At 35.3% G+C, this 125,001-nt stretch overlaps 10 protein-coding genes and 1 long non-coding RNA gene across 25 annotated transcripts in view; 1 reads left to right on the forward strand and 10 right to left on the reverse strand.

The window, feature by feature from the left end:
- The window catches only part of LOC140803472 (uncharacterized), a 5,274-nt gene extending 2,228 nt beyond the window's left edge, over positions 1-3,046 (reverse strand). The window contains exons 1-3 of the mRNA XM_073159362.1: positions 2,700-3,046; positions 1,277-2,394; positions 1-482 (exon numbers count right to left, since the gene is read on the reverse strand). The exon at positions 1-482 is cut by the window's left edge and continues 408 nt beyond it. Coding sequence (XP_073015463.1) covers positions 1-482; positions 1,277-2,255 — 1,461 coding nt within the window. The 5' untranslated portion in view covers positions 2,256-2,394; positions 2,700-3,046. The remainder of the gene's footprint in view (positions 483-1,276; positions 2,395-2,699) is intronic.
- A 3,472-nt stretch (positions 3,047-6,518) lies between these two features.
- On the reverse strand, positions 6,519-11,672 carry LOC140803473 (protein MLN51 homolog). Its single transcript, XM_073159363.1, has 11 exons — positions 10,894-11,672; positions 10,260-10,362; positions 9,943-10,163; positions 9,039-9,868; positions 8,623-8,737; positions 8,309-8,434; positions 7,792-7,847; positions 7,666-7,711; positions 7,363-7,585; positions 6,883-6,973; positions 6,519-6,792 (listed from the first exon to the last, which is right to left on the reverse strand). Exons 1-9 carry the CDS (start codon positions 11,424-11,426, stop codon positions 7,558-7,560), a joined length of 2,058 nt encoding a protein of 685 aa, XP_073015464.1. The 5' UTR covers positions 11,427-11,672; the 3' UTR covers positions 6,519-6,792; positions 6,883-6,973; positions 7,363-7,557.
- Positions 11,673-28,008: 16,336 nt separating this feature from the next.
- LOC140803474 (nuclear pore complex protein NUP50B-like) lies at positions 28,009-30,992 on the reverse strand. Of its 4 annotated transcripts, XM_073159366.1 has the most exons (3): positions 30,818-30,992; positions 30,467-30,518; positions 28,009-29,691 (listed from the first exon to the last, which is right to left on the reverse strand). In XM_073159366.1, exon 3 carries the CDS (start codon positions 29,645-29,647, stop codon positions 28,286-28,288), a length of 1,362 nt encoding a protein of 453 aa, XP_073015467.1. In that variant the 5' UTR covers positions 29,648-29,691; positions 30,467-30,518; positions 30,818-30,992; the 3' UTR covers positions 28,009-28,285. The 4 variants fall into 4 exon arrangements, with proteins under 4 accessions (XP_073015467.1, XP_073015466.1, XP_073015465.1 ...); XM_073159365.1 differs by lacking the exon at positions 30,467-30,518 and having other exon boundaries at positions 30,724-30,992; XM_073159364.1 differs by lacking the exon at positions 30,467-30,518 and having other exon boundaries at positions 30,818-30,991.
- A 592-nt stretch (positions 30,993-31,584) lies between these two features.
- On the reverse strand, positions 31,585-36,985 carry LOC140803475 (MAR-binding filament-like protein 1-1). Of its 4 annotated transcripts, none has more exons than XM_073159368.1 (4): positions 36,583-36,985; positions 34,286-34,329; positions 34,018-34,158; positions 31,585-33,566 (listed from the first exon to the last, which is right to left on the reverse strand). In XM_073159368.1, the coding sequence occupies exons 1-4, from the start codon at positions 36,863-36,865 to the stop codon at positions 31,920-31,922; spliced, it is 2,115 nt and encodes a 704-aa protein (XP_073015469.1). In that variant the 5' UTR covers positions 36,866-36,985; the 3' UTR covers positions 31,585-31,919. The 4 variants fall into 4 exon arrangements, with proteins under 4 accessions (XP_073015469.1, XP_073015470.1, XP_073015471.1 ...); XM_073159369.1 differs by lacking the exon at positions 36,583-36,985 and adding an exon at positions 35,028-35,136; XM_073159370.1 differs by lacking the exon at positions 36,583-36,985 and having other exon boundaries at positions 34,244-34,322.
- Positions 36,986-46,776: 9,791 nt separating this feature from the next.
- LOC140803963 (uncharacterized) lies at positions 46,777-47,662 on the reverse strand. Its single transcript, XM_073159809.1, has one exon. The coding sequence runs from the start codon at positions 47,594-47,596 to the stop codon at positions 46,838-46,840; it is 759 nt and encodes a 252-aa protein (XP_073015910.1). The 5' UTR covers positions 47,597-47,662; the 3' UTR covers positions 46,777-46,837.
- Positions 47,663-73,413: 25,751 nt separating this feature from the next.
- Positions 73,414-75,101, reverse strand: LOC140803964 (uncharacterized). 8 transcript variants are annotated; one of them, XR_012111996.1, is made up of 4 exons: positions 74,310-75,101; positions 74,106-74,177; positions 73,859-73,958; positions 73,414-73,607 (listed from the first exon to the last, which is right to left on the reverse strand). XR_012111996.1 is itself a non-coding variant. In XM_073159813.1 (3 exons), the coding sequence occupies exons 1-3, from the start codon at positions 74,895-74,897 to the stop codon at positions 73,956-73,958; spliced, it is 663 nt and encodes a 220-aa protein (XP_073015914.1). In that variant the 5' UTR covers positions 74,898-75,101; the 3' UTR covers positions 73,747-73,955. The 8 variants fall into 8 exon arrangements, 4 of the variants coding, with proteins under 4 accessions (XP_073015914.1, XP_073015913.1, XP_073015912.1 ...); XR_012111995.1 differs by having other exon boundaries at positions 73,859-73,932; positions 74,310-75,100; XR_012111994.1 differs by having other exon boundaries at positions 73,414-73,700; positions 73,859-73,932; positions 74,310-75,100.
- A 567-nt stretch (positions 75,102-75,668) lies between these two features.
- LOC140803476 (protein ROLLING AND ERECT LEAF 2-like) lies at positions 75,669-79,803 on the reverse strand. 2 transcript variants are annotated; one of them, XM_073159372.1, is made up of 4 exons: positions 78,412-79,803; positions 77,558-77,736; positions 76,746-76,969; positions 75,669-76,652 (listed from the first exon to the last, which is right to left on the reverse strand). In XM_073159372.1, exons 1-4 carry the CDS (start codon positions 79,421-79,423, stop codon positions 75,863-75,865), a joined length of 2,205 nt encoding a protein of 734 aa, XP_073015473.1. In that variant the 5' UTR covers positions 79,424-79,803; the 3' UTR covers positions 75,669-75,862. The 2 variants fall into 2 exon arrangements, with proteins under 2 accessions (XP_073015473.1, XP_073015474.1); XM_073159373.1 differs by having other exon boundaries at positions 77,558-77,733; positions 78,412-79,801.
- A 1,658-nt stretch (positions 79,804-81,461) lies between these two features.
- Positions 81,462-84,706, reverse strand: LOC140842655 (uncharacterized). Its single transcript, XR_012120462.1, has 3 exons — positions 84,591-84,706; positions 84,251-84,422; positions 81,462-81,570 (listed from the first exon to the last, which is right to left on the reverse strand). It is a non-coding gene; the product is annotated as an uncharacterized lncRNA (long non-coding RNA).
- Positions 84,707-90,445: 5,739 nt separating this feature from the next.
- On the reverse strand, positions 90,446-93,178 carry LOC140803477 (putative receptor protein kinase ZmPK1). Its single transcript, XM_073159374.1, has one exon. The coding sequence runs from the start codon at positions 93,106-93,108 to the stop codon at positions 90,745-90,747; it is 2,364 nt and encodes a 787-aa protein (XP_073015475.1). The 5' UTR covers positions 93,109-93,178; the 3' UTR covers positions 90,446-90,744.
- Positions 93,179-95,358: 2,180 nt separating this feature from the next.
- On the reverse strand, positions 95,359-98,343 carry LOC140803478 (uncharacterized). The gene is made up of 6 exons (XM_073159375.1): positions 97,998-98,343; positions 97,739-97,871; positions 97,171-97,274; positions 96,936-97,080; positions 96,546-96,686; positions 95,359-96,456 (listed from the first exon to the last, which is right to left on the reverse strand). The coding sequence occupies exons 1-6, from the start codon at positions 98,036-98,038 to the stop codon at positions 95,566-95,568; spliced, it is 1,455 nt and encodes a 484-aa protein (XP_073015476.1). The 5' UTR covers positions 98,039-98,343; the 3' UTR covers positions 95,359-95,565.
- A 14,326-nt stretch (positions 98,344-112,669) lies between these two features.
- On the forward strand, positions 112,670-114,007 carry LOC140802919 (uncharacterized). Its single transcript, XM_073158531.1, has 2 exons — positions 112,670-112,862; positions 112,944-114,007. Exons 1-2 carry the CDS (start codon positions 112,670-112,672, stop codon positions 114,005-114,007), a joined length of 1,257 nt encoding a protein of 418 aa, XP_073014632.1.
- Positions 114,008-125,001: the final 10,994 nt, after the last annotated feature.

Here is a 125,001-nt window from a genome sequence, read left to right on the forward strand (position 1 = left end):
ATCTATTGCTATTGGATCTTTGATTTCAGTATCATTCAGCAGTTGACCCTGTTCAACCAAAAAACGTGCTGATTCCAGAAGGAGGAATTGACCCTTTCCAGGGTTTATACTGCTCAAAGAAACAACAAGCGTATCGTCATCAGTCAGTCCCATTTCTTTTCTAACTGCACTTCTCAATGATTGTCTCTTTTCCAGCATTTTCTCTGGAGTGAAAGATGGAGTGTTTAAAGAGCAGGGGATGCCCGCTGCAAAGGCTAGCTCATCATTTACCGACAGTGGCACCAGAGCAGGCTCAGTTTTTAAGTGGATATTTTCTTCCTCGCACCAGGCTAGCCACTGTTTGGACTGTAATTCAGAAAGAAATATCAATTTTTTTACTCGGTTGAGGACAAGTTTCGTTCGATTGAAGTACTCTCTTCTGTTCTCCATGATCCACCACAGGATTTGACTAGAACCCAGTACAGTGCGTGAGAGATACTGTTCTGAAAGCATGATTTAAAAGATAAAAACAGTGGATGTCAAACATATATCCACACATTCTTTAGCTTAGATGGAAAACCTTTATAGCTACAATCTAAGAAAGTCATATTAAACCAATTGCTGATAAAACACACTAATTTTGCTGTTGATCACAGTCATTTATATTCGTTCTGATAAATCCAAGGACAAGAAAATGTAGATATGATATCACAGCAAGTAGTTAGTTAGGTATACACTGCAAGTCTGACTTTTTAACAATACTAGGAAGTTGAAATCTATTATTCTGGTGTAAATGCAACTCAACCACTACATAACTGTCAACCATTTGGAACACAGCTTGACATATTGGAATGGACATGAACCTAAGGGGCAGAGTTAAGTGAATTTTCCATTCACCAAAGCAGAAACTGGGAGAGTTTAGCAAATTTTCTGTTTACAGCTGCAGACTCAAACAAACATGAACCTAAGGGGCAGAGTCAAGTGAATTTTCCATTCACCACAGCAGAATGTGGGAGAGTTTAACGGATTTTCTGTTTACAGCTGCGAACTCAAGCAAACGCTTAGGACACATACAAATTACGGTATAAACAACCATACATTTCAGTAATTTGATAGTGGATTAGAATAATCAGGTAGAAGCAAGGAATAGTTCACATGCCTTGAAATTGGATTTTTTCACTTGCGTAACAGCGCATGCACGTATTACCTTGAATAACATAATAATAATGACAGATACAGAGAAAGTAGTCAGAGTATGTAAACTTTGAGGACAGAACTGATTCTCGTATATGCTCACCAATCCAGGATGCACAAACAGCGGATCCTGCAATGATGAGATCTGCTCTCATTGATGTTTTGATGGTTAGATCAGTTTTGTCCGGGAGCACTTTGATTTTTCTTCTAGAAAGTTCTTCAAGCAAACCACCTTTCTTGTTTAGAACTATGACAGAAATTGTGGCTCCACAGCTCAGAAACTCCGAAGCCAACTCTAACATTGCAAGTGGAGCTCCAGTCATGGACAGCTCATGGAAGATCAAGACAAACTTCCTAGACCAAACCAGACGTGCAAATGCCCCCTTTCTGTCACAGGTACCTGACCGTTTCTCAGGACTCCACTCCAAAACTGTATCCTCTATAGAGCCAAATGGGCCAACAAGATGCCCATGAGTCATATTTTGCATTGGAACTTCCTCTTCTTCCACGCCATCTTCACTTTCTATATCTCTCAGAACCACCTTCGGTAACTTACCTAGGCTCTTTCTACGAGAACTCCGTCCTGATTTCTTGCTTCTTTTCTTTGAAAAACTGCTTTTTTTCAATGAAATGTCACTTCCATTCTTTGAGAGAACCACATCCATATTCTTCAAACTAGACTGATTCTTATCAGTCTGCAACTTAACTGCCATAGAACCGACATCAGCAATCAAATCTCTCCTATTTTTTTGTTGAGATTCGGAATACTCACCGCTCGACTCACCCCCATATCCACCACTAAAAAGATCTTCCTTATTATCTCCATGAGCCCATTTCGACTGAAAATAAAACCCAGCATAAGCCCAAAGAGTGATCAAAAGCAACCAAAGCACAATGCGGTTTCCTCTGAACCATTGACAGCTGATGCCGCCACCCCTAATCTCTTTCCTCGGACTGCGACCAGAGTTCAATCTCCTGAAAGACGGCGAACCCCTTGGTGTTGACTTCCCTGATGAACTCGACTTGAACACACCACCACCAGTCCTCAAAGGTGATGGACGAATTACATTGCCTTCCTCCATCACTGAAATTCTAGATCACCCTACTATTATAATTCCAAATGTGCATACAACAAACCGATAATCACAATCACCAAAATCATTCCCCGTACATTATCTTCTTCGTGAAATTAGACATCCAAAGATACCATTGAATCAACAGCTGGTGGAAAAAATATTAAACAGAAATGCGCAACGCGCCAGTCCAAGAAAGCAGAAGTTCCGGAAATCAAGAAATAAAAACAACAATGCCTCAAGAAAATGCGAGGCTAACTAAACCAGAAAATATCAGTTTATGCAAATACGAAATCAAATTGCCCAGCAAGAACTACCAACAAGAAACAGCGCTTAATTATTGAATAATCAAACCAATGAACTGTCAATCCAATACACGACAACACAAACGAAAAAAAAAAAAGAATAGAAAAAAAAAACAACTCTTAGAATCCAAAACTCATCGGAACTCACGGAATGGTGTGCAATAGAATTAAGCTATGCCAGCAGCAGCTACCAAGTGATCCCCGCATAAAGTTTCAGCAAGTAAACAAAGTTTACGCACACAAGTAAAACTCAATCTTGAAAAAATTACACAGAAGATCTCGGAACTGAAGATCTTGAGTTTAACTACCAACGCCACCGACAAATTCCATCCACATGTTCACATTACTCCATCAGTAGAACTTATCCCAGCTCCGACCGCAACTCCGTCGACTTCAAGAGAGAGGAGGAATTGCTCCCCACTGTTGTTGAATTGTATTGAAGTAGAAACAGTGAGAAGGCTGGGGTGGCTTTGTGTGAATAAGTTCGCCCGTGTAAACTGCTGTTGGGTCGACGACTTATTTTATATATATATATATAAATTTTGATAATGTTCAAATCAATCATCTTCATAAAATTTATGAAAATTGAGAAGACACTCATCAAGTTAATATATAATTTTGATATATATAATTTATTTTTAATAAATGATTATCATTTCAAGGATAGACACGAAGATAAACACAGTTGTTGTCAATATATATATATTAGATATGTGTGTGTGAGTAGGGCTTGTTATTGCTTAAAAAAGCTTATTTATTATTAATCAACTTTGTCATTCATGGATAACGCTAGGGATGTAATCGATCGAGCTGAGTCGAACTCTTGAATGTTTGAGCTTGGTTCGTTTATAATCGAACCGAGCTCGAGCTTTATTTCACAAATATATGCATGGCTCACGAGCTTATTCAAGCCTTTATCGAGCCTAAACAAGCTTAATAAATATGAATTATACATTTAAATTTTCATTAAATTAATTAAAAAGTAAATTATATATTTAAAGAAAAATATATTATTCTTATTAAAATTTGTAAATTTATTATAATAAATAAATTTAATAGATTTTCAATATATTTCATAAATAATATGCAAAATCAATAAATCAAATATCAAAACTATTATTGTTCATCTAAAAGATTACTCATGAACTTACCAACGAACATGTTCACGAGCTAACGAGCCGAATATCTTGAGTTTGGTTTATTTATCTTAACGAGCCTCATTAAACGAGCTTTTATCGAATCGAACTTCGAATAGCTCACAAACGATTTGGTTCATTTACATCCCTAGATAACGCCAGAACGATTTCCATATTGCCATTGCAAAGCGTCTCGGAATGTCAAAATCGAATAAAAGAAGCCATCTTTACATTTGTCATCTCGGATAATACAAAATCGAAAAATTTGAATCATTTTTAAATTTTTTATCATTAATATTTGCTTCCGTTTTGATGAATTAACAATACTTATTTTTATAAGCTTCTCGCCCGAATTTGAAATAAAATCTCATTCTTGAGACTAAATTTATGTCTAATAGCAACTCTCAAAAAATTTAAGAGATTCATATTTTATGAGATTATTAACATATTGACATTCATAATTGTTGATATAAATTCTTATAATGAATTTATTAAACTCTTTGATTCAATTCATTGTATCAAATAAAATAGTTATACACTATATGATACAAAGAAACTAATTGTTTATCAATTATGCAGCAAAATTTATATATTATTATAGTTGATTTTGGAATTGAAACTAAGAAAATATTTAATCTGATTTTGATTCCACTGTTTTTTAAAATCATGGTCGAGTTTAGCTTTAGACATTTAATGTATAAATCTTAATCAATCTTAGTAGATGTTTCAAATATCACAAAATTTTGTGTATTGAATTATAATTGTTTCGTGTGTATATATTATGATAGTTGATTTTGGAATTGCAACGAAGAAATTTTTTACTCTGATTTTGGTTCAACTATTCTTGAAAATCATTGTCTGATTTAGCTTTAGACATTTAATGTCTAAAATTTAATCAATTTTAGTAGATGTTTCAAATATCACCAAATTTGTATATTGAATTTATAAAGTTTTGATTGTATTATTCTTGAAAATCATGGTCTGGTTTAGCTTTAGACATTTAATGTCTAAATCTTAATCAATTTTAGTAGATGTTTCAAATATCACCAAATTTGTATATTGAATTTATAAAGTTTTGATTGTATTATTCTTGAAAATCATGGTCTGGTTTAGCTTGAGACATTTAATGTCTAAATCTTAATCAATTTTAGTAGATGTTTCAAATATCACCAAATTTGTATATTGAATTTATATATTTTTCGTATGTATAATATTTTATAAAAGTGCTATTAAATTTTTTAATTTTCTTAAAAGTGCTACTAAATTTTTTAATTTTCTTATTATAGCCAAACTCTCGAAATTTTTCTAAGAGATTCATGTTTTATGAGATTGTTAACATATTGACATTCATAATTGTTTATATACATTATTATTATAAATTTATTAAACTCTTTATTTTCAATTATTTGTTAAAAAACCAATAAAATATGTTAGTATTAAACATCATATTATCATATTATTTTATATCTATCATGTTATTATACTATTAAACATATAATTAATTTTGTTCTACAACAATCAATGAATAGGGTAATGATAATTTATTAGCATTTATTAGAATTTTATATATATAAGTGATAATTGTTAGAATTGTGCATATATATCTTTAAGGAGGGCATTTTTGTCTTTTCACAATCGGAAAACACATCAATTATCCACACTTTTATAAGTATATAGAATATAGATAGATATAGATTAACTATTAATTGTTATGTGATTTTTTTTTTTATTGGTGTGCCATTTTTTTTCGTATATTGAATTAGAAAAATACTTGTAATTTGATAATTATGTAAATTAAACGTAATAGAGAATATTACATGCAACAATAAATTTTTGCCTCTGTAAAGCTCTCGAATTTGATTTATTATGAGGATTAATGTTTTGTTCCATTCCTCTGTATCCGATAATGTTGTTAAATCATAAATGTCTTTGTCATGTATAACAGGCTAAAGCAGCCACTTTGTCGGTGGGAACTTCAAAAATTATTTTGTGTTTCCTGTTTATTACATATAAAGCTATCTCCTAGAATTATATAATAATTTTACTGTTCATTTCTTTTGAGAATAGGTCATCGCTTTTCGTCGTTGGTAAAGAGAATTAGTTGGCCAGTGGTCAAGAAGTCGTTCTACAGGGCATTTTTCTTTGGCAAATGGAAAAGCGGACATGCATCATCATCGATAATTTAAATATCTAATGTGCTATATCTAGCGATCTTAGATGTATTATTATTTTTATTTTTTTAAAAGAACAAGTACTCCATTAATATGCCAAATTCATATGTAAAACTTTCTTAAAAAATAATGGTGTCAGGTCCTTAAATTCCATGTCTGTCATGAGAAGTAAAATCTACTGGTTGGTGATCACATCTTCGTCTTCGTCTGATTTCCTTGGCAACCAGTGCCTCAGGAAAGAATATAGGGTCCGATTGAAATTTCTTGCTACTACGACACCCTCCGTGACAACGAAAAGAAACAGTTCGCCATCCCTCCGAGACGAGGGAGGCCTCCACATACAACCCAGAGAGGATACCCCGACGATGACCCACAAAGAAACATGACAAATAATCTCCCCAGACCCTCTCAGCAACCCCTTTAGGCAACATCCACCTAGATGTATTACATTATGTACATGTTACAAGGAAAAACTTAAAAAGTCCCAACCACACCTTCACTTCTACGTACTGTACTACTGTCCGTCCTGCCCAACTTCGTGTTTTTTGTCTATATTTGTACTTGTTATTATCTTCATAATTATCAAAACATTAAATTGAATTATTTGATTTTGACTTGGAAACCATTGTATGGAAGTGGCACTACATAATACATTGGTCCTCGACTCAAAAATCTTATTATTAAAGGTACGATTCTCATATATAAACCAAAAATAGTAGAAACTGAGTTAATTTCAACAAGAAACTTCAGACACAAATTTATCCCAACGCCTTGACAAGTTCACTAGAACAGAAAAGAAGAATAAATAAATCAAAGACAAACCAAGCATCGGCAGCACATCAATTTCTGTTATTGCTTTTTTTCTTTTTGAAGAAGTAATTCCCACATTACAATCTTCTTGAAATCATTTCACCAATAGACCAACGCACAATACCTGCTTCATCCAGGAGAGTCGTTTACAAATTACAAGCACACTTTGCAATATTGAACGACAGAAGATTCTTGGGTATTTTGATGATCTTACCGGACATAAGTGAGATGAAATACCACCCGTCACACTGCCGTGATCTTCCTTTAAATTCAGCAGCAGGATCGGGCATCTTCTTTAAATATACCTGTCAAGGAGAAAAATGAATACCATGGAATAAAAGCCATGACAGAAAAATGAAGAAAAGACAGTTGAACTAGTGAGCTGATGATAAATGTTGATATTCCTGACGCTTGCAATAATTTCAAGACCAAAATCAAACCACTATAATCTATGTACTATTAAAGCCGTTTGGGATACCTTTTGATAAACCCAAAATGTAGACATCGTTATTCCAGACACAGTCGTATATTTTCTATAACATCTCAAATGTTCTTATTGGGGCATAAAGTCAAGGCATCAATACTTTTTTCATGTATCGAAACAGAAAGCAAAACACAAATTAGAGCTTCTAAAATGGTGCATCAACAGAAGATCAGCCATTTGGGAACGCTAATGAGGGTGATTAATGAATACCTATAAATTATATAAGTGCACAGTAGCCCAAAGTGCTCCGGATCAAGAACAAGAGAACAAAGGGCCTAAGAGAAGGTATGCAATGCAGCACCAAAAAGCATAACCAATAAACACCGCAACACTATGGAAGAGACATTGACCCCCAGTATCAGTAGATCATTCTGCTTATTGAAATAAATTCCTTCGATCGAACTGTCACTGGTCAAATTTCATCTCCGTATATCTGCAAATCAAAAACTGGTTGATCAGTAAAGGAATGTTCTTCACTGAAATTGAGGGGTATGTATAATAATACCAACTAACCTGCGAGGATTTTTTTGCTTATGCACATAATCATCATTTGCAGGCTCTGCAGAGAAATTTATAACTTCTTAAGAGTGAACGAAAATATTGACGAGACTAGAAAATAAAACATCCATTAGGTCTCACCAGGCCTTGGTTCCGGCTTCAAATCAGTAAGGACTTTTGCTGCATTATTTTCGTTGCTGCAACCAAATTAATTTGGGTCAATTACTTGTTACCTGCGGAGCTGGTCACATAAAGAAAATCATACATTCACCAAAGGTACAGTTAAAGCATCGAAGAAAATCAGGGAATGAGTATTCCGACGATAAAGCCAAATATGCTACAGCCTAGTTGATTTATGATAGATAAGAATAAATAATAAACATATGAACATACTAGGAAACTGAATGAGTCAGAAAGTGAACAAGGATCATGCCCTTGAGCTAAAACAAGAATAAAATAAAAACTGAAATACAGAATTCCCATGCTGAATCAAAAGCAAATTCTAACCACCTCTGTTTCGGAATAACTTCTTTGCCCCCACACATGTACAGGGATAACCGGATAAACATGAATCCCCAGGTAAATAACTAAGCCATTTTTTTTTTGTGTGTGTGTGTGTAACTAAGACCAGAATCAATGCAATATTATCCTATCTAACCTTGAAGTAGACATTACAGAAGCTGACTGCCCAGAAGGACGAGTATGATAGGATCCATCAACAGAGAAATACGGAGGGCAATATGATGCCCCCAGGGCCCCAGCAGGACCTGCTAACACTGGTAACCTGATATGACACACGGGTAGGGGCCAATTAAGTATGTGTTTACCATAACAGAACCAAAATCATGATGCATTGACTTTTTAAATGATGATATAAGCTGAAAGGCTAAAAAATTTGGACATCGGATCAACCAAAAATACACTAGTGCTGAACAAGTAAATATATTCAAAAGCACATTGAACAACATTTACCAAGTCATTTCAGAATTCCCTAATCCAAGTTGGGGTTGACCGACATATCCAGGGAAGGCCATGCCAACAGCAGGAACTCCCATTCCACCAGGATGCGGCCCTCCAAATTGCATGACTACAAGATTCATCGGTAGGGACACAAAGTTAAATATCATGAAAGTAAAACCAGGGAAGACCAAAGATAGAGCAGACTAAAATTTTGCTCAAGATATTCGCCAGAAAACACATAGGCAAAGAATAAAATAGAGATCGCTACCATTCCAATATTAATGCCTGAATTTTTCTACTATCATTGTAAGATGTATTTTGTGTTTCTTGAACTATAGTCATGCACATCAGAAGGGCGGCTGGTTTCAACAACAGTTCAATACATTCAATTTTACTTCTCTGATCTCTCTATATAAAAAGTAACTTACATGGCAAGAAAGATGGAAAGCTTTGATCTCCCTGAGCATTGCCCATATTGCCAGAGGCACCTATAACATGAGCTCCACCATGTAGGATGGAGCCTCTTCCACCACCTTGCAAGTTCCCTTTCCCTTTGGCAACCAACGAACTCTTGGATTTACTTGATTCCGAAGAAGATTCCTGCTCCTCAGGTTCATAGGCATTTACGAAACCAACTGATCTCGGTGGAGAAGAAGCTTGTGATCCACTGGGAACACGTGTAAACTGCTGACCAACAGAAGACTGAGAACGAGGTTGAACAGAATTCCTCGAAACAGCTTGTACCTGGCCTGGTGGAGAGACTTTGTTGGGTTGGTTATTAGACGAAGTGGGTCGATAGGCCATTTGTGTGAACGGAGTTATGCCTCTTCCATGACCCCTCATTTGAGGTTGATTAGAGTTAATGGATGGGGAACTAGACACCGGCATATGCACATTGTTAGAAGGCTTCCTGGGCATCGTAGAAAGTGGATCATCAATGGAAAGCTTATCGACACCAATAGAATCAACTATATTCTTTCCCCTCAGCATAGCAGAGGACTTTGGCTCGGTAAAATTCCCATCCGCAACGGATGGGAGACCATTGTGATTGATTGAACCAGTATGAACATCCTTTTTATCAGGCACTGAATTATCCTTTATTGAAGAACCAGAAGGATAAAATGGAGGAGAAGCAATGTTCAAATTGGAAGCAAACACTTGTTTTCGGGGCAGAACAACACTGGACTCTGAATTTGATGCTGATTCACTGGCTCTTTCAGAGCTAACAAAGGAAGGCTTCTCAAGTAGTTTCCCGGACCTTAAATGCAAGAATGTAGCACAAATAAGAACCAAGAAGGAAATAATGAGGCAAAAGAAAATGTGTTTACTCACTCTTTGCTCAGTGCGACGGATGCATCACTGTTTTTCTTCCAGGATGGCTGATACCTTCGTGGTCCTCGCCCCCTGACACTCTTAGGAGCACTGTTTAGATGGTTATTAGTCTGATTGCTGTTATTAGCATACTCTCTGGACCTGTTTCCTCGCGCATTGTCACTGTCTATGCCTCTATTTCTGCCACGACCTCGATGATGACCCCTTGAACCTCTCCTACGCTGGAACAAACACCGTGGAAGAACAAAAAAATTAAAGAAAAAAACCTTCATCCAGACACAGGCACAAATTTGCTAGCACATAGATGAAACATTAACCTCTTCATAACGCCTTTCTTGCACAGTCAACTCCTCAAACTTATCATGTCCCCATTTTCGTTCATCCTTAGATTCCCATAACTTTCTTCCTCCAAGCATTCGCCTAAGCACAAAGTTCGAATTGTTAAATTGGAATAATAAAATCACACACCAAACCAAGATCAAGCCTAATAAGTGGGTATATGATTTATATAAAAAATACAAAACATCATAATAAACAAAGTCTAGAAGTAATTTATGATACCTACCCTCATCCCTCCCACATTTTATAATTGTAAAGCAGGGAGAAACTAAAACTAAATCTTATGAGCTGAATCATCCAAAATATAGAAAAATGAAAAGTTTATGATTCAGGCATGTTAGCAAGAAGAACAATGTAACATGAAAAAAAGATTGGGAGTCAATCAAGTCATATAAAGCTTCACATCTTGGAAGGATGAGGATCATACTGTCCATCCAGTTCAAACCAAAACAGGAATAAGAAGTCTAACACCGGATCTCACAAGAAGTTCACAGACAATCCAAATAGTTATAAATTTAACTCGTAATCAACAGTCAAACCCTGTTTCGTACCAATTCAACGCATTCTATCGCTAACCATAGCAATCAAAACCCCGACAAACATCATTCATACCTGTGCCTTCCACCAGCATTGTCTCTAAACCTGTCATCATGCATGTAGAATGCCCCGGCGGTCGGTACAGCATATGGTTCTATCACCTTCTTCTCTCCATCATGCTCATCACCATCAACATTGCTATCACCATTAACCTCAGTAACCTCCTCCTTCACTCCCTTCTCCTCCACCTTGTCCACATCACCCACCACTTTCCCAACCACAGCTGTCTCCACATCCGCCGCAACCACACTGTCCACTCCCCTCCTATCGCCTCTTTCTTCGTGCCCCGCCTCCTCTATTTCCTCTTCCACGTAATCCTCATCCTCGTCATAATCCTCCTCATCCAACTCATCCTCGTACTCCGCCGCAGCACCTTCCGATTCCCCTTCGGAATCTTCAATCCTTCGAACCGGCTTCTCCCTACGGCTCTCCCCTTCCTCCTCTTCGTCGTCACTCGCCACCCTCCTCCTCAACTTCAGCGACAACTTCGCCTCCTCCGGATCGCTCTCATACTCGACCTCATCACCCTCCATCGCGTCTCTACTCATCAAAAAATCCAACAAATCTCGCAATACACCGAAAAAGATCCAATTGCCGAAACCCTAAGCTGAGCAATCGCAACGAACGGCCAGAAAAATTACCTCTTCGGGAAGGTGACACGAAATTTCGCGACAATCAGGGAAAAACAATCAAAAATCCACCGTAGTTTAGAATCGATTAGGTAGAATCTCGAGAAAAAATTGGGTTTGATTTTGTGTGGTTTTGAAGAGGAGTCAATTTCACAAATCGATTAGATTTGGTTCATATATATAGAGAGAGAATTACGTCGAAAGACGGATCTGCACCTCCGGAAAAATGGACAGTGCAGGAGAAATAGTGGTGTTATACGATTCCTTCATGGGTATTTTGGTAAAATACATAGGTGTGTAGTTGGGAGACTCGTGACATACCACGGTTCGAAATCCTCGGTTACATGGTACAGATTCGAAATATACCCTTCCTTAATGGTTACTGATCCTGAACCACTGATTACGATTACGATTACATTTGATTAACATATTTTAAAAGAATTTTTAATTCTTAATTTATTTTATTTTTAAGAATAAATACAAATATTTGAATTAAATTTAATAATACAAAATAAAAAGATGTTATTTTTGTTCCGAACTTGTGATACGTTTCAGAACTTCAAATCAAATTTAACCGGGGACGCAACTTCAAATTTTGAAATATGCTGCAATAATTTTAAATTAATTATTTTATTTAGAATTAAATTGTATTAATTTAATATATATGTGATATAGCTATTGTCCAATATTGTATTTGAAATATTTTTTCAACTCATTTTTTAAAATATTAAATCAAAATAAATTATTAATCACACGATATAAAGTTTGAAATTAATATACAATGTCACGTAGTTCTTTGTCATTTCAGTTGGGGGAAGGGGAATGACTTGACTTTTTAAGTTGTCTATGTATCTTCTTAGATCGTAGAGAAATCAAATCTCACATAGTCTCTTTATCTTTTAATCTTTTTTTATGTGACTCAATCACTTCCATTATCTATTCTTGTAGTAGTAGTTCCTTCGGTATGAAATCTTCTTGTTCAGAGCATAATCCCGCTCGTACTCTTTTTGCAGTTCATGTCTAATCATCTAGCAATGCTTAAGCTTATAAAGAATCTGGAAATCCAAAATATTACCACATGCACTAAATGTTTATTTCACAGCAATAGTTGACATCGTACAAATGGGCACCTTGATGAAAATCGAATTCCAGCACGACTGAGTTAATGCCACAATTATTTGTTTTGAGCATATCTCATAGCTCGATGATCCAGATGACCAGCAGCAAAAATAGTCATAAACCAACTCAAAGATCTAAAAGTAATATTTCATGTTTTCTTGACTGGTTCGAGTGTAATCTAGGAGAAATATCGGTCACAATCACTTCTATCCGTAATAATGAACCACATATCATCATCTTGAGTAGCTAAATGAACTTGCATTCTTATCTTACAGTCATCAAAATCTTCATTAGTGAACATCGAAACTTTGTTGAATTAAGCCATTTTAAAAGAAATGTTAAGAGTCGAGAATAAGCCAAGCTCTGATACCACTTGATAAGATCGATTGTAGTGTTTAGAATGAGAGGTTGAATAAACACTAAACACGGTTTTGTTTTTTGGTTAATTTAGCTGGGTTAGCAACTAAATTATACATTCTCGAATGTTAATTTCAGTTGAGTAACAGATAAGCGCGAAAAGAAACTAAACTGACATATTAGAACAAATCAATAAAATGGCTTGGCTAAGTAAACTGAATGGAAAACTGAAAGTGAAAAATACACATGTATGTTTCTGGATGTTCAGAGACTCAAGATCTTACGTCACCCCTTCTTCCTTTTGGATAGCTCAGGCTACAAAACTTTGGATAATACAAGTAATTTGCAAAATCTCAATTCAGTTTGGACTTAAACACTGTCAAACTGAACCTCATTGTACACCTCAACTGATGATAGATAGTGTACAAACTTTTATTCAAATGAAATGAATTAAAATATTGTTATATCCTAGTACTTAATGATCTTCAATGATCAAATATAATTCTTTATAAGATGTTCTCGACTGACTAAGTTTGGTTAAGATATTTAAAAGCTTGAATGCTTGAATCTCTGTAAAAGTTGTAGTTCTTTTCTAAACTTAATACCTTCTCTTTATATATGAAGAAATCATAATTCTTACAATATAGATGTCTCAAAAAAATATATGTTCCAAAAAAAAAAGTGTTTGTTGGTTTGTCTTTTGTCCATGTCGCAATCAGTTTTGTACGCACAATTTAGTTAATCATCAGTTTTTTTTCTTCTCGTGTAAACTGATTCTAATGTAAACTAATTCCCTTGAAATTGATGAAGAAAATTGATAGACTGATAATAGATATCTTGGTTTAGGGTTCGCATGTAGACCAATTTAGGTGAAATCAATTTTGTCTTAATTATTTGTTAATATCAAAACATAAGAATTCTTGTTTCAACAAGCCGGCTTAGTTATTAAAGCTTTTTTCTAGAACAACTATAAGTATATGGACCTCTTAAAGATTTTGAATGATAAAACGATTCGTCTAGACTGGTAATGCTATATAAGCAATGCAAGAAATCCTTTAAAAAAAGTGGCTAGATAATAATAGTCAAGGAGACAGAAATATTAAGTGTAAGCAGATTAGACAATATAAAAAAAGTGGCTAGATAATAATAGTCAAGGAGACAGAAATATTAAGTGTAAGCAGATAACAGATTAGACAATATATTTATGAATGTCCGAAAATAATCAACTCCTACTTTATCCCTTCTTCCAGTTAGGAAGGAATTCACTAAAAGACTTTAATTTATACAACTCTTGTACAAACCTACTTCGATTAGGACTTATCACTGCCTAGATTGAAACTCTTAGTGACAATCATATAATAGTATAAACTCTAGCTGTCTTCGGAACCCTTGGTTCAGACAGACACAAAATAATTCTAAACAATTCTTCCGCGGTTAGCTTTGAACGACTAGAGCTGTTTTGAACAACTAAAGTTGTTGAGATAACACAAGCTGCTCTTAATTATGATCTGATATGAAGGTAAGGCGTGTCATGTATGATAAAATTGACATTGTAGTGCTCGAAATCTTGTATATTTCAGATTATAAATGTTTCAGCCTTGTTTTTTCAATCTTGAATCTCTTTATATATATATATATATACTAAATCTTCTCAACGGTCAGAAAACTTTTTCAACGATAGTGTATATTAACTCCGGACAAGATGTCATTGTCAATCTCCCTTCGTAGTTCACTATATTTAATTCTCATTTAATGTTCCTTTCATTTTATGGCTTAGGCTACTTTAGTTTTTAAAATGTTGATTCACTCTTTGAAATATTAGGAAAAATTCATGTCAATCAGGAATTTTTGGGTACTATGCGTGACTTGTCGAGAGTATTTTCTTTGGTAATTGTGATCCGTTATGGTCAGTCTTCGGCTCAACTACTTGAAGTGGTCCAGTTTGATTGCAACATGAACTAGAACTATTTGAAGTATTCATTTTAGTGAGAATTAGGCCAGGCTTGACTTTTTGGTGTTCAGCTGAAAATTTGTAAATACATCTAAATAACATATAAACTCTGAAACAGCTCGAGACTATTTTTTATGACCAAAACTTAGAACATTTTCAATCTAATAGTTTCTCTTTTTTTACTGATGACTAAAGTAAACTACTAGATTAAGTACAACATATGCATGTGAATAATTCAATATCAAGAAAATGATATATTTTACTGAGTGAATGAAATTACAATGAAGATAAATAAAACCTATTACACCTACACAAAATATATACATATAAAAAAAAAAACTAATCTTCTAAATGTTGAACCGCCACTGCTTTCGCACCACCTCTCTTCCGTCTTGCCTCTTCGTCATGTATCTTTCTTTCCTAAGCTATCTTGGCTTCCCACGAATCCTTATTTATATTACTTCTTTTTATATTTTCTAAAATAAGGTGTCGTGTCCTTAACCCGGCTCTCTCATTTTATTTTATTTTTATATATTTCTTTTTAAAATTAAGTTGTTTCGAAGTCTTAAAACACATGGACTTCATGTAAGCAAGAAGACAAAGACTTACTTTAGTAACAAAGCCGTAGATTCAAGTTTGAAAATATGTAAGCCTAATTAGATCAAACACTTGCTATCACTCTGATAAATTTTAAATGTTTTTTTTAATTGATCGTGTATAATCGATGATAAAATGATTTTCGAAAAATATGTTTTCTTCTGATAATAGATGTGACAATTTTTATTCCTTACGACTCGGGAACAATACAAGACGTATTAAACTCGGATTGAGAAAATTTTGAACTACACTGGTATGTTGAATTTTACTGTGGATTTGTAAATGAGATGCTAAGGAAGCAGTATTCTATGCTTGAGGATGTAAATATTCATTTTTTGGTGTTTTATTTTGTTTCTATATTTTGATTTACCAAACACAGTCTTCCTCTCGATAGTGAAAAATATAGTGTGTCAATATTTGTTTATTTATTTAATTACTTTCACCTTCACGCCTATTTTACAGTGAAATGGACTGCCTAGTTTTTTGTTACTAGAATTATCTGCAATACTTATATTGATAAAATACTATATAATGAAAATTGAGTAAATAATTACAAAAATTAAAATTAATAACTTTTTTTTCATAACTCGAAAAAATGTTTTTAAAGTATTCATCTAATTAGATTAGTGGTTGAGTTAATTGATTAGACATATTTCAATTTAATAAATATCATATAGATTTAAAGTTTCTTTCCCAATAAAAAAATATACCCCTTCCTCCCAAAGAAAGCTTAAGAAACATGTGAAATACTGAAATACACATTATTTTGCGGAGAAATTGGTTAAATAACTTCGATCAACTTTTTGTCTTTTTTAAGAAAATGACCTCTTCAAGTGTATTTGAAATATACTTGAGGATGTCATTTTCTTAAAAAAATAGTTGACTGAAGTTAAAAAATAAAATACACATGATTTTGCAAGTCATTTTGTGAAAGCCACATTTTATTGCCATTTTCTTCTCAAATGCCATACCGGGAAACCATTAAATCAACCTATATCTATAAGTTTGGTATGGGGGGCGGAGGCGGAGACAGAGGCACCCTTTGCAAGTGAAGTGGCGGAGGCGACGGAGATTTGCAGAGGGCGGCACAGCCTTTCAAACAATGATAATATTCCGGCGGCTGCTGAACGGCCTTGCATATCGCAGCACACTCGTTGTAGCATTTTCGATCGAAGTTTGAGGCAACAACCGATGACACCACCACCATCATCAAAATTATACCACTAAATATTTTTCTTTCCATTTTCTTTTGTTTTTTGGGGTATTTTGGAGGAATTGTTTATGAGATTTTATACGAAAAATGGCAACCATTTTATGTTTAAATGTATATTGAAATGTTATATTTAGGAAGGGAGATTTAGTGGATTTTTCGAGATTTTTTTACATCTTAACATAATTAACGCATTCAATTCTTATTATTTTATTAAATTTCTATACATTTATATATTATTTAGCAAATCATGCATAGAGACTAACGTCTATAATATGACCGCATTTATTTACACAATCACGTTAGTAAGTATATGAGTCTTTGAATTGATGGCTCCAATTTTTATATTTTGTATGATTTGATTTGGGGTGATTTTGTATTATGATAATTATTTGAATTTTTTTAAATAATCCGGATAAGTTAAGTAAATATCTTCCATGCAAGTATAATGGAGAAAATAATTAAAATTTTTAAACTACTAAACTCATTATTTAATACAAATTCCTTGACCATATAAATCCTTGCATTGCCAAGAAAATTAATCCATTATACCATAAATCCTTCGGCGGTAAGAAGAACATCAACGATCATATGTAACGTGTCTGACATAAAGTGAGTTGACTTTTGTTTTTTTTTTTTATAGAATGCCACAGTAAATGTACCAATAAAGACATTCAAGTATAGTAACCAACGACTTCTGAAAAATTGATTAAGAGAGAAAGTTGTAGCATATTTTCGTCTGTTTAGGGAACATTCTAGTCAATAAGAAGATGTCGAGATTTGTTCAGTGATAAGTCAGAAGTACCGATAAAGTTGAGCTTATATGTGGTTCGTTTGACTTGATTACGCAAGCATTATCAGGTAGAGTTGCAGTTTGAGTTTCTAATGTTTTCTTGTTAGAGTCTTGAATGTAGTTTGAACTGAAACAGAGCACTATATGATTGGACTTCATCATCTAGAAACCTGTAAATAAACACAAATAACTAGACACTGAAACAGCTCGATGTTGTTTATTATCATCGAAACATAATTAAGTCATTTTCAAACTAACATAGTACATTTACTAATATTATTTTTACTATTACGCAGCTTTTGGTAGGCTTGATTAATTAGGTTTGTGTTATTTTGTCCATCACTATCCACTGTTTGGTTCATTTTCAATTAACCCCACCCAATCCAATGTCCAATGGACTAAAGTGTAGTAGTCTAGTTAAAATAAACCCATGCCACATCCCATTATTATTAGTACTGCTTTTTATCAAATATGTGTTTTGCTACAGTACCCTTTCATCCACCCCAGAAGCCCAAGAAAAGATTCTTCCCCAAACTGAGCAACAACGTACAAAGGAAGAAAGGACTGTGTCCGTGATATTTTCTATCTGCGTTGAAATCTTCGGTTATCAGGTTATTTTACTGTTTAAATTTCTTTGTTACACACTTGAATTTGCAGAAACTGTTGTCGATTTTTACTTTTCTGAGGTTGATTTTTGGGATGTACTTTGCGAAATTTTGCATAAATCTGAGGAAGCTCTCACTGTTTCGGTAAATGACCTTGCTTTCTGTTTAGCTTTGTTTAGAAAATCTGGTTTTTTCTACTTTTGGTTCACATAGTTCACTACAATCGTTTCCTGTTTTCTGTTGGTATTTTCCGTGTTTGACGAAACCGTAGTATTTCTCCTTTGTAATATTTCTCTCAGGCTGAACTTCTTACTCGATTTAAGAAATTTTTTTCTTAATATTCGAAAACATGAACTCAATAATAATTTCTCTACTTATTACTTACTACATTGTCGTAGATGTGCGTGTAAGAATAGATTATTTAACATCGGTGATTTCGGTGATATTGAAGAAAGAACTTATTTTTGTACTGAATTAAATTTTATTGTGTAATATCTTATGATGTTTTTGGGAAGAAGATTTGAAAGAAGAAAATTTTGTTGTCCATCATACAATAATGTATTCGTTTACACTATATGAAATTGTATTGGGTTTTGCATATGCATTTTAAAACACATGTTACGTTCTTATTCACCGGGATCCCTAGATTAGATGAGAGATGAGTCGAGTTTGAGATGTCGAGTCAGGAGTTGAATTACAGATTTTATAGATTGTGTTTCGTAGATTACGATCCATGTTTTTAGTTACTGTTTGATATTAAATCAAGTTTCAGATTATGATACATGCAGTGATATATGTTCCATGCTTTTATGTTAGTTCAGTAATTGCATGTATACATTGTTTATACTAGGATTTATTCTCACCGGGGTTATCCGGCTGTTGTCTTGTTTGTATGTGTGCATGAAAACAGGTGGGACAGGATCGGGGTCAAGAAGATTATGAGAGAGGACAAGTTACCGTGGTGATTCCGGACTTGTTGTAGATATGGTTTTGACACTTGACATCTAGTAGTTGAACCTTAGTCTAGTTTGAATGTTTGTTGTACATGATTGTACTTTTATACTGATATGTATATTAGTTAAATTCCATTACGTTCCGCACTTGCATTTAAAAAAAAAAGAAAAATTTTTAGACCATGTTTATTTAATTGATAATTAAATCCCAAAGATGATTAAGAAGATGATTGGCGTCCGGGTCCCCACAATAGGTTCTTTTGAAGTACCTTCAATCGATGACCTTTATGTGTAGACGCATTCTATTTTTTGTGATGCTTCACCAAATCATTTGTCGATCCTTCTTGATTATGTTACTCTTGAGACGACAACGAATGAAGTTACGTGTGCCAGACGTGTAGAACAAGAGTCAGCTACAACATGAGCAAAAGAATAATTGTGCAAATGAACCATTTGCACCGTATTATCGAAATAGGAGATGTTCAATGTGTGGTGAACTTGCGAATGAATAGGAATGCATTTGCACGATTGTGTTACTTGCTAACTAATGTAGGAGGATTTAGTCGACTCTACATATGTTCGTATTAAAGAGAAAGTCACAATGTTTCTGTCTATATTGATTCAACACAAGAAAACTCGACTTGTTGGTCATGACTATGTACGTAGTGGCCATACAATCAGCACCCATTTCCATCAGGTGCTCAGATCAATTCTCATGTTACATCTAATACTACTGGTGAAACCATCGCTGTCGATGATGCTTGCAGCAACGAATCTTGGAAATGGTTCAAGGTAAGCTCAATTCCGTGTTAACTACTTGTACAAAATAAACAGTAATTATGTATATAAATGGTGATAGTTAATATGAACGTATTATTAATAAATTGTACAGGGATGTCTTGGTGCTTTGGACGGAACGTATATAAGTGTACATATACCTACCATGGAGAAGGCACGATATAGAACAAGAAAAGGTACTATTGCAGTAAAGGTTCTTGGGGTTTGCGACCGAGACATGAAGTTCATATATGCACTTGTAACGTCCCAAAAATCTGAAGTTCCACGTGAACCATATGCATGCAAGTTATTAAATTTCTTTGATATTTTATTAAATTGTTTTAAAGCATTAAATGCTTGTTTATTTCATTAAATTATGTTTAATTATTTTTATGCATTTTATGCATAATTATTGCATGGTAGAATTTATTTATTTCATTAAATCGTCTTTAATAATTTTATGCATAATTCATGCATGATAGGATTTAATTCATGATTTATTTTAAAGTTCATGCATTAGGGTTTCTAGGTGCATTTTACGCTCGAACGAGGAACGGAGACCGGAGAGTTTTCAGGAAAATTATTTTAGTGACATGATTTATTTTTATTAATTAATATAAGGTGTTTTAAGTGCATTTTTCAAAAAATGGGATTTTATTGGGTATTTTTACCCGCAAGACCTTATTTTTAACGGTACGGAAATTTTATCGAATCGATGGACTTTTTAATGGTTCGACTAATATTTTCAAAATCTTTTCAACACGAAATATTTTTCAGGAGTGCGTTTGAAATTAATGGGCCTACTTTTAAGCTTGGGTTTAAAATCCTTTTAAACTTTTAATTATCAAGTTAATGCCCATTAGTTGATTTTTTAGCTATTTAAATATTACTTAATTATCACCTAACCCTAAACCTAATCACTTACCACTCCCTATCAGCCGACACCCACCTTTCAGACATATTCTCTCGGTTTTTGTAGCACCTCTCCAAGAAGATCTCGGCTGTCAAATTTTCTGGCAGCAAAGCTTCGCCCGGCGCCTCCTACCTCTCCTTCTTGCTTCTCAATCGTCTAAGGCACGCTTGCATCTTTGTTCCTTGCATCATTCATGCCGATATTATGTTAAAGTTTGTGTAAATGCATGGAAACCCTTCGATCTATCATGTGTGCACGTTTTAGTTGAAAGATTTTCATAAATCCTTGCACTTTTGACTCACTACTCACGTTTTATTTATGTTGCGCAAGGGCCTGCGGTTTTGGTTGATTAAGGGCTGTATATGGTGTCAAGGGAGGTCTTTGGGGTTTCGTTGGTTGCTGGTTTGTGCAGGAGAAGGGCCGAGAGTGGTGTGCCTTTGGGATTGGCTCCTCTTGAGCATTTGCGAAAGGGGTTGAGATGTGGTGTGCATGGGAGTATAGCTGTGAGTCTTATGGGTTCAGTATGGTCTAGTAAAGTGCTAGGAGTGAGCCATGGGTGTGTGGTTTAGGGAGAAGCTCGACTATGGGAAGGATAGCGCAATCGTGATGCTTGCTTGGCAAGATCCTATCATCTTCGGGAGATGGGTGTGCAGCAGATTATTCCTTAGATTGGCTTGGTTTAGGAGGTTCTTTAGGGACTTAAAGGATGAGTTTAAAGGCTGTCATTTGGTGGTAGGAGAGTGGACCGAAGGATTTAAAGGGTGGAGCCATGTGTTAAATGTATGAGGGTGCAAGTGTGAGTGGCCGAGAATTTAATTCCTTTGCTGGATTTTTCAGCCACGGTCCAGAGTCATTTTCTAAAGTTTAGGGGTCTGGTTTTTGAGGTTTTAGGGCCTTTTAAATGTATAATAAGTGTGGTAAAAAGTTGGGAATAATTTGGTTAAGTTTCGAGTCGATTCGGGTTAAAACTGGGACCCCGGTCCAAGTTTTAAAACAAATCGGTTAAGTTATAAAATAGACTCGAGTTTCCGTCTATGAATGCTTTTAAAAAATGTTTTGGGATATTTTAAGGAGTTTGGTAAGCTTCGGGTCAATTTTAGAAGTCCAGGGTTGAAACGATAATTTTTTGGTTTCCAAGGGCAAAATAGTCATTTTGCACCCGGGGTGAGATTTTGGTTCTGGCAGCGCCCTGAGCACAAATTTATGATATTTTAAATGTTCATGCATCACGATATATAGATTTTATGAAGATATACGCTGCTTGCTTGAATTTAAAGAAAATTGCATTTGTGCATTAATTTTTACAAGTGATGAAAATGATGATGTTTTGAATGACAGGAATTAGTTGTGACTATCGAAGTATATGTAAATGTTTAAGATGTATATGTAAATGATGATGATGATGATGATGATGATGAGGCCTAGGCACAGTGGATAGGTAATCCTGTCACTGATGTCCGACAGCCGCCCGGTACCGCGGTTCTATGTATGATAGATCCATCGTAAATGATGACGTACGATAGTCACCTCTAATGAACTGAATTCGCCAATGATGAATGATGAACGATAAATGATAAACGATGAATGATGAATGATGATTAACGATAAGCTGTTTTGACACGCACGATTTAATAAGACATGTTTACATTACGTTTTTAAAGTTCATGAAAGATATGTATATGATGATATGTGATGACATGCTTTGACACGACATGATGTTAATGTTTTAAAGTTCATGAAATGTATGTTGAGTATGGTATTTTTCACTGATGTGTGCTATGTATATGTATTTGCTATTAACGGTGCAGGTGTGTTGAGTCTTTAGACTCACTAGGCGTGTGTGATGCAGGTGAGCTTAATGATGAGGAGACGGTGACACGACCCGAGGACCACACGTTTTCCGCATTATGATTTATGAGATTGAAAGGAGATAAACTTTTTACACGTTGGTGATTTTAAGATTTTATTTGTTTATGGCTATTTTAAACTGCACGATTTTACTGTCAAATTTTAATATCGTTTTTAAATGTTATATTTTTGTAGATCGCATGTATGCGAAACGTTTAAATGTTATTTCAAAAATGTGAGCTTTTAAAAAAAAAATTATTTCCGCGCTTTTAAAATTAGCAGACGTTTCAGCACTTATGGGGTGGGAGGGATCTGCAGCAGATGCTAGATTTCTTAAAAATGGTGATAGTTAATATGAACGTATTATTCATAAATTGTTGGAAACATTGTTAATTATGGATTCATAAATTTCATGATTACATTATGTAAACCACAAAATAACAAATTTATTATTTCCAGGTTGTTATTACATATGTGACAATGGATATGCCAATGTCGAGGGATGCTTGACTCCGTACAGGCGAGTAAGATATCATAAGGATGCTTGGGGAAACCGTGCAAATGGCCCACAGAATTATAAGGAGTTATTTAATTGGAGACACGCGCAAGCCCGTAACGTAATCGAACGAGCATTCGGTTTGTTGAAAAGAAGATGGGCGATACTTAGAAGTCCTTCGTTCTATCCATTGAAGACACAAAACAGAATACTAATGTCATTTATGTTGTTGCATAACAGTTGTTCTAATCAGTATATGTTAAATTTTTAAAAAATGTAAAAATCTGAAAATGATAAAATTGGGTTTCTTACTGTCATCTTACCATTTCTTCAATGCATCCTGTGGATGGGGTTAGTATTCAAGTTACATTGAACGGTGAAGGTACGAAGCCAAATGTAATGATGATCATGGATTGTAAATTATTTTGAACATCAGAATCTAAACTAAAATGAAATATAGTATTACCACTATTTGAATGAAAGCAGCAAAAAAATAACAAAACCGAATACTTAGATTCCATAACAAAATTGTGAGAACAAGAACTTATTCACATTTACGATATCTAAGATCACGGTCTTCTCCATTTCGCAACCAGATATTACATAACAATTAACCTAGGTTGAACATATTATTTACTTTGAAATAATAATAAGAAGCATGAAAAACATCATTAAACACAGTAATGGGCAGAAGCATCCAAAACAACAACAAATTTGTTCAACAGATAAAGGTGTTTGCTCCACTGATGTATTTGGTATCCCGTATGTGGTCGATGCCATAACCGACAACGTGTTGTTTCGTGTCAATTGTATCGGCATTCTTCAGAGTAGAAGATTGTGAACAAGAAGTTGCATTGCAAGCCTGTGTGTCCCGACGAAATGTTGAAGGACAAGTGGGATTTGGTGATGAATTTGAACCCATTTCATATTTCGATGATGGTTCATTGTTCCCATAAATTTTTTCAACATTATACTCATCGTACCAAAAGAATCGGTTCCGATGTTTCAAGCCGACAGGACATATAAAGTAATATTGCCCCGGTCGGGTTGAATATTGACCAGCTTCACGTAATAGCATATACCCTTTCCCACACTCACATTGTGGTGGAGTCTTCACATCCATGAAAACTATGGAAAAGATGAATTGAAAGAATTTTAAAATTAGGCACATAACTACAGTCATGTCCTTGCGATAAAGTTTTACACAAATAATGATTTCGAAACTACAACATATTTCGGAGAACAAAGAACTAGTATTATATTTTTCAAATTCGACAGAGAAAATGAAAATTATTTCCTAAACGAACGAGAAGAAGAGAAAATTAAGGTTGTTGTAAGCGCAAACCTATATTTTCTCAACATATTTATACATAATGGAACGAAAATGAAAAAATATTTGAAAAACATAAACACTAAAATGCACCCAGAAATACTCACATTAATGGCTACTCACAAGGTTGGAGATAGATTTTCCTTCCGCACAATAATTTATCGGTCCACAATTTTCTTTCGATTTCTACGGAATATGAACGTGCACAAGACAAATTCGAATCCTTCGGATGTTTGATTCACCTGGAACACATCACGATCCACAGATTTTCGGGAAAAATTGTTAGATCTATGTGGAGCTGTTTGCGGTGATGTCGCCTAGGGTTTTCTTGCAATATATTTTGTGGAAGAAAGTGGTAGAAGGAAATGTGAGGAAAAGAGACAAAAGTGGGTCTGAATTTAATAATTAAAAAAATATGTCCAAGGGTATTTTTGGTAGTAGAAAGTTAATTGATTAGTTAATCACACCCTTCAAAATCAAACCAAACAAAACAATGTTTTGACCACACCATACAAATATGTAAATAATCATATTTCTTATCTTTTATGTGGTAATCATTCAATAATCCTATCATTTGAACCAAACACAGCCTTAAAATATAATTTATTAGTATTATGTAAATTATACTATAGTAATTTGCTCATTAAACAAATCCACCCACTCCCCACCTTCATTACATTTCTTGTTTTTAGTAGTTTTTTCTACTTAACCTGCCACCTTCATATTATTTCTTGTTTTATATTTTGCTGGGATTATATTAGAGTTTCAAGGTAGTGAATAAACTCTTTTATAAATTTTCTGAAATTTGAATTATTCTTAACAATTTTTAGACTGGTAAAAATATTCTTGAACTGCTAGGTTTGCAGGACCAATTGTTGAGGATCGGGTTGAGTTTAGAAGGGGGGTTGAATAAACTCAAACTTAATCGATTTTTCTTGAATGATGTGCTAGAATCCTGTTAGAGATACTATCAGATTCTTGTTCAAGTTCAAAGACCAGCAGATCACAAGATATTGTGCGGAAACGATCTGTTGGTTAGTGGGTGAAAAATAGTGAAACAGAAATGCAGTAGATTGCACAGGGTTTGTTTGTGGAAGTTCGAAGATGAGTCTTCTACGTCTCCCCTTCTTCTGTTTCCAGAAGGTATCACTAAAAGACTTTGGTGAATATAGTACAATAGTTGTACACACCCACTTCAACAGGACTTTCCCTTCGTCTGCTGAAACTCTTAGTTTTACAAATCAACTACTTAAAAGATCTTAAGTTCTGGAAAGAACTCTTTTCCAGTTACAAATTCTTCTATTTATGAAGTGAATAGCTTAAGAGGGATAAAGAAAATAGCTAGCACAAAATGATTTCAAATGATCAAGTGTATGTAATGAAGCGTGTACTGCTTTTTCAGTGTTGAGATTTTTAGATAACTGAAGTTTCTAGCGATGCTCGAATGATATTCTTTCACTGAGATTTGTTCACATACATCATTATTAAAAGTGTTTCGTCTCTATGTATAGGCTTTATCCAACGTTAAGATCTGACGGCTCTTTTGACTTTTCATTGGTTCAGCTTTATTTCTGAAAATGGACCCTGCAGAATATATTAAAGCAATCAGTATCAGTTCATACCAAAAATGGTAAACCGTCTTAAATGTTCTCGTACAACATTTAATGGCATTTAATGAAGCAATAAATGCTATTATCACGTTAATAGATCAACGGTAATATTTAAAGACTTCGAGATACGCAAAATTCTGTTAATGTGTATTTCGAGTTTTGTATCCTTTCTGGTTTTAGCTAAGAAGTCACTTGTTTAAACAATACTTGATAAATGATGCTACTGGTTTTAGCTCGATACAAGTGCTTCTGGTTTTCTGCTATTTTATATCTACTGGTTTTGTACTGAGCCAGCATCTACTGGTTTTTACTAGCATCTCCACAACAAATTTAAGTTTAACACCAATGAAAAGTAAATAAGTGCGGAAATAGTTCGTTTTGACTAGTGATGAACTGTATAATGCAATCGGTATTGACAAGAAAGAAATTTAAAATAACATGCAAGAATGTAAGGTGCGTCATGAAATGAGACATATTTTTATAGATATTCGGATATAACACTTATATGTCACCCCTTCTTTCACTTAGAAAAAATTCCAGTAAAAGACTTTTGATTTATAATATTTTGTAATAACATACTTCAACTAAAACTTATAATTATCTAAGTTGAAACTCCTAGTGATTGTTTTATAAGATCTAGATGTTTAAGAACCATTAGTTCACGAGAAAACAATACAAGATAACCCAACGGCCAGCTTGACGGCTTGAGTTGGTAAGTAACACAGATTGATCCTTAATTATATGATATATTCTGATATGAGTGTGTTAAGTGAGCCACTTGAAATTTAAAGATTGAGTGTGCTCGATTTTCGTGGACATATGCAGGATTTGAGAAAATTTCAAAAATATTTACAATATGTTTTTCTTCTCTTTGAAATTTTGCATATATAGCTGAAAATCTTAAACGGTCGGTTTTATTTTCAACGATCATCTCTACTGTTACCCGATAAAATGGACATGTCACTTTCAGTCGTCGTAACTATCGTTAAATGTTCATTTAATATTTCTTGTGGTTTTGCGACTTTAGGCTTCTAGCCTTTCAAAAGTCTGACAGATCATGGACGAAATAGACAATTTTATGTCATTCGGAAGTTAGAAGGATATTGTCCAGTCATTCTAAATATAGTAGTTGTTGAACGAATTGACTAGCAATATCTTTTTTGAAAATACTCAAGTATGATCGGTTGCAGTGCATTTGGAATTTCAACGATTTGAACATGTGTACTGCAAAAAGGACTTTGATCCGGTCAATTTGACAGATTACATCTTGCAACTAGAGTAAAGATAATCTGTGGCTTGACATTCTTGCAAAAATGACTTGAACTTCTGATGTTCTATTTGAACGACTTGAAATGATCAAATGGTCCGAAAAACCTGAAATTACAATTAAAAAATAGATGGATCTGAAACAGTTAGATGTTATTTGTATCATGAATTTTGACATCTTGGTCACAAAGATCTTCTAAACTTCTATCCAATTATATAAATTCTGCATTTTTGAATAATTGTGACCATGTATCTCACTATTTATAGATGTTTTATTACCATCATCGAAAGAGTTTGAAGCCAAGTTGAACAACTACGCATAAATATAATTCTTTTAAGATCGATATGCTTATTGTTTTAGAGATGAAGCCAAGTTGAACAACTGCGTGAATTTGTGCTGCAAAGATGCGTCAACAATAAGTTTTCCTTGTTTTTATGAAAAAGCTTATAAATATGTCTATTTTCTATGTCATGAAAAAAGAAAATACCTGAAGATATCGCTTCTATCAAATATTACCTTTTGGGTGTGTCATCCTCCTACTTGTGTAATAAATAATTTATATGCATAATAATCACTCGAGAAATAATAAAAAAACAAAGAATTATACTTTAAAAGTACCTGCAAATAGAATTTTACAATTTTTTATTTTCGCGGATATGTAAAAGCAAGAATTAGTGGAACTGTGGATTGTGTAGTAAACATTCATGTCTCCAGAATCACACGAACATGACTTAAAATAAGTACATTATTATGCCGAATGTTAAGGTCTACACAGGATAAACAAAAACAAAAAGGATAGGAGACAAACAACATAGGAGATGTTGGCAAGTTGTCAGTTGCTCCAACTACAGAGACTCATTTTAGTTTCCTCGACTTGTTTGGAAGAGAAATAAATCACAGAAACTTACCGTTGCCAAATACACATTCCTCTGAGATAGTGTACATGCCATTGTTACTCATCCAATGCCTTGGGAGAATTTTCCGGGGTTTTTAGAATAACCGATGTCGTATCTTTATGCAATGTGACGGCTGTTCGGAAGTTTTCAACTGTGGAAGAATCCTTAAACTTCAAGGCAATTGTAGAAAAACCGTCTTTGGATTCAGAAGCACTATTCACACAGGCAAACGTGACGCCTCTCTTCTCCATATCTGTCAGCTTCAAGTCTGGATAAAGACTGGCGTTCAAGATCAGTCGATAGTTCCCCCTAGCCCTCATGATGAGTCTGGCTTTACCTGTTCCTGATGTGGAAACATTGACCTTGAGTTCACCTTTGCCACGCTCTTTCCATGTTGAAGCGACAAACTCAAACAGCATGGAATCAGCTGTGAAAACGGCCTCCTCGTTCTCTTCTCCTGTTTCAGCAGTAACCTCCAGCCTGGAGGGAAATTTGCTGTTTTCGCTGTTACCAGCAGAATTTGGTGCCGAAGTACCAAACATTGAAGAATTTCCATTATGAGAAAGACCAAAACTGAATGAAGGTTGGTCGTTCTTCAGGCCAAAAAGGGAACCACTGGAACCTGGAGGAGTCCCATCTTTAGGAACTGATCCAAATGAGAACAAAGTATTAGAAAAACCTGTTCCCGCAAGTCCAGAGAAGGCATTTTGTGCACTCGATAGTGGTTTAAATGAGCTAAAAGAGGGAGCTTCTACAGTCTTTCCAGCAGTTTCCTTCACACTATCTTCCTTGGCATTTCTATTGTCTTCTGCATCCTTACTGGCATCATTCTCACTAATATCAGATTCTCCGGCGGTTTTGGCACCATCCTCAAAAGTTTCATTTTCTGCCACCTTATCTACCGTAGCCTTTGCTCTATTTTGCTCACAGACATCATCGATGTTATTCTTCTCAATATTTGGTTCAGTTTTTGACTCACTAAACTTGCTTTCAGATTGCTTACCATTGTTATTGATGTCAGCTTTCTCCTTCTCTGCAGTAGACTCGTCCTTTGACTCAACAACTTCATTTTCAAATTTGCTACCAGTTTCATCATTTTGCACCGTTTTCTTACTTGTAACACTTTGTTCCGCCTCCACTGCATGATCAGAAATAGCTGGAGGCACCAATCGGATTGCAGCAAATGGGTTAGTACTAGGAGCAGAGGTTGGGGCAGAGGTAGATGGGGTTGATGATGTTTGCTGGCGACGGACTTTAACAATCCTTCTATTGGCAAGAACCTCATCGCTTGCCCTTTTAAAAGTTCCATTCTCTGGTTCAGATGTTTCATCATCATCAAGGCCAGGATTATCTCGAGATAACTGTGCTCCAGCAGCCCTCTTTTTCGAAGGCTGAAAGTTGTTTTCTTTATCCTCCATGGCAGCTTCAAGTAAGCAACCTCAGCACACGGGAAAATTTTCCGCTGCATCGAACCACAACAAAACTCATTGAAACTTGGATCATAGAACAAAAATAGCTTGGAACTAGATAATAATTAGTCTAACCCGCTCAACTTGGCAAAGATCCGAGGATAAAGACAAGTGATTTTATAGGCTCACTCACACTACCAAGAGATCAAAAGGAGAAATGGTTCTAGAATGAAAGAGAAAAAATAAATAAGTATTCAAATCCTACACTACAAAAGGAAAATCCATTGTGAAGTAACGAACAAAAATATAATCAATGTTGTACTGCTGCTGCATCCAAAATGGCAACCAAATTCGGAAAGCCAGAAGGTCAATAAAAAAAAGACAAAACTGACAACCAAATTCCTACTCTCGTAAGATAAAATAAAACAGTTGACTATGATAAAAGATACAGCAAAAAAAGGTTACCCATCAATTGATGCAAAAAAAACCCATAAACATATATACAAAACGAGCTCAAAGTTCTAATGATTAACAAGTTGTATACAGTAACAGCTGAAAATAAAACCATTACCCAATAAAAGGTAAAGTTAACCTTTCAATATAAGACAATGAACTTTCATCGAATGCCTATATAAATATGTTAAAAAAATACTCACCCCAACATTCCATCACTAGACTTTCAAAAAGGTAAAACACATTCCTACGCACTAGTATAGATAACGAATTTGTATTCGAGTTTCACGAGATAACATAACAGCCCTCGCCAACAATACATTCCCTTAACTTAAATTTCCAAACCCATATTCGAAACGAACTAAGAGCACGCACTTGGCAAGAACAGTTTTCCTTTAGCTAAGGATGGTCATCTTTAATCTCTCAACTAAAAAAGATTAAAAAATAATAATAATAATGAAACCGAAGGATAAACACTTCATTCTTAGCCCAGCTTTCACATGCATTCAAAATGAGCTCGACCAACCAAAAGCCTATTTTTCTCCATCGATATCCCAGCCAAAAACGAGTTAAGAGTATATAAAAATTATTGTTTTTCAATTCAATAAAAAAAATAATGACTTGAACATCACCTCTACCAATTCACAATATTTTCCAAGCATATACAATACTGCACGAGCATACATGAAAAGCGTGCGCGAAACAGAGATCAGAAAATAGAAGTACCCGACATAATTTGAAGAGTTTGCGTTGGGTTTTGCTCGAATTTGAAGCTTTAAATTTCAAAAAATACGAATGCGTATATATCTGTATGCTACGTTCAGATCGACAAAACCCTAAAGAGAAACGATATGAAAAAGGGGCAATTTTTCTTTTCCCTCTGTAATAATTTTTAAATAAATTATTAGCTAAATTATATTATGTTTTTCCTAAAAACAATTATATTATATTTAAATATTACAAAGTTATTTTTCACACATCATAGCTGTAAATGGACTACGCGACCCGACATTTCAGCAACATTTCTTGCAATTGACCTTGTAATCGATCATTATTGTAATTTATCCGGGCGGACCTGAATCAAGCGTCAAACTTGAGGGCGTACACACCGAATCGAGTCGAATATAGAAATTTAAGAATTTTATTCAAGCTCATGATTCTAAGCTTGAAAATGTAAAACAGATTCGGCCGACTAAGGTTCGAGTTCAACTCAATAGATTCGAATATGTCCGCGAACTACTACTCAAAAGACTCGAAGTTTATTTACTTTATATATATTATATTATATTATAAGAATGTCAATGTTGGCGAACTATCGAATAATATAATTAGGACTCGAGTTTTGCTAAAAAAATTCGAATAATATATGAATTATCCATAAATAGATGAAAACATAACAATTTATAATTTTAATCTTTTACAGAAGAAAAGTCAAATATGAAATAAAATAAAAACATGTAATTAATTAATGTATCATCTGTCGCTAAACGGTGTTTACATATGCAGCAGCTATTGATCTTAAATATTTATAGGAAAAAAATAAAAATCAAAGATGGAGTGTATTCCGTGGCAGAAAAGCTAATTATTACAGCTTAAAAGCCAAACTGCAAAGAACGACCTTTTCACGAATAATGAAATGCTCCTTACAGAAGAAATACAAACAAGGCACGGGTATCCTTCTGGCCAGACTTGACTTGTCTAAAAATTTCAAAGATTACACGAGTTTTTCCAGCTGAGGAAGGCCAAAAAAAGTTGGTGGGCAAGTTTCACAATTAAAGGCGACGAAGGACAAAGGAGAACATGGACCTTGCATTTGATGCATAGTTGATTATAATTCTTCTTCTTGTGGTGTAACCTTTCTCCTTCGGGTAACTTTACTCTTGGGAGCAGCGGTTGCGCCTTCCACTTCAACTTTACGCTGGTGCTGATTATTCACCTCAGCATTGGTTGAGTTTCTTCGGTTCCTTAGCCGTAGAATTTCGCCTTTGGCAGATGCCAATTCCTCTTCTAGTTTATTTCCTCTCTTTTCCAAACTCTCCCTCTCTTTTCCAAGCTTCATCACCATGTTATGGGCGTCTTCCAAGTTTTCCCGAGCTTCTAGAGAAGCCTGTTTTTGCTCTTCAAGGGACCTGTAGACTGCATCTTTTTCATCTTCCAAACTCGAAACTCTTGAATTTGCCAACTCAAGATCCTTAGAAAGAGTTGATTCATTCCTATTCATCTCCTCAAGTGTTTTAGTAACCTCCTCTAAATCAGTCTCAAGAATTTTTTGCAATTCTGTGCTTCTAGAAATTTCAGTCTGCAGAACCTTTAACTCTTTGTTTAAAGAAGATACTAGTTTCCTTTCTTTCTCTAGATCCGCAGCTGCAGTTTCTGCTTTCTTGTCGGAATCAGCAAGTTCTTTCTCTAAGTTAGCACACTTGCGCTCCGAAGCAGCCAATTCTTGGGACACAATTTGCAGTTTTTCAGTATCTTTCTTGTAAGATTCTCTACCTTCTGTCAACTCGGCCTGAACCTCAGACAGCTCTGCTTCGAGCTTAGAGCACAAGTTTATTGACTGCTGGAATTGTTTTTTCAGATCAGAAGCTTCATTTCTTGATTTCTCCAGAGTTTCCTGTGTAATCTCGAGTTCCTGTTTAATACTCTTCATATTTTTCAATTCGACATTCAGTGTTTCTCTTATATTCTCTTTTTCTTGAGTCAAAACAGTAACTAGAGCTTCATTTTTGTTTGCTTCATCCAGAGCAACCTTAAGCTGTTCCTCAATCTGTTGAATCTTCTTTTGTTGATCTCCCAAAATATTACGATCTGAAGCCATCTTTTTTTCTGTGGAGGATTTATATTCCTCGAACTCCTTTACCATGGCATCAAGCCTTTTGCTGGATTCATCCCTCTCAGCCACCAACGAAGATAATTCTGTATTCATATTCTTCAGTTCCGAATCCTTCAACTCAAGCTCCTTTTCATTTTTTGAGAGCGTGGCTTTCAGTTGTTGTAGCTCAGAAATTAAACCACTTATCCTGTCCTGGGATTGTTGGTATACAGAGCTCAGTAGATAAAATTCGTGTTCCTTTTCAGTTATTTTAGAATCAAGACTCCGAAGATTATCTGCCTTTTCAGTAATCTCTGATGAAAGCAAAACAATCCTATCTTCCAAGACTGCCACACAATCCAACTTCTCCTTCAGTTGTTCTTGCAGTTCCTTTTTCTCGTTTCCCAAGTTACTGAGGTTTTGTTCAAGATTCTCAACCTTCAAACCAAGCTCTTCGATTAATCTTCTATCTTTTTGCAACTCTTGTCCAAGTCTTGTTATCGTACCATTTGCAATTTTCAACTGATTAACTAAAGACTGATGTGCTTCGCCTGCTTTAGCAAGTTCCTTTCTTTGAACTTCTCTCTCATTCAAAATCTTTGACTCAAATTTTTTTTCCAGAGAAACGATGGCAGATTCCTTTTCTTTCAGTTTAATATTCACCTGTTCATTCAGGAAGACAATACATAACTTAAAAAGAAAAACTAATAAATTTCAGTAACGAATGATTCCAAAAATGCAAGTAGTTTATATAGGATTTTGCTAGGGAGCAATACTTACCCCCGTTGTACTATGTGGCTGCCCATGTGGCACAATGATCGAAACAAAGTGCTTGGAAGCTGTACAACTTAAAATTTTCAAATTTTAACATTACTAGTGACTATAAATTTTGATGTATTGGCAGACACTAAATCCTAGACATGCAATTTGTTTGACTCTACACAAATTTTGCATCTTTAAAGACTTTGATCAATTCAAGAGTTATCTTTTTCCCTTTCACGCTATTAACCAAGTAGGCACAACTGCTGTTAATCAAAAACAGGAAATAAAAATCAAGGACCACACACTCTGTATGCAGTTATGAAATAAGATAAAATTCATTTAAATCGCTTACAGACTCTATCGTTGCATCTGAAGCAGCCTTTTCCTTCCTTGTTGATGCATAAAGAGCACCAAGTACACCTGACGCCATAACTCCAACAACATTGAAAAGTGAAAATGTTGAGTTTGGGGAAGTGTTTCCTTGCACTGATTGCTGGGACACAAGAAACATTCACTTCAGGTCTATGAATTGAGGAAGTGTATACAAAAGAGACAACCTTTGAACCACAAACCAGTACTTAAATAATTGTTTCCTTATTATATTGGGCAGAGATGCAGACCTCAGCTACTTGCATCAACTCTTCTGTTCTGGATTCGGTAGTTTCTGAAACAAATAAAAAACAACATTTACTTTAGCAAAAGCCCATCAAGATTTGCATCTATCATATGAATAAAAAATATTCACCACCATTGTGTTGAATGAAATGGATAGCATTAGGCATTGATAGGCATCTAAAAACTTGTGAATTCTCTTAAAAACCCAAAATTTTAAACTTAACCACTTGCATGTCATTTGACAATGTATCACACAAGAACAAGGGAATCCAATTAAGCCGTGTTTGAACTGAAACTTTCATTTGAGATATTGACTTAGAAGAATTTCATATAATTGAGAATTTGAACTACGTTGTTTTGATTCCATAACTAGAAGTGAAGTCAGCTTTAAAATCTTTGCATTTGAAAACTAGAGGTCGTAAATGGATTGAGTCATTTAAATTCAAGAATGTCTATCCATTCTAGACGTTTAGAATCTTTGGAATGCTTCAATTTCATCTCCGCAAACTATTGATAGAGCATTTGTAAACTTATTATGGAGTTCAAATGTATTTAATATTAATATGATTTAAGATTCAAGTTTCAAATACTTTCACTAAATTAAATATGTCCTGCAAAATAAATCTTTCCATCTAAACCAAACAATTATCCAAATCCACCAAATCATTCAATTCAAATGCAGTCTTAGTGCACCCTAAGTAAAGGAGGAAGAAATGTCATAGGTTGCATTCAGTTTTTTGCACTTACTGCTTCCGGTTTCTCATATTTGTCCTGCTCAACCAGGGTGACCTTGATAGGATGAGTTCTAATTGCATTTGCATAGACGGGTGCATTATATTTAGTTGAAGCAAAGTTGGTGATTATTACCCCTTGAGAGAAATTACATATTTTTCTTCTCATGTTGCATTGTGTCCATTATTATTGATTCTTCATTTGTGTGCAAAAGGGTGAGATTTACGAAACTTCCTATGAAAATCAGATGAGAGACACAAAACCTTTAATAGAGCCAAATCATCACGTACAAAATGAGGAAAAGACAGGTATTTGACGAATTGTTAATCAACTAAAACACACAACAATTTATTTCAATATCCAACTAATAAAGAAGCAAGTTTGCTAAAATCTATCATACGGATCAACCATAATAAGCTAGATTTGTGTACAAGTGAAACTACAGTGCTTTCTCATTATCACAAAAGAGAAGCAACAAATAAGATTTTCCTAATCCAATATGATGCTAAAACTAGTTCAGAAGCAAACAAACCCCTATTCTATCATTATTCTCTGGCCGCGAGCAAAATCATCAAGCACATAAATTAAGCAACAGCCCTGTGCATGTCAAATCCCCGGCTATGGAAAATATCAGAAAATAATAAACTGCCTCTGGAAGTGCCCCGCGACGAAATTTTCACCATTTTCTTAACAGCTGGTTGTAATGTCCTGAACACCATGAGGAAGATAATGTTTGCAACTGGATTATAATTAAGTCACACTCACCTCACCTCTCAACTTTCCATCGCATTTTGTTCAAGACATTGGATGTATAGTCATGGAAATAACTCAAGACTCAAAATGCTGAGCTACATGTACCAAACTCCCCTAGTCTCACTGCCACCAAACTAAACAAAAAGGTGTTTCATAGTAACCAGTTAATTGAACGTGACACACGTACTACAAAACCATTCCCAATTGGTAATGAAACTTCGGCATTAATTCAAAAACAAAATATGGAAAAGGAAAATCTTATTCCTGAAGCCAAAGGCATTATGAAGAAGTTACATTAAAACGGAAGCAAAAGTATCAGGCTTTGAACATCACAAAGAGGGGGAAACAATTAACCGATTGTCCTGATCTGCAAAAGTATCAGACTTTGAACATCACGAAGAGGGGAAAACAATGAATCAATTGTCCTGATCTCTAATAAAGTTAACAATTAAAAATATACATGTAATAAAACCAACTAACACTTTCTGAGAAGTCTCCACCAACAGCAAGGAATTAATCCAGATTTATGAAAACCATAAAATTTATTTGCATAATTGATGCAAGGCCAAAATTATAATTTACATAAAGTACACACATGAAAACTCAGAAAAGTTCTACTTTCAGTTTGATTGAAGAGTTTGACCACTTCTTGCCCAAAACAGACCACCACGCACATTGCTTTCCGACCAACAACAAAAAGAAAAATAAAAGCAACTTAAGCTAGTAGAAAAGGCTAATCAAACCATAACCACGATATGCAAGAAGAGGTGAAAAATCATTGCTTAAAAGTACAAGAAACTGTCGAATCCCAACTAACCCGCAGCAAGCCCATCAAGAGCCCCGGCCCTCATGCTAATAAACGGAATTAATCCAAAACCCATCAACAAAATCCCTCTCCTTCTGCAAAAGTCGCCATCTTTCAAATTCTCTTGCTCAATACAAGCCACGGGAGTTCTGTTCCTTCTCCGGCTGAGCCCAATTCTCGGGCAAGAAATCAAGAAGGAATGATGCAAAGAACATGAAGACAAAGTCCCAGTGCAAACAGAAAGGCAAAGTGGAGACGGGTGCAAGAAGAAAGACGGGGCTATCTGGAATCCCATGGCTATCCTTTTCAGGTTTTCTTGATTTCTGGTTGATATGAAAAGCACATTGCCACCATAGCCCCACCGATTCCAATCCGTTTGGATTTAGATTTTTCATTTATATTTTCACTCACAGCATGAATTGGAAGTAGAAAGACCGAATTGCACTTCAGAGTTTATGGCATTTTGAGAAGTTTTATTTTTTGAAAATATCTTTTTGATAACGCAGGATCGAACGAGTTTCAGTATATGCTGTCGCTGACTGCTATAGATATTGGGTGTCATTTAAGTTTTGAATACATGCTTCTATTATGCGTTATTAGTATTTAAAACCTACTCAAGTCGCTCCGTATTTTACATAGAAAAAATCTTAACAAAACTTCTCTTTTAAATCGAACAACTCTTCTAAATTGAAAATAATTTCATGTTAATTGTTTAATATTATATGATCAAATTAAAAATAATACATACAACGCGTGTGCATCTTTTACTAGTATTAATAAAACTCAGCATTGTTTGACACAAATCATTTATGATCCTAAAAAAAAGTTTATGTGAAAAATTTAGAAATGAGTCAAAGTAAAAAATTATATAGATTATTTTTATATAATTTTGGTTTTTATAATCATTTTTAGATTATATGATTATTTGAATTTGGATAAAATTTAGATAATATTCATATTTATGTGCCGATAAATTATGATAATGATTTTTTTAAATAAAAATTATAAAATAAAATAAGAATATATTTGATATTGAATAGAAAGTAAAATCTTGATACCTAAGTCTAGATAAGTCTCAAGTTTAATCATATGATAATAATATAAAAAAATCTCTATATAAATTATTCAATCTATGCACACATTTTCTGTGCACGATAACTAGTTAAACATAAAAAATTTTGTTAGAACATCTCATGTGTTGATTTTATGAGACGATTCTATAAGTCAATTTTGTAAATTAAAAATATTTTATTTGTGTCGTCTATGACAAAATTATTAGTTTTTATGTCAAAAATATTATATATTATTATAAATATGAACATAATTCATATATATCATAAATTCGTTTTAGAAGTAACATGTTACTATCACTAGTTAAAAGCGAAAAAAAAAAAAGAGTGAGTCTCATGTGAGACCGTCACACGGATCATAATCTGTGAGACGGGTCAACCCTACTCATATTCACAATAAAAAGTCATACTCTTAGCATAAAAAGTGATACTTTTTCATGGGTGACCCAAATAAGATATCCGTCTCACAAATAAGACCCGTGAGACCGTCTCACATAAATTTTTGCCAAAAAAAAAAATAGTATAAATCAATCACAACAGGAATAGATGGATATTTTTTAAATTTAACAAGGGATTTTCAAGAATTATGGGCTCTTCCGACTTCCTTCTCCTTGAAATCTATCCACAATTGCTAGGGATATAAACGAACCAAACCGTTTGTGAGCTATTCGAAGCTCGATTGGATAAAAGCTCGTTTAATGAGACTCGTTAAGATAAACAAACCAACCCAAACTTTACAGTATTCGGCTCGTTAGCTCGTGAACATGTTCGTTGGTAAGTTCATGAGTAATCTTTTAGATGAAAAAATAATAGTTTTGATATTTGATTTATTGATTTTGCATATTATTTATGAAATATATAGAAAAATCTATTAAATTTATTTATTATAATAAATTTATAGATTTTAATAAGAATAATATATTTTTCTTTAAATATATAATTTACTTTTTAATTAATTTAATGAAAATTTAAATGTATAATTCATATTTATTAAGCTTGTTTAGGCTCGATAAAGACTTGAATAAGCTCGTGAGTCATGCATATATTCGTTAAATAAAGCTCGAGCTTGGCTCGATTATAAACGAACCAAGCTCAAATATTCAAGAGTTCGGCTCGACTTGACTCGATTACATCTCTAACAATTGCCATGTCGTATGGATTTCACTGTTCACTATCTACTTAAAGTTGATAAAATACTAGCATGGATTTTGTTATCTATTTAACAAAAGCAAATATCTTTAATATAAAGGCTAAATATGGGTTCTCTACTCTTAAATTAGACATGAGTAAAGCCTACGATCACAGATCGAATGGAGTTTTGTTAAGGTAATGATGATTAAGCTGGGATTTGCGGATGCTTGGGTTAATCTGATCATGAGATGTGTTACAATTATACCTACTCGTTTCGGGTTAACCATTCCATCTATGGCACCATTCACCCTCGAAGGGGCTACTTGTGTTGTGTGTTCAAGGTTTATCGTACATCATTTCTAAAGCTGAGGACAGAAGATTGTTCATGGGAGTGAAAATTGTGAGTTCTTGTCCCCCTATATGGCTATATCCCATTTATTTTTTGTTGGCGATAGCTTAGTCGACTTTTTCCAAACTCGCTGATGGCAAAAAAACCTCAAGGGTAGATATTTCAAATACTCTGATGTGATGGAGGAGGGACTAGGCTTGAACCCGGCTTATATTCGGAGATCCTTGTTATGGAGTAGAGAACTCATCAAAAAAATGGATTTGTTCCAGAGTAGGAGATCATGGGCGGAGTATTTCAGCGAAAGTGGATCCTTGGAAGGGCCAAGAATGAACCAGCTGTCTGACATAATTTTATGGCTAATTAAGTGGAAGCAATCTTGGATATCCCTCTGAACCATAGCTAAAATGTAGGCATAAGATTCTGGCCGACCAATGTGGATGGTAGATACATGTTGGAGATTAGTATTGCTGAAACTCATCCGTTACAATCCACGCATCCGGCGACTACATTCCCACTGCAGCTAATCTTGGAACGCATCATGTTCAGACCAATGGTATTTGCTCTTTATGTAAGATACATTGTGTTGGATTTTATATATTCTCTAGAAAAAATCTGGCTATAAAATTTATTTCCGATCAAAATCGGAACATAGCGGAGCAATTACATAATTTCATAAATTATAATTGAACATATGAATATACATTAATGACGAATGTAAAGAAAATTATTATTAGAAAACTAACATCTTGTAGTTTTCCTATCTTTTTTGTGTGAATCTGAGATGCGTAGAAACCACAGTCTTCCAATACGATTCTTTCTATTGACGGCAGTGTGTGGGAACTCAAAAAACGCAAATACTAGAAATCAAAGTTTTTATTTTTAATTTTCTACTATATTTTCAACTCATGAAAAAATAGAGAAAAAGTTAATGTGTTTTTTCAAAAGACTTTCTAGGATCTTATTTATAATTATTAAAACAAGAGTCCAAATCTTAATCTAATTGGGACTCCAAAAATTCTGCCACTTATTAGTTATTTAGGATAGGCAAATTTTGACTTGGTTTGAATTGTATTATCTCAAGTCTTTTAAAACTCTTTTTAAAAGTCTAGGATTTCTAGAATTTTATCAAAATAAATTATAATATCATTCTACTTATTTTTAGATAATATCTAAATTTTATTCACAATAAATTAAAGATATTAACAACAACTTTTGAATATTACCATACTAATCCCAAACCTATAACTATCTCATGATTATAATTTAATATAAGTAATATCTCATAGTTAATTATTTTTATTTCCAAGCATTTGAAGTTATGGAAACAATTTTTCCATATTCACATATGATTTCTAAATTGCATTTCTAGCTCGTCATTAATTTGGAAAGGCGTACCAGGGACCATTGACTCATAATTAGATGCTCCAATAAATTGGATAAATAATTAAACTCTTTAATTAATTTATCTAATTTATTAATTATATAAATACTCAGGTAAAAATATGGAATTGCACTCTTTTTCATTATGGAATATCTTTATCTACAAAATTGAGTAGTTTATTGATATAATCATTTCGTATGGATTAATCTTCCATAGACAATTCATAATTGAAGCTAGGAATTTTTCGTTTACCTCTTCCATGACATCTTATCCGCATTTACAATTAATTCACTATTGAGTGATCCAATGTATAACTTAATTATAGATTTGGTGGGCCCAACACTCAGTTCCAGAATTAACAAATGAGGAAATCTTCTTTCTACTTCTCGCAAAAAGGAACAAATTTCATGTCTGTGAATTCGTATTCTCAGCCATTCATTTCAAATATAAATCTAAAATGCAAGTATTAAGAATTGATAATTGCAAACTTTAAACAAGTAAATTAAGAATCATATTGAAATGAACATGAGTTTATAATTACTTCAGGATTAAGATTTGTCAAATAATTAAACATAAAATCAACAAGGCATTAACAACTCCACAGAATCACATTAACAACTATAACAACATATAAATGTGATTAAAACATAATTTATATACTATTGTTGTTGTTACCGAACTGTAACATACATATACCTTCCATTAAGATAAAAAAAAATGATCAACTTTAACTTTCAAATTTACCGCTTCGGCCTATAAATTAAAAAATATAACAAGTCGAGTAATTTTTCAATTCATCAATAATAATTCCAATAATTCATCAACTATTATTTCAAAAATCTTTATAATTGAGTTATTTTTCCAAAACTCAAACTCAGCACATTATTATCCAAAATTTTCATCTTTCCGCTTAAGATTATTTTTCTAACTAAATAATCGTATTTAAAGTCTAAGAATTTTCATATAATTAACTTTTCGTCAAAAGTTTATATTTCACCATTTTCATCTTGTACCTCGATAATTCATCACATACCAATCCAAAAGATAATTACAGTGCATGGTTGGAATTCTAACTCAATTTCCGATATTTCATTTGGAAACATCAAAATGAGATTCGATAATTTCGATAGGCTAATACTGACAAAACAACAACCCTATGTTGTAAATCTCGAAACAGAATCCAGATCCATCATTTGATATCTTAAAATTCATATCTCATTCATTATTGACTCAAATAAATATCCGTCAATTAGAAAACGCAAATAATTAAATGTTTCCAATTAAAAACATATTCAAATTCTCAATCTTTTGTGCTCAGAATTAATTAGAACACACTTCATCGACCAAATTTGCGGACATAATTATGTAACATCGCAGTTCCAGGCAAACAAGCATAAATATCTCAATTCTTAATGGAATTAAATGATTCTAGTTTTATTTCAAAGAAAACTCTTAGATCTACAAATTTCATGCAAACCAAATTCCAGAATCCTAGTACACACAGCTCATATTTCCGAAATACGGTAGGTTTTCATCCCGACTCAAATACAGAAAATAGTTTAGATACATTTTGATAGAAAATTTATATCAAATCTATGACTGATTGAAATTTGATTATTCCAGCTACCAAAGAAATCCAACATAAAGCACTACAAGTTATATATGAACCAAAGCTACAATTTCCTAATGCATAAATCGCTACAAACCTGAAAACAGACACCTTGAACAAAAATGCCCCACATTTGAAGCCTAACAAATTTGTATAGATTCAGTAAACTCCTGGACTACCAAAAAAAAAACTGGATATGAGATCTTCAAGCCCTAATAACGTTGGTATCGCGTGCGGTAATTTGAGATAATAAATATGAAAATAAAGAATAAAATGGACACCGAGATTTACGTGGAAAACCCCTAAAAATTATTATGGTAAAAACCACGGGCAAGATGAAAAGAATTCCACTATAATATTTTTATGGTGTACAACTATCTCACTGTGTTTCCAAAGAGAACACGCACTCAATTAATACAAGAGAACAAAACACCTCACAAATATTATAGAACTAAGCACTCAAATGCTTATAAGATGAGAGAAAACTCGAAGAATGGATGATTTGAAATGAAGGAATGATGCACCTATTTATAGTAGAATTTTGAGTTGTGAAACAGCGTATAAATCGTGTTCTGTCTGAACGCATCCTTGCATTTCAAAATTCTTTTCGGCCATTTTGACATTCATTTAAAATGTGCGCCAACTTATTTTGACTGGATGAGCCGACATTTCTCTCACTTGGAGATTTGATTGAGATTCAAACACATCTCCACACATCCTTTCAATCTCGTCATTATCTGCTGCTTACATTTCTGCTAGGGCACTTGATGATCTACACCACTCAAACTTATCAGTGTTCACTGGCTTGGTCAGAAAATCAGCCATGTTATCTTTTGTATGGTTATTCTGCATATCCACATTTCTTTCTCTACTACTTCCCATACAAAGTGAAATTGGACTCCAAAGTTTTTCGTCATGGAATGAAGGCTGGATTCCTTGCAATGTGCAAGGAACTCTGAGTGTCACAAAACAAAGGAACTTTCTCTTGTTTGTGTCTGATATCCTCCAATAACCTTTCAATCCATATTATATCCTTGCAAGCTTGAGTAGTTGATATGTATTCTGCCTCCGTTGTAGATAATGTCACAAATGTTTGCAATTTTGAAACACAGCTTACTGCTCTCCTCGCAAGTGTAAACACATAACCATTAGTAGATTTTCTCTTATCAGGATCACCTGCATATCTGAATCGACATAGCCCCTAAGTGTAAAATCCGATCCTCCATAACATAATGCAGCATTTGAAGTACCCTTAATGTATTTAAGGATCCTCTTGACAGTTCTCGAATGCTCTCGTCTAGGATTCGTCATGTTGAAGTACCCATTAGTAGTTGCATGTTGAAGCGTTGCAAGACTTTCTTTAAATACTTTTTCTGCGAAAGCCAAATCTTTCTGTTACTCCTATCTCGGTGAACTTGCATCCCTAAAATCTTGTTTGCTGGTCTCAAATCCTTCATATCAAATTACCTAGCCAACCGTGCCTTCAATCCTTAGACCTGATCTTTTTTGGGGCCTGCTATCAACACGTCGTCCACATACAACAGCAAAATGATATATTCATCATTAGACCTCTTGAAATATGTACAAGGGTCTGCACTCAGTCTGTTGTATCTAAGGTTCATGATAAATGAATCAAATCTCTTGTACCAACACATCGGCGTCTGTTTGAGACCGTACATAGATTTGTTCAAAAGAATAATAAACGTGTAGGAAATTACGACGAACATAGCCTATAATTTTGAAAAACGGTACATGCACAGCCTCATCTTTAGAAAATTGAGACGCACATGCGTCTTTTATTTTGACAATAAGGCTCCTGCAATCACTCATGATGGTATGGGATGCCTATAAATAACAGTAATTGAGATCCTTAAGCACACACCTCATAAGAAAAAATACACCATCTACAGAGAGTGTTGAGTGCTTGGAAGGCTTCAATCAGAGAAAAAACTATAAAAATTATAAATTTTCAATGATCGGAGGTAAGACTCGATCTGCTTTCGCATATTATTTATCATGTTTATAAATATGTTGAAACATAAATTTTGAGAAAAACTCTAACACCCCACACGCATGACAACGAATAAGAACAATCTACAATAGGTTCAACCCAAATATACTTGTTCTATTAATTTTTTTAAAAAAAACTTTAGTTTCATTGTATATTCCCACTACCATTATAAAGATGGTAGACTAGTAAGCATTCACAAAAGCTTCTTGAAACCAATTTAAAATACTTCAATGGGTGCATCATTTTTTTTTTTACAATTAGTTCAATGAAATAAGTAAATCAACCAACGTGGACCACCCATGCACACCACAAAATAAAACCACATCCATTCAAATATTCAAACAAAACATAATTTACTTAAAAACGTAAAACATAACATGAAATGATCGCTAAGTCAATAAAAGAAATCAACTTTTTTTGGAAACTCATAAATCACATCAACCTTTAATAAAAACATGAATCAATCAAAAAAATAATGTGTTTTCATCGATATGTCAAACGAATTGTTAAAACTTGGCTTGTCTCAAGAGCGTAGATGGTTCAAAGATGACGTCGGCGACGAGAAAATACCACGAGCCCTGATGGGTCTATGAAATGGATTAGAAAATCCATTCTTTTGAAACCTTAGGTGGGTGAAACACTAGCCTCCACTCTCTGTTTTTTGAAATCTCACGACTAAAATTTAAATAAAAGATGCCTCTAATTCAATATTTTTTCCCTCTCCTGCAAATTTGAAAAGGGCCTTTATATTTCAATAATTTTCCTTGTAAATAAAATTTTAAACTCTTTCCGTATTCGGATATCTTCCTCTGGAAACCATCTCGAAATCATCATGCCTGAAAAATCATAGTTAAAATGCAAATATTGTTAAAAATATCAATTTGACTATCAATTAATTCACTATTTAATATCTAGCCTCCAAATCATTTTCGATCTAGGTGGATTTTTCTAAAATTTTCGAGCTTTAATAATTTTATTCATTAGGTTATATTAAGAAATATGGTAGGTACATGTGATATATGTAAGATAATACTCAGCACAAGAGGGCGTATCGTCATTATTCGTGATTTGTTTCTTAACTTTGGATGATAATTGATTTCGTGATTAAATTAGTTATTTGAAATATGTTGATCAAGTTGAAAAAATGCTATATTATTTACTTAAGTTCATAAAATAATTTAATTATTGTCAACATATTTCATTAATATGAATACAAAAGATGTCTCATATTTAAAAATATATAAATCAAGAATATTATCTGGATTATGCGTTTACATTATATTATTTTTCTAACACATCTCACTCATTTATATTTTGAATTCAAAATGAACATCTTGTAAAAAATATACCTAAAATAATACTTTCAATGTATAACAGAACGAGCCATGATGGGGTTCTACTTCCATCGCTTTTAAACGTCATCCAGCATTCAGAGAATTAAAGCAGCCGGGCCTCGAGTGGTTCAGTTTGATTTGGACTAGTCGATTGTGGATATCTACAAATTCTTTTCAATATCAATCCAAAAATATAAATAAATGTTAAATAAAATTGCCTACCAACTAATTATAAGGAACATTAGATTAAAACAATAAAATATTCTGCAATTTTGTTTAATAATATATATATATATATATATATATATATATATATATATGTGTGTGTGTGTGTGTGTGTGTGTGTGTGTGTGCGCGCGCGCGCAAATACATATTTCAGGGTTAGATTTCGCAGTATTTATGGTATTGCAAATTTTATTTCTTTTTATTGTGAATGATATATTAGAGGAATTGTGTCACATATGTTTTTATTTTATAAAAATTTAAAAATAATTTTTATTTTAATTTTAAAATAAAAGTTATTAATCTTTTAAATTAAAAGCATGAAAGAAAATAAATATACAAAAATATTATATATATATATATACATATATAATACATATATATATATATATATATATATATATATATATATATATATATATATATATATATATATATATATATAAATAGTTGGATGGTTAAAAGGTGTTTTAAGAATTTAAAAAGTTAAATCACCATATCAAAATTAGTATATATGTGACTTTAATTCATTAATTGTTATTAATCTATTTTAGAAAAACCTAATTAGCCAATGCATATACGCGTCAATACTCCGTTACCCCCAAAATAAATATTAAATATACTAATATATATATATATATATATATATATATATATATATATATATATATATATATATATATATATATATATAGTTTAATTCATTTATTTTTGCTAATCTATTTTTTTTATTGTAAAAAGCCAATTAATGCACGCCTCAGTACTCCATCGGGCCCTAAATAAATTATAAATATATTAATTCATTCAAAAAATAATTTATAATATACTTTATTTTTTGATAACTTACAATTTGGTAGTTTCATGTAACAAAACTTATAATATCGTTCTTAATTTTTTTTAATTGCATATTATAATTTTGTAGACATAATCAATTTGATCTTCTTCTTTTTTTTTTTTTTTTGAAATTGAACAACTGGGTTAATTTATATTATATAATGATATTTTTTTAAAAAAATTAATCAAAATAGAAGACATTTAATTTAAATCAAGAACATTAATTAATTAATTAATCTAAAAATGCAAACATAAAAACATCAAATTTTGTATGTACATTAATTTATAATTTATCAAAACGCAAGAGAAAAATTCCATGCATGCATTTACTTCTCGCCTTTCATCCGTCTTCTGCCGCCACCTCCGCCGCTCAAAGGCAGGCGGCTCGCCGGAAACCTCCCGGAATCACCACGCAAGACTACGACCAAGTCGACGAATGCGTGCAGAATGAACTTGTACGAGCTCTTGTTATTCAAATCCAAATAGCAAAACAACAGCTCCTCCATGAATCCCCAGTCCACTTTCCCTTCTTGCTCCAGACGCGCCTCCACCATCTCCTGCATTGATCTGCGGAAGTCCTCGTACGGATTCGGAGAACACGTCAGGATGGCAATGAAATCCCCATGCGACGCCTCCGGTTCCTCCTCGGCAACATTCCGCTCCGCCCTCTCCGGCGCGGAGGAGTCCGTCGTAAAGGCGGAGGTTGACGAAGAAAACGCTTCATCCGTGATCAGCGAGCTGGACGAGCCGGCAGCCACGAAGAACCTAGCCGAGCCGCATAGATTTTCCGGCGGCGGCGTGCCGATTAACTTCGGAGAATCGAAGGCGAACGACTCCATTTGACCCTTCAAGGCATCTTCTTCTTCTTCATGCTCCTCCAGCTGGTACAGCGAGCTGAAATTCTCGAACAAGAACTGATCGACGCCGGAGAACTTAACGGCGTCGTTTTGTCCCCCTTCCCCGTCGGATCCAAACGAAGACGTCTTGCTATGTCTACTGCTCTTCAGCCGCAATTGGATTTGTTTGTTCGAGATTTTGATTTTTGAGAGGTATTCTTGAAATGATTTTTGGATTTGCGTAGGCATAATTTTTTTCTTCAAAAAAAAAAATTTATTTTAAATCAATGTTTTTTTTTTTGTAAGAGATCACGGGGAGTAGTATTTATTTATAGTCGAAAATTAAGAATAAAAAAAAATTAAATCATGAATTTAATGATGTCCCTTTTTCACTCGGTTGCGAATCGTGTAATAATAATATATAATATAACTCGATAATTATACCAATTATGGTAATAAAATAAATTTTTAGAAAATATTTATAGCATATCTTTTAGAAAATATTTTTTTGTACCTAAATATCATTTACATTTGCTGATTATTTAATGATATTTATTAATTTTAAAGGAAAAATAATTGTGTGGCTATTTAATGGAAATAAAAATACCCTTTAATGTGGTGGGTGTCATTTAGGTGTACAAAGAGTTTTTGGACAATTATTATATTTTTAAATATTTTCTTTAATTTTCATGCTTTTATTGAAGAAGACGTATGAGTGATGACAACTAATAAGTATAAAATACATTATTTCCTAATATTAATTATAGTTATCCTATCGAAGATATTTTTTGACCAATTGTGCACAAATATCCTCAAAAAAAATTTAAAAAACTTTAATGGATATTTTTCCAATTTAATGGTCTTAAATACAGAAAAAATAACACATAATTCGTATGATAATTGCATTTTAATCAAATGTATTTAATTTCTTCAAAAAAAATATTATTCTTAATTGGGTTGATTAATACAATTATTTGGGTTTATATAGAGTAATTATGGATACATAATAATATGTTTTTAGTTTAATTGATTAAAATTGTGAAAATAAAAATTCACAATTTTGTCGTTTTAACTATGATAAAAGAAGGGAAAAAAAGGATATAAATTATTTATCCTTACTAAAACTAAGTAGTAAAAATCATGCTCAAACCCAATTATTAACGGATTTTTTAGTTTGAGAAATTTTTTTATGATAAACACTGATTTCCGAACCAATCCGATCCATGAAAAAAATTATTTTTATGTTACAAATGTATTTTTCAATGTAATTATAGATCAAATCGACTCGTAGACCATCTATAAAAAAGACGGACTAATAGTAAATCGTCCCTAATAAACTCATGTCATGCATGGGCCGTGAAATAGTATTAGTTGGGCCTTTATTTGGGTTACGGTTTAATTAGGCTACTTGACTGTCAGCAGGTTGGGTACAGGGATCAGAATAAGCCCATTAAGTCCCGTAAATATATTTGAATTGAGCCTAATTAACAATGACAAAAACTTGTGTGAGACGGTCTCACGGATTATATTTTGTGAGACAGATACTTATTTGGGTCATCCATGAAAAAATATTACTTTTTATGCTAAGGGTATTATTTTTTATTATGAATATTGGTAGGGTTGACCCGTCTCACAGATAAAGATTCGTGAGACCATCTCACAAGATACATACTCATTAATAAGTGCATTATTTTCTCTATATTATTCAGTCTTATAAAACAAACAACAATAAAAAATTAATAACAAAATATTTTTTCAGAAAGTTTGTACAACTCTATATGATCACATTCATATTTCTTGAAATAGAAATTATTTACATGTTTTTTCCCTTAAATTTAAAATTTAATGGAACGTCATCCCTAATATTATCATAACATTCAAAACTTACAAAGGAATAATATTTTTGATCACGTAACTTACATATTTTTTATTTTTGATCATTTATCAGTCAATTCACGAATTAGTCCGTTAATTTGAGTCATTTTTTTAAAAATTGTAGTCATTTTCCGTCGGATTTCTGGCATGACATCGGACATGTAAGCAACATCCCTCGCCCTTGTAGCATTTTCAGTACCATGTTAGTATTTCATGACGCATGTCACCATTCTGGTAAAAATGCCTAAAATTATTCTGATGGTCCTAGCCATATAGTTGGTATATGAAGATTTAAGGCCCACACGCAAGAGACAGACATATATATATATATATATATATACAAATTTATATCTGATATATTTTTTATTTTTTCTCGTGTTATTGTCGATTCACGGTTTTATTATACAAATTTATATTTTTTTTTTCAATTTTAATCTTTTTTCATTTCATTGGAACAATAATATAACACCGAAAAATGATGATTTATCATCTAAATTGCTGAATTGACGACACATTAACATTCCGGTAAGAAAAATCAAAATTGAAAAAAGTACACATTAGTACGTAGACTAATATTGTAAATTAACGATAACATGAAAATGGTGATTTTATTATTTCACATGCTTAAATTCAATTATGGCAGCATGATTTATAACCTCCATTAAATTATAAACAATTTAAAATAGAAATAGTTAAATTATATGTCTCATCTAGCTAGGAGACAGCCAAAGACTTTCATCATACTAAATTACATAAAAGAGGTTTAGTTAAACTTAATAATTATATTCAATGTTTTTTTGTTTTTTTTTTTTTTGCGGAATATAGAATGGTTCGGACAAGTTTACTCTATCACAAACCGTTCATCCTTGCCAACCAGCACAACCTTAGTATTGCTCAGTCATATGGGTGAAAACTAGTGAACTGAGAGGCCAAACAAGTTCTTCCGTAAATAACAAATATCATATAATAAAATCAAGACATCCATTAAACATTTTTTCTCAAAACTTTAACGTATTAAAATGCATTTTTCCTCAGATTTTAACATATAAAAATACATTTTCATCACCTCGCTTTCCATTCTCTCTTTAAAAAAAAATATCAACTCAAGGCATTTTTGAAAATATATAACAATCAAATAGTCAACTTTTTCCATTAAATCTTTCCCAACCTCAAATGCTCAAATAAAAATCCTCAAAATAACTTTTATGAAATGAGGCTTGGAAACTTCTGCAGTCATAGTCTCTTGATAAATGTGAATCCATTGTGCCAATTAAAACCAAGTGAGTCAATGTTAAAGAGGCTGAGTTGGCTTGACTACGAAGAGAAGAGGAGTTGGTTGGTTGGTTGTAACAGCTGGGATAACTGAATCAAGGAGTTATGATCCAGTATATATAGAAGCCTGAAACCATATGTCTGTGGAAAAAAAACATAGATATTCCTTCGTTCTTGAGCCAGCAATAAAAAGGAGTCTCAGTGATCGGTTCATTCAAAAAGGAAAGATAAGGAAGCACAAGGAAGAGTGAGTTCAAGGAAGAGTGTGTATTGTTGTGTATACAACTTGTGTGAATTCTGTACATGTGCTACGATTTCTTCTTGATTGTAACCTGTTAACGTTGATTAATAAGAGAGAAGCCCCTCCCGTGGATGTAGGTCGATTAATGACTGAACCACGTAAATCTTGACTTGTGGATTGATTCTTTGATTATCTTTATTGCTGGAATCTTATTGTGATCATATATTGTGTAAGCCATCTGTGGGTTCTAGTATAAGGAGCATTGATCAAGGCTGTGGAATTCCTGAAGTTGGTCGTGGACACAAACTGAAAGAGATCGACGGAAGCCCAACAAGTGGTATCAGAGCCAGGTCGAAGGCTGAAAGAATCTAGATGATGGGTACAAAGATTGAAGTGGACCGTTTCGATGGAAGGGGAGATTTCGGATTATGGCGGAGAAGGATGTACGCCATTCTCGTTCAACAGAAAGTTGCAAAAGCCTTGTTGGGTGAGAAGAAACTCCCAGACACTCTTGATCCGGAAAAGAGGGATGAGATACTCGAATTGGCTTTCAGTACACTCACCCTACATTTGGATGACAAAGTGCTTCGAGAAGTATCCACTGAGAAAACAGCCGCTGGAATTTGGAGCAAACTTGAATCTCTGTATATGACTAAATCCTTACAAGATAGAATCCATCTCAAAGGGAAATTTTTTGGTTACAAGATGACAGAGACAAAATCTATATGTGAAAATCTTGATGAGTTTAATAAACTTATCTTGGATTTGCAGAACATTGGAATAGATATAGAAGATGAAGACAAGGCGATCATCATCTTGAATGCGCTTCCGAAATCATATTCAGTGTTTGCAGACACCATGAAGTATGCAAGGGAGTCTCTGTCATTTGAAGGAATACAAAAGGCTCTGAAAGCTAAGGAATCACAGACACACAATGAAAAAGAATATAAGGAGGTTGGGGAAGGACTCTTCACTCGAGGCAGAAGTGAAAAGAAAGAGTCTCGATTCAAAAACCGAAGTAGATCCAGATCAAAAACCAAGCAATTCAAGTGTTTCCTCTGCCATAAGCCTGGACATATTAGAAGAAACTGTCCAGAGAGAAAGAAATATGGTGAAAGACCTCATGATCAAGGTGAGGTGGAAACAGCTCAAGAAGGATATGAGAGTGGAGATGTACTATGTACCACAATTTGCATAAATGACAGCTGTTGGATATTGGACAGCGGATGTTCATTTCACATGTCCCCCAACAAGGACTGGTTTGAGACATTGAATGAGTCAAATGGAGGACAAGTGATACTTGGAAACAATAAGACTTGCAAAGTCAATGGTACTGGAACCATCAGATTAAGATTGAGAGATGGCACAGAAAAACTTTTGAATGAAGTGCGCTATGTGCCTGAGCTCAAACGAAATCTAATCTCCCTAGGAACACTGGATCAAATGGGATATACATTTAAGGCAGCAAATGGAATATTAAGTGTGTCTAGAGGCTCCTTGATCTACATGAAAGGGACTAAACATAATGGACTATATGTACTTGATGGAAACACTGTTGTTGGATCAGCCACAACAGTGGAACATGACCAAGATAATCACATGTTATGGCACCTAAGACTTGGTCATGTAAGTGAGAAAGGCCTTATAGAACTTCACAAGCAAGGTCTGATAGGAAATAAACCACTCACCTCCTTAACCTTCTGTGAAGACTGCATCAAAGGAAAGGCAACAAGAGTCAAGTTTGCCAAAGGAATACACGCTTCAAAAGTTCCATTGCAATATGTTCACTCTGATCTGTGGGGACCCTCACGTGTTCCTTCGAATGGTGGAGCTAGATACTTTCTATCCATCATTGATGACTTTTCAAGAAGAGTGTGGGTCTATATCTTGAAACACAAAAATGAAGCCCTGGACAAGTTTAAAATCTGGCTGACCCTCACTGAAAATCAGACAGGGAAGACACTTAAGAAACTCAGAACTGATAACGGGCTGGAGTTTTGTTCAACTGAATTCTTTGAATTCTGCAGAGACAAAGGGATTAGTAGGCATCTTACGGTCCCTGGAACACCACAACAGAACGGCCTTGCTGAAAGGATGAATAGAACAATATTGGAAAGAGTGAGATGTCTTCTATCATATTCCGGTCTTCCCAAATCTTTCTGGGCTGAGGCAGTTGCTACAGCTTGCCACTTGATTAACAGATGTCCATCTGTACCATTAGGATTTAAAACCCCTATGGAAAAGTGGACAGGAACCCCTCCAAGTTTGCATGAGTTAAAGGTTTTTGGATGTGCTGCCTATGCACATATAAAGCAAGGAAAGTTAGAACCAAGGGCGATCAAATGTGTGTTCCTGGGATATCCTGATGGTGTAAAAGGATATAGACTATGGAGCATTGAGCCTGGAATGCAAAAGCTATTGTTGAGCAGAGACGTTACTTTTAAAGAGGACTCATACCCTTTCAAGAATAACCATCAGGAAGCAGTCTTACCAGGAACAAGAATCAGCAGTGAGGATGCCTCAATCAAGGTGGAGATCCCAGATAATCATTGGGACGGAGAGGATATGAATCATGAGCACACTGAAACCGATTCTTCCCAAACAACAAGCTTAGATGACTACCAGTTGGCCAGAGACAGACAACGAAGAATAATTAAGCCACCACAGAAGTATGGGCATGCAGACTTGGTGGCTTATGCTTTCTCAGTAGCATCACATATAAGTGATGAAGAACCTCAAAATCTGGAAGAGGCTATGAACTCAACTGAAAGAGACTTGTGGTATAATGCTATGAAGGATGAGGTTGACTCCTTAATGAAGAACCAGACTTGGGATATAGTTCCTAAGCCTCAAAAGCAGAGAGTGGTGGGTTCTAAGTGGGTCTTCAAAAGGAAAGAAGGCATACCTGGAGTTGAGAAGCCTAGGTACAAGGCCAGGCTAGTAGCAAAGGGATATTCTCAAGTTGAAGGTGTGGACTATCAAGAAATATTCTCACCAGTGGTGAAGCAAAGGTCTATAAGGGTTGTGCTTGCCATAGTGGCTAAAGAAGACCTTGAACTTGAACAATTGGATGTGAAGACGGCCTTCTTGCATGGAGACCTTGAAGAACTGATTTACATGGAGCAGCCACAGATGTTTGAAATCAAGTCAGAAATTCCTCAAGTATGTCGATTAAGGAAATCCTTGTATGGGCTTAAGCAAGCACCTAGGCAATGGTACAAGAAATTTGACGAGTTTATGCTGAGTCACGAGTTTGTAAGGAATAAACATGACTGGTGTGTGTATCATAAATTACTACCAGGCGGAAAAAGGATGCATCTCCTACTATATGTAGATGATATGTTAATTGCATGTCATGATTCAGCAGAAATTCAACGGTTGAAGATTGAACTCAATGAGAAATTTTAAATGAAGGATTTAGGGGCTGCCAAGAGGATATTGGGAATGGAAATTGTTAGACACAGAGCTAAGAAGGTATTGTTCCTCAGACAAAAGACATACTTGAGAAAGGTTCTTCAAAGGTTTGAAATGACAGATTGCAAAGCAGTACAAGGACCCTTGGCAAATCATTTCAAGCTATCATCTACCCAATCCCCTCAAATAGAACAGGACAAAGCTGCTATGCAAAAGGTTCCCTATGCTAGTGCTGTTGGTTGCTTGATGTACGCAATGGTCTGTACAAGGCCTGATCTTGCATATGCTGTAAGTCTAGTGTGTAGATTTATGGCTAACCCAGGAAAGGAGCATTGGCAAGCAATTAAGTGGATCTTTAGATACCTGAAGGGAACACAAGGAGTTGGATTAATGTTTAAATCTACTGATGAATGTGATGATGTAGTTACTGGTTATGTAGACTCCGATTATGCAGGCAGCATTGATACAAGAAGGTCTCTAACAGGATACATATTCACAGTGTATGGCACATCAATTAGCTGGAAGGCTATGTTGCAGCATGTAGTAGCTCTCTCAACAACAGAAGCCGAGTACATGGCAGTCACAGAGTCAGTCAAGGAAGCCCTATGGATGAAAGGTTTTCTGAGAGAACTAGGATATGATCAAAAGACTGTGATTATCCATTGTGATAGTCAAAGTGCAGTACACTTGTCCAAGCATCAAGTCTTTCATGAGAGATCAAAGCATATAGATGTGAGGTTGCATTTTGTAAGGGACGTGGTTGAGGCAGGAGCAGTGACAATAAGGAAAATCAGCACTGAAGATAATCCAGCCGACATGTGCACTAAAGTAATCTCTAGTGCTAAGTTCAAACACTGCTTAACGTTGATAAAAGTTAACAGTGACGCAATGCCTTAGAAGAAGGCAACTGGAGGGGCTGACATGAAGAAGTTGGTTTAAATTGACAAGGTGGAGAATTGTGAATCCATTGTGCCAATTAAAACCAAGTGAGTCAATGTTAAAGAGGCTGAGTTGGCTTGACTACGAAGAGAAGAGGAGTTGGTTGGTTGGTTGTAACAGCTGGGATAACTGAATCAAGGAGTTATGATCCAGTATATATAGAAGCCTGAAACCATATGTCTGTGGAAAAAAAACATAGATATTCCTTCGTTCTTGAGCCAGCAATAAAAAGGAGTCTCAGTGATCGGTTCATTCAAAAAGGAAAGATAAGGAAGCACAAGGAAGAGTGAGTTCAAGGAAGAGTGTGTATTGTTGTGTATACAACTTGTGTGAATTCTGTACATGTGCTACGATTTCTTCTTGATTGTAACCTGTTAACGTTGATTAATAAGAGAGAAGCCCCTCCCGTGGATGTAGGTCGATTAATGACTGAACCACGTAAATCTTGACTTGTGGATTGATTCTTTGATTATCTTTATTGCTGGAATCTTATTGTGATCATATATTGTGTAAGCCATCTGTGGGTTCTAGTATAAGGAGCATTGATCAAGGCTGTGGAATTCCTGAAGTTGGTCGTGGACACAAACTGAAAGAGATCGACGGAAGCCCAACAATAAAGCATACGAGGATCCAAGTTTGGGCATTGGAATTCCGGATGATTTCATGCCTCCAGAGCACTGACGGATTCAATATCTCCTTCATCATCTTTGAGTTTAGGAGCATCCTCAGATAGAAATATGGACAGGTTGAGTGTCGTCAAGTAAAATAGCATTTTTTGCTGCCACCTTTTGAAGTCCACTCCAATGAACTTCTTTGGTTTTTCTCCGTGGCTAGCAGGCACAACAATTGCAGCAGTATGTGGGGCAACATAAGAAACGACTTGAGGCATCACATGAGCATTGACATGAGGGATAATATGACCAGTTTCTCTTTGCACGTTCGTTTCAGAAGCAATATCTTCAAGAAACCATGTAATGCGAGAATAACAAAATATGTTTTAATATTGTTAGCCTAATTGCTAATAACAAAATTTAGAAGCAGTGAACAAAAGCAATATCGTAAAGATACAGATAAATCACTAATAAAAAAATGGACATACTATTGAAAGTATGAATATCGTATATAAAATAACAAAAAAAAACAATAAATCAAACCGAGATATGTGCGCAGGATCGATCCTAACAATATTTGGGCCTGAATCTAACTTTTAAAAAGAGACATCTGAATCATAATGTGTGTTCATATTTTTTTAGTTCCATAGCAATTTTTCAAATTAAATCAATATGTTAAAGACAATATAAAAAACTAAATGAATAAAAATATCAAACATGTCCAAAATGATCACTAAAAAACAACCCGCCTAACAGTTTTAGAGCTAAAAATACTAATCAAGTCTGTATAATCAAGTTGTTCAATAATTTCTTTCTCAATCGATAAATAGCCAATCCATTCAATATTTCTTGTGACATGGTTAATCGGAGAAATTTTTTGATGAGCTTTAACTTTGAGAAACTTCGCTTTGCACTTGCTACTGTGACCGAGACAGTCAACAACATTTTATAAGCAACATAAGTATTTGGGAAACACCCATCCATTTTCTTCAAGTAATTCACTATATCAATGGCCGATTTTGCTTCTCTTGGTAATGAGCACCTCAAGAATGTCAACTCCGAAAATATATCATCCTCATTAATATCAGAATAAACCTTATGAGTCAAAGAATTTTCAAGATTCTTGCAAGACCTCAACAAGGTTTCATCGTCTGCACGTTGTAACCTCTCTAGATTGAACAAAAAACCAAATGTTTCTTCATATTTTTGAAACTGTTCAAATCGAGCTTTTATAGAAGAACGAGCTTGATCGATTATAAAGAGAAAGTAGTAATTCGAAAAGATTCTGCAGCTGACTGTATCACTTCTTCACTGTTACTTTCACCAAGTTATTTCTTTCTTCGAATAACACGTTTCTCTTGAAATACAGCTTCAATGCCCATCTCACATGCCATTTCTTTAGCTTCAACCATGGCCTTATCGTAACCATCTTCTCTAAATTCTTCAAGAAATAAAACAATTCCTTGTAAAAGTGTTTGGATGCAACCAAAGTCCCACATTAGAAGATTTAGAGAAAGATCATGGGTTAATAAAGATGGAATGATATCTCCATTGGTATGAGGCCTTTTGGGTGGTTCCAAAAGCAAAACCATGAGGGTTAAAACCCAAAGTGGACAATATCATATCAGTGTGGAGATATCCGGATTCCATTGGTCCTACAAGTGGTATCAGAGCCAGGTTTAGATCGAGCCGCGTGGATAGAATCCTCGATACCTAAAATGAAGGAGGTGAGGGCTCCCGGTAAAAATCTTTGATTAAACTCTCGAGATGGTTGATGCTCCCGGTATTCATATAAGGCGTGCGCTCCAACGGAATGAAGTGGAGTAACCTCGATTGGAGGACGAATAAGGCTTGAGGGGAGACTCGGACCATGAGAATAATGATGAAACTTCGTTTGAGGGGAGGATTGTTGGGATGCAACCAAAGTCCCACATTGGAAGATTTAGAGAAAGATCATGTGTTAATAAAGATTGAATGATATCTCCATTGGTATGAGGCCTTTTGGGTGGTTCCAAAAGCAAAACCATGAGGGTTAAAACCCAAAATGGACAATATCATACCAGTGTGGAGATATCCGGATTCCATTGGTCCTACAAAAAGTTTGATAGCAACATCAATAATCATATTTTCAGATTGAAGAAATTTGCTCACAGTGTTGATAGCATGCAACAACTTGTACCAAATTACCATACCAAGCAAGAATTCAAAATTCTCAAGTTCATATAACGCTAGAGACTCAGCTTCACTCTTTGTTTTGGGATCTTCACTATCATTTGCCAAGTCATACAAAGCATCTCTTATTTGTGCAATTTGCTCCTTTATAGGTTTAACACTCTCAAAATGACTTTCCCATCGTGTTTGTGACAATGGCTTAATTGTCAAACCCTTCACGTGATATTTGAAAATCTTCCACCGCTTGGTAGAAGAGGAGAACAATGTATAGATCCTTTATAATACTCCAAAAAATGACATAGCCTTCGGACAACAATTCTCCATATCACACAAAGCTAAATTTAGACAATGACAACTACAAGGAGTATAAAAAGCTCTGGGATTCATTTCAAGTAACCTTTTTTGTATACCTTTATGCCCACCTTTCATACTAGATCCATTATCATATCCTTGACCTCTAATACCATCAATATTAAGCTCAAGATTGACTAAAGCATTTTTAAGATGCATAAAAAGCCCAAGTCCCGAAATATCATCAACATCTAAAAATTGCACCTAATATTCTTCTATTTTTGTGAAACTTTTTGAATCATTTAAACATTGTATGACAATGGACATTTGCTCTTTGTGACTGATATCAGGAGTACAATCTAATATGATTGAAAAATATTTTGCTTGTCTTACCTTTGCAAGTATTGTTTTTCTTACCTCGCTTGCCAACATCTGTATCAACTCATTTTGAATTCTGCAACCAAGATATGTAGTATAAGTCTCATGGTTTATAATCCGTCGGAAGTGCTCTTTCATTACTGGATCAAACTCTGCAATCATTTCAATCATTTGTAGAAACAAACCATTGTTTTCAACATAAAGTTTTTCACAACTTCCTCGAAATGCTAAGTTATTTTTCGTCAATCGTTGAACAACTGCGATTATCCTCTGTAACGCTTGTTTCCAATGCTCTCTTTCTTTATTAATTTGTACTTGTACTCCTGCATCAATCACTTTATTTGTCTTCAATCTTTTTTCCAATTCAAGCCAATTCGTCATACACTCCATACGCTCCTTACTCGCTTCATGATTTGCAAGACATCGACTCAAATTATGCCAATCATTGTATCCTTCATTAGCTAACTGACCATATCCAGTCTTGGTTACTTGCTTTTTAAATAACTTACAGCAAAAACAAAAAATCTAGTTAAAAGAAACTGAATATAATAGTCATCTTCTATAACTTTCCTTCTCGTTTGGCAAAATTCTCTTATAATGTGACACATTGAAATGCATGTTAGCGCCTATCTTTAGGAAACACATTTATAACATCTCTATTCGGACCTCTTTCTACTAAAAAGTTTCTAACTTTTTGATCAATGTTGTCCCATTTTGCCGGATCATCAGACCAAGTTTCCTGATTCAAGTTCTCATATTGAACAAACTCTTCATCTTTCTCATGATCATTGAATACATCCACATCGACATCCGTATTCTCATCCAATTCATTATCTTGTTCTCTGCTAATTGAATTATCAACCGTGTTTTCAACCTCTGCAACTATGTTTTTGTTTGAAACAAAATATTTGTTGATATCTCTAGCTTGATTTTGAATCAATTCTTCAATCTGTAGCTTTTTTTTTTTCTTTTTTGAGACTCAGACATGTACGTAGGAGGCATGACTAACCTAAGAATTCAAAAAATAATTCAATGAACAATTTAATAAATAAATTACAAAAAATTCAGATACAATCCATTGTTTAGGCAGATACAACCGAAGATTTTGTAGGAAACTATATATATATATATATATATATATATATATTGTTCAACATTAATCAAAGATTAAAGTCACTACTAAAAAATCAAAAAAATTCTTCAATGATGCTATCTAGTATTATATATAATAAATTGCCCAAGAAGGCCGTGTAACAAACCTAAATCAGAGAAACCCCATCCAAGAAGGTCGATTGCCCAAGCCTCTAACCCAGCATCCTCCAGCAAAGGATATGCACTTCTCCATTCTAAACAAGAGCTGAATAAACTAGGGGAATCATATTCCGGCAACAAGAAAACACAAGATTATACTTATATAGGAACAAAATAAAAAGTCTGTGATTGGCTTTCATTGATGCAAACCTATCAAAGCAACGGAGAAGAACCACCAGACTGGCAGCGCTTCGCATCGTTGGGCTATGTAGTATTTATATAATAATTTTTTTAAAAAAATTTTGGGCCCCAAAAAAAATATGTGTCTCAGTCATTGGACTCTTTTGACTCTGAATAAGCACGGCCCTGCCTGTACGAAGTATAGATTTCTTAAAACAAATTTGTTCTTTCCGACGGTATTTCGAGGATCTGGATGGACAACTGTTTCCCAAGATACAACAGCGAAACTTTGCATCAACTTAGCACGAAGTAACTACACCGATTAACAGAAAACATACTTTCACTTTATCACCAAAATGTAACAGAGGCAAAATGAAAAGCTAACGATATGAAATGCAAAAGAATGCTTGAAAGAGATATTGAGTATTTGTAAAACTCAAAAGAATGAGGAAATGAATACACTACTTATAATATCCAAAATCCACACCAAAACTCAATTAATCTTCTAATTAATTCAGGAAAATGAAAAGTCAAAATTCTTCAATTAACTCAAGAATGTATAAAGTCAAAAGACATTTTTACAATCATGACCATAACTAACTCAAGAATGTAGAGAGTCAAAATACACTATCACATTCACAAGACATAATTGTTATTTAAACTTTAAATTTACTTGAAATTTTCAGCAAGAAATCATTTAATGATGACTCCTGTGGTTAAAAGGTGCCCCGAGCACGATCAAAATCAGTGGAAGGATGAAAATTTCGAGCCTCTTGGAAGCCCTAACCACAGCCTTACCTTTTTTTTTCTCCTGCTTTACATTTCACGTGAGTTTGGAGGAAGAATTGAGGGTTTTCTCAATACTCCATCGCATTTAAAACATCAAAATTTTTAATTTAAAAGTTATTCACAAATAAATTATTTTAAATAATAAAATAAATATCATGCGGTGTAAGTTGATATTTAAATTTTCGGGACGTTATAATTTTATCATAAAACCATGTATGTATCTTTAATTATGAAAACATTGATGGAATTTCTGATTGTTGAGAAAAATATGTCGATAATTATAGCAGAAATGTGTATATCTACTGGCTGTCCTAAATGTAGCCTAGGTTTAAATAACCAACCATAACTTTAATTAAATTTTTAACTAGGGAGCCGAAATATGGACCTAAGAAAATAAAACAAATAATATAAATTTTTTTGACCGTTACGTAGGCTATTAACTAAATTAATTCAGCTAAACTAGTTAAGTCAAATATTAATTCCGCAGAATTTACTCACTTGTAAGAATATATTATAATTAAATAACTCCTTATAGTTAATATTTGCCTGCTGTTGAATTCTAATAGTTATCTAATATATACATTCACATAATAAATGTATGACTGGTGTGAAGAAATAAAATGGTTTTGGTTTCTCATTTTAAAAAATTAAATTAATATTCATGATAAAATTCACCAAATTAAATTAATATTGTCAAATTTCAATCTTAGTCTCGTATCTTTCATTTTATGACAAATTTAATTTTTTTTTGTCAAGAGTAGTGATGTGAGTTCAACGTAATGTTGACACCACATTAGTGCCACATCACTACCACGTCTAAAAGAATGACTAGAATTCCCAAAAATTTTTGATTACATAAATGAGCAATTAAAAAAAAAAAGTAAATATATAAGACTAAAAATACAATTTTCTCTTATTCTTTTAAGCTCACCAAACTCTCTATTTTAAATGAACTAAACTCAACAATTTAAACTTTATTTTATAGTATTATATATATTATAAAAGAGTGGGTCTCATGTGAGACCGTCTCACGGATCATAATCTATGAGACGGGTCAACCCTACCCATATATACAATAAAAAAGTAATACTCTTAGCATAAAAAGTAATACTTTTTCATGGGTGACCCAAATAAGAGATCCGTCTCACAAATACGACCCATGATACCATCTCACACAAATTTTTGTCATTAAAATGATAATGGAAAAGATAATGTGTATTCCTTTTGACTATTTTCAACATCAAAAACAGGGAAAAGTTGACATTATGCTGCAAAGAAATCAAGAAAAAGAAAGATCGCAAGCATCTAACTTTACTTCGAAATGAAGACAAAAGATCATGACAATCATAAAGAGAAAATGATGAAAATTAAGAATGCCAAAATATAAATATCAAATCAAAATGTTGAATTATATTTACACCCCTTTCATTTTTTCAACAACCTGACTTGATTTGCTGATGATCTTCAGATTGATGTCACATAAGCCAAAGATCATATTTGATTTATAAACTCTGAAAACTAACTAGAAACTAAAGTCCAAACAAAATACAAGAAAATGATGCTAAAAACATAGTGAAATGAAATAAGATATTAAAATTTTCTCCTCTTTGTATATATAATCAGACCGTCAATCCGTTCTTCTAAAAGATCCTAGATGGAACAGCGAAACGAGCTGAAAACGAACGAGAGAGATCATCGGGATCGGCCCAGATCGACCCCTCGTCGAAATTCTGCGAATAAGAGTGAGGATCATACGTGAGTCTCATTGAGTTTGAACATTGGAACATTCTGTCCTTCTCTTTCTTGATCTTCTTCCACAACTGCATCCAAATCGGAGCAGTTTTTGATCTTGTTACCGGCAAATTATACGACACGAATCGGTCGTAATTCCGAATGGAGCGGCTTCTTGGCCAGCATATATGTTCGCCATTGGTGGCGGAGAAATCCCATGTTTCTTGATCCATTGAAGAGAAACACTGTGGTGTGTTTTTTGTGTGTTTTTAGGTAGAGACTGGAGATAAAACTTGGATCCGCCTATTTATAATTGGATCATGATAGGGTTTTTCTCTTCCATATTGATCTTTTGATTAGTCATATTTCTTGGTTTATGTTCACAACATGGTCCACATAAAAATGAATCGAGCCCAAAATTTAAAATTGTATCTAATTAATTTTGTAATATTTAGATGGGATAATAACATATTTTTGTCTCGTATATTACACATTTTTCATATTTTTGATCGCGTTATCAATCAATTAATGATTTCTTATTACATTAACTTGTATTTTATATCAATTTTACTTATTTTCACCTGAATTCTGACATGATGGCCGATAATGCTGACATGAAACTAGCAAAAACTGACGGCGCCGGATATTTCTGAGGTATCTAATATTATGTCAGTATTACGATGAAAATGATTTGAATTGAAAAGATAGAAGTTTGTGGACTAAAATATTAAATCAACTGATAACTTGACAATATTTTTTCTTAAAAAAATAAGTAATTCTAGAACCAAAATTGTCAATCACCCTATTTATATAAAAGGGTGAATTATATAGTTTTAAACATATTAATATTGAATATAAAATAAAGGCTACTTTGATATATTCCTTGCATTGAATTTTTTATATCGATGGAATTAATGAATGGCATGTGACATTTTGGTTTGGAAAATTTCGTCATGTGCGTTTAGTCAAATATTGTTTCAAAAAGTATAAAGTAGCCTGTGGATTATCAAATCTTGATATGTCGATCTGAATCTTGTAGGAGTTTAAATGATCACATAACTTTTATACAAAAATTATTATAAAACACCATGAGTTTTTGTAAGTGACCAAAAGAATCTATATATATATATATATATAAACACACACACACACTAGTAGAAGAAATATAATCCTTCTAATTGTACTATGTTAGATCAGCTTGAAAGATCCCTAAATGTCAAAAAAATCTAGATGCATGTGACAAGATCCGAAAGAAAATGGTGCACTTTCACTTACTTTTATGAGTAAATTATATATTTTTTGGTTAAAGAATCAAACAGGCACATCCGACGAGTAAACTAAAAAAATGTCCCTAAACTTTATTAATCTTTTTCTTTTTTTTTTGGTCTACGTTGGATTTGGTGGCCATCCCACTATTCTTCTTATCCATCTTTTCCCAATTCCGTTGCAGAAACTAGAGAAGGAAAAAAGAAAAAGACACAACACCAACTTGGCAGAAAGTGTGGTTTTACAACAAAATTGATTCTCAATGCAATCGCATCGATGAAATCTAAATCCTTTGGTGTTCTTGATTAGTTCGACGTGAACAATGTCGAACAAGTGCACACTTTCCTTGTGAACATGCACTAATTTCCAAAGTGGAAGTGATGATATTCTGTTCAATGACTCTTACTACGTTTGTCACATCTGTCTCCAGAGAGTCAAAAGAATGGTTCGACTCGGGCATATTTTTTTCGAATTCCATAATTTTTTTTTAAAAAAAAAACTTATTATATAGTAGTATAAATTGACATAATGTAACTTTATTATTCTTGGATCATTTTTTCCTTCCTATCACCAAAAAGTTATTTCCTATGTGGCAAGTATAAACGTTTTTATAATTCCTGGGTCTCTCCATAAATTTATTATTTCTAAGTCGTTTGATATTTTTTTCTCAATATAAATTTATTTTTCCCGAGTCTTATATAAACAAAAAAAAAAAAATTTTATCCATAAATTTATTACATAATAGCGTCAGGGAACCAATATAAAAAATTATTATCTGATTCATGGGAGTTTTGTAATAAATTGATTATAAATAATATATGAATATTTCTCAACTGCGCACGTTGCTTGTAAGTTCTGATCGGTTATCCTTGGTCTTCTGTTATAGTAATAAGAAAAAAAAACAAAGTTTTTCAAAGTCGAAGTTTATCAAAACTTTTATATCCAAGTCATCATGCCACAAGAAAAATTAAATGAATTGGTTATGCTATCAATTGAAAAAAAAAATATATAAAATATGATTAGCATTTTTAGCTGTGGGGACCTGGACGCTAATCATCATCTTAATCATTTTTGGGATTTAATTATCAATTAAGATAAACATGGTCTAAAAATTTTTCTTTTTTTTTTAAAATTTAAGTGCGGAACGTAATGAAATGTAACTAATATACAGCTCTGTATAAAAGTTCAATAATGTACAATAATTATTCAAACTTGTCTAAGGTTCAACTACTAATTTTCAAGTATTAAATCAAGTCTACATCCAAGTCCGGAATCACCACTCTATTCTCGATCTCTCATCATCTTCTTGACCCCGATCTTGTCCCACCTGTTGTCATGCACACATACAAAACAAGACAACAGCCGGATAACTCCGGTGAGAATAAATCCCAGTATAAATAATGTGTACATGCAGTTAACTTAATTAACATAAAAGCATGAATTATATCTTATCACATGCAGCATAATCAACAACATGTGTCAATACCAATCTGTAAATAAAACATAAATCGTAATCTACGAAACATAAATTAATACTGATCTGTAAATCAAATTCTAGTCTCAATATCTAAGACTCGACTCATTTCTCATTCTAATCTAGGGATCCCGATCTAATTTAGACTTCGGCATGCTGTATCGAATGTCTACAATAGAAGTCGTTCTACATCTAAGCTCATCGATACACCGTAAGTCTAGGGTCTGAGCAGTTCTAACAAAGACTTAGACTTGTGCATGCTATATCGAGTGTCTACAATAGAAGTCGATCTACATCTAAGCTCATCGATATACCACAAGTCTATGGTCTTAGCAGTTCTGTCCAAGACTTGGCGGTTCTGCCCTAGCTAGGCTGATCTGTCCTAACCCAAACTCTTGCTCTGCTATAATTCAATAAATTAAACATATCAATCTGATAATTGCAAATATCAATGCAATAAAATAAAGTATGTGATTTTGAGAAACTCAAGTCAAAACTAACTCGAGTTGTGCAATCCCGAATCAACATTTATTTATACCTTTGTCTTCCCGGTTTGATGAAGACGAAGTCTTGTATTCTGATCTGTCCATACCCAATCTGGCAATGACAATCGTATAATTACAATATCAGTATATAACTCAATTCAAAACCTGTTCTTATCAATACTCAAATCAGTATATAGTCTGATCCGTATCTGAACAAGGTACAATCTAATTCATATCAACGATATCACGATACAATCGAAATCATTACTGAATCTGATCAATCTAAATCGAATGATGTTTCGACGGCATAACAATACAGTCTCGGTAACCCCGTCAATCTCAACATCACAGATATAATACCAGAATTCATAATCAGTATCATTACAATTCATAAACTGAATAATAACACAATTCTGATATCAAATCTCAACTAAATCAATTCTGAAATTCATAACAATTTTATAAACAGTCTGTTCTTTAATCTGACTTCAATTGTACAATGTCTACTGTAGAAGAAACATCATATCTGATTCGTATTCAATTCTGACAATATCATAAATTCAAATCTTGTCTAAACGTAACAAAACTTACGTCCAGTTGTAGTTGTCGTCGCTAGGAACTCAGTACTGTAGTCGGATTCAAATTCTGACGGACAGATTTTGAACGATTGTAACTTGAAGTACAAAATCAATTTCTTCTTCAGAAACCCTCGATTCTCTTTTCTGAGGGATAACTTGCATGTTTATATATATATATATATATATATATATATATATATATATATATATATATATATATATATATATGTATGTATATATACGTTACATGCATGAAGGCAAGTGGTTCATTCTTCATTTTACACGTCTCGCGCATATGCGCGAGACCTACTGGTCCTTAGAATCTTACCAACTCGCGTATATGCGCGCTTCAGCTAGTGCATATGCGCCACAGTCTCTGGACGGGTCGCGTATATGCGCGACTTATCTGGCGCATGTGCGCTGATGCTTCTGGAATTGTCGCGCAAATGCGCCGATACATGTCGCGCATGTGCGCCAATCCTATTCTTCACACATAATGTGATTTCTTCTCCGGCTCCCCGATCTGATCCGTTCCATTTATAATCATAGTAATTATCAACAATAGATTATAATAATCATCGCCAAATCTTTTCAGATTAATCGGATAATTTCTCGGGCCTTACATTTCTCCCCCTCTTAGATCTGAGTTCGTCCTCGAACTCGCAAGTAATCAATTCAGATACATCAGAAGAAATGTATACAGAGTTTAAATCAGAACTCATCTCAATGAATTTATTCTGAAATCTCAATCTTCTATGAGATGCTATTTCTAAAAATAGCTCTGATAAAGTCAATCTCGCAATACTGGTTATACAACATCCGTATATACCAAACCATAGCTCATAGCAAATCACTACCATCAGCTGCTATCAAATCTGTTTATCCCCTGTCAAGGATATATTAAATCTTCAGTCTCGAATACCAATCGTCACCATCCGACGTTGGCATATTAATTTTGTCTGATCTGAGCTATCTTTATTCTTTTCTGAATTAGCTACTTTTCCTTTGTCATATCTTTGACCGTATCAGATCCTATCTCAGGTATCTCCGAGATATTATTCTTGTACCAAAAGAAATCTGCAGTACTCACTGTACAATGTCTCATCTGTAGCTATCTCAATACTCGTTTGATAGCTATCAATATACAATAATTCATATAGTGACAATATGCCCTATTAACTAGTGCTAGCATCCAGCACTACAGTTCCACAAATATCTTTCAATATCTGGATAGTACGCTCTGGCTATCTGTCAGTCGGTGGATAATATATGAAAAAGCTTATGGTATATGCTGCCATAAGTACAAAATCAAGCGAAATCACAATCTGATATAATCTACTGTGGCATTCTCGTTACTCTGACCACTTCTATGACATCGATCTGTGTCATTTGGTCATGTTTGTACGTCATCTTGTACAACTAATAGATATAGATTGAACAATCTGTCAATCATAATCATATAATATTATAATCTGGAAAGTATTACGCTGATCTCATTACGAAATTAATCGAAATATACTCCCCCTGTCTAATCAGAATATACAAAGTCGGTAATAAATCTTCTGATTTCTATCTTTCTGTCTTCATTTATTGACAATTCAGACATTTCAGTACAATTTCTGCCAACATTTCCGTAAAATTCCATCATAACTGATTTAATCTGTCTATATCAAAACTGTCTGTTCGAATATCATACACTTTCTGTTACCTGAACGAATACTACGTCCATTTTTTTGTGCGCTTCTGACCATATCTGTCACTTCAGATTCGAACTATTTGGTACAAAAAAATCAGTTAATAATATAAATTAAAGAAAAATACCTACCTGGTATTCGGTTCTGACTATCGATATCAAATTCTGTTGTGCAAATCTGAAACATTTGACCTCACAAGATAATCATTTTCATACAATAAAGGTCCCATACCTGCTACTCTGCTCGATACTCTGCTCTGATTATCGAAATCGAGTTCTGAACATTCTGATCAAATTTCTGGACTGCTGTAATTCTCGAATTCAACTCTGATTCGGATTGAACTGTATATAATCTCAACGGTTCACAATGATCTGTATCCAATACGACTGTATAAATATAACAATACTCAGGCAGACACAAAACAACAATCATATACGATAATCTGTCAATTCAGACCAAAAATAAATTTCCGACATTTCTGACGTTTCTGAAATTTTCTGATATTTCTGATCTTTCTGACATCAATATCATTCTCAGTCACTGATCATAATCTCAACTGTGTCAAAATCAATCAGTATACTAACTTCAGATATCGCATATTCTGAATACAATCTGTTTCAATCAGGATTCATATCTGAATAATTTATGTATACAATAATCACAGTTCCCAGAATATTCAATACAATCTTCAGATATTCGATTCAATCAATCAGATGTTGCGAATATATCAAATATCATAGATACAGCGAGCATGAAATCATCAGAATATCTTTGAAAATACTAAAACATGCCAAAGAGAAACACTAAATCATATGTAACTCCTGGTCGGTACTCTTCTACTGGTCTTTCAATTCATTTTGTATCATTCTGTACATTCAATGTTATTCTGTGCTGAATTATAAAGCACAATCAGTACCTGATCTCAATTCAATTCTGGAATCTATCTTTCTGATATAAAGCAAATCTGAAATCTTATCTAGGCAAACATCAGTCAACTCGTACATCATTGGCAAATCTACCAAATGCTAGGCTCGATTTCAGTACATCTACTGAATACATTAGGATACCATCTGCTCCTTTCTGTATTAATCGAGTCATAGACAATACAGATATCAAAGGAATTCTAAATCTAGAATCCTTACCGTGAAATCTCTACTCATCATCCATATCTGGCCTGAATCTTATATTCTCCTAAAAAGAATCTATAATAGTTCTGTACTTGTTTAGCATATTAATATCAATAATGCAGTCAAATCAGAAAACACAAGTACATCATAATCTAACTTGACCTCATTCTCATCTTACTGTAGTATACAACATTTTACAAAAATCTCTGATATCAATCTTTCTTTCCCCAAAAGGTACAAGGATTAATACTACAGCAATACAGACCCAATAGGTATCATATATATATACATATATATATATATATATAATATATATATATATATATATATATATATATATATCAATGCAACTCAGTCAAAGATAATCATAAGAAATGCATTAGTATATATCAATACATATGCAATATAATCATAAAAGAACAGTACCTGTCACTATATCATCAAGTGCCTCTTGGGTCTGTTCCTCGGTCACTGCCACCAGATGATTCTGCTCCATGAAATCTTCGGGACCCTTTCTGTGGACAAACTCTAGCAAAGTGTCCCGGCTGTCGGCAGATACGACAACTACCAGTAACTCCCTGACATTGTTCCGTGGAATGTCTTCCTCCGCAAGTTCTGCAATACACTCCAGTATAACTCGAGCTAGAACCACTGGAGCTAGATGAACCACTCAGTCCGCTTCCTAACTTTTTAAACTGTTTCTTTCGAGCTTTCAGCAAATCTTGCTTTCCACTCGTGCTGCCGTGATCAAATCGGAGAGAGGATTGATGTGTCTGGGGTTGTATCGCACACACCCTTTTCAGTTGTCTAATCAGACTCGCCTCCGCTCTCTTCGCTCTACTCAAGGCATCAGCAAAATGGTGAGGTCGCTGCATATTCATCAATAAACTATCTCCGAGTTCAATCCTCGGATGAACTGATCCGCTACAGCTTCATCATTCCCCGTTATATGAGGAGCAAAACGCAGTAGAGTAGAGAATTTAGCAACATATCCTTCAATATTCAGTTGACCTTGTCTCAAATTCTCAAACTCTGCTTTCTTGTCCTCCCGGTACTAAAATGAGAAAAATCTCCGATAAAATTCAGTTCTGAATATTTCCCACGAAATCACTCTACCTCTCTGTTCTAACATTCTTTTACTTGTAATCCACCAACTCCTAGCGGCTTCTCGCAACTAGTTAGGCATCATTTTAACTCTCTGTTCATCTGTACAATCAAGTAAATCGAACAGTATTTCTATGTCATCAAACCAGTTCTCACAATCTTCAGAGTCTCAATACCACTCAAAATCGGCGGCTGAAATAACTGAAACTCTTTCAACTTTATTTCCATCTGAGTTTCTGATACATCTATCTGTTCAGTCGAAGTACTACCCCTTTCTGGAATTCTCCGTGGAGGTATATCTGCTTATCAAAACATTAGTACCCAAATACTACAAATCTGTTCAAATATTTCTCTGATCATCTTACTGCTGATCAAGAATCAAATCTGATTCATACTCAATAATACATATTACCAATTCAAATTAAATAATTAGATAACATGTATTTCAAAGCAGTAAAGCATAATGTCATGCTAGCACACACAATGTAAGTCAACATTAAAATAAATCTCATGCTAGTAATCACATGTAAGGAAAGAAAATTCAATCTACCCTGCTCATTCTCTTCTATCTCAGTCTAAAGGATCTATGGCTCTGATACCACCTGTTGTGGGGACCCGGACGCTAATCATCATCATAATCATCTTTGGGATTTAATTATCAATTAAGATAAACATGGTCTAAAAATTTTTCTTTTTTTTTTAAAAAATGTAAGTGCGGAACGTAATGGAATGTAACTAATATACATCTATGTATAAAAGTTCAATAATGTACAATAATTATTCAAACTTGTCTAAGGTTCAACTACTAATTTTCAAGTATTAAATCAAGTCTACATCCAAGTCCGGAATCACCACTCTATTCTCGATCTCTCATCATCCTCTTGACCCCGATCTTGTCCCACATGTTGTCATGCACACATACAAAACAAGACAACAGCCGGATAACTCCGGTGAGAATAAATCCCAGTATAAATAATGTGTACATGCAGTTAACTTAATTAACATAAAAACATGAATTATATCTTATCACATGCAGCATAATCAACAACATGTGTCAATACCAATCTGTAAATAAAACATGAATCGTAATCTACGAAACATAAATTAATACGGATCTGTAAATCAAATTCTAGTCTCAATATCTAAAACTCGACTCATTTCTCATTCTAATCTAGGGATCCCGATCTAATTTAGACTTCGGCATGCTGTATCGAATGTCTACAATAGAAGTCGTTCTACATCTAAGCTCATCGATACACCATAAGTCTAGGGTCTGAGCAGTTCTGACAAAGACTTAGACTTGGGCATGCTATATCGAGTGTCTACAATAGAAGACGATCTACATCTAAGCTCATCGATATACCACAAGTCTAGGGTCTTAGCAGTTCTGTCCAAGACTTGGCGGTTCTGCCCTAGCTAGGCTGATCTGTCCTAACCCAAACTCTTGCTCTGCTATAATTCAATAAATTAAACTTATCAATCTGATAATTGCAAATATCAATGCAATAAAATAAAGTATGTGATTTTGAGAAACTCAAGTCAAAACTAACTCGAGTTGTGCAATCCCGAATCAACATTTATTTATACCTTTGTCTTCCCGGTCTGATGAAGACGAAGTCTTGTATTCAGATATGTCCATATCCAATCTGGCAATGACAATCGTATAGTTACAATATCAGTATATAACTCAATTCAAAACATGTTCTGATCAATACTCAAATCAGTATATAGTCTGATCCGTATCTGAAGAAGGTACAATCTAATTCATATCAACGATATCATGATACAATCGAAATCATTACTGAATCTGATCAATCTAAATCGAATGATGTTTCGACGGCATAACAATACAGTCTCGGTAACCCCGTCAATCTCAACATCACAGATATAATACCAGAATTCATAATCAGTATCATTACAATTCATAATCTGAATAATAACACAATTCTGATATCAAATCTCAACTAAATCAATTCTGAAATTCATAACAATTTCATAAACAGTCTGTTCTTTAATCTGACTTCAATTGTACAATGTCTACTGTAGCAGAAACATCATATCTGATTCGTATTCAATTCTGACAATATCATAAATTCAAATCTTGTCTAAACGTAACAAAACTTTCGTCCAGTTGTAGTTGTCGTCGCTAGAAACTCAGTACTGTAGTCGGATTCAAATTCTGACAGACGGATTTTGAACGATTGTAACTTGAAGTACAAAATCAATTTCTTCTTCAGAGACCCTCGATTCTCTTTTCTGAGGGATAACTTGCATGTTTATATATACATATATACACGTTACATGCATGAAGGCAAGTGGTTCATTCTTCATTTTACGTCTCACGCATATGCGCGACATCACCCGCGCATATGCGCGAGACCTACTGGTCTCGAAATCTTACCAACTCGCGCATATGCGCGCTTCAGCTAGCGCATATGCGCCACAGTCTCTGGACGGGTCGCGCATATGCGCGACTTATCTCGTGCATGTGCGCCGATGCTTCTGGAATTGTCGCGCATATGCGCCGATACATGTCGCGCATGTGCGCCAATCCTATTCTTCACACATAATGTGATTTCTTCTCCGGCTCTCCCGATCTGATCCGTTTCATTTATAATCATATTAATTATCAACAATAGATTATAATAATCATCGCCAAATCTTTTCAGATTAATCGGATAATTTCTCGGGCCTTACATTAGCTCTAAGACGGGTTGTTTTTAGTGATCATTTTATACATGTTTGACCTCATTACTCAATTATGATGTATATTCGCATATAAAAATGGTTAAGATATATATAGTCCTATGTACATGACCTGCACAGATTTAAATATATCTTACACTTAGCATTATATATATTTTTTATAACTAAGAAAACCATTAATTAAAGAAATCAAATTACCTTGAGAATATTTTTTACAAAATTGGCCAGAATCAAACACCCGAATCTGAAATTCTTTTATCATACTAGTTAATGTTCACAAGTTGAAGTTGACAACTTGATTTGAGCAATAAAATTAGTTGGAGAGAATTGGAATATAGTTGTTCGTCATTGAAAACAACAAATCTCCAAATTATATGCATATTCTATGAAAGAGTTTAAAATAACTATTTGAACTTTTGAAGCTTACCAAAAAAAATCAATTTATGTGTTATTATAAATTTAAAATGATTAACTTCAAATTCTTTTGTAACACAACACAAGCGAATATTTGCCGGGTGCTTACCACAAGACTAGTCCCGACCAGCTATCGATAACTCCATTGGCATCGCCTGCGAGGGTTGATAGAGGTGTCCAATTGACCGAGAGAGCCAGCAGAGACTGTGAGAAAATAATCACATGCCTGTTTTCGCCGACGAGCCATCCAGGATCATTCCGGTGTAGGCTTCATCATGGAGAGTATCAGTGGGTCAGGAGGCAGAGACGCTAGCGTTCTTGATATTGACAAGAGAAAACTGAAGTTCCTTGATTTTATTTGCTATGATGCAGTCGTACAAATCTAACAAATACGATCAATAAAGTGCTAGTTTCCAACTTCCAAGTATGATATAAATAGTTTGAACTTTACAGCGTCTGTCTGTTACATTGAGGTAAATATTTTCCCTGAAATTTTGGTGGGAGGGTGTGGAAACACACCTGAAACCTGTCAAAAACATTTACGCCACCGCCATACCCCTGGTCTCGGTCGCCCGATCTCCCGTGCACTAAGACTAAGACTGTCAAGGAATGGAGATTACTCAAACAAACAAACAAACACGAGGGAAAGAATGATTTGAAACTTAACAGTAAATATCAAGAATTACATGCTCTATATCCTACATTTGCCCCAACAATAGGATGATCAATGGGAACATTATGAAACCATTAAAGAGCTGAAGTCTACCTCAGGATAGCAGTTCTGCGAAGTAATTGTTTGGTTGCTCGTATTTGCAACGACTTCGCACGATATTGCCGCCTGTAAACAATAAACTGTGAAGTGAATCTCTTGGCAGATAATTTCTCGGAATTGATTCTCCGAATGGGCTAGTGATAACAAGACCATATACTAATGAAAAATGTAAACTTTCCAAGAAATAAAAAATTATACCTGGAGAGGCAAGTCAAGGAAGGAAAGCCTGAGCTTTCCGTCAATCTTCGATTCTGTGTCGAAAGTGATCTCACCTTCCGCCACATCCTCCACCAACAGAACCACATTGCTCAAAATCTTCACTGCGTCCAGATCGAGCGTGGCGTTCACGTACGAAGAGCTACGCGCCTCTACTCGTCCGCCCTCCGAAGTCGCATTCCCCAGGTTCTGTCCCCGGTACCCGATGGTGACATTCACCCAATCGTAGTCGATGGAGTAGAAATCCCGGTTCCTGACTCGAACGGTGAGGTTCAGCTTCACGTCGAGTGAGATTTCGGGGACCGCATGGAAGCTGAGGCCATCCAGGCTGAGGTGGACAATGGAGAGCTTGGGTTTGGACGGCCACAGGAGGACCAAGGCAGCGACGAGGAAGATGAATACGACGGAGCAGGAGATTACACCGCAGCGGCATGATTTACGGAGGAGGCCTCGGTGGTAGGCCGGAGGGTATGGAGGCAGTACGTCGACGTATTGGGATGATTGGGGCTGGCTCTCGGAGAGGAGAGGCTGGTGGAACGACGATGTATCGTAGTGTTTCGATTCCGCCATTCAGGTTTGCCGGAAATCTAGTTTGAACGTTCTCTACAGTTCAAGTTCCTGCAATTCCCCCCGATTGAACTAAACTCGTGTTGTTTAAGATGCTACTTACGCCAAAGAATTTGGAACAAGCTGAGATGGAAAAAATGATAACTGGGAGAATTCCGAATTTGTACATTGTCGAGCCTTAGATAAATGACATGATAAAGGGGAAAAAAGCCACGTGAACGTGTTATGTCGTGACACGTCTCCTATATTTTATTTGCTAAAACGTGTTATGTCGTGACACGTTTACATACACATGTATAATTTGCATTATATTTTTTAAGCTTACCATTTTTTTGTCATACATATTAAGTTTTCAAAGGCCTTGCTGGATTCTTGAAACTCAACAAATTCAATTGCGGACAATTTATCATGAGGTATACGCCTTCTCCTTGCTGTAGATATTGTAAAAGATCAAGTCTTTATATAGCGAAGTGAGAATTCGAGCTCGAACCTAATACGAAAAACGAATAATAATCAATTCAATGTTGATTCGGGTTTGTAGTCCTCGACGAAGTATAGTTAAAAAAATAAAAAATTAACTTTCCACGTAGATATTAAGCAGTCCATCATGAAGTGATTTGAGAGAGTTAAGATTAGATTAGAGATTCATGTGATCGTTCCATAGCAGCTTGAATAAAGATTCATGCAGTGATGAGATTCAAAACATGTTATTAGCATTGGCTTAGCATTTTGTTTATTTCTTTCTAATGTTCTACATCTTTCGTAAAAATTAAATACGAACTCAATAAAAGTAAAATATATATGGTTGCCACCTTTGAATTCCATACATAGCTTAACTACTTACATGCATGAACAAGATACCAATGTATTTTCGCAAGTCCTACCTCTACTTCACAGCAAAATGATATATATAAAATACACAGAACAATTTAAACAAATAATACAAGTGGAAGAAGTCTTGCATTCCATCACGCCTCTTTCCTGTTCTGCCGCTGCGCGATGGACCTCAAGTTATCGTACATATCCGAGCAAGCGAGAGAAAAATCGGACAGTGCCTGAAAAAGTGCAGGCAGTTGGCTTTTCAGACTATTCAGAGACTTCTGTCTAACTTGAACACAATGCTTCAAGTAAGCTTCCTCTTCGTTTTCTAATTTATGTTCCGCCGATTCCACAATTAATTTACGTTCAGCATAGAGATCTTTGTCCTGCGTCCTGTCCGGATCCAATTCATCCGGCGGGGTTCTCTTCTGCATGTACTTGCTATACCAATTCTCAAAATCCTGCTTCTTTCTTACAAGGTCTTTCCTAGAATCTGCACATCTTTTCCGAAAATCCATCTCATCTTTTTGGTATAGCCATATGGTTTCCATCGTGGCAGCAAAATTCATAATGGCGGCTTTTGCTGCTTGGTCCTGAGATTTATCGAGATAACCGTTCCACGTTTGGACAAGCTTCAGAATCGGTGGATTTTGATTTCGACCAGGAGATGAGACTTTATCATTCAAGTTTGTGTCGATGGGGATAAGGTTTAGATTCAACCAACTGTTGATAGCTTTAATGTATTCTCTTTGTTGGGTCATCAATTCGTCGATATTTGAATGCCACTCTCGAATAACACCTACTAACTCGTGTGTCCGCTCAAAGTGGTGGTCACTAGTTTCTTTAGGAGATTGAGAGTCACCAAGCAATCTTAAAGCTTGTACAATTTCGGATTTCCTTTCATGCTGTGATCTCATCGTCTCCCACATTGCTGCCATCCTGGTAATTCACTCAAAATGAAAAGAAATATACGATTCAAAACAAGTAAATGGAGAAATTTAATTCTGTGATAGAAGTGCATTAGCAACTCACCCATCAACAAGGGCGACGAGTTTGGGATAGAGCTGTTCATCACGTAAGCGATTAATTTCGGAGACAGTGGAGTCCATGGATTGCATGTCAACAATGTATCTTGTGTGCAGATGGCTGACAGCTGCTTTCATTCTCTCTAATGCTTCCAAGTTCGAACCATGTTGCTTCAGCTTGTTTAGCCGCTTAACCTTTTTCTGATATTCGAGTTTCATCTGCTCACCTGCCTGTTAAGAATAACAGACAATAGAAGTGTTCTCAAACGCAGATGATTATGTGTTGGGAAAGGCCATAGCATGAGGTAAAATCATGTAACAGATAGGACCAAGGTATTAATTATTAGTTCCAATACATATTTCAGCAGTATTATTCTTATAAATTTTGAGGTGTACAACATATTTGTTTCCGATTTAGGAAAATCATGGAAATTTACAGAGTATGACTATAACAAAAGTCTCTAAAAAATTGATAATATCTGCGATTAGAGATGTATCTTGTAATCATATAAACCACTATCTGTTTTAGTAATAGTGAAACAACGCAAGTTCTTGTCATCTGTTTGTTCTTCTATAAAATGTCAAAGAATATTTTGAAAAAGAGTTCGAAAGTTGAATTTCGTTTCAGTAGGTCAAGAAACACAAAAATAGGAATTTCGAAGAAAATTTAAAACAATGTGCATGAAATTTCGGTCGGAATTTTGGAATTTCCAAGAAAATATCAAAGAATGGGCCTGAACTTATAACTAAGTATCTGGGTAGATTAGGAATGATCTTTAAAAGAGGACACAGTTAAACTAGAGATACAACGGACTATACCTTCACTTCATCATAAAGCTTTTTCTCCCATGCTAGCATTTTGTCCAAAACTGTCGCATGTGTTTCTTGCTCTTCTGAATCAAAATCATCTGTACCATCATTTGCGTTGGGCAAACCTTTGAATGACCTATTCCATGTGATGACACGCATGACCCTCTCCGAATGATTAATATGACCTGCTACGCAAGGATTTAGAAGTCTCGAATAATTCATTGCTAATCCAAACTCAACTAATCAAAGATGTTGTGTTGAGGAATCATCCTCAAAAGAATGTTCTGAATCATAGTAGTTAGAGGAGTGAATCCCATAAATGGGCGCGCATGGGTACTGTAGAGCTTAGGAACAAAGTGAGTATTATAACATTAGGATATCTGAATCGAATATTCACATCATATATTTAATGATAATAAAATATACATTAATCTATCAATCATGCTTAGAGGGTACCTTAACCTTTAAATTTACTAAGCTAAATGCTTCACTATTGAGCTATAAGATTCATTTAAATGCTTGGCCTCAGTTTGCATCTAAGAACAAGGTCCGAGTTTCGTTATGCCCTAAGCCTAAACACATGCCTTTGGGACTTCTAATAATCATGCACCTTGATTAGGAAACAATATCAACACTTTAACACACGATTCACAATGAGCGAATAAATCTTCCTCCCCGAACAAGTGAAAAATCAGATTTGAATCTTTGTACATCTAGATTAATTAAAATATGCTGCAGTGATTCCGTACCTCTTTTTCATAAAGATTCATACTTAACCAAACTATTTTTACAACAATCGTGAGATCAAAATAAAATCTTTGCTTTTCCAAACCCATTAAACACAAGCTCACGTGAATATATACCTCTCTTGTCAGCAAAATTTGAGTGGTAATGCAAGCGGGTTGCCTCCAGCATTCTAGAAACCTCATGAGCACTCTCTGAAGCCTTGAGGAAACAATCATCCATATCACCAAATATCTGCACCAGGTTCAAATTACTCCCACCGCTGTTCTTTTTCCCTGGCGGTAGAACAACCTGTTTCCCTTTCTTCACAACCTTCGTTGTAGTCAGTGCTTCTTCTGGCGGTGGCAGATGCGGGGGAAGCTCACTCACCTTCTCCATCACATCCACCGTCTCCCCTTTCTTTCCCCTATCCATTTCACTTCGTTTAGCGCTCTCGTTGACCATCTTTCGTTCGATCTCTTCCTGTGCTACGTGATTCTCCTCCACCTCTGCTAGTGTGGGACCTGGTACGTGTTCCATTGAGAAGAAGTAATCCCACCGAGACATCCCCTTATTATCTGGAGGAGGAATCGGCTGCTGCTGCTGTTCACGACGTTCATGATCCAGCGGCTGATGCATAACCTCACCAGTAATTACCTCGGGAGACGAAAGGACTCCTTTTCTCCCACTCTTGCTGCTCCGTTGCCTCAAGCTATGACTGCTTTCGCTTTCTTTATCATCATCTTCATCATTTACTTCCTCGATGATGGGATCGGAATGCTTATTCTCCGGCAGGGGAATCGAAAACTCAGGCATGGTACTAGCACGTTGGAGAGGAGCGGCGGTGCCGAATGACGGGGGGAGCGGAGGTGGAGGAACAAGGAAGTTATCGTACGGAATAGGGTGGGGAGTGGCGCTGGCACCACTGGACGACGCTGCCGAAGGGTCAACTGCGGCGGAGGACGAAAAAACAACTTCTCCGTGAGCAAAGTCGCTGAGGGACGCGCCGGAGTTTTTCAACGACATGGCGTGAGCTGAATGCGCCGCGGCGAACTTGTTCCGCGCGATCACCGCCTGATTCATGAATTGCTTACGTTGTTTGCATCGAAGCACAGCTTCCTCGTTCTCGATCTTCGATTCCGCGCAGCCCATTGAAACCCCAAACTCAATCAATCAAATCCACCCAATCAACTCATAATTCAACGAATAAAGATAAGATCTTTTTCCTTTCAAATTCCGGTTTCCGGCTGTATCAAAGAGTATTCGTGATGAAGAAATAAGATTTGTCGACAAGTTTACAAGGATGCGTGAAGATTACGAAGGGGAAAAAGGGGAAGAACGAAGAAATCTAGATTTTCCTCTTTTCACCTATATAATATAATATCGGCCGATAAAAATTTGTGGAAGATGGCAAAATGAAAAATATCGAATTCTTCGGCAGTAACTTTTATTTTTACGTTGGGCGCCGCCGTTGTTACCGTCACGTCGGCGCCGCCCTGTGACATCGGCGGGCCCGCCTCGACCAGCTGGGAAGGCATTGCGTGTCAAAAGGTACAAAAACAAGAGAAACATGTATTCGTTGCCACAAACGTCATCCTCAATATGGGATATTGCACAGATGGCTTAATTTAAAAATAAAAATATATTTTTGGGGCTTAATTTATGTATGAGTGGGTCTCATGTGAGACCGTCTCACGGATCTTAATCTGTGAGACGGATCAACCCTATCCATATTCACAATAAAAAGTAATACTCGTAGCATAAAAAATAATACTTTTTCATGGATAACCCAAATAAGAGATCCGTCTCACAAATACGACCCGTAAGACCGTCTCACACAAGTTTTTGCTTTTATGTATTTCACATAATTTGTTTTTCAAAATTAGTTATGATAAATTACAAAATTAAATATCACGTAAAGACGCTTTTTTTTATAATTATAAAATATTAAAATTTAAGAATATTTAATAATGTGAAATAAAAATATAAATAAAATACGATGTCTTTTTTTTTTTTTTTTGTTGAAAGACTTGAATTGAAGAACAAAATCATATACATTATAATCAAAACGTTTGATGAATAATTTTGGAATTAAAAAGATTAGTTAAGTATTAAGATCTCTTTCTTATTAAGACATAGATGTAAATAGACATAAATTTAAAAGCATTATAATGTTAAAAAAAATGACTTTATATTCAAATCAGATTATAGAAAAATTAAAATGATAGTGGTTTCATGGTAGTGGCTTAACGCGCTTAGTTACATGTGACAAATTAATTAATTAATTGAGTAGATCTGACGAATCTTTATCAATGAGACGGTCTCACGAATTTTTATTTGTGAAACGGGTCAACTCTATCGATATTCACAATAAAAAATAATACACTTAACATAAAAAAATAATATTTTTTTTCATTAATGACATAAATAAAAGACCCGTTTTATAAAATACGACTCATGATACTATCTAACACAAATTTTTACCTAATTAATTAGTACGAATCAAGAACTGGATACACAGTTTTCTTAGTGGAACAATTTTTTTTAGATGAGTTAAGATATATATATATATATATATATGAAATAAATTGTAAATTAATTAAAAATAAAGTTTTAAATTAATTAAAAATAAAAGTTGTTTTTTCAATAAATATTTTTAATAATATTATAAGAGATAACGTGAGATTAACAAGTTGTTATACCCAAATCTAAATTTTAGGTTTTAGGTTAAAAAACAAAGCGCATTGAATATTTGGCAGGTAAAGTAAAGAGGTGGCATGTTAACAAGGGTGGTTCGCCATGGTAGAGTAGATGCTACTTGTGGGGGCAGTGTCCTCACAGGATCTCAGTCATTGATTTTATATGGTGATTAAATCTGGGCCTTTGATCACTTCATGGGGTGTATGTGTGTTTAAATCTGGGCAGGTGCCTCACAAGGTAGGGTGAAATAAACCCTAGACCATCGACAGCACAAAATTTTGTGATCCGTAGGCTTTCTTACATCACCTACGACGCCATGTAATAAACACACACACGTATTGGTAATGGTAACAACAATTCTCAAGATTAATCAAATATTCGCCTACTTTTTTTTTTTAATCGTCCCTTGGCCATCGATCCCTTGTAAATATAGCTCCACTTCTTCGAGATGATCTTTCCGAGGTGATTCCTCGGGCAAGAATACAATTTTAAGTACACATAATCATGTCTTCAATGGAGCCTTTTTCTCACGGTCTGAGATTCGAGCAGAGGATATTGGAGTGTGACTTAAACCGGCTCCTACCTCCATCCTCCTTTTCCTGCATAAAGATAAGTCGGTGTTTGATATGTAAATTTAGAAAAAATAGTTGAGGTTTGAGCGACTTACATGAACCAAAATATACCACATTTAAAGAATAATCAGGTGTGGTTTGGAAATTACAAAAATATGTCTGTAAAACTTTGAGCTGGAAAAAAATGCAGTGTGCTGTAACTTAGTTAGATATAAATGTAGGAATTCACCGGATAGATGAACATGCTTATGTGTTTAAGCTTATGTAGGACCGAACATGTAAGGCCCGAGAATTCGATTACCGTAATCTGAAATGATTTGGGGGATAATTCATATGTTTATAGACGGAAAGGATCGGACCGGGAAAGACGAGAGAATGCATGAAACCTCAGAGGGACTCGCGCATATGCGCAGTGAGTGTGCGCGCATATGCGCTAGCTGTGCATGCCATGTCCAGAGAGCCTCGCGCATATGCGCGAGACAACCCGAGAGTTGGCATTTTTGAACATTGGTCTCGCACATATGCGCCGAGTAAGGGCGCGCATATGCGCGAGATGCCATGTAGTCACGCGCCAGGGCTTATCGCCTCGCGCATATGCGCGAGACGTGTTTTGCGAAGGAATGAGCCACGTTGCTGAATCATGCATTGTATATATATATATATATATATATATATATATATATATATATATATATGTACGAATTTGCATTCATTTCATCAGACTTTAGAGAAAGAGTCGAAGTTTTGAAGAAGAAAATCCTTACGCTTTTTGTGAAAGATCCACCCGTCTGATTTTGAATCCGACTTCGGTATTGAATTCCTATCGACGTAGGCTACAACTGGACGTAAGTTTTGCTACGTTTTGATATGTTTTGAAATTATGGTATTGTCAGAATCTGATATGATTCATATATGATGTTCTTGGCATGTTAGACATCGTATAATTGAAACTGGATTGAGGAACAGATACCATATGAAATTGTTATGATTTTTAAAGTTAAGTTGATTGAGAATTGATATCAGTATTGAAGTATTATCGAGTATAAGGTGTTGAGATTGATATCTGATTGATATGATAGTGCTGGATATATTGAAATTATGACGTTATGTTGTTAAAACAGAATAATCATTCTGATTATATCCAGTATTGATTGAGTGGTGTATTGATATCGTACCCTCGATATTGTTATTATCAAATTGAGTATTGACAGGCTTGGGGTTCGAGACTTCGACCGAGTCAGAGTATCAGAAAGAAAGGTATAAATTAATGTTGAGTTGGGATTGCACAACTCGAGTGAGGTTTGACTCGAGTTTCTCTAAATCACATACCTTAGTTTATTGCATTGATGTTGCGATTGATAAGATTGATGTTTGTAGGCAATTGATTCTTAGCCAATGTATGATGAGATTGATGTTTGTAGTCTATTGATTCATAGACCATGCATGTATTCACTGACTGATTCGTATCATTATGGCTGATTCGCCTAGTTACCGGCTGATTCGCCTAGTCACCGACTGATTCGTCTGGTCATTGGCTGATTCGCCTATTCTTTGATTGATTCGTCAATTCTGTGGCCGATTCGCCCAGCCACTGGATATATGAATTATATCGACGCCGTTTAGGGATTGATTCATTCCTATCGACTGAGATTCGATATATTTATCATTATTCAGACACCGGGATCCCTAGATTAGAATTGAGTCGAGTCTGAGACGACGCGTCAGTTGAGTCTAGTCTGAGACGACGCGTCGGTTGAGTTGAGTATGATATGACATGTTGATTTACATTGGTTATATCTTTCATGTTTGTTGAATTACTACATGTTAATGATACCTTTATTATGCTTTTATATATGTTTTTTATGATTGCATGTTTACATTGTTTATACTTGGATTTATTCTCACCGGAGTTATCCGGCTGTTGTCTTGTTTTGTATGTGTGCATGACAACAGGTGGGGATGGATCAGGGTCGAGAAGAGGATGAGAGAAGACAGTTAGCGTGGAGATCCGAACTTAGGAGTATATCTGTTATATCACCTGAGGTGTAGTGAAGAAACAGTAATTATTATGATTTATGATTGTACAAGACTTGTACTTAGATCTGAATAGTGATCTTGTAAATGAGATAAGACTTATTTCATATGCTGCGTAATCTCTATTTAAAAAAAAATTTTAGACCCTGTTTATTTTAATTGATTAATTATTCCCAGAAAGTGATTAAGAATTGAATTAAGTTCGGGTCCTCACAGAACATTTGTCGCTTTACCAAAAGATATAGCTGATGGTAATGGTGCAACTCAAATCTTTTAAATCGCACAACAGCTCAAGCACCACGGTTCGATCGTTTCTATCAAGTAGAGATAATTATTGTACCCAACAGCTTCCTTCAAGATTCTTACCACCCTTATCCACATCACTTCAAAGTTTACAATGAACAGAATAATTTACAGTTTTTCTAATCACAACATCGAGAATATAAATATAAACAAAGTACAATGGAATCAGGAGACGACCACAACTAGTTTGGAACTATGGTTTTTTTGTCAATGGTTCTCTAAATATGCATGATCATGTTAAAGAGGTTGCTTGTAAAGGGAGGACTTGAATGCTATATAGTAGCCCTTCAATTTTAGTTAATTGCATCGAAAAAATAAGATAATGATGTGACCAAACAAACACATCATAGGATAAACTTTAGTTCATTACCTTTTTCTTAACTATCTGTACTACATCCTCGTCCTGGAGAGAATGACTAAAGACCACAATGTTGTGGATAGTGCCTTGCACTCACACCCCAAACTAAAACATACTTTACGTCCTTTACCAGGCTCCGGTGGATATGGTTACAAAAATCTTCAACTGTGCAGCCACCTCTACCCTGAAACAAAATAAAACTCAATGAAGATTGTAACATCCATTTCAAAAAGAGAATAAACGTACAAATCGATGTAACAGAACTAGATGATAGAACTTGGGCCACAAAATAGGTTTGGTAAATCGGGAACACAAAAATAGAAAGTGGATTATTGATTAAGAAACAACATACAACATAAAGGACAACTGGTTAAGAGAAGTCTGGTTGTTGGCCCTGTGGCTTTGTATAGATTCTGACAGGGCACATGTCTTCCCACATTTTTGCAAGCAGTCGGTTAAGATTCAGCTGTTGAAGCAACAAAAGCACAGAACATTACAAAGAAACTGAAGGTGAATTGTTCAACCTAATTTTTGTCAAGTGATCCGTATAATTTTAAATAATTAAGGTTGTGAGAACCCGAATTTCCAGCATTTCAGTAGCAATGCAAAATTTCCAGCAGAAGATAATATTTCAGAAGCTGGTATTTTTCCAGCAGACATGTATTTTCCAGCAGACAGGATCCAGCAGCAGAAGAGCGAGAAACCAGCAGACAGTTACCAATTCAGCCATGACTTGTAACTGAAGCATTTAACACGGAATAAAGATTGTTAATGGCAGATTATGGCCATTAATTGGGAGGCTAACAGTCAGAATTTTGCCTATATATAACACTCTCATATCTCTGAATTGGTGTTACACAAATCTTGAGATTAAAACTTGAAATTAGAGCTAAGAGAGTGCATTTTCGAAGCTGTAAAATCCAGTAGCGAGGCAAGCAGATTTCCAGACTTCAACCGAAAAACTCTAGCAAATTACGGTAAGTGGGCTTATGTATAAATATCTTGAAAACCGTTTGAGGATTTCTGATTTAAAGCAAAGTATGTTCTTGAATCTTGTTATCTGATTTCGAAGCACTGAAACTTAGTGAACTAATGGTAGGAATATATATTCTGAATATTACTGATTACTGATTACTGGCCTCACCCCTTAGAGGAGAGAACATATATGGGACTGATATCAGTTTAGCCATCAAATTCACGAATGTGCTCAGTGCTTATTTGATAAACTTCTGATTTCCGACTACTGAATACCGATTACTGATTTCTGAACACTGAACATTGATTTCTGTTATGAAAATAAGAATTTCTGTATATTTTCGTATTACTGTTCTATATGAAATGATTTCGAAAACTGAGAGTTATTCCCGCCCCCGCTTACTGAGTGACAACCATATCACTCACCCACCAAAACATCTCAGATAAGAACGATGAAGAAAGGCTAGAAGAAGAGGAGCAGATTCAGTTCTGAGGCTGGTGAAGAAGTTGTTAATTCTCAGTTTTATTTATGTTGTTTTCCGCTGCGTCTGTAAGACATTGTGCTGTCTGGTTTGTTTTACATTTCCGCTGTAAAACATTAATTATTCGAGTTTGTATCAGACATTGAAATATTCAGTATTTATGAATAAAAGACTGGTTTCTGAATTTCGTACTTCTGAGGCTTCTTGTTTTCGAATGTAAATTTGAGAGCAACGCCGATGTCAACCAACCCCCGTCCCGGGGCGTGACAAAGGTTTAGCCACAACACCCTTAATTATGAGAAATTATACATTAAGTCAGTTTTGGATCACATTAAGGGCATTTATTAAGCATAATAAAATTTTTGTCTAGTGATCCGTATAATTTTAAATAATTAAGGTTTAGCCACAACACCCTTAATTATGAGAAATTATACATTAAGTCGGTTAAGGATCACATAAAGAACATTTATCGAGTGATCCGTATAATTTTAAATAATTAAGGTTTAACCACAGTACCCTTAATTATGAGAAATTATACATTAAGTCGGTTAAAGATCACATAAAGAACATTTATCTAGTGATCCGTATAATTTTAAATAATTAAAGTTTAACCACAGTACCCTTAATTATGATAAATTATACATTAAGTCGGTTAAGGATCACATAAAGAACATTTATCTAGTGATCCGTATAATTTTAAATAATTTAGGTTTAACCACAGTACCCTTAATTATGAGAAATTATATATTAAGTCGGTTAAGGATCACATAAATGATATTTATAAAATCAAAATTTATGTCTAGTGAGCCGTCTAATTTTAAATAATTAAAGTTTGGCCACAGCACCCTTAATTATGCAAAATTATACATTAAGTGGGCTGAGGATCACATAAAAGACATTTATTAAAAGCATAAATATTTAAAAATTTTTGATTTAATGTCTTAGTGATTCGTATAATTTTAATTTATTAAAGAATATCTATAGCATCTTTAATTGAATTAAAATTATACATTAATTTTTAATCACATTTAGTTATAACAGACATAAATTACATAAAATTATTCATCATTTTGATAATATTTTGAGATGAATAATTATGAAGAATAAATATTTTATGCATAAAGAATTTAATATTCTAGGATTCGTATGATTTTAATTAATTGAAGAGTAGCCACAACATCTTTGATTGAATTAAAATTATACATAAATTATGAGGATCACATTTGGTTATAAGGAATATAAATTGTAATTAATTATATTTGAACATTGAAATTTATCCTACAAGAAATTTCGTTATGTTAAATATAATTAATTAGGATACAATATTGAGTTATTTTCTTAATTTATCCACATGGATTAAGAATTGAATATAATTCAATAGTTATATCATTAAGTTTTATGAATCTAATTGAATTAAAAATTCAGTCCACAGACATTTTTTATGTCAGTGATTCATATGTAGATCATGATTTACACGAGTAAAACATGATATATGGTTTATTGCTTCATTTAATAACATTAGCATGTATTCATTAAATTTGTAGCATATTGCTATTACTCTGATATTAATTTCTTGAGAATGACTTGATTAGTGGGAGCGATCAAATTCAGAATATTGATCATTATGATGCTCATTCATCCACACAAGTTATATGTATTGATTGCTATTCACAACATCTTCCAATTAAAAAGTGTGTTGTAAAACCAATCATATAAATTCCATAAAAAGTTGGTTCAATTGCCATTCATTTTTAGATGAGTCTTCAAAATAAATAAAGTCTCATTAGGCAACATCGAACAACATAAAGAATTCATCTCTAGTGATGATGAATATTTAAAATTTTAAGATTAAGAAAACGACATGGATTGAAACATGTCTCACATTAGTGGTATTTCAGGTTTTACAATGTTATCTCTTCATTAAGTTTTGTTGTGAATATTGTGGGCCATTATGAATACCAGAAGGTTAGTGGGAGCTAAATTATTATCAGAGTAATATAAATATTTGACCACTAAAAAGCTGCAAAATGTTTTGGGATACCTTTATGGTATTAAAGTTTTACATGCTTATGTGAGACGAATTGACAATTTGGAAAGTGATTTCCTACTTCTACTATTGAGTCAAAATTCGTCATTGAAGCACTATTGTGTGGTGTATTTTAAGGAGTTGCATTATGGGCTTAGAATTATGAAATTTATGTCTAAGCCATTAAGATTATATTACTGCAATTTAGTTATGGTCTTTGTGACTAAAGCGGTGGTCGAATTAAGTATATCGACATAATGTATTTTAAACCGTTGGAGAACGTGTTAATAAAGTGGTCATTAAACACGTTAGCACTGAATTGATGATCTTTTAACCTAAAGGCATGTAAATTTCAGATGTTAAAGGATCATATGGTAATTACTGATGGATTTGATTCCATAATAAATTTATATTATATACATTTGGTTTTGATAATGAAACGCATTCAGTTATGATATTTCTCATATTCAGTTATATATATATTCAGTTATCTTGAGAAAAATATCAATAAAGTTGGACCTCGAATAAACATTGGGTTTATTCATTAAGTTATACAGATTTGAGAAACATAATGCATTGTAATACATGGAAGATAATACTCGCTTCTAGAGGACCTATCGCCATTATTCATGTATTTTGTTTTCTCCTATGGTAAATGAGATATATGTGTCAAGTGGGAGAATGTAAGAAATGTGACACATATTAAAAGAGGCGTGGCGTGTAGGAATTGGCGACGGCCAATAAACCTACCATTTTTTTACGAACAGCACATGCAGCCTCAAATTTTAAAAATTTGATAAGCGCACGTATCTCCTCTTTGACAATTAAGCTCTCACAATAAACTCGTTGATGGTATGAGTTGCCTATAAATACCGAAGGCATTGAGGTCCGTAAATACACAATCTCATACAGAATAATACACCATCTATAGAGAGATTGGAGTATTTAGAAGACTTCAATCGGAGGAAAACAGAAGACTTAAAGATGATTCAATGGCTGGGGGTAACGCTCGATTTAGCTTCCGCATATTTGTTTCATGTTTATATACGTGCGTAAAAACATGATTTTGAGAAAATCTCTAACACTCACACCCTACAGCAACCCTTCGGGATAGCCCCCTTGCAAACACATACAAGAAAACATGAGCAAAAAGACACAACCTTGCAATATTCCAATGAAAAATCGATATATTCATCATGTCCCAGACTAGATCGAAAGAGTTCGTGGATGCACGCATGCATAGCAGTAATATCGACATGTATGATGCAAAATAATGTAACAACCGTACCTTGGTGATTATTATTGGACAAACGATCGATGAACACACGACCCTTGCTTGAAATGAAAAATGAAGGCACCGAAAATATTTGCAGCAACAAATCACGAGAAAGCTTGTGAGTGGAGGAGGTGGACGGCTGATGAAGAGTGATTAAGTTTAGTGGGAGCTTAGGGGAATAATTGGGTGCTAATTCTATAGTTTAAGATTAAATAAATGAGCCCTAAATGCTATTTAAGAGTTTTTAAAAGATATTTAGGCTTAATAAACTTAAAAGTAGGCTCATTAAATCCAAACGCACTCCTGAAAAATATTTCGTGCTGAAAAGATTTTGAAAATATTAGTCGACCCCTCAAAAAGTCCCCCGATCCGATAAAAAATTGTGTATCGTATAAAAATAAAATATTGCTGGTAAAAATACTCAATAAATCCTATTTTTTGAAAAATGCACTTAAAACACCTCAAATAAATTAATAAAATTAATCATATTATAAACTAATTTTCCTGAAAATTCTCCGGTCTGCATTCCTCGTTCGAGCGTGAAATGCACCTAAAAACTCTAATGCATTAACTGATAAAATTCCATTAATTAAATCCTATCATGCATGAATTATACATAAAATGCATAAAAATAATTAAACACGTAATTAATGAAATAAACATGTATTTAATGTTTTAAAACAATTTAATAAAATGCCAAAAAATTTAATAATTTGCAAGCATGTAGTTCACGTGGACCTTCAGATTTTCGAGACGTTACAGAAAATATCTACTGATGTAATATTTTTTTCGTCCGAATTTTTCCCAATATGTTTTATGAAAAATGTTTTAACGAGATAACATTGAGTCCCTTTGAAGTTTTTAAACATCCATCTTGTCAAATGGATATTAGACGAATCGATTGTTTGTGTAAATAATCATATTAGGATGATTGTTATAAATATATTATTACTATAGATGATTATCTTATTTAGTTAGATTTGAAAGATTTGTAACCAAGATAAATATGACTAGATAATATGTGTAAAGATTTATATGTTGTAATATTTTCTTATAAATAGAGTGATTATATTCAATGAAAATTGCACCTGAGTATTAACTCATTCTCTCTTTTTTTTTATGGATTCTCTTTACTCACCTCTCTTTCTTTTATAGTTTATAACAGATAATATTTAAATAATTCTCAAATTTAGCATGAATATGAGAAAATAAGTTTTTGAATTTAGTACTATTATCTCAGTATTAGTGAAATAAATTTGTTTATATACCGAGGGCATGTAAGCAATAAGTGACTCTCCATGTCCAAACTTCGGACAAAATACACTTAAAATTGCAAAAAGAAAGAAAGTTCTTGTATTACGATTGAAATTTGAAATCAAAGTTAGGCTAAAGACCAAGTAAGTAATTTTGGGGATCCAAATCCAAACTATTAACAAGTATCAATTCCAAATTCCGAAATGCCTGTTAAGTTTTATATCCAAACACAAATGATGAATTTCACTGAGGATTTCAGAATTCAGAGACTTCGTCTGTATTGGTAAGTTACAAGGACAAACCAATTTAGTGTATATATATATTCATATTTCATAAACAAATAGAACTGCTCGTCTCGTCGTGATCTTCTCTTGAATTCTCTACCCATTCAAGGACAAACCAATTTAGTATATATTTCATAAACAAATAAAACGGCTCGTCTCGCCGTGATCTTCTCTTGAATTCTCAAAACTTCAATGGCTCCATCCCCTAGTCATGTTTCTAACATACTCACAACTTCCCTCATCGTTGGCCGATCATCTCTATTTTCCTGAGCACACTTTAAAGCCACTTCCACTAAATTCCCCAATCTTTCCGCGTCATACTCACCTCCCAAACTAGGATCAACAATTTTCTCAATCCATCCCTCTTCATTCGTAGTCTCCATTATTACCCAATTCTTGAGCATCTTCCCCCCCATCCCGCGGTTTTCCGTCTCAACGTACAAATCTTTCGGGTTCTTCCCAGTCACCATTTCCAACACGACAATCCCGTAACTATACACGTCAACTTTAGAAGTGATTGGGAGGTGACTAACCCATTCAGGAGCCATGTAACCTCTTGTCCCTCGTATCCTGGATACGTTCATGTTCTCCTCGCCGCAGCTTCTGTTCAGAAGCTTCGAGAGCCCGAAATCGGCCACCTTCGGCTCGTAGTTTGTGTCCAAAAGTATGTTCTGAGGCTTCACATCACAGTGGAGAACCCACTCCAAGCATTCTTCATGCAAGTATGCTAGCCCTTTAGCCGTGCCTATTGCGATATCATATCTTTTCTTCCAATCTAGTTTGTTGGAGTGAAGATTTTCTAAAAGAGATCCGTGTTCTAAATACTCGAAAACGAGTATCCTATACTTCCCTTGAGCACAATAACCCCACGACTCGATTAAATTTGAATGATTCAGCCTTCCAATCAAGTTAACTTCAGCTAGAAACTCAGCTTCTCCTTGCATTGCTTCAATATTTAAGAACTTGATGGCCGCGATCCGATTATCCGATAAAGTCCCCTTATACACCACACCGCTGCCTCCTCGCCCAATTTCTTGGCTGAAGTTAATGGAAGCCTTCTTTAGTTCTGCGTATGTGTATCTCTTGAATCCAGTAGCAGCTTGAACATACCTTTGCCCGGTTGGACTTGAACTTTTGTGGGTTAAATACAAGAATATAAGCAGACAAAAGATTTCAAATGCTCCGATTGCCATAGTGCACCAAAATAAGTACTTGAACCAGCCATGCTCCTCCTCCTCGTACTGCCTGCTAAGTTGTGTGACGGAGCTCGGACACTGCATGTCGATATGGTCTAGTGTCGAATTTCTACCAGTAGGCCCCCAAGATTGAGGTAATTTTAAGTAAAACCAGGACTGCACTCCCGGAGTTTGTAATCCATTTAACAATGTTGGCTTAGTATAACAAGTATACGAGCCAGTACTCTCCTGGTCGTACTGGAATCCTATACATTCACAGTCACTCGAGCACAATTTCTTGCATTGATCCAAAGTGCAGTTTGGGAAGAACCCCTTGTCGTAACCATAAAACTGATATTGATTATGCTTAAGAAAGTATGGAGAATAGCTCTTGCTACACGGAAGCTTGAATTCTGGGACGCATCCTTTTGACCAATCGGCAGCGTTTTTCATCTTGTGTCCTGGTAAGCACGAACACCTCCGGCTTGAATCATGTCTGTAAGTGCACACACTATTGACACCACAAATACCATGGATCTTACAAGGTTGCCTGAAGACTTGCCATGTGACAGTCCAAATCCTCAGCCCTTTGTCTAAACTGTAAACTCGAAGGTTACCATCGTGATCCAGAGTCATTCTTCTCTGAGGCCCGAATCCATAATCCGATGTATTGAGCTGGAATCCATCCGACGAGTGAAAAGATCCTCTTAAATCAAAGTTGGCAATCTTGCTGGCATTATAGCTAGTCCGTCCTTCCTCCCAAATTGTTCTCCACGGCGGAGGCCAGTAAATACTACTAAAATCTTCACTATCGTAGAGAAGAGCTAGGACGTTATCATTGCCAAACAACAACTTGTACAAACCCGAAGAATAGTCACTACTGCTTCGCGAGGCTACTAGTTTCGTATTTCTTCGAAGTGATTGGAGAGGAAGAAGTGTGTTCGTCGGGGAGTCGAAACTTTCCCAAATATTGACACCATCTTCTCTGTGGAGAACAAGATTGCCATTATCATGGAGTTTCAATAGCACTGGCAAAGATGATTCGGTTCCACTGGTCCATACAATAGACTGTCCCGCGTCATTTAGGACAAGATTTCCGGAGTTCAACAAAGAGAGCTTCGTGTATCTTCCATTAACCGGTTCATCCCGATTAGCCATCCAAACCACAGTCAAATTTCCATCGAACAGCGGCTCCGTGTACCATAACGAAAATATGTACGCGTTATCACCAACCGGGTAGAAACCAGCAGTAAAAATTCCTAATGGTGAAGAGATTAAAGAGTCACTCTCAAGGACCAGAGACGAACCTCGGGTTAAAGTTTCATATCTGGTGGAGGATGATGGAAATGGTAAGAATAGGATCAAAGCAAAATGTGTAAGACCAAATATGATCTTCATATCTAGGAATGCATTATGTGTGTCTCCTCTGCTTCTTCAGATTCGGAGGTTAACGAGATGCTACAGCAGGTTGACTCATTCCGACGGCAGAAAAGTAGTCCTATAGGAAACTTCGAGGAAATATAAAAACAAAGACTCGTCGTTGAAGTCCGGCTCAATATTTTCAAAGATATTAAAAATAAAATAAAATGAAGGACAGTCGGGGTTACCTGTTTGTGATTTAAATAAAAGAAGATGATAGAATCTTTTTAAAGAGCAAATGGGTAAAATGATGCATACCATAACTCAACACAAATATTTTCGCACAAAAACACTCAAAAATAAGAGAAAACTACTTAACTTAAAATCCTAGATAAATGGAATAAAAGCTATCAATAATTACTGTTTCTATTCACATATTTTCATCTAATTTCGATAGAAAGAGAAAATTTTTAAATTTAATTTTGTTTGATTCAACTAATATTTTTTACATAGTCTAAATTTCATCAATCCAATGATATAACAAAAAGATAAGATTCATATTTCAAATTAATCCAAATATTAATTGTCAAACTAATTCTACATGAAATATGCTATTTTAATGTTTCTTTATATTCATTATATATATCAAAACAATATTTCGTAAGTGTCTAAAAATATTCTGAAAATCAGGTTGAATAGTACTAGTAAATTCAACAAAATATTCGTGTTCAGTTATTATAAAATGTTGACAAAATTTCGTAACCAATTTAACGACGACTTTTCAAAAAATTTATTTTGTAATTGTGAAGGATTAATTGTTGGGTTGTTTATCTACTAAATGGTCGTAGAGTATCAGAGTCAAGTTTATGTACATTGACTAAATATTTCAGAATGTCTATACCACCGGAACCATCATCTGTTTTGTAAGAATATTTGGCAAAAGAGTTGTTCATACTTTCTTTTTCAAGATAGAAGCGATCCCAAACTTTGATTTGTTTTACTGGGACTATCATCGTGCTTATTTCCATCGTGTTGCTTGCTCGAGCAGAAGATGTTGTCTCTACATCTTTGTTGGGGAGTTACATGACTTCTTTCTCCTCGTGGCCAAGTTTGATTCCATAAAAGTCGGGAATGTAGCCAAAATATTCACAAAAGTCGGAAATATACTCACTTCCACGACCACAACGATTTGAAGATAACGCAATTGAAATTCAAATTATGTACGTATATGAGTAAATTGCGACATAATAAGTAAATAATAATAAAGAAATTTTTAATATAGATAAAATCATAACAAAATTTATTGAATATATATTGACAGATGATAGCAAAACGAAAATTGATTATAAAATATATAGAGTTGAGAGAAAATTATTGTATAAAAATGTTTAGAAACGATATTATATTTATAGTTGATTTTTTGGGTTAAAATTTTTTATAAGAGTGTGTCTCATGTGAGACCGTCTCACGGATACTAATATGTGAGACGGGTCAACCCTACCCATATTCAAAATCAGGTTGAATAGTACTAATAATTTCTCCTCTCAAGTTACACTTTGCCAAATGAAGTTGTGTGAGAGATGTTAGATTTCCTAAGGATGGAGGGATAGTCCCAGAAATATTGTTTTTCCCTAAACCAAGATCTTGGAGTTTGCGAAGAGAATCGAGCTCAACAGGGATAAGTCCCGATAACCTATGGTCAATCATGTTAAGATACAAAAGATTTGGACATTGCGATATATTTCTCGGTATTTCCCCAACAAAAGAATTATTGCTAAATTCTACATACTCTAGACGCCTTAAAAACCCCATCTCTTGGGGAATTTGGCCATGAAAGCTATTCGTTTGGAGATTAATGGCTCTAAGAAAAGAGAGATTAACTATATGAGGTGAAAGGCTTCCCTCCAAGCCTTGAGAAATTACTAGTACTATTCAACCTGATTTTGAATATGGGTAGGGTTGACCCGTCTCACATATTAGTATCCGTGAGACGGTCTCACATGAGACACACTCTTATAAAAAATTTTAACCCAAAAAATCAACTATAAATATAATATCGTTTCTAAACATTTTTATACAATAATCACAGAAGACCTACTGGATAAGAGCATCTTGGAGCGATCAGATCAATCTTTAGGATAGTGTTTAAGATAGCTTAAACTCAACCATCTTTCTGAACATTATGCAAATCCTACTTCACATTTGACTGAGACGAGCGATTTGAATTCTAAAAATCAAGAAATCATCAATTAAATATATACTTTGCATTAAAATGGACGACAACAACAATAATAAAAAAAAAATATTGTGCTTCAAAACAGGATTGATATGTACATAACACAGTAATTGCTAAAAGAAAAGAAAAAAAAACTACGAGTATGGTAAACTGGTAGTTATATATCACAATCAAGTAACGATGGTGTACATATTTCTTGAGCCATATATTTAACAAAGAATGTGGAGAAATCTGATGATGAAGAATTATCAAATATACATTCAACTCCTCCTAAGAGCTGCTAATCTGGCAACAAATTCATCGTAGTCCGGCAGTTTGGGATGCACATGCCCATTTCCATTAAACATCTCGGGCTGTAAAGAAAACGCTCTAGCGTGTTGTTTGTGGGTCTCGCTGGTTGGGGTCGTAGCTTCACTGGGAAGAGACGACACCCTGTTTGGAGCATGTTTAGTAGCTTTGGGCGAGTGTCCAGGATCATGATCTTGTGGCATCTTGATGCTTGAGCCTGATTTGACGGTTCCACGGGGTGTTTTTTTCCTGCTGTAATGAAGTAGAAGCTTATCCATCATCTTTTCTTCTTCGTCTCGTTCATTGTTGTCGCCCTCGTCTAAGAATTTCAAGACTCTTTGCCCCTGTGCCGCTGCTTGTTCTTTGTTTGTTTCTTTCGGTGTTTCATCGCTTTCAGAGTGGACTTGTGCTGGTGGGGGTTTGAGGGGCCGCCTCCTCACAGATTTCGGTGCTGGCTTAGGTTTAACAGTGGGGTATTCTTGATCATCTGTTTCTTTAGGTTCCGCCTTCTCCTCGCTCGTCGTCTTTTTCACATCGGCTTTGATATATGGAGGAGGGATTGATCCATACTTGAGAGGCTTTTCATCATGTTCTTTTTGATTCTGAACACGAGATTCTGGTTGGTTATAATTATACATCTCATTTCTTTTAATAGCATCCACTTGAATGTCCTTGATCGAAACATCTTCACTTCTGCATTTCTGTTCATAGCCAGGAAGGCCATCTTTCCTCTCAGGACCGGTACATTTTCTGGGGTTCCAGCGTACGTAATCTGACCTATTCCTGGATTCATTCTTTAGAACTGAACCCTCCATCCTATCAAACGGAACGTACAGTTTATCTCTGAAAGCATCAGCAATATCCTGTAAAATAGTTGAAAAAATTTTGCAAAAAAAATTAATATTTAGGCCTAGTTTGTGTTTAAAGTGCGTAAATATGACTCAGGTCTCACCTTTTTACCAGCAGTTTCATGATACAACTTGTTTTCCAGAGCTTTTGAGCTCCATTCCACTCCTGATTCCGTGGCAATATCGTGCAATAACTGAAGCTTCATTTCTTTCGATGGGTGGCTTGATTTCAACTTCTCCATGAACTACACAAGATATATCAAACTCTTGGATTAAATTCAAGTGACCGAACGCAAGCAGATTTATATTCGACCGATTGAATCATTGCCCTTGCCCTTTTGGGCTTTGAAGGACTACATATTCACTCAGAAGATAGATATTGAGCATAACCAACAAAAACTGGAAATAAGAATCCGGCAGAATGATTTACACGGTTCGAACATGTGGAACGTCGATTTTTCTAATGACACCAAGGAATTCACCGCAGACCATACCTGTTTGTCAACATAAAAATCCAGCGAATTTGTATATCTCTCGGAAAATAAAGTTCGAAGTTGCCTCAACTCTGGCAGTTCAGCCAGTCTCGCTGCTGCAAACATCAAAGAAGCTACAGCTTCCCTGCACTCTTGTGGACATTCCCTGTGAACATAAAACTGCAAGATTCAGACAAATTCGAAAACAATATCATGTATTATTTTCTTAGATATATATATCCACTGGAGATCATACCTCTGTTTATCCACGGTTCCAAGATTGTTTGCTATGGTCACACAACATTGATCGACGAATTCGAAACAGCTGGACCGATTCAACTCGTTAAGAAGTCCTTCAGCCTGTTTCAAGATCGACAAAATGTCAAGGAATCCTTTCGAGTAACAATTCAGGAGCAGTTGATGAATCTTACGGAGAAGCATAAAATTCTAAAAAAATTATTCATAAAATTCGAGTTCTCTTTTCATGCTATTTCTTCCACTAAAGACAGGACGAGCAAAGCAGTACTATAATTTTGCTGTGACCATAAATTTTACAACTCAAATATTCAAATCTTCGTCCAAATTTAAATCAGCCAAAAATTAAATAGCAAAATTAATCTTTAAGAAACTCTTTCAAGATTTGACCTCAAGAAACGTAATCATTTACACAATTAACCAAGAAATAGAATGAATGCGATGATAAAGAATAAAAAACACAAATTCGAAGCAATAAATTCTAGAAAATCCATTTTCCAATAATTGAAAACTAATTAAATAAATAAAATACCCAAAATCTGGATTAACAAATATGGGAAAAAAATTACCCTTCCATAGGCGTTAGTATCCAATCCATTTTTAAGAAGATCAGCAATATCATTCCTCAAATATTTCTCCATTGCGTTTCTCTTCTTCTTTATCAGCTCAATTCGAGTCTTCGTCTGCTTAATATCCGACTTGCTAAATTCAAGAACCAAAAAAAAAAAAACCCCACCAAGAAAATACGTAATTAATCAAAAAATGAACCCACGAACATCGAAAAAAAACCAAGAAAATGAAATTTATCGGCATAATTGCAGCACTTACCATCTGGAAAAAAACTTGCTTTTCAACAACCCGTCGAACATTTTCTTTTTCTTCAACAATTCCCTCTTCTCTCCTCCTCAAGAATGAGAAAAAAAATCTGTGTGTGTGTGTATGTATCTATATATTGTATGTATATCTCTAATGCCTGAAATATACGCCAAGAATAACCAAGACTGAAGAATATTTATATATAAACTGCAAAGAAAAGAAGCTGGTTCGAGTGAGGGAACCGAAAGAAGAATACTTATATTTAGTGGAAATCAGGTTTCCTTTTTTTCAAATTGAATTGTTATTATTATTGTGAAAAGCCAATAATTGCCGTCAGACAACCTCTCGAGAAGATTGAAGATACAAATATACATACATAGATTATATATATATATGGAGAGTGGATTCTGGAAGGTGGGTGTGCCACGTCGGATTCGAACCAAAATGGTGTAACAGTGGGAGGTTGAATGACGAAAGTGGGACTCCTTGTTCAGTGGATTACGGCTGTAAAAGGGGAGAGAGCGGCGGGGAGAGAAGGGCAGTTTGGGGATTTGAAAAGGTGTCGTGGATAGAATTCAGAGAGAGTACGAGGTGGCGGTGTGGGGTCCACATGAGAGAGTGGGGGAGTGTAGGGAGACAAATCGGGTCAACCTTCGTGCCCCATGTTTTTAGCTTCATGTTATTTTTGCGTGTATGTCATTTTTTCACAATAAAAATTAGTACTCTTAAACTTAAAAGTAATAATTTTTCATGGATGACCCAAATAAGATTTCTATCTCACAAAATACGACTCGCGAGAACATCCCACATAATTTTTTGCCTTGAAAATAAAACTTTTCTCCTTCGGAAAAGTGTTTGAAAATAACTTAATTGATGGGGTAATTTATCCAAAAAATTGTAGGATTAAGTATTTATTGTTTTATCAAAACTTATAATTAATAACAATAGTGTAATTATATTATTTAAATAATACATCAGTCTAACCTTTATTTATGACTATACATTAGCCACAAAATCTTATAATATAAGACAACAATTTTTTCCTTATTGTCATTATTAAATGAAAAGAAAGTAATTACTTCTAATAGATTTTTGATAAATCAATTAGATCCTTTCCAATTTAACTTATATCAATTAAAATAATAAAATAAATAAAAACAAATCCTAACCATTATGTATGAATCCGACAATTGGTATAATCAATAGATATTGAATATCATTAATTATGGATGAAATTAATTTAAAATAAACCAATATATGTAAATCAAAATATGTTTTTACAAAAACTTATAAATCAAACTTGAAAGGAATATTTTATTCCTTTATTATTTTGCTAAATTGATATTATCAATTTATGATTTTGTCTTTCTAGATTATTAAATCTTGCTTGATTTAATTTAAATGCTAATATCTTGGTTTACTTATTTGTAGACTATGAGATCTTGCTTTATTTATCTATAGATATTATAGTATTTGTTTTTAATATGATTTGTATCTCCAAGATATTTTATCTTTATTTGAAAGTGTTTTTTATCTAATGAAAATCTTGTTTCCATATTTTGTAGGACACTTTTATGGAATAAATTTTAGGTCAAACTATTGATATAAATATGGATACCCTTGCAGCCGTACAGTGGGGTTTTTGGAGAAGAGAGAGTTGGACTAGGAAGCTTTTCACATAGAAGAAATTACAAAAGTCCAACATATATTTGCTCTACATTTTTATGTGATCGGGTTGTCACTTTATTGTGTAGGTGCTGAAGTTTTGTGTGATTGTGGATCACTTTGTTGTGAAGAGAAGCTGCTGGAGTTTTTGGGAGTCTTCGGGAAGGTCGGCAGAGGAGTTCTTACATAGAAGAATATACGAAAGCCGAGCCTATTTTTGATGAGAAGTTTTCGTGTGATCGATTGATCACTTTGCAACGCAGAAAGCTGCTGGAGCATTTTCTGAACACACAAGTTCAGTATTGGAGATTTTCGTGTGAAGTGTTTGAGTGATTGATTCACAGATTTTCCGTGTTGTCGATTGGTGTTGCCAACACTCGGAGACAACACTGACGCAGAGTGTTGGACGAAGAGTGGTTGTGTTTGTTTTAAGCAATACGTTTTTATTTTATGCATCTAGTTTTTATGTGGTTTATTTTGATGCATTTTTAATCCTTGGAGTGTCAAGGAATTTGGTTTTGTTTTCTCACTAGTATTGTTTTGGTGTAAACGATTTACATAATTTTTCTAGTGAATTTTTTGCCATGAGGCATCGCACAAGTATTCGTACTTGTGCATAATTTAAATCTGGTGTTAATTTATTAAAGTTATATTTGTGTGTTAAATACTTAACTTCCGCTGCCGTGTTGCGTACAGTGTTGACAACACCGGACACAACACTAACTTCTGATACACACATTATAATAATGTTTTTATATTTATTTCCTGCACAACAACAATTCCTTACAAGTGGTATCAGAGCCAACGCTTGATACACTAAGTGATTGATTCTGGTTTATTGTTGTTTTTTTTTTCAGGAAATTTAACAGAATCCCGATGGACATATTATCCAAGAACACTGCTGTTTTGAAGGAAAAATGCTGGCTGCAAGTCAACCCGCACGGTGTTGCCGCTGGTGTTGCAACACCAGGCCGCAACACCACTTCAAAATCCTTGTGTCTCAATGCTAAATCTCACAATGACTCAGGTAATCATGAAATCCAGAATACTGATTCTGATGAACTCACCTTTGAAAGTGTGCAGGCTATGTATGAAGAGCTGTATGATGATTGGCTTAAAAGAAACGAGACAAATTCAATTCTTTCAAAAGAAAATGTTGAGTTAAAAGGCAATTTGTCTCGACTCGAAGTCGTACTGAGTAAAAAAGATCTTGAACTGTGCAAAGTCAAGGATGAGCTTGAGAAGGCCTCAAAGACACTTGCAAAATTCAACTCAAGTTCGTCAAAACTTGACTCAATGCTAACTATGGGAAAAGACAACAGAACTGGTCTTGGATATGTTGAAAGCGCATATGAACATGGTGAATCTTCCAACTCCGGATCAAAATCAACTGTGTTTATAAAGGGAATTGAAGACAATTCTGTCCCTTTAATGGTGAACCCTCCTATGGAGAATCTGCCAATCTCAAAGCTAGCATCAGAACAAAGGCCGAAACAAAATAGAGCTTCTTCCTCTCTTTTGAAAGTTGATCCTCCAGTAAAGATGTCACAAATCAAGAAACCAGTGTCAACTTCCAAACCAAAGCAAAGAAAGCGACATTTTATCTGCCACTACTGCTATAAGCCTGGGCACATCAGACCCTTCTGCTACAAACTCAGAGACGACTACCTGAATTGGAAATCAAATCGGGTGTTGCCCACAGTGTTGTCCAACACCAAGCGCAACACCGCAGTCAAGAAATCTTCCACAAGGAAAGTTTGGGTACCTAAAACTGTTATTCGATGCAATATCATTTATACTTCTTTAAAAACTAACATTGCAGGTGCATGGTACTTCGACAGTAGGTGCTCACGCCACATGACCGGATTTAAAGAACACCTCACGGATTATGTTGAAATAAAAAGTGGGCGTGTAACCTATGGTGGTGGTTCTAAAGGAAGAATTATAGGCAAAGGAATCTTGAACGTTGATGGGCTTCCTGAACTTCACAATGTTCTACATGTTGAAGGACTTAACTCAAACTTAATAAGCATAAGTCAACTTTGTGATGATGATTTACATGTTAAGTTCAATAAAAATAATTGTGAAGTTTTTAATGATGCCAATGTTTGTGTAATGTCAGGTACTCGTTCAGCTGACAATTGTTATCAATTGGGAGAAGGTGATGGTTGCCTAAGTGCCAAGGTGAGTGAATTAGACGTATGGCATCAAAAACTGGGACACGTGAGTATCACTACCTTGAAGAATCTGCGTAAGTTTGATGCTGTGAGAGGTATGCCCAATTTAAATTTAGGTGTTGTGTATGTCTGTGGTCCATGCCAGAAAAGTAAACAAACCCGTGTTGCGCACTCGGTGTTGCAACACTTTGGGACAACACAGTGCCTTGAACTTTTGCATATGGATATACTGGGTCCAATGGATGTTGAGAGCTTGGGTGGTAAGAAATTTTCGTTTGTTTGTGTTGATGATTTTTCTCATTTTACTTGGGTAAGTTTTCTTAGAGAAAAATCAGATACATTTGATGCTTTTAAGAAGTTGCATGCTAGGATAAAAAATCTGTATGATATGAGGGTGGTTAAAATCAAAACCGATCATGGTGAGGAGTTTGAAAATTCTCATTTTATTTCTTTGTGCCATAAGAAAGGTATCACTCATGATTATTCTTCTCCGAAGACCCCTCAAAAAATCGGCATAGCTGAAAGGAAAAATCGAACCCTCCTAGAAATGGCTCGGGTCATGCTTAGTTCTAAGAATGTGTCAAAATGTTTTTGGGCCGAAGCTTTAAATACGGCATGTCACATTTCCAACCGTGTTTATTTAAGGAGTGGTTCTACAATGACCTCATATGAGATTATAATAGGAAGAAAACCAAACCTTAAATATTTTCATATTTTTGGATGTGTAGGTTATGTGTTGAATGATAGAGATCATCTAGCTAAATTTGATTCAAAAAGTGATAAATGTCTTTTTCTTGGATACTCTACAAATGGTCGTGCTTATCGTGTATTTAATCTGAGAACTAGGACTACAATGGAATCAATTAACGTTGTGTTTGATGATCTTGCAGATCTGACAGTTAAAACACCGGAGGCTGATGTAGAAGAATGGCTGGATATAAGTGAGGCACTGACCAGAAACAGTGTTGAGTCTGGTGTTGAGACCAGTGAAGCAACACCAAGCACAACACCGCCTCTGAACCGAACAGAAACTGTGGATAATGATAACGATGATAATGATGATGTGATGATCAATTGTGAAAGAGAAATTCCCAGCAAGATTCAGAAGAATCATCCATCATCACAAATCATTGGTGAATTACATGATGGTGTGCAAACAAGAAACAAAGAAAAAGTGGACTACCGAAAGATGATTGGTTTAATCTGCATGAGCTCCAAGTTTCCCCAGGTAAGTCACTCGTGTTTTGTGTCTCAAATTGAACTCAAGAATAATAATAATGGCATTTTGAATGAGAAAGCCTATGTCAGTCAACATAAGGGATTTGAAGATCTGCACCACGTGGATCATGTCTACAAATTGAAGAAGGCCTTGTATGGAATGAAACAGGCTCCACGGGCATAGTACGGTAGGTTAGCTGACAATCTGATAAACTTGAGCTTCAAACGAGGTGAGATTGACAAAACTCTTTTCATTCAAAAACTGTGTGATATTTTGATCTATCAAGTGTATGTAGATGATATTATTTTCAGTGATTCATCTCAAATGCTTGTGAATAACTCTGTGGATTGCATGTCATCACAATTCGAAATGAGCATGGTAGGAAAACTAACTTTCTTTCTTGGATTGCAAGTTAAGCAATTGCATGATGGTATATTGTGACAACTCAAGTGTTATAGACATTTCTAAGAATCCTGTTCAACACTCTCGAACAAAACACATAGACATAAGACGTCACTTTATTCGAGATTTGGTTGAAAAAAGGCATAATTCACTGGAATTTGTTAGGACTGAGAATCAACTGGCTGATATATTCACGAAACCTTTGGATTTTGAGAGATTTTCCAATCTTTGGAAATCTCTCAGCATGTGTGTACTTTAAAAGAAAAACATTTGTTCAGTGTTGTCCGTGGTGTTGCCAACACCAGAGACAACATCCGTTTGTGCATGATCATTACTAGGATATTAGGCATACTGCATATTCATAATCATCCTATTTATTTGTGCAATGACTGAACAGTGAAGGCAAATTTCTGAAAGGTACCCTCTGAGCGTTCATACTTCCAATCGTATGTTGAGAAATAGATTTTGCTCAAATCCAAGGCATTGAGTAGTTGAGGATTCATGAAAATCGCGATCTTGTCTAAAGTGAAAGGATGACTTGGAAAATGTGAGCAAAAGGAGAAAAACAGAAAAGAGGTAAATAAAAAAAAAATTAGAAGAAAATGGAAAAAGCTACCTAGAGGAGTCCATTGAAGACCGTTCTTCTAGTGTGGGAGCTACCACTTCTAAATAAAAATAATAATGGAAAAAGCTACCTAGGGGAGTCCATTGAAGACCGTTCTTCTAGTGTGGGAGCTACCATTTCTGAATCAAACGAATTTTATGGAAGTTTGAATAAAACTCAGTGGTGTTGCCAGGAGGTGTTGCCAACACCAAGTTCAGACACATCACAATTTATGCACTGCCTGACATTTCGATATTTCATCATATTGGAGGCATATTTAGGACATGCATATTGATTTTTGTTTCGTGAATTCATCATGTGCAGTGACATATCAGTGTTGACCTATGACAGTTGATAAAAACCTTGATTATCTAGATTTTGAATTTATGTGTATACTTGTGTCAGTGAGTTATAATCGACGTGGGTTTTACTGGATTTTCTTTTGAAATCGTCGTAACACGAGTTTGAATCAATTTTACTGTTTGATTTTGGGATAGAATCGTTATGAGTGTTTTGGGTAAATTTCGGAAATATTACATTTACCATGCGGTTTTTTTTTTTGGAGCTGAATGATTGAATCGGTGTATTGTTTTTGTTAGAGTAAGAGCATATATGTTTTGTTATAGTCTGATTTTGGAACTTGGCTTATATTCTGGCCAAAAAGGGGGAGTATGAGGACCAAAAATGCAAAAGAATGATGCTAAGTATCTGGAGTTGCTGAGCTTGAATGAATACTTATACTCTGTCTTTAATGCTCTTTTTAGGTTGCTTTACATGATTAATGAATTTCTCATTCGTATGACTTCTTATGTTTTCAGGTGTTCTAATGATGGTGTTGACAACACTGTCAACAACACCAGTGTTCTAACATGTTTAATTCAGGGGGAGATGAACTTTGACTCAGGGGGAGACACACTCCAATGCAGGGGGAGCTTAACTGACTGCGATGCTAACCAAGATTATCATTTTTGGATGTTTTGTCCAGAAAGGCAAAAAGGGGGAGATTGAAAGGGATATTTTATTCCTTTATTATTTTGTTAAATTGATATTATCAATTTATGATTTTGCCTTTCTAGATTATTAAATCTTGCTTGATTTAATTTAAATGATAATATCTTGGTTTACTTATTTGTAGACTATGAGATCTTACTTTATTTATCTATAGATATTATAGTATTTGTTTTTAATATGATTTGTATCTCCAAGATATTTTATCTTTATTTGAAAGTGTTTTTTATCTAATGAAAATCTTGTTTCCATATTTTGTAGGACACTTTTATGGAATAAATTTTAGGTCAAACTATTGATATAAATATGGATACCCTTGCAGCCGTACAGTGGGGTTTTTGGAGAGGAGAGAGTTGGACTAGGAAGCTTTTCACATAGAAGAAATTACAAAAGTCCAACATATATTTGCTCTACATTTTTATGTGATCGGGTTGTCACTTTATTGTGTAGGTGCTGAAGTTTTGTGTGATTGTGGATCACTTTGTTGTGAAGAGAAGCTGCTGGAGTTTTTGGGAGTCTTCGGGAAGGTCGGCAGAGGAGTTCTTACATAGAAGAATATACGAAAGCTGAGCCTATTTTTGATGAGAAGTTTTCGTGTGATCGATTGATCACTTTGCAACGCAGAAAGCTGCTGGAGCATTTTCTGAACACACAAGTTCAGTATTGGAGATTTTCGTGTGAAGTGTTTGAGTGATTGATTCACATATTTTCCGTGTTGCCGATTGGTGTTGCCAACACTCGGAGACAACACTGACGCAGAGTGTTAGACGAAGAGTGGTTGTGTTTGTTTTAAGCAATACGTTTTTATTTTATGCATCTAGTTTTTATGTGGTTTATTTTGATGCATTTTTAATTCCTTGGAGTGTAAAGGAATTTGCTTTTGTTTTCTCACTAGTATTGTTTTTGGTGTAAACGATTTACATAATTTTTCTAGTGAAATTTTTGCCATGAGACATCGCACAAGTATTCGTACTTGTGCATAATTTAAAGCTGGTGTTTATTCATTAAAATTATATTTGTGTATAAATACTTAACTTCCGCTGCCGTGTTGCGTACAGTGTTGACAACACCGGACACAACACTAACTTCTGATACACATATTATAATAATGTTTTTATATTTATTTCCTGCACAACAACAATTCCTTACAAAACTCTTCTGTAAATCTTTCCTAAGTGAAAGAAGAGTTGAACGTGAGAGTTTTATATCTGAACATCCATTAAAAAGAATTGTGCATATTACTTTATTGCATTTAATTTTTACTACTGTTTTTAAGATGTATTGTTGAAATATTTTATGTGTATTCAAATATCAAAATATCGTATACCAAGTGTGATAAAATATTTCAACCAAACTGTTTTTATTATTTTAACTTGCATATTTTTAAATGCTTTAGAAAATTATTAACCGTTTTTTTAAAGGGATTTTTTTTTGTGTTTCTTCTGTTTGGTTTTAGAACCAAAATCGGTTTATTTATCGGTATTGGTTCATTTTTGAACATTTTAAGAACGAGTAATAGTAACTCTTTTAATCGTAAAATATTTTAAAATTTTTATTCATCCCTTCAAAACACATCTCAATCCTAATACTGGTTTATTTTAAATTTGTTAAAATAATTAAAATTAAATTAAATTTATCCATAATTAATGATACTTAATCTCTACAAACAATAATACATTTTTTTTTTTTGATATATCTACACAAATACCAAAAACATATAAATTGACTAATTTCTTCCCGTAATTTTTTGTGAAAATAGTAATCGTTTTCTTTGGAATTTATAGATCAATTATCTCATATAAATATTTATTATATATTTATATCATAAATTTTCATAATTTAATATTTATTTTGAACATTTTTAATTTTTTAAATATTTGTTTGTTTGATTTACTAAAAATATTTTATTTTTTTATAAATAAACTTTCAAATTTAAATCATATGTATGACGGAGATTTTGTTAAGATGTGTTTAAATTAAAATATTATTATTATTTTTTGAATTTTATTTATTTTATTTAAAAAAATTAAAAATATTCAATATCAGGTTAATCTGGTTGATTCGGGTTCGGGTCGAGAGTTTTCGGGTTGGCTCGGGCTCAGATTGGGTTAAGGATGAACAATTTTTGAATAATACTATTGTTCAATCCGAACCAACTCACTCGAATTGACACCGAAATACCGAGGAGTGGAGTTTCCAATGCAAACTTGGAACGACTCTTCCTATTTAATTTGTCATTATTTAACCAAAAAAATTCCATTTTTCATCATGTCAAAATAAATCTAACAATAAAATATATGCTTGGAATTGTACCATTGAACGAAAGGCATGCAGGAGGAAGAGGCGCTTATTCGGCGGGGACCCGACTTGTCTGCTGCACATGGCACTGACTTGCCGTCGAAGGAACGCGAGTCCACCGGCCCCAATGAAATGCCAACCACCTCCACAACACACCAAAAAGAGTATGTCTATATATATATAACATGTGAGTAAGGATTACCAGTTGTTATGGATAAAATAAAAAATACTCGAAATTAAATTTATAATTTTTAGAAACATAGATAAAGATTAACACGTAATAATTATTTTAATTTAATTTTTTCGATTTATCATTTTTTCTTTTATCGTTATATTTCACGAGCCAAGTGAGATTCAATAATTATCTTGTAATATAATAAGGTATACATATGCTTAACTACTTTACCTGATTATCAAACTAGCAATAAATTCTACCAAAGAAACCTTATTCGATAAAACTGGTCTTTCCTACCTAAGAAATTTATTTCCCGATTGAGTTTAGGTACTAGAAAATAATTTTGATTAAGTTATAGTTTTTTTAAACGAAAAAATAAATAATTGGTGCATTTAATTAAAGAGTGAGTCTCATGTGAGACCGTCTCACGGATCATAATCTGTGAGACGGGTCAACTCTACATATATTCACAATAAAAAATAATATACTTAGCATAAAAAGTAATATTTTTTCATGGGTGACCCAAATAAGAGATTCGTCTCACAAATACGACCCGTGCGACCGTCTCACACAAGTTTTTGTCTTAATCTATACTATTTATTAAAGCTGAGCACCTTATAAAAACTGTCAAAGAGGACACCATCTTTTTTTTCCAGTTTACCCTTACAGTTATAGTATTATTACACTTGTTTTTTTGTTTTTTTTTTTTTATTTCAACACACACTTTTATTTTTATTTCAATCATTCAAATATCAATATAGTCCCTCTATAATTTGTGTATTTTCACTTTAGTCCATCGATAATGATAAAAATGATTGTACACACATGCAACGCGTGTGCAGAGTAACTAGTTTAAATGAAGAAATTGTTGGCTAATGGTTACAGCTTGGATTCATTGAAAAGGGTACCAATAACGACCTTTTGGATTTAAGAAATTTAATCAACACCACGACGAAAGGGGGCCAGGATGAGTAGGAATATGATTTATTTCATTGGAAAGGGAACCAATAACGATGTTTCTTGTTTTTGTAATTTTAATCGTTTTTTCAACGTGTTGTTGATGTGACGTTCATCAGCATCTACATGGCTTCAATATGATTTTGACGTATGAGTGCCACATCAATATTTCCTGTAAAAAAAAGAACTAAAATTACAAAAAATTGAAAGATACAAGATTAAAACTAAAGTGAGGCAATATAAAAGATCAAAATTGCAACAGAAGAAACATATATGACTAAAATTGTATTTTTTCATATAAAAAATCGTTTAAATTAACTTTAATAATTATTAATTAAAAAAAACTGATTTGTTACACAAAAAGTATGTGTTCTTTGTTCATAAATGCACTTAATTTACACAAAGATAGTGGACGACTAGCTAGGTAAAAATATTTAGCACTATGGTTCTTTTTTTTTCGGTGGAATAAACGCACAAAATAAGTTGACGCTTTTCGACATAGTGGTTAACACTTAACACGCGTTTTAATTCACAATAAAGTCGCTAGAGAACCTTTTGACAAGGTATGTAATAAAGGTGAAAGATCTAATATGCATTTAAAGTCAAATTAATTCCTATTTTTGAGAAATTAAATATAGTGTTACGAATTTATTATAGCTCTTTAATTTGTATTATTTGTATTTTATTTAATATATAAAATTTATTTATAAAATAAAACAGAGAGTGTAAATAACATAAATACACGTGAGTTTCCAGGAAAATCTGGTTGGAGTGAACTACAGATCACGTGACCCTACCACCAAGGCCACCTTTAAAGTTCACTACATTTTAGGGTTTGTTAAATTCCAACAAATTAAAGTCGACCTGCACCATAAATTAAAGTTGACATATAAATTAAATTTTATAAATAAATATACCGCCATAAAAAAGATGAGTTATGAGAAGTTTATTTTGTTTAGTTATTATTATTTTTTGATTTTATTACTATGATGCTCCTCTTCAATTCAAATTTTAGGGAAAGATGTATTTCTAATCATATATATTTATATCTGGATTATTTTGATCATTTATGTTGTTAAATTTCAGTTTAATATTATATTTTTCATTTTCTTTGGCAATAATAGTCATCATTCATCGGGATTGCTGATGTGTAATTGCGTATTTCAGTGTCATGTCGGCACCACATTGTTACCACGTAAGAAAAAAATGAATAAAATTGAAAAACAATTTAATAATAAAAACACAGCATCTAAGACTGAAATTTGACAACCCAAATGAATTATGACCGAAATCGCAAAGCGATAAATATATATAACCAGAATACATATAACCAGAATACATAACCAGAATACAATTTTCCTAAATATTATAGTAAAAAAACTATGTAATATACATATACATGTGTGTTGTTAAAAGTTGAAAAGTAGGTATAAAGGGTGTAGATATGATGCTTGTTTTGTGTATTAGAGGTACTTGCTGTCACCTAAAAAAGTCGATCGGCCAGGGGTGTTTGAAAGAAGTTCCACCGGCTTCAAATTTAATAGGAAAAAAGTTATTAAATTTATATTATACTAGAATGGAGATTTCTTTTCTATTTTATACAAAATCTTAACTAAAATTATCCTTTTTTGGATTTAATTACCTTCATAATTATTAAATGAGCCACTCTATCTAAAGAGTTGTGGTTGTCGTTATCTTTGGTTGGTTGAGCTAAACTCGAATGTGGAAAAAGACAAAAGAGTTGTGGTTATCTTTGGTTGGTTGGGCTAAACTCAAAATGAGGAAAAAGACAAAATAATGATAATGATAATGGACTAAAGTATTTTTTTTCTTATAATATATTTTTCGAAGATATTTTTGTTTTATATTTTGATTGGTCCCATTAATATATATTATAAATAGTGTCATATATATATATATATATATATATATATATATATATATATATATATATATTAAAAAATATAATTTTCTCATCTTCCAGAGAAAATTCTCTGGAGACTGATTATAAATTGAATTCAGAAAGAATTCTTTAACATATACATGAAGCTCGGGTAAATTCGATGAGTTAGGTGAGTAATTTATCGGGTCGGCTTATGTTTATTTCTTGAGAATACTCATAACTAGTGTGAAGACCATGCACTATGGAAGTGCACCAATTGTGGAGGAACTCATATAGCCAAAATCACTCCATTTCAGCATAAATCTCGAGTGAGCACATTGAACCAAAAAGTGGCCACATTCATTCGGGAGAGGTTAGTGCAATCACCATTGATTAAGCCATCAGCTTCATTCGTGGAGCCATCAACGCAGCGTCATTCGTGGAGCAACTTCAGAGCTTACCTTGTAGAAGATTATTCGTGCCTATAAAAAGGAAGGCTCCTCATTCGAAACTTGCACACCCAAATTCTCGAAATCCTCACTAGCAGCACCGTATTCTCGAAGCAATACGCAACATTTACTGAGTATTTTCCCCAAAATACTCACCCCTTACTTTCCCACCCAGATAAGAATGAGAATCAAATTGAGGATGAGGAGCAAGAATACTTTTGGGGATGGTGAAGAAGCAGTCTAATTCGTGATCGATTGATTATTCAGCCTTATGATTTCAGTATTACGTATTTACGCTTCCGCATGTTTCTATTTCTTTCTGAGTTGTAAAGACGTTGAACTTTTGGGAAATTTATGATAATAAACTGGTTTGGTATATGCTGTACTACGAGGCTTGTTGTTTTGCAATTATGTGATTGCGAGATAACGCCGGTGTCGACTAACCCAGGTCTCGAGGCGTGACATTTAAGTGGTATCAGAGCCGCCAGGTTCATAATCCGGTTGGGGAAGGAAATTGTCAAAAAAAAAAAAAAAAGAATTCTTCGGTGGAATTTTATAAATCAGCCAATGTTATCCCCTCCGAAACGGCCCAACGATCAAGACTCCCGAGCCTAATCGGGAGCTCCAGCGAAAAATCGCGAAATTCCTTCGTTTAGGCCTCCGAAACCTCGATTTTGCCGTTTTAGGAAAGTTTCGTAACTCCTATAACTTTTCGTAGGAAACTTCGAATTCGATTCCGTCAACTGTTCTGGAATCCTCTCGACATATGCTTCGAATCCATATGTCTATCTCGAAACTTTCCATTTTTGGAAATTTTCGAAAAGTTTTAATTATTTTCCTTTATTTGACTATATATGACTCTGATATTTTATTCTGTCCTATTTTTGATATTCTGAGCATTTCTATTTTTCCAGGAAATGGCTCGCATACGTTTAACTGCCCGTAAGAGTGTAGCTTCGATTACTCATAGAGAGACGTTTCAGCTAGACAGTCCCCGACCTCGCACGCGCGCTCAGTCTCTTATACGTTTAGATGATTTGGCTCTAGCATGCCATGATAGGACGGTTAGGAGGCTGAGAGCTAGCAATCTGGAGAGGAGGGAGCAAGTGGAGGATCTGACTACCAAGCTATTGGCAGCAGAAAAGAGGATCGATCAAGTATATGAGATGTTCCAACTCGTTAATGAAGATAACGGCGAACTGCGAGAGTCATTACAACTGACGAGAGGCCAAGCCAAACAAGCTATGGATGAATTGGACCGTCGTACCGTAGAATTGGCTGAAGCTCGTCACGCACGGGTAAGAGATAAGGAGAGAATGGAAGAGTCCTGGAAGGTGGTCATGCAATTGTCAGAAAATAACCAAAGGCTATCAAAGGAGATAGACGAAAGGAAGGCAAGGGAGAAGGCACTCATCCAGAAGGATCAAGCAAACTGCGCGCATGCAAAGAATGAGATGGACAACGCGATAGGGAAGAATCTGACTCATAGGGAACATATTGCCGAATTAGAATTGGAGAATCAAGGCCTGCAGATGCAGCTGGCAGAGTTTTTAGACCCGGATGTGCCGGAGGAGGATCCCGAGGAGGAAGAAGCCCCACCTGACGTAGCCGTGGGGAATGGAGAGATAGCAGATTAGAATATTTTAGTGAACCATTTTTAGTTTATTTCCGTTGTTGCTATTTTCCATTCCAGTAAATTCCCATTCAATTGTTTATGTTTATTTGAGAAATCAATAAAAGTTGTTATTTCGATTACTTGTCGGCGTCAATTTATTTTCGCACAAATTATTCAATGAATTCTATCAGTTTGTGCAACAAATATATTAGAAACTTGTACGCTTGTAGGAGATGGCCGGAAGACCTCCCCGAAACAATCGCAACCCGCGATACGCAAACGTTAACAACCGCTACAACAATGATGAAGATCCGAATGCTCACGGCAATCCACCTCCCAGAGTGGGCCTGAGCCAAGTAGATTTAATGGCTATAGCCACCATAGTGGCAACAACCATCCAGGGTTTGGGAAACCCCAATGGTAACGGTAATCAGCAGCCACAACCACCACCGGCACAGAATGGGATCAAGTATCATTATGAGTCCCTTCGTAAGAACCGTTGACCAGTGTTCAAGGGAGACGCCGACCCTGAGAGTAGCCAGAGTTGGTTGAAAAGCGTGGAAACCCAACTGCGACTGCTAGAGATACCTGAGGCACTTAAAGTAGAGGTGATAGTGCCATTCCTGGAGGATAAGGCAAGCAAGTGGTGGAAAACCGTCTCACCTACCCTGACAGCCGCCGGAGCAATCACTTGGCAACAATTCAGAGATGTCTTTCTCAAACAGTATTTCCCAGCAGAAGTCAGACTTCAGAAACTGAGCGAGTTTGAGAACTTCTCGCAAACTCTAGACATGTCAGTGGTAGATTACACCTCCCAATTCAATGACCTTGGAACTTATGCCCCTACAATCATGGCAGATGAAGTTCTAAAGATGCACAGATACAAGAAGGGTTTGATCAGCCGTATCCAGTCATCCTTAGCAGTTTACCAACCTACAAGCTTTGCTGATTTAATGGGAGCAGCGATAAGAGCTGAGACGGATATCAAGCGTCGAGAGAACGAGAACAAGAATAAGCGACCTCTTACTGGACAGTCATCTCAGGGGAAGCCACCATTCAAGAGACCAAATCAGTCCAGCGGATCCTTCAAAGGTGCTTCGTCCCACCCAACTTACCAAGAACCAAAGATGTGCCCAAAATGTAATAATCGTCATTCTGGAGAATGCCACCGACAGACGGGAGCATGTTTCAATTGTGGGAAATTAGGGCATCGAATTGCTAATTGCCCTGAGCCATTGAAGAGAAGTACCAAGCCTAATGCTGATGCTAACCCCAACAAACCAAGGGAGAATAAGCCCAACGCTCGTGTGTTTGCAATAACCCAAGAAGAAGCAGATGATGCAAACGATGTCGTGGCAGGTACCATTTTTGTCAATGAAATGTCAGCTTATGTGTTATTTGATAGTGGTGCTACTCATTCATTTATATCTAAGAGGTTCACTAAGAAACTAGGGCTTACGCCTGAATTACTAGTTGAACCATTTAGAGTAGCGACTCCTACTAGTAAGACAGTCGAAACACATAGAGTGCACCGAAAGTGTAAAATCTGTATCAATGAGCACCTATTCTGAGCAAAATTGATACAACTGAACATGGTGGAGTTCGATATCATTTTAGGAATGGATTGGTTAGCAAGAAACAATGCGATGGTAGATTGCAAGGGAAAGAGTGTCAGGCTCCGAACCCCGAACCAAAAAGAGGTCGTGTATCATGGCAAATCCAAGGAACGGAAGTCACTTCTTTCCGCATCCCAAGCATGGAAAGCCATGAAATCTGGAGTAGATATCTATCTAGCAACGGTTAACGTAGTAAAGGAAGAGATTGAACTTAAACCGAGGGACATCCCTATCGTGCGAGATTTCCCAGACGTCTTTCCAGAGGAACTACTAGGGACAGTCCCGGATCGAGAAATTGGGTTCGAAATCAATTTAGTGCCCGAAGCGGCACCCATCTCCAAGGCACCGTACAGAATGGCACCAGCTGAACTTAAGGAGCTAAAGGAGCAACTTCAAGAATTGCTAGACAAAAATCAGATTCGACCAAGTGCGTCTCCATGGGGAGCTCCAGTACTTTTTGTCAAGAAGAAAGATGGGAGCTGTAGTGACCCGTTCCAGAATCACCTACTAAGCAAGAACTAAGCATGCAATTAACCTAATTAACAATAATCAGAGATAACAGCGGAAAAGTCAACAAAATAATGGTTATACAACCCAATCGAAGTCTAGAATAACTCAAAATAAAATATCCAATACAACCATATCGAATCAAAACAATACCGATAAACTAAACCAACCAGCTACTCAACGTCCTCCTCCTGCTCCTCCTGAGCTGTCCAACCTGAGGCCTGCCCCGTGGGAATGGGGTGTCCAAGAATAAACAAAACCGAGGACGTGAGCGATAAGAACGCCCAGTACAAAAGTATGAGTATACAGACCTATATGAAATGCACATGCTATGATCATGATACCGGGGTAGTCAAGAAACAGGAGTCACAAAGGAAAGGATCTCAACAATGCTCAGTCTAGAGGCGCCAAGTGGATAGTGCCGCGCGGTACACCTCTGGGTCACTGCATCCACTACAAGACGGACGTGGACCTAAAATGTCCCGGACCACCGAAGCCCTCCCGACCCGTCGGCCACTGTGTACTCTCGGTGTCCATGCGTCCACAAGACAGGGCTGAGCGGCCCCAAGATATAGCTTATCTCGAAAGAGATACAGCTCAACAGCAAAGGCTATCTCGAAGGAGATACGGCTCAACATGAAATGCAATATGCATCATAACTCGTGCCATAATAGCATGCATCATATGATATATAACAATGCAACAGATAATCATGCAACACATATATGAATGTATACTCAACCAGGATATCTCGGATAGTACTTTCGTACCTCTATCACTGCAATCCTAATCCACTGGAACAACCAGACAACAGGTCTAATCCAAGCCTATTCATCAAAAGCATACCCAATGAACAATACTACCATGCTCGGCTAGCAAAACCAGTACTCCCTAGTACTACCAAAGGTTTAGGGTTTACCTTCGTCCGTCGACAGCCCTTTGATGTCGATTGCCTCGAAACTCCGGCGCTGCTATGCTACCAATCCCGGCAGCTCTTGGCTATCGCTCGAACAACAACTAGCCCTAGAATCCTTCCAAAACTCTCAAAGAGGAGACTTAACTCAAGGAATGGCAAGTCACAAATGAGAAATCCGAGCACTATTTATAGGCCATGTTCGGATCCTCCGAACATCACTTCGGAACGTCCGAACGCTACGTGTCCATTGGCTCTTGACAGCTCATGATCGGATCCTCCGATCATACACTTCGGATCGTCCGATCATGCACGTGTCCATCGACTCTTGACACCTCATGTTCGGATCCACCGAACTCACTTCGGACCTTCCGAACACTTCGGTGCTTCCGAACCATCTTCGGACCTTCCGATCATGATTAATCACCATTAGTCCGTTGATTACCCAATTCGGCATTCGGGCTACTACATTCTCCCCCCCTTAAAAGATTTCGTCCTCGAAATCAAGTTTATAGAATGAACAAAACTGAAATAAAAACAACATCATTATTACATCTCAATTGTTGCTTCAATTCTCTCATCTCTGACTCTCATCTGCAGCCTGATCCTGGTTCAGCGCAAAAACCTGACCTTGGGCACGAGGTCGAAGATTCGAACTACCCACAGCCTGACCTTGCCTCCTCTGCTGAACAGTCGTCTGAGATCCAGAACCAGATCCTGCTCCACCTCGCAACTGAGGACAATTCTTCTTGAGATGACCCATCTCTCCGCACTGAAAACAAGCTCCTGCTGCTAATCGGCATTGCTCTGATGGATGGTTCTTCCCACAATGCGCACAAGAATCCTTCTTCTCACCAAAGCGAACATCACCGCTAGACCTTGATCCAGATCCAGAAGAAGAAGAACCAGATTTCTTGAAAGACTGAGGTCGAGGGCTCAAAGTATGCGAAGGTCTAGAAGAAAAAATAGCCCTACCACGCTGGAGACTGATCTCTGCCTGGCGACACCGGTTCACCAACCCATCGTACGAAGTAGGATTATCACAGACAGTGACTCGATCAAAGATCTCCTGGTTAAGGCCCTGAAGGAAATGATCGTACTTGGCTTCAGAACTGCCACTGATATGAGGCGCAAAGGGTAACAACTCGAAGAATTTCTGCTGATACTCATCAACAGACATACTCCCCTGCTTAAGGTTCAGGAGCTCAATCGTCTTGGCCTGGCGAAGGGCTGGAGGAAAGTACAGCTGCATGAACGCTGCACGGAAATCGGCCCACGTCGCTCTACCCTGCGACTGAACTATCGGCGCAGAAGTCGATCGCCACCACCTGCGAGCACGGCCCTCGAGAAGAAAACTAAGGGTCTCCATCTTCTGCTCATCGGTGCACTGGAATGCGCGAAAACAACTCTCCATGCGCTCTATCCAATCCTCCGCATCATCGGGAGTCTCACCGCCAACTAAAGGCTTAGGCCCCATCTGCATGAAACGATGCATATCGAAACGCCTAGGACCATCCCGACGATGACGATGCTCACGATGCCGCCTACGATCGTCCTGGTCGCCCCAACGACCTACACTCCCCTGACTACTCTCATCACCAAAGTGGTCAGCCATCGCTACAACATAGAATGAGGAACTAGTAAATTGGTCAACGGAAATCCCAAAACAGAAATCTATATCCCAAAAACGTACGCATGCTCTGATACCATAAATGTAGTGACCCGTTCCAGAATCACCTACTAAGCAAGAACTAAGCATGCAATTAACCTAATTAACAATAATCAGAGATAACAGCGGAAAAGTCAACAAAATAATGGTTATACAACCCAATCGAAGTCTAGAATAACTCAAAATAAAATATCCAATACAACCATATCGAATCAAAACAATACCGATAAACTAAACCAACCAGCTACTCAACGTCCTCCTCCTGCTCCTCCTGAGCTGTCCAACCTGAGGCCTGCCCCGTGGGAATGGGGTGTCCAAGAGTAAACAAAACCGAGGACGTGAGCGATAAGAACGCCCAGTACAAAAGTATGAGTATACAGACCTATATGAAATGCACATGCTATGATCATGATACCGGGGTAGTCAAGAAACAGGAGTCACAAAGGAAAGGATCTCAACAATGCTCAGTCTAGAGGCGCCAAGTGGATAGTGCCGCGCGGTACACCTCTGGGTCACTGCATCCACTACAAGACGGACGTGGACCTAAAATGTCCCGGACCACCGAAGCCCTCCCGACCCGTCGGCCACTGTGTACTCTCGGTGTCCATGCGTCCACAAGACAGGGCTGAGCGGCCCCAAGATATAGCTTATCTCGAAAGAGATACAGCTCAACAGCAAAGGCTATCTCGAAGGAGATACGGCTCAACATGAAATGCAATATGCATCATAACTCGTGCCATAATAGCATGCATCATATGATATATAACAATGCAACAGATAATCATGCAACACATATATGAATGTATACTCAACCAGGATATCTCGGATAGTACTTTCGTACCTCTATCACTGCAATCCTAATCCACTGGAACAACCAGACAACAGGTCTAATCCAAGCCTATTCATCAAAAGCATACCCAATGAACAATACTACCATGCTCGGCTAGCAAAACCAGTACTCCCTAGTACTACCAAAGGTTTAGGGTTTACCTTCGTCCGTCGACAGCCCTTTGATGTCGATTGCCTCGAAACTCCGGCGCTGCTATGCTACCAATCCCGGCAGCTCTTGGCTATCGCTCGAACAACAACTAGCCCTAGAATCCTTCCAAAACTCTCAAAGAGGAGACTTAACTCAAGGAATGGCAAGTCACAAATGAGAAATCCGAGCACTATTTATAGGCCATGTTCGGATCCTCCGAACATCACTTCGGAACGTCCGAACGCTACGTGTCCATTGGCTCTTGACAGCTCATGATCGGATCCTCCGATCATACACTTCGGATCGTCCGATCATGCACGTGTCCATCGACTCTTGACACCTCATGTTCGGATCCACCGAACTCACTTCGGACCTTCCGAACACTTCGGTGCTTCCGAACCATCTTCGGACCTTCCGATCATGATTAATCACCATTAGTCCGTTGATTACCCAATTCGGCATTCGGGCTACTACAGGAGCATGAGACTGTGCATTGACTATAGGGAATTGAATAAGATCACTATCAAGAACAAGTACCCTCTTCCGAGAATAGATGACCTGTTTGATCAGCTTAAGGGAGCCACAGTATTTTCCAAATTGGATTTGAGAACGGGCTACCACCAATTGAAGGTCAGGGCTGAAGACATCCCAAAGACGGCCTTTCGGACAAGGTATGGACACTACGAATTCACAGTGATGCCTTTTGGTCTGACAAACGCGCCAGCAGCCTTTATGGACCTAATGAACAGAGTATGCAAGCCGTTCCTGGATCGGTTCATAGTGGTATTCATTGATGACATCCTTGTCTACTCTCCTAGCAAAGAAGATCACGAAGAGCATCTCCGCCTCACTCTACAAACTTTAAGGGAGAAAGAACTCTATGTCAAGTTCAAGAAATGCAAATTCTGGCTAAACAATGTGTCCTTTTTAGGGCATGTGATATCGGAAGCAGGAGTATCAGTGGATCCAAAAAAAGTGGAGTCAATTCTAGATTGGCCGAAACCGAGAAACGCCACAGACATTAGAAGTTTTCTTGGATTGGCAGGCTATTACAGGAAATTCGTTGAAGGATTCTCTTCCATAGCCGTACCATTAACAAGGCTTACTCAAAAGAATTCTAAATTCATTTGGGATGACAACTGCGAGAAAAGTTTTCAGACATTGAAAGAAAAGCTCGCGTCTACACCAGTGTTAGTCTTGCCCACTGAAGATAAGGATTTCACCATCTACAGTGACGCATCGAAGGAAGGGTTGGGATGTGTACTCATGCAAGAAGGAAGAGTGATTGCCTATGCATCAAGGCAGTTGAAGCCGCATGAACGAAATTATCCCACTCACGACCTCGAACTAGCAGCAGTCGTCTTTGCTTTGAAGATATGGAGACATTATCTCTATGGCTCCAAGTGCAAAATCTTCACGGACCACCAGAGCCTCAAATACTTGTTCACCCAAAAGGAATTAAATATGAGGCAAAGACGATGGATTGAGCTGTTGAAGGATTACGACTTGACTATAAGCTACCATCCAGGTAAGGCAAACAAATTAGCTGATGCTTTGAGTCGGAGGAATATGAGTAAGGTTACCTTAGTTGCAATCTCCGCTCAACCATGTCTGCGAGAAATCGTCAAGTTGAACCAGGATCGAGACCCAGTTCTAGTAAAACTTAAGGAACAAGCTAAGGAAGCAAATTCTCAAGATACTCAGATCGACGACAAAGGAGTCCTTTGGATGAAAGGACGATTGTGCGTACCAGACATAGATAACCTTCGACATGAAGTAATGTCAGAAGCACATAAGTCGAAATTTTCAGTCCATCCTGGCAGTACCAAGATGTACAGAGACCTAAAGAAGAATTTCTGGTGGGGTGGAATGAAAAAGGATGTTGCGATATTTGTTTCCAAATGTCTTGTGTGCCAACAGGTCAAAGCAGAGCACCAAAGACCTGGAGGACTTCTTCAATCTCTAGAAATTTCAGAATGGAAATGGGAACATATCTCCATGGACTTTGTGGTTGGGTTACCAAAGTCTAGAAAAAGCCATGATGGCATCTGGGTAATCGTAGATAGACTCACAAAATCTGCGCATTTCTTACCAGTCCGCATGAACTATAATTTGGACAAGCTAGCCACATTGTACATGAATAACATCGTACGATTACATGGGGTCCCAGCCAGCATCTTGTCAGACAGAGACCCGAGGTTTGTATCTAGTTTTTGGAAGAGTTTTCAACAAGTCATGGGAACTAAGATCACCCTCAGTACGGCCTACCACCCTCAGACCGATGGTCAAACAGAGAGGACAATTCAAACTTTAGAAGACATGCTGAGAGCATGTGCCCTAGACTTTAGCGGTAATTGGAGTGAACATTTGCCTTTGATTGAGTTTGCTTACAATAACAGTTTTCACAGCAGCATCGGAATGGCGCCGTATGAAGCTCTGTATGGGCGAAAATGTCGGTCACCACTATATTGGGATGAAGTAGGAGAAAAGGCCATCACTGGACCCGAATTGATCCAAGAAACAGTGGATAAAATCGCTATAATCAAGGAGAGACTTAAAGTGGCACAAGACCGACAGAAAAGTTGGGCTGATTTGAAAAGAAGACCAGTGGAATTCATAGCAGGAGATAAAGCATACTTGAAAGTATCACCAATGAAAGGTGTGGTTCGATTCAACAAACCCGGGAAACTGAACCCTAGATATGTTGGACCTTTCGAAATTCTAGGGAAAGTGGGGACACTTGCATACAGATTGGCACTCCCACCGAGTATGTCTAGAATCCATAATGTTTTCCATGTGTCACAACTAAGAAGATATGTTTCGGATCCAAGCCACATCCTCGAAGCTGAACCACTCTTAATCGAGGGAGACTTGAATGAAGGCCTTACTTATAAGGAAGTCCCGATCAGAATTGTGGATGCCAAAGACCAAGTGCTAAGACGACGAACGATTCCATACGTCAAAGTACAATGGTCCAATCACACCGAAAGAGAAGCCACTTGGGAACTCGAAGAGAAAATGAGAAACCATTACCCTTACCTTTTCGAAGGACAAGGTAATCCAAGTTTCGAGGACGAAACTTACATTAAGGAGGGGAAAATGTGAAGACCATGCACTATGGAAGTGCACCAATTGTGGAGGAACTCATACAACCAAAATCACTCCATTTCAGCATAAATCTCGAGTGAGCACCTTGAACCAAAAAGTGGCCACATTCATCCGGGAGAGGTTAGTGCAATCACCATTGATTAAGCCATCAGCATCATTCGTGGAGCCATCAACGCAGCGTCATTCGTGGAGCAACTTCAGAGCTTACCTTGTAGAAGATTATTCGTGCCTATAAAAAGGAAGGTTCCTCATTCGAAACTTGCACACCCAAATTCTCGAAATCCTCTCTAGCAGCACCGTATTCTCGAAGCTCTTCGCCCTCTAGTAACAAAGCTCTGCCGCAATCTCACCGTTCACGTTTACGTTTCCTTGAGCAGTCAGAATACTATAAGTGGGTTTTTGCTACTACTTCAATTGGCATAATATATTTCGAAAATAGCTATGACCTTGAAAATTATATCGGCATGATATATTCGTTCTGCTTCGTATGTAACCCTTTTTGGAATTTCCGTTTACTGAAAGCATGTTGAGTATTTGTAAAAGCACTGTAATGATTCGATTTAGAAATGGTAAAGGAAATTCCGAACTTTGAAATCTTTGTTTAGGCCTTGATAAGGTGGGTTATAATAACCGTTCCTTTGGCCTCCCCCCTTAGAGGAGTAACATATAGGGGACTGATCAGTTAAAAACCATAGAAAATGAGATGATTTCAGTGTTGTATCCGTTTTTTTTGTATCTGATTCGACATGCTAAATATTGAAATTGTGATAATTCGTGTATATGTATAACCTCGATATTTCTCATGCACGATTGGCGCACCCCCCCCCCCCCCCCCCCCCCATTTACTGAGTATTTTCCCCAAAATACTCACCCCTTACTTTCCCACCCAGATAAGAATGAGAATCAAATTGAGGATGAGGAGCAAGAATACTTTTGGGGATGGTGAAGAAGCAGTCTAATTCGTGATCGATTGATTATTCAGCCTTATGATTTCAGTATTACGTATTTACGATTCCGCATGTTTCTATTTCTTTCTGAGTTGTAAAGACGTTGAACTTTTGGGAAATTTATGATAATAAACTGGTTTGGTATATGCTGTACTACGAGGCTAGTTGTTTTGCAATTATGTGATTGCGAGATAACGCCGGTGTCGACTAACCCCGGTCTCGGGGCGTGACAACTAGGCAAAAAGATCATGAGCTGAGGATCTGCACATTTGAAAAGCAAAGAATGTTAGTAAGACGCCAAAAGGGTTTCGATATAACAACACCGATGTTCAAGTCAGACGATTATTCATGCAAAAGAAATGAGAGTATGGAGTATATAGTAAGTGCTTTTGATAAATATTAAGTGAATGTCCTAAATGATTGAGCAAATTTGAGTATTTATAAGAAAAAAGTAATGATGACATTGTTTTCAGTGTCTGGAAACTCCTCGTGATCAAATGGATGCCCATGCCCTGTCCACACTTTCATCAGTACTAACAACACATACTATCTTCAGTCTTGTTGCATCACCCTTATGTGCTATGACTGACATATTAATAATTTTGAGGCATGGTGATCCATACCTGTGGACCTGGGATCAAGGCATGTCCCGAAATGCTTGGACAATGGTCATGATGTAAGACACAAATAGGGTCTCTGATCCATTATGATAGTCTTCTTATACCGTTCGGGCTAAGCTGGGAACCTGCGTTTGTTTGAGCATGTGCTGGTCTAATCAACTTTCCTAGTTGCTACATACCCTAGTGATTGTTTATATAAGAGCACTTTCTTTGCCCGACTGTCTTCCTCTCGGTAGCCCTAGGCTCCCGATCACTCTGTCCGAATCCGAAAAAAGATCTGGATTCTCTCTGGGACATCAATATAGGAATTTTTTCATTTATTGTCTTCACACTTCTTTTTTCCATACTAATTCCATTTCACAAGTAAAAGTTTCAAAACTCATAATCTATAATAAGTGACTTCTCCGTCGCACCATGCCAATCTGAAACAAAGGAGGAATATGTATTTTTAAAGTTAACATATGTGTGAGTGTTGTAGCCAGGGGTATTCATCAAATGGACTTAAAACTGAAAAACCAATTTGGATCATAAATTTTGGTTTATTTTAAATGATTTTTTGACCGGTTAGATTTTAAGTTTCGATTTAATGGTTCTGTTTCCGATTTTTAAAATTAAAAACCATAAAAACCGAACTGAGTGTTCTACATATAATAATTGCTAAAATAATTCAATTCGATAATGCATCCTTCCATTTATTTTCCTTATAGGAGTAGATTGATTGTTGTTAGAATTGATCGTCTGCATAAGATTTGAATTAGTCACAATAATGACAACAACAATCATAAAACCAATTTTCATACTTATTTAGAATTAAAAAAATTATACTAAAATATTAAATATTTTTTTTTTTCAAAAACTATTTGTGACAAACAATGTTTGTTCTTTGTTTATACTGAGATGTTTTCAACTCTTGACGATCTAATGATTGAACCAGTGACCATCAGTAGTTGTATTGTACTACGTGAATGATGTGATTAACACCATTTGTAATGTTAGTGTAATATTGTTGTACATAGATTGTGTCTTAGACCATGTATCCTTAGCCATAGATTATTCCTTAGACTACCTAATTAGGTGTATTACCCATTGATTATCCTTTTTCCTATTTTAGATAGGTTGATGCATATATATAGATGTATATCTTATTGAATGTGAATATGAATTTCTTCTCAGCTAACATGTACAGTTAAGCATGTTTTATTTGAAGACTCTTATGGTTGATTATTATTTTTCCATATTGATTGAAATCGGAAGTTTAAAATATTTCATAAAGACTTACAATAAACTCTTATATCAATTTGGGTTAACCATTTTTGTAAAATAATACGGATATGAAGTAGTTTCTATAGGAATCTATTATGCAGTCGATCCTGGAGCATGACATAATGATATAAGAGACAATCGCCAGTAAGAACACTGGGAAAAAGTGTCATGTAGGACAAAAGGTTATGTGGGTAGGGGCCATATCTTGAATCTACTGGGCAAATTATTACATCACAAGAGTCATCTCTTAAATTTGTAAGAGTCATCTTTAGATTTCTGGCTCTGGTGGATCGAGACAGGCCGTGACTAATACGTTGCGTTCTGAAAGAGATCTGATTGTTTGATACATTTGTCTCATGTTGATAGAAAAATGAAAGTTTAAAATTAACTTGAGGTAACTGTTTTGAAAAACGAAAATAATATATAAATTAATTTCTTCTGAGACCTATTGCCCGAGGAATGACCATACCATTGCTAAACGAGAATTCCTAAATTTTATCGTGGGTGAAGTGTAGTATGTTTCACTTGTCCGAATTGCATCAAGATGGGAAATATATGAACATAAAAAGAAGGGTAAATGGCAGAAAACATACTTTATTATTTCTCTCTCCTTGAATTTGATATCAAGCTCGATGCTTGAGCCTTCTGGACGAAGATGAGAATTATCTATTAGAAAAATATTAGAAATGATTCATATGGAGTATTTCAAGACTTGGAAATTGAATTATTACGACTAATAAAATATACTATATCTATATTATTATTAAATATGACGACATAATAATAACTATATAAGGATGACACCAGTTTTTTTTTTTCTAATTTTATTTTTACATGATACTAATATTACACTTATGTTTTGTTTTTTTTTTAAATTTCAACACACACTTTTATTTATTTATTTTTTCAACCATTTAAATATCAAATTAGTCCCTCTTTATTT

Source organism: Primulina eburnea, chromosome 10 (assembly GCF_022965805.1).
Source record: "Primulina eburnea isolate SZY01 chromosome 10, ASM2296580v1, whole genome shotgun sequence".
Classification (NCBI taxonomy): domain Eukaryota; kingdom Viridiplantae; phylum Streptophyta; class Magnoliopsida; order Lamiales; family Gesneriaceae; genus Primulina; species Primulina eburnea.

Coding starts and splice junctions, on each gene's coding strand:
- LOC140803473 (XM_073159363.1), bottom strand. CDS start 11,426: ATGAGTAGAGACGCGATGGAGGGTGATGAGGTCGAGTATGAGAGCGAT. Junction 10,363..10,893: donor AATGCTGGTGGAAGGCACAG/GTATGAATGATG, acceptor CTTTGTGCTTAG/GCGAATGCTTGGAGGAAGAA. Junction 7,848..8,308: donor TCTGTAATGTCTACTTCAAG/GTTAGATAGGAT, acceptor ATTTGGTTGCAG/CAACGAAAATAATGCAGCAA.
- LOC140803474 (XM_073159366.1), bottom strand. CDS start 29,647: ATGGAGGATAAAGAAAACAACTTTCAGCCTTCGAAAAAGAGGGCTGCT.
- LOC140803475 (XM_073159368.1), bottom strand. CDS start 36,865: ATGGGATTCCAGATAGCCCCGTCTTTCTTCTTGCACCCGTCTCCACTT. Junction 34,330..36,582: donor TCTTGATGGGCTTGCTGCGG/GTTAGTTGGGAT, acceptor TATTTGTTTCAG/AAACTACCGAATCCAGAACA. Junction 33,567..34,017: donor CAGATGCAACGATAGAGTCT/GTAAGCGATTTA, acceptor CTGAATGAACAG/GTGAATATTAAACTGAAAGA.
- LOC140803963 (XM_073159809.1), bottom strand. CDS start 47,596: ATGCCTACGCAAATCCAAAAATCATTTCAAGAATACCTCTCAAAAATC.
- LOC140803964 (XM_073159810.1), bottom strand. CDS start 74,897: ATGGCGGAATCGAAACACTACGATACATCGTCGTTCCACCAGCCTCTC. Junction 74,178..74,309: donor TCCTTGACTTGCCTCTCCAG/GTATAATTTTTT, acceptor TATTGTTTACAG/GCGGCAATATCGTGCGAAGT.
- LOC140803476 (XM_073159372.1), bottom strand. CDS start 79,423: ATGGGCTGCGCGGAATCGAAGATCGAGAACGAGGAAGCTGTGCTTCGA. Junction 77,737..78,411: donor AAATTTTGCTGACAAGAGAG/GTATATATTCAC, acceptor ATCCTTGCGTAG/CAGGTCATATTAATCATTCG. Junction 76,653..76,745: donor CTCGTCGCCCTTGTTGATGG/GTGAGTTGCTAA, acceptor GTGAATTACCAG/GATGGCAGCAATGTGGGAGA.
- LOC140803477 (XM_073159374.1), bottom strand. CDS start 93,108: ATGAAGATCATATTTGGTCTTACACATTTTGCTTTGATCCTATTCTTA.
- LOC140803478 (XM_073159375.1), bottom strand. CDS start 98,038: ATGTTCGACGGGTTGTTGAAAAGCAAGTTTTTTTCCAGATG. Junction 97,275..97,738: donor ATACTAACGCCTATGGAAGG/GTAATTTTTTTC, acceptor ATCTTGAAACAG/GCTGAAGGACTTCTTAACGA. Junction 97,081..97,170: donor GGAACCGTGGATAAACAGAG/GTATGATCTCCA, acceptor TTATGTTCACAG/GGAATGTCCACAAGAGTGCA.
- LOC140802919 (XM_073158531.1), top strand. CDS start 112,670: ATGGCCGGAAGACCTCCCCGAAACAATCGCAACCCGCGATACGCAAAC. Junction 112,863..112,943: donor GGGAAACCCCAATGGTAACG/GTAATCAGCAGC, acceptor ACCGTTGACCAG/TGTTCAAGGGAGACGCCGAC.